The sequence below is a fragment of the Ursus arctos genome, unplaced genomic scaffold (assembly GCF_023065955.2).
Source record: "Ursus arctos isolate Adak ecotype North America unplaced genomic scaffold, UrsArc2.0 scaffold_2, whole genome shotgun sequence".
NCBI classification, from domain to species: Eukaryota; Metazoa; Chordata; class Mammalia; order Carnivora; family Ursidae; genus Ursus; species Ursus arctos.
This window is the reverse complement of record NW_026622874.1, coordinates 40020232-40144169: the sequence shown is the minus strand read 5'-3', so window position 1 is coordinate 40144169 and position 123938 is coordinate 40020232. Positions and strand designations below refer to the sequence as shown.

Genomic DNA, 123938 nt, shown 5'->3' with positions numbered 1-123938 from the left:
TTTAGAACAAAAGCCTCCAGATTGGCCTCGTCTTTGCTAAAATCAGTTTCATCAACCCTGACGCAGAGGGTGGGGAACACAGGATTATGAAATTTCGAAAACTGATAAGGGAATTCATTTTTTATTTCTGGGAACTTGAGGTTTCTGAACACAATGAACAACAAAACAGCTCAGCCTCAGTTGGAGGGATTTCTTTCCTACAATTGTCTGATTCTTTTAGAACAAAGACCAACAAATTATGTGATCCTGAGCAGGCCTGGGTTTCCACATCTATAAAATGAGGGAATCGATTGGTTGTCCTGTAAGATACCTTCTAAATCTAAAGTCTTACCGCGCCATTACTTTCCCCACTGCGAATAAGATTAGAAGGAACAGACTCAAAATGCAACAGGAAGGAATGATTTAACTGAACAAACATTTATTGATCATCTATTATGGCTTAGGTCCTGGGCTAGCTCTAGAGGAGAAGATAAATAGGACACGATCTCCCTTGCAGCCTAGGAAAGAAGGCAGACGCTTAAGCAAACCACTTTAACAAAGTAATGAATGCAGTCATAAGAATCAAGGACAGCATGGCAGGAGATGAGCCTGGACTGAAAGGCCGTGGTTATAAAATGAGGATGGGGGCCCTCGAGCTTTCAGCAAGAAAAACGCATGGTCAGAGTTGAATTTATAAAAGTGACTGTCAGAGGTGTACAGAGTAAATTGTAACGAGCCACCAGACATTTGTCATTTGCTTATTCAGACATTTCTTGAGCACCCACTGTGTTAAGGAAAATTTCTTGCTCTGTTTTTATGAAATACATTATACCTAACTTTCTTTTAAGGAAGGGAAATGGTATCTGTCCAGACTCCCTGAAGGGGAAAGAACAGAGGGGCCTTGACGGGTTTTTTTCCCCCGCCCAGTGGTTGTCTTACATGGTATTGCCTTTCCTTCAGGATAATAAACCTGCTGTTTAAAGTTGAACAGACTGAATGAGATTGACCCCTCAACTTGCTTATTGAGTACCTACTCTTTCCACAACAGTAAACTAGGCACAGTGGGAAGGAAAACAGTAAGCCCAGAAGAAAAGTGGGGAGGGTAAATTGGCTCTGAAGGATGGTGAATAGGCTAGTGTGGCTTGGGTCGAGGGAGGTAGACACAGGACGTGCCAGACTGGAGACAGCTGACCAGTATCTCAGGCCAAGGAGAACAATTATATCGTATAGGCAACGGCAAAATTTGAAAGTTGAATCGAAAGTTTGGCTTGTTAACATTGCAAAGTTCCCACCTGAGGTAGCAGGAACTGAATCCGCTTTTCCTCACGTTGCATTACACACACCAGCGGGGAAGGCTATCTTGTACCGTATTTAGTGCTAACCCTGGAGTGCTGCTTCAAGCTTCTCACTTCCCGTAGACTGTCTAACTTAATTCTCCCGCTAGAGGGCAGTCTAAACTCACAGATTCTATATTGGGGACCCCGCCCCACATTTCTTAAGCGTCATTTCCCCCACTAATTGATCCCTTTTAAATTGTTTTTATTTTAATTTAGTGTAGCTAACATATGGTGTTATATTAGTCTCAGGTGTTCCCCCACTAATTTGTAAAGGGATACTTTTTACACCCCCCCCACACACACACCCCTTCGCAAGACTCCTCTGTCTTTGAAGATCACCATTGATTCTGTATCAGAGCTGGGAAAGTTGTGGAGCAAGAGAGGTCTTGCCGTTCTCCCACCTTCTTGCCCCCTTAGTGACACCATTTGTTACCTGGACCCTGACTTAGTCCTCTGCTTACAGCTGGAAAGCACTAGCTTAAGCAGTTACACCTTGGAGTGCAAACTGTTTCCACGAGGACCTGGGGGCACCTACTTGCATGGTGAGGTCTTGTCTTCCTCATCCTGAGAGTCCCACAGTGGTGCATGGCAGGGAAAGCACGTGGATAGTTGTGAATTGGATACAATTGTATTGAAGAGCCAGATAGCACATCTCTAATGGTGGAATTTAATTTAAGCCAGCAGGAAAGGTTTAATTTGGGGAGGCTTTCCCAGGGCTTCCCAAACCAATGCCAAGTGTAGCTGCCTATGCAAGGACCCAGTCTTCCATCATCGCTGTATAGAGTCTTTGGAGTTGAGACCATTACGAGGCAGCAGGGAGATGCATGGTACAGAGAAGTTGTTTGGAGAAGTCTCCTCTGGTGTTTTGGCCCTAATAACTCCAAACTGAGAGCAGCCTGGGTTCTGGTAGGTGCTCCCACCCCTCTCCTCTCTGAGAATACAGGGAAGGTAGCAGCCCAACAGTCTTGGACAGCATCAAGAGCTCAGACACTGGCATAAATATTCCCTGAACCAGGTAGCCCTCAAATGTCCTGGGTCATTGAAAAGGTATAAGAGAAGGACTGTGTCAAGGCCAGTGGGATTCAATGAGATTGAAGAAGTCAATCTGACCACCAAATATTTACAGAGCTCCCCTACCCGACTTCCAACATCTATTCACCTTTCAAAAATATTTGGATTTTTTTTTAGGAAAGTCTACTGAAGGATTTTTAAATGAAAATAGTGCAAGCATTGCCTTTTGCAATTTTAGCTTAAAGTTGTTTTACAGATAAACCCTAGCCCAGAGCAGAGCCCTGAGAGAACACAGATTTACTCACCCTCTCCTCTCATTCATTTCAACCGCCTGCTCCCTAATAACCAGGTCCTCATTCATTCACACAATTCACCAATATTTACTGAACACCAGCTTTGGATTAGGCAATGAATTAGTTCTAGAAATTCAAAGGTAAACCCAACACAGATTGCCTTGTCTCGAAGGAGCTTATAGTCTAATTACCCTCCTCTTCTGTCCTTTCCCCCAATCCAGGAAAAAAATCAAACAAGTAATTTCAACACTCTGTGATTAGTGTTACAACCCAGGCATCTCTCAAGTGTGTTTAGACATCCTCAGGAGGCACTCTAGGGAAGCTTCCTAGAAAGCTAATTGTAGGGTGTATTAGTCTACTATTGCTGCTGTAACAATTTACCACACATTTGGTGGATTAAAAGTTTACTACTATCTTACGGTTCTGTAATCAGAAGCCTAACATGGATTGGGCTGAAATCAGTGTATCAACAGGGCCGTGTTCCTTTCTGAAGGCTCCAGGAGAGGATCTGTTTCCTTGCCTTTGCCAGTTTCTAGAAGCTGTTCACATTCCTTGGCTCAGGACCTCAATCCTCCGACTTAAAAACCAGCAGTGTTGTATCCTTCTTACCATTCTTCCATCACCACATCTCCCTCTGACTTCAGCTGGGGAACATAATTGTGCTTTTACAGAGCAGTGTGATTAGATTGGGCTCACCTGGGTAATCCAGGCTAATCTCCCCATCTCACAGTCTTTAACTAAATCCCATCTGCACAATCCTTTTGCCATGTAAAATAATATATTTACACGTTTCAGGTATTGGGAAGCAGGCATCTCCTCCTTCGGCGGGGGGGGGGCATTATTCTGCCTACCATGTAGAAAGACAGCCACATAAAGGGAAGGGCAACAGAGGTGGGGTTGGGGGGGTAGGATGCCCTTTCCAAGAGTAGGAAGAGAGAAGAGCTTGTAGAATGACCCCTAGGTAAGAATTGCATGTATTCCAGAAACAACATAGAGTTTGCACTGGAATGAGAGAGAGTTATTCATTCAATCCACATTTATTAAATGCCCCTGATATGGTAGGTGCTGTTTTATTTTTTTTATATTTTATTTATTTATGTGACAGAGACAGCCAGCGAGAGAGGGAACACAGCAGGGGAATGGGAGAGGAAGAAGCAGGCTCATAGCGGAGGAGCCCGATGTGGGACTCGATCCCCGTATGCCGGGATCACGCCCTGAGCCGAAGGCAGACGCTTTAATGACTGCGCTACCCAGGCGCCCCTGGTAGGTGCTGTTTTAAGGATACAAGGATGAACAAGACAAAGTCTCTGTCCCCTAAGGCTAGAGTGAAAAGCAAGGGCCAGATTATGAGAGGCCTTGTTGACTTTCTTGAAGAGTTTGAGCTTCATCCAAGAGTTAAATGGAGATATCCATTCATTCATTCATTCAACAAATTTTATTGAGCACATGCTATGTGCTAGACACTGTTCCAGGCTCTGGGAACACAGAAGTCTAAAAACTAAAGAAAAAAAACAAACTAAAGAATCCCTGCCCTCACAGGGCTTCTGGGCTACTTGATGTTAATTAAGCAAGGGAAGCAGATGTCTGCTTTAGAAAGATCATTCTGGCTAGGGTGTTGGGGAAGAGACCAGAGGGGAGCAAGAATAGAGGTAGCCAGGCCCTTGACCCCCTTCCTCAAGATTCACGGCCTTTCTCCAGCTTCGTGTCCCTCGTTGGTCACCTCTTCTTTTGTCAGAAACTCTCTTTCCCCTTTACCCTCCAGCTGTACCAATTCTGCAACACGCCACCCCCAGCCCCGATTCAACATTCTACACCTGGGCTTCCCAATGCTGCAGAAGAAAATGAGGAAAATATTACCACCACCTCCACTACATATCAGAATATCTGATTCCAGCCACATCCTCGACTCTGCTGATGATTCCATTTCTCTCTCTACGAAGCTATCATTCTCATTCCTTTTGGTGGCTATTTTAAACTTATCCACTTTCCTTAAGTCCTCGAGCCCAGCTTGACCCCTTCTCTTTCAGGAGATTGCTTACAGACCATCAAGTAACAACCAGTTAACTCCTAACCTCTATGTTTACCAGTCTAAGAGAGGATCTGCTCCTTGGCCCTTTCTCGCAGATACCCAGGCAACCCCACCCCCTCCCCCCTGGTGTGTCCAGATCCTATTTCCTCTGGGACAATTTTCATCAGTCATCTATCTCCTTGGTCTTCCCCCTCAACATTTGAGCATATTTAAGCCCTTCCCTTCTGAGAAAGGAAAGCCGTAACAAAAATCTTCCCCTCCATCCTGCACTCCTCATCCCCCATCCACTGCCTTGTATTTCTCCTTTCCCTTAATTGCCAAGCTTCTAGAAAGAAGCTTCAGTGTCTTCGTGTGTCTCTTTTATTCCTTAAGCCACTGGAGCCTGTGGATTTAACTGTGACTGTTCTCACACCACTGGTCCCAGTGATTCTCCTGCCAATCCAAAGGGCACTTTCCAGCCCTGCCCTCCTGGCTATCCCTGCCACACTTGGGTTCTGGTCACTTTCCTGACACTTCCTCCTACCCTCCTTTCTGATACCCTGTGGTCACGGGTTTTCCCTACCAACTTGGTTGTTTCTTCTCAATCTCTTTGGCAGGGCTCTTTCTCTGTACACCCAACTGGGTGATCTCACGCATGCCCACAGCTTCACCAACCATCCATAATCTGAAGAGCCCAAAATTGCCCTCACTTGTCCACATCTCTGTTCTGACTTTAGTTTGTAGACGTCCTCACCTAAACATTCCACAGCTACCTCAAACTCAACATGTCCAAAATGAAACTCATGTTTGCTCCCCCAACACCTGGGTCCTGTCTTACTGTAGTCCATAGTCCCCCACTTGGTGCATGGCATGTCCTGCCACTAATTCCTAAAGGCATCAAGGGGACATGATTCTAGATCCCTCTTCCCACTGCCTACATTCAATATATTATCAAATATGATTGATTTGACTTCCTAACCGTTGCTTGTATCTGTCCTTTCCATCCTCACTGCTACAGCCCTGGCACAGTTTTGAGATTCTCTGATCTTGCACTCTGAATGTAGCCATGTCCTCTGTGAGCTCTTGGCCTGTACCCCCAACGTGGCAGGAAGCAAATGGCACACTCCAATTTGAAGAGACAATTTACACAGGGTCAGCAGGGTAAAGGAAAGCCACAGCAAGAGTGTGCCGCACGTTGGGGCCAGCAGGAAAGCAAGCTTCCACTCTCAGATATCTGAATTGAGAAGGGGGGGCTGCGGAGAGGGGACTGCCCAGAGGGAGCTATGAACTTTGGTTGAAGGTGGCAGCCAGCCCACAGGGACTCCAAAGAGAGGGAAATCCTGAGAAGCAAATATCCAGACCTATTCAACCTTCTTCCTTCCAATCTTCTGCCAGGGCTCCCAGTGTCTCCCCCCCCCTCCGCCCCCTACTCGGTAGCCAGAGGGCCAAGACTGAGCCTGCAGGGACCATGGGAAGACACACAGTGCATCTTCCAAATCCTCCTATGTCATATGCCAGGTTTTTCTGATCATATAACTCCCAGTTCCACTTGTCCACACCTGGGTTCTCTGTCACCTGCGGGACAAAATCTAAACTTCTGGGCATGCCCTGGGTTCTCTTATAAGGAAACTTTTTCTCCCTACCAAAGTGCATTATAGAGCCTTTGATTAGATGTTCAACCCAGTGACCCGGGCTTGTTTCCTGTTAGCGCTCCACTTGAGAAATTTTCACTCTGGCAACAGACATACTGAGGGCCCCCAGGCCACTCTGTTCTCTCAGGCCTCTGAGCTTAGCCTGATGACAGGCCCCCAGTAAAGGACACAAACATTTGTACTGTGAACAAGTGGCGAGTGAGCGAACAAATGCGTGTTTTTATCTCCTGTGGCTCTCGAGGATTAGAAATAGGATCACGTCTCCATTATCAACCATGTACAGAGCATTCTGTCCAGAGTCATCAGAATGGTCCACGTACATTCTCTCATTTGCTCTTCACAAGAGCGCCGAGCAGTAATTGAAGTTGATATTATTACTGATGCTACCCAAGGTCACATGGCAGAGGGCAGAGAGAAGAAACACAGGCTTGGGTCTCCCCTCTCATGAGCTTCTCCTCCTATTGTCTCACTCAGGGGTGCCTGCAATTAGGGGTCCTTCACAGTCACTCAGATTTCATCTTATACGAGAACAAAACAATATCCCAAGAAATCCTTCTGAATTGGGAACTTGTTTTTTATATTGCTTTCTCCCCCTGTAGGACTTCTTCAGGTTAGTCAAATTTCCTTCCTAATAAATATCCTTTTACTGAGCTTTGGAGTCTCTGCAAATTCTATAACTTTATAAATCTAGGAAGTGTGTTGGCTTTTTGCACAATTTTGTATTAATGAGTAAATTGTAGAGGTCCCATATCTTATTAAAAAGGCCTCTCTGACATTTTTTAACTCTAGTAAACCCTAAACAGACTGAAATAGTAGCATTTTAACAAACATTTTCTTGAGACCAGGAAAGGGGTAGGTTGGCAGACGTTTCGATGGGAACCCTGGCTGGGGAGTCCCAGGCTTCGGACGGAGGCTGCGAGCCTGGAGACCCCGATACCTGAAGAGGAATTGCAGGGCAGGGAGGCTGGGAACCGAGTGTTGACCCTCACAGACCCGCAGAAAGGAAGGAGGGCCCTGGGGGGAGAACAAATTCAAGTTTTGAGGAAATTGTACTTTGAGACCAGAGATTTTAGTTACTATGCAAAGCAAATGCTAATGAGGGGCTGGCCAATTCTTGGTGGTTGTTTTTTTTGGGGGGGGTGGAGCCTTTAGGAAAATTCTTCTAGAGACCGCTGGTCAAAAAAAGCACTTAGAGTCAAAAATCTTAAACATAACCTACTGAATGAACGAAGTGGGTTTTTTCCCTACCATAGTTGGCTTGGAGGACCCTCTACCACCCCTCCCCCTCAGGATTGCTATTCTCTGGGGTTCAGGTCGGACGAGGCACTCGGGCGGACAGAAACACCAACACGGTTGAGTGCTCAGCGCCGAGACAGCTTCCCCCCCTACCCCACCTCCGCCCTCAAGGTAGGGGCTTTTGCCGGCGTCGCAATCCTAATAACGCAGGGGGAAAGTCCTCGAACCGTCAGTGGTTCCTTCTCAGCAGAACGAGCTGGCATTCATCTGACACCGAGCAAAGGGGTTCCCGCAGGGAAAAGTAACGACCATCTGCAGAAACCTCACCCAAGTGGGAAGCGGCAGCGCCGGCTGCCTGTTCCCGAGCACAATCGGACGCCCGCGCACCGCTCTCCCCCGCGCCCCTGCGGGGAGGGGGAGGGAGCGAGCGAGCGGCGGCGGAGGGAGGGAGGCGGGAGGCGGGCGGCGGGAGGGAGAGGTGGAGGGCGGTCGGGGTTCCGGGGCCCGCCCCGCCCTCGCGCTCGCCGCCGACTGGGCGCTGCGGGCTGGAGCGGGCGGCCGGGTGGCTGCCTGTCCAGGCCGGGGCTGGCCGCGCCTCGCGTCGCCGTGCAGTGCGCCGGGTGTCCGGGAGATGGCTTCTCCGCTCCCGCCCGCTGCTCCCGCTATTGTCTCACCCGGGGTGGCCTGACTCTGCGGGCTCGCGCACGCTCGTGGCCCGGAGGGCTCCCCCGCGCCCCCGGGAGCCGGTCCCGCGCCCTTTCCTGCCTTCCCCGCCGCCCCGGGGTGGGGGCCCAGGGCCGGCGCTCGCGGCGTGCGGCGCGGAGAGGGGAGCGGCCTGGGAGCGGGCGGTGCGCGGCCGGCGCGCCCGGGTGCCGGGGACGCCTGGGGCTGCGGAGCCGGCAGCCCGCGTCGCGGAGCACACGCCACGTCGGGTCTCGCAGGGAAGCCCGCAGCGAGCACAGGTAGGACGCGGCCCGGGCCGCGAGCGCCCGCCCCGGGGTCTGCAGATGGCCCGCCGACTGGAGGGAGCGGAGGTCAACGGGCTCTCCCTCCAACATGGCAACAGCCGAGGTGCAACAATGGAAGGAGCCGCGGGTTCCCGGCGGCCGGCCGAGCCGCGGACGCGGTGGCAGCGAGGGCTCCAGTCCGCGGCGCCCTGCAGGTTGCCGACTCCCGCCGCCACCCCGCCCCAGCAGTTTCGGGGCGTCTCGGGCCCCCGGGCACCCCCTTCCCGCTCCTTTCCCTCTCAACACACTTCCTGGCTCCCAGCTGCAAGGCGATCGGAACCAACCCCTGGTTGGGGGTTTGAGATAAGAAATAAAAAGCAAAACCTGCCCCGGAGTGGGGGGTGGGGGGTGCTTTCTCTTGCAGTGGGTGAAAAGTCAGCATCTAGCCTGGGGAATATATACATTTTTTTTTTTTTTAGCCAGACGGAGGGCAGACTTGGCTTCTGCCTTATAAGGTACCGCAGCACCAGGAGAAGCTTGAGGGGGAGAGAGGGACCCTCAGGCCTGAGTTTCCGGGCCCTTCGGGGAGGCGCTGCTCTCCTGGCTGGTACTTGTCTCTCGCGTTCTGCTCCCGACAGCGGCGGCTTTGATGTTGGGGAGCAATCGCAGCAGCAGGAAGCCCAGGGGACGCTGCCAAGCTGGGGTGGGGTAGGGTGGGGAGCCAAGGGGCTTGGCAAGCTCCTGGGCTGTGAGAAGAGATTACCAAATATATGAGGTAGGTTAGTGCACACACCCTGGTTGGCTGAGGGGTGTGCTGTGTGAGGAATCTGCCATTGCTCCTGCTCCTTCAGGCCAACCTTCTCTGCCTCCGTCCTCACCCCCTTGCGGGGTCTTTGTGGCTTCCCTGTCCCAGTCCCACCAGCCATGCCTGGGATGGAATCTCCATTGTCTCCTGCCCTGGTGTGTGTGTGTGTGTGTGTGTTTGTTTCTCCCCCTCAATTCCCTTGGGGAATTTTGTACCCTGGGCTGGCTGGTCCCAGCATGGCACCAGATTCCTGAGCAGACAGCTATCCGGGCTTCCAGAAAGGGGCCAACACTGCCCCTCCTTCTCTCTCCAAACTACCTGACTGTCTGGGATGTGGCCAAGCAGATGTAAGCAATTTGCACTGAATTCCAACCCTGTATCAGTTGCTGAATGAAAACTTACTCCCCTGCCACACGGGGCCTTGGAAAGATACTGGGAGAGAAACGTTCCAGGGGGGTGGCAAACCTGATCCCCAAATATTCCTCCTTCCCCAAGTCCAGCTGTGCATCCTACAGCAGAGAGGTTATGAGGCTTCAGAACTGCATCTGCTCCAGAGCCTGGCAGTCCCATCTGGGGTTGTGTCCATGGAAAAATTAAGTAGAGGCACATTTTATAGTTCTGCCTGGCATCTAGCATCTGAGGAGCTGGTGGCTGTGAGCCGGAGCCCTGGGCTGAGGCTGTGGCTGCTTCTCCTTTGGCCTTTGGGAAATCAAGGTTTGATTTCCATGGCTCTGAGTTTACTGCTGAGTGTGCATGGGTGTGTGTGTGTGTCTGAATTTGATCAAGCTCTCAGCCCTGGCCAGAAGGGAGCTTGTGCATTTTCCTGTCCCTGGACACATCAGTGAGGGAGGCTCACGGTGTGCGGGGTTGAGGAAGGTTTAGTGAATCTGGGGCCTCAGGATTTTCTCTGGGGTGCTCCTATGGCATGGCCCAGTGACCTGGAATGCTTTTGGTCTTTGCCATGACCTAGTGGCCCTCTAGCAGACACCGCACAGCCTTGTGGGCCTTGGGTCCCCTCTCCGGTTCCTCACCGCACCTGGCCTGACACTTTGCAGGTACCTCGTGTGTATGGTCCTTCAGCCTGGACAAGCCCTGCCACAGCCAGCAGGGAGAAAAATGAGAGAACTGTGTTCCCTTTGAAGGGTTTGTGGCTGGCCGTAAACTTCAGGCTCCTCATGCTCCCACGATGTGAACTTGGACGTGATAATGCGGAGTAGTAGAGAAAATAGTGGGTGGATTTGGGGTCAGGAGGCTTGGCTTTGAGTCCCGGTGTGACTGATTTCCAGCTGTGTGAGCATAGACAGCTTATGAACCTAGGACTTAGTTTGCATATCTGTAAAATGGGGGGGAAATACCCTTGGCTCGCAAGATTGCTTTAAGGATGAAATACACTGCTTACCATGAACTGAGTAAAATCGTGTGTGTGAAAGCACTCTGGAAACTGCAGAGTACTATACCAACGTGTGTTACTCACCCTGAGTTTAGCCTTGGTAACAACAAGGGAGGGAGAGCTGGTGGGGGTTGGGAAAGGGGTGGGAGAAAGGGACGGAATAGAGAATGTTCTGGAACATAGGACAAGGGAAGCGTGATGTGCCAATACCAAGGTACCTATTTCTTGGGTGACTTCTGTTTTTTGCGGGGGGTGGTGTGTGTGTTAAAAGAGTTGGCAGGATGGGAGCTAGGAGAGAAGGAGACACTGCTTAATGATATCTGTATAGAAGTCGGAAAACAAGTACCCCCCAAAGGCAGGCTACTGTCCATAAACAGGGTAGTGCTGAGCTGGCAAATAATATAATAGCTAACATTTACTGATGTCAGTCAGCTAGTAAATGACAGAGGAGGGATTTAAAGCAGGCTGTTTCACTCCAGACCCTGTGCTCATAACCTCAGTGCCACTATAAGGATGATATCGGGTCTTGGGAGAATGGAAAGCGGTAGCAGAGTTATAGAATTCATTCATACTGGATTCCCTGACTTGAACACCCATGACAAGTCACCAGACTGGGACATTCCTTAGATAATAAAGTTCTCAAGGGCAGGGCCCCCCGATAACACATCCTTAATTCCCAGGTATTTGGGGGGGGGGTCAAGGCACATGTATGTGAATTCCTTGGGTTCCTGCCTTACCGGCCTTCCTCTGCTTTCCCGTTCATATCCCTACCTCAGTGTAAGGAGAAGACTGGGGGTAATCGAATCAAGTAATTTTGCTACCTTCTGGTCAACATTAATAGGTTTGGGACTTGGGCTCCTCTGGGAAATTGAAGCAAATCTTTTGGTTTAGTATTTCTATCTGCTTTATTTCGTGTCTGTTTTATAAAATGAAACGTAGGAGACTGTTTTTCTTGCATATTCTATGACCACATAAGGCTTTAGAACAGGAGAGGACTTTGGGGAGCATTTCCCTGAGAAGTGACTCTGCCAAGGTCACACAGTGACTAGCGGTGTTGGGACTTTACCCTTGCCCCCTAGATGACAATATGACCAGTGACAGGACCTATCTTTGGCACGTCAGAATCGTGCACAGACCCTGCCAGTGACCCCATCGTTGGGGAATTCTTTCAGAGCACGGGTGATGGCATTCACTCACCCCAAATTTCTATGTTGGCTAAAGACATGAAGGACACGGAAGACACGGTTTGTGCTTCGGGGCGGAGGCCCTCCAGGTCAGGAGAAGGAAGAGGAAAGAGGTTCTTAGTATTCCTGAGGCAGAACACAGAACCTGTGCCTGAAGGAGTCTAGCAATTCACTCCTTCCTCTTTTGGAATACTTCCCGCGGGAAGTCTCACCCAGCTGAGGCTCCGTCGTATTTCCAAGAGGAGCCAGAGATCATCTGCCTCTTCAGAAAATATTTTTCTTTCACCTACACTTTATCACTCCTGCCTCTATTTCTTCCTGAAAACACTGTTCAGTTCTCTTCTTCCTACACCTTTCTCTCTCTCCAGCCAACCAACCCTCGTCGCTGTGAGATCGATCCCCTGGGCAGCCGTGCTTTCTTTCCTTCTCAGCATTTCTTCCTACCATGCTTTGTGTGTCCTAAGTCTCTGCTCCTGAGGGTCCTGTCCCAGAGTCTGGATTCTACTTCATCCCCTCTCCCTGTCTCCTCTCCGAATGGAGGTGGGTGTCAGGAATGAGAGCTGCTCTACTCAACATGGCTGGTTGCCCATGCCCCATGCCTGGCTAAGCCCAGGCCCACCAGGAATAAGCTTGCGTGGAGGCATCCTCTCCAGCCAAGTTCTTCTTTCTATCTTAGTGTAGTTGGTACCCTTGGCAGCAAACCAGAAGACATAGGGTGAGGAGAAAAGAGGAAAGAACCAAGAAGATTGCATTTTGAGGAAATGCTACAGCATGCCTTGCTAGGAGGAAGAGATCGGTAGGAGCCTTTCTTGTCTCAGGTCTCAGAGGAATCCAGAACGCAGGTGAGTGTAATGATGGGGCTCTTCCACTGTTGAGACATCTCTGGAGAGCCTGTCTTTGCTGGAAGCAGAGCGTCCACCATGTTCCTGATTCTCCATGCCATTCTGTCTTCCTAAGAGTGAACCAAGGAGGTTAAACTGATAAGGAGCACCATTAGAGTGTGTTTAATTCTGACCCAAAGAGGAGAGATTGTTTGCAAATTGGGTATTATGGGAAGCTGGGAGAACACATCTATATTATTCACCTCCAAAATATTAGGGCCAGGATTTCACGTTTCCACTCTAGACTCCGAGAAGGCAGATTTTTTTTTTTTTTAATAGAAAGGATAGATATAATTCCCTGACAAGAGACTTTGAAAGGTAGAGTGGTTCCAGAGGGTTGGCAAATCTTCTGAAGTGCAATTGTGATGACACTGTTGCATATGGTTCTGGCACACAAGGCGAAGAGGAGCCTCCTGAGCGAAAGGTGAAGTACCAAGAAAGGCAAGGGCGTGTGATGAAGGATAGCCAGCAGCATGGAGGGTCTGTCCACTGGGAGCTTTTTCGTTTCTTTCTTCTCTCTTTTTCTTTTTAGGTTTTGTTCTTTTTTTCCCCCTTAGGTTTTTATTTTAATTCCAGTTAGTTAACATACAGTATTATATTAGTCTCAGGTGTTGTCCACTGTGACCTTTCAGACATTACTTTCACCTTCCCCTAACCTTGGAGGAAACTGTAATGATGAAACTGTGTCTTCCCCCTTTATCAGTGGGAGAGCTGAGATTTCGATTAGGTTTGATTCAAACAAAGATGAAGAAACATGCCGAAGATAATTACAGAAGAACCGAAGTTTGAATCCAGGTCAGGATAACGTCCAGCACCCGCGTTTCTTCCTTCGGTGCTCCCCTGTAAGGGACCTCTGAGAGAAAAGTGTGGATGAGGCCCAAGTTCTGAATGAGATGGGGTTTCCCCAAGAGTCTGTTGACAACAGAAAGGGTTGTTCTCAAAGTCGTCTGTGGAAGAAGCTATGGTCACAAAGGGAGATAAGTCTTTCAGATAATGTTTAAAAAGAACTCATTCATTCATTCAACAGATGTTTTTGAGGGCTTACTAATGACTTTCAGTGCTTTCAGTGATGAGGACAGAGAGCCTTCCAGAACTTACAGTCGAGTGGGGAATACAGACAAGTAAATAGGCTGTGGGGTGAGTGTGTGGGTGGGGGTGTATGGGATGCTTTGGAAACTTATAAGTGGGGCATGTGGGGTGGTCAGACTTCCTGGAAGAAATTCAGCGTTAGCCGAGATCAGAACAATGAGTAGAAATTGGGCTGGGGACGAAGTGAAAGGCAAAGCAGGTGAGGTGAAAGTAGTATTCTGGCCAGAGCCATTGAAGGAGTTTGCATTTTATCGTTTATTCTCGATGTACCTGATGCTCTCCCCAGTGCACAGGAGTGAAGAAAACAGTCCCTGTCGTTCTGGAGTTTGTGTTCTGGGAGAACTTCGTTCGCTAAGAATAAATTAAATCAAGCTGCTTTATTTTGCTGGTAGGGATTCTATACTGGTAGATCAGGGAATTCCTCATAGACAAACCCTGGCTGAACTTAGGGAAAGTTTGAAAAAGACTCTTGGGATAGTCCTACAGGTAACATAGGGTAGAGGCAAAAAGTGAGTTAATTAATGGTTGGTTATCTTCCTCCAACAAAAAACATCTTCAGTGCCTCTGTTCCTTCATTCTTAATATTCATTGATTCATCAACTGAAAGGCGGTATAAATTCAGTATATAGTCAAGAGTGTGGCTTTGGAGCCAGATTCTGTGGGTTCAAAGCCTGGCTCTCCCACGTACTGGTTGTTTGATCTTGGGAAAGTTACTTAATTTCTCTGTGCTTCTGTTTCCTCATTTGTAACGCGGGGAACATAATAGTAGCAGGGGGAAAAAAGGCTGTGGTAAAAATGAAATGAGTTCATTAAGGAACTATCTAGAACACTGCCTGATACCTCGGAAGGGCTTAATAAATGGTGGTTGTTACAATTTTGTTATAGGGATGCAAACTTAAATTCGGTATGGTCCATGACCTTGAAGTAACCATATTGTACTCCAGAAACTGCAAGTACCCCGCTGTGGAGTGGGGTAATCCTCTCAGCTCTCTGAGGCAGTTGCCGCACAGCTGCTCCAAGAGCTGGTGTAATCGCAGGCAGCATTTCAGAGAGGTATAGAAGCCAGGACCATGGTGCTTAATATTTTGGGGCCTCTAGACTCTGAGAGTCTAATAAATGCTATGGGGTATCAACCTGGAAAAATCAACTACAGCTTTGCCTTCCTCATTCAGAATCTCTGATCCTACAGCAGGGAGGGGTTAAATGTTCTCCTCTGGGTTGGCCCGACCACCTTCTGAAGACCATATTTAACAGCTGTGTCCCTGGTTGTAAAACACTGCTGAGCATCGTGGGGAAAGCAAAGATAAATAAGAGGTCATTTTTATTCTTAGATGAATGGGCTTATGTCTGTGAAAGTGTTTTGTAACTATAAATCACCTACATGGATAAAAATTATTTTTATTCTAATCAGTAGTAGACATAATGCAACAATATAAATGCTGTATATGTTTCGAGATGTTCAAAAGAGAGCAAAAGTCACTTTCAGTCATAGGAGATGAGAGAAGGCTCAACTATAAGAGCAGGCACTTGTAGAGGGCAAGGCAGAGAATATTCCAGAAGGCAGTAGCATGACTGAAGATTTGTGAGAAAAGTCGTGGCCCTGGGGAATGATTAATAACCACCAACATTTGGGGGACATGCAGGGAACTGGGCTGGGACTCAGTGTGGGGAGGCTTGAATGTCTGATAACGAAGGGGAGAGACAGAAACCTTTTCCTCAGAAGGATGACACGAACAGAGCCATTGCTGCAAGGTTGGCAGTGGAGCACAGATGCTTTAGATGTCAGCGAGGAGACAGACCTTGTTAGAAGACTGTTTCACTTGTTCAGGTAAGAGAAAGAATAATAATTTTTGGTGCCTAATATGTGCTTTCAGTAGGTTATTTCACTCAAGGAAAGTAATCCAAAGCTTGGAAAGGAATGGACCAATTTCAGAGAGATTGGAACAGGAAGTCCTGTTCCAGGGGATTTCCTTCCCTGGAGGTAGACTGTTGTGGCTCAGTCTAGAAGGAGCACTGGAGTGGGAGTCTGGGACCTGCCTCTAGTTTCTAGTCCCATTTCTGCCACTGACTAGCTGTGTGACTCCAGACAAGTCATTTCTGCCCTCTGGTCATTGGTGTTCTCTCTCTTTCTCTCTCACTTTTTAATTTTTTTTTTTTTTTGAGTATAGGTGACACATGATGTGACATTAGTTTCAGGTGTACAACATAGGGATTCAACTTTTCTATATGTTAGGCTGTGCTTACCACAAGTGTAGCTACCATCTGTCACCCACCACGCAAGTACAATACCATTGCCTAGATTCCCTGTGCCCTCTACTCCCATGACTTACTCATTCTATAACTGAAAGCCTATTATCTCCCACTCCTCTTCCCGCATTTGGACAATTGGTCATTGGTCCTCTTATCTGCAAAATGGTGGGTTGTCTTTTGGTTTTTGCTTGTTTATTATTTGCTTGCTTTTGAGTGGCTTGGGAGGTGAAGAAGTGTTTTGGGGTGTCGGGGGAGAGTGCGGAATTGTATTGGGGTAATTAATCCCCAGTGTCAGCTTGCACTTTCGGTAAAATGGGATGTACCCGGGGCCCATTCTGTGGGATGGGAAAAACACTATGAATTTTGGCCTCAAACAAGTTTCGATTGAATTCCTGATTCTACCATCTACTAGTTGTGTGACCTTGGGTAAATTACACAGTCCCCTTCCTGTTTTCTACTTCCCTCATCCATTAAATAAGGATATTAATATCCATGTGGGAGGATTGTTGTGAGGATTAAAGAAGACAATACCTGGCACAAAATCGCGGAGGGGAACAACAGATCTCCTTCTTTCCTTCTATTTCTGTGCTGCTCATATTCCCCCAGCCTCTCCCCCCAGCCCTGCCCCCCTTCTCCTCTCTCCCTTTCACCCAAACAAAGTAAGATACCTCCACTCCAGTCATGACAGCGGAACTGTCCTGGGGGAACTAACTTGACAGACTGTAATGGTGTTTACATACTTCGGAGTGGTATTTCTGTAAGGTGCCTGTGGAATGTCAGCCCCGATAGGCCTGTACACACGGTCACACCCTGGCTACACTTACCCAGCTACAAGCGATGTCAGCTAATCCCTACTGAGAATGGCCTCCGACATTGGACCCTGAGTGAGGATCACATGGGCAAAGCCCCATAAAGATGGGAATGGTGGGATGGGGGTGTGCCACCCTGTGCCAGGTCGGCAGCTGGTCCACCCCTCTGCCGGTGTAGACTGGGGCTCTGTCTTATGGACACCTCTGTCTCCCTTGGGACCTTCCTGGGCCGAGTGGGGCATAGGAGGTAGGAGAAAGGCATCAGATGCAATACCAAAAAGAATTGCCATGATTCCTTGCCCTACTCCCCCACCCCCTAGGTCACTTCCTGCTTAGAGAATAAGTCTTCTTGACCCCTCCACACAGATGAAAATTGTTTCAATGCCATTTAAGGCAGATGTGCTGTTCTTGTGTCCCAGACACCAGAGTCACCATTTCCATCTGTTGTGTCACACAGCATCAGAGTGTTAAGGAGACATGAAGGATAGAAGTGAGGAGAAATTGGAAGGACTGACCAGGGAAGGCTTCTGAGGCTCTTGAGTCAGAGTGGGAAGAGGAGAGAGAGAAAGCAGGGAGGAGGAAGGAGGCTCCAGCTGCACCCAGGACTTTTGAGGCCCTGAGAGTCAGCTGGTGGGGAAATAGGGCATGGGGAGTCTTTACTAGGCTGTCAGTGCAGATGGGTCTGACTGAGGGCACTGGAGCCTACCACCAGGACAGGGGTGACCAGACTGATGTGGGGAGACCTGGCTGGGATCCGATGGGATCTGGTACCACGGGACACTGCCTGCTGCCTCCTCCCCAGGCCCCCATCTGTGTTTCCCTTTCCCTATGGTCTGGGGATTCTAAACACTGAGAGGCCATCTTGGGGAAGGTTTCAACCTTAGTTTCCTCTTAGGCCTGCATTCCTTATGGGGTTTCTCCTTTGACCCAGGTAAAATGGAATCCTTGGTCTTTCTCTAGGTTCAGTGTCCTTGGCTGAACCTGAGCAGAATATCCTTCTGCCTGTTACCAGGAAAAGTGGAGTGGAAATTTGTGGGTACCGGGAAATGCCTGGTGGCGGTGGCCGCCTGGCTCAATCTTGGCTGACAATAGCCAAGGCCTGCGATTGGAGGGGTCAATGACTTAGAGACAAGCTGCCTGCTGGGCTGCACTGAGAGGGACATGTGCTCTGGACGGGGGCAAGAGATGCCTAGGCCTCAGGCGCTGAGACCAGGGAAGCCTTGAAGAGGCACGGCCAGCACCAGAGATCCACCCCGCCTACCTTTTAATGGATCATTCCTTCCAGGCCACTAGAAATTTCCCTTACCACTTCCAGAATGGGTTGGGTTGGGTACTCCTCTCCTCAGACTCTGCTTTTTAAATGCAAATGTCCAATGTCCCTGGGCGGGACTAACACCTTGGCCTCTAACACCCGGGTGTAAATTAGTATCAGATGTTCGGTGGTGTTTTCTGTGTGTGTGTGTGTGTGTGTGTGTGTGTGTGTGTGTGTGTGTGTGTTTCTGAGCTGTAAGATGGGGGCTGGTTGAAAGGGGCGCCCCTTGCCTTTCCCATCCTGGTCTGTGGGGACCCCAGGGCCTCTGCAATGTGCCCTGACTTAGGAAATAACTGACCAACCCTGAGGCCTGCTAGAAGCTAGGTGGCCTTTGGGCAAAGGCCTGCTTGACAGCCCCTTCCCTGGCATTCTGGCTCCCTGGTGCCCTGCAGGCCTGCCTCCAGTGTATTGGAATGTGGACGGGGAAGGCCCAAAGCTGCACCCTGGAGCCAAAAGGTCCTGTTTCCCTTTTTCTTCCGGGTTTAACCTTCTGTTTACTCTTCTCAGATGTCTTTGCCAGGGACACTAAGATTGTGACCTCGTGGTGTCAAAGCCAGCTTCCTCTCCTTTCTCCTCAGGGAGCTGCTGAGGGAGTGAGCACAGTCGAGGGGGTGTGTGTGTGGAGGGGTGGGAATGTAGGGGGGTGTGCAGGGGCAGATGTAGGTAATTGTGTTGGGTGTGGGGGTTGTGGGAAGTGTGCGGGGTATGGAGTAGGCATGGAGAGTGTGGGGTGCATGTGGGTGTGGGGGGGAAGGTGTGTGTGTGTGTGTAGGGTGGGGAGGGAGGAGATGGAAGAGGTAGGTCTCGGGCGATGTGGAGGGTGCACGGGGAAGGGTGTGAGGGTGTGGGGTACGTTAAGGAAAGTGTGGGTGTATGTGCAGTTTGTACGATTACTGGGGCTTCAGGTCCCTGAGAATGACTGTAGTCTATCAGGGACTTTCTCGATCTGGGGAGTTAGCGCTGACGGAAGACACTCTTTACTATCAGATCACATGTTTCGATTGCTGGTTTAGGGACTGTGGCGGCAGAGGGACAGTGGGCAGGGCTCGTGGAGTGTGCAGAGCCTTCCTACTGGGAGGGGGCAGGGAGCTTGCCCGGGGCATGGTGTGGGGCCTGGTCTTCAGCTCCTCAGCCTTTTTCTGCTTGACTTGCTTTTGCCCTCCTCCAAACCACGCAGGTGGCTCTCAGCTGCCGACAGCCCTCTGCCCACACAGCCTGTCCCTGCCCCCTGGCTCTCTCCGACGGGCTCACAGGCGGTTGCCCCCAGCCTTCCCACAGACAGCACCACCACATGGGAGCTGCGGTGCATGAGCACCCCCTTTCTGCACTCTGGAGGGTCGTCCTGGGGACCAGTTTTCCAGGTCCTTCTCATCCGGAGCCTGGGCTTCTGGCTCATCTGGGCCAGGTGTGCACTTGTTGGGGGACAGCGCAGGGCTGGGGTCAGGATTGTTCCCCACATCGGGTCTGTGGACCCTTCCCCCACTTTGCTGCAGCTCCAGTGTGAGACCCAGGGCAGCGTCACTGACCCCTAGTGGGCTTCGGTCTGCTCATCTCTAATAGACAGGAGGACCCTGTCATGGAGAAGAGAGAGAGCCTTTCAGATGTCTAAGAAGTCGCTACCAGAAAACAACCAAAGCATGTTAGCATTGAATTCATTGGAAATGCTCCCTAAAACTCAGAGCTCTGATCCCCAGCAAGGATGGGAGGAGGTCCCACTGGCATTATTCAGTGCACTCTAGTTAGTCCAGTGTGTCTGCAGTTACCCCAAGATACACCCTCTCCCCTTGCCATGGGCTTGGGCCATGATTGAAGAGCTGCTCGGTCCTTCTTTGCAGACCCTGATGGGTTAGCCCCACCCAGCCCATGAGACCTTGAGGCTCGTGAGGACTTGGGGCTCGAGCACGGGAGCAGTGAGTTGGCCCCACACTGCCTCTCATCTCTTCCCTCCGTGAGTCCTCCAGGCAGAGCAGAAACTCCGGTATGTTCTGTTCTCCCTTTGGTGCCATGGCTGGATGGGAACAGCTGTGACCTGCTTTCTGGATTCTGTTTAATGGGCTGGCCGCCTCCAGGGAGTTTCCCCAGCCCACACAGGAATCCTGGGGAACTGCATTCCAAAGGACACGAGCTGGGGAAGCTGGACTGGAGATGGAGCTGGTGGTGACAGGGCACAGCACAGGCCTTGCGGGAGGCCTCGGTTTTCGAGAAGCCAATGGCGCTGTGTAGCAGAGCTGAGGAGGGAGGCAAAGGCTATGAGGGCTGCTGTGTGCCCATCCCCCACTTCACCCACTTTCTTACATCCTCCTCCCAGAGGGGCTTCCTTTATACTTCATGGGGTCTCCCATGCCCTCAGAGAGATTAAGATTTCTTAGATGTTGGTGTTTGGAAATGTTGGGGTGATTTTTCTGACACAGGATGGGCTGGTGTAAAGAGATTTGTCTGTAAAGAGATTTCCTTAGGAATCCCCTCCGCTGGAGACCAAGATTGGCAAGGGAAGGTCATCCCGGGAGCCCCTTCCCCCACCCCCATCCTGTCCCACTGCCTTTCTCTGGAGGGCCAAGGAAGCTGGAAGGGTAATTCTTAACCACCATGCTGCTTGCAGGGAACCCAGATGATCAGAACTAGAAGGGGCTGGTTCTATGGGCTGCTGTGGCCCAGGGCAGGTGGGGGGGGTGCGGAGCAGGAAGTACAGACCAGACAGAGAGGCGATGTGGCTGCTCTGGCTCCCGGCATGGTTCCTGGATTAGAGAGCCACACGCTGCCAAGACCTTTCTTCCCTCTTTGCCAGGGGTTCCACTCAGCTCACTGCCAGCTCCCGCTGTCTGATCTACATCGCCAGCTCTAGGAAGGAAAGTTTTGAAAGAAGCCACGAGCTGCCTGAACTCTTCCATCCCTGACTTTCCTCTTACTCAAGTCCTGAATCTGCAGGGTTTGTGGTAGGATTTGTGATTTTCAGGGCTTCTGGGTATGTGTGTGTGTGTGTGTGTGTGTGTGTGTGTGTACAGAACCACTGCACACATGGTTTCTGAGCTGGGATTGAGGACTTTCGGGCTGTGAATGTGAACCCAGCTCTACCTAGTCATGTCACACAGGCTTCTAGCATCTGTCTCTGAGCTCCTAGGACCCAGAGAGCCCTCTACTAACTCTGATATCAACTTGGGCTTCAAATGAGTGGAATGTCCAGGGTAGGCCCAGGGAGTCCAGATATGGAGAGTTAAGTTCCAGTAGCAAAGACTGAACCACATGGGACTGCTTTAATTTGGCCAAGAAGATGCTAGAGAGGGACTAGGTGAGTAGGAAGAAAGCACAGACAGTTGTTTTCTGTCTTCCCACACTTGGAACTAAGTGATAGCCACAGAGAGGGAACATAGATAAGAAAAAGACCTTGTTGGTGCATGTGATTCAGCGATGGGCCTGACATCAAAGAAGCTTGCAGAGCTGTGCACAACCTATAGGTTTTCAATGCTGAAGCCGGGGTCAGATGGGTATCTGTTTGAGACAGGGAGTTGACCTTTCAGATACACCTTCCCGTTGGCTTCCTGACACAGGGCATGCTAACCTTCCCTGCTAGAGCTGAGCCTCTGGTGGCGGGGTGCGGTGGGTGGGTTGGTGGGGCAGCAGGTGTATGGAGCAAGGAGTGGGGGATGGGTCCCTGGCTGCAAAGCCAGTGGGATTTTGGGTGTGGGTAAGTGTGGGTGTTGGGGAGTGGAATGGGGCAGGGGTCCTCTGAAGACAAAATTCTGGAAGCCAAAGGGTTTGAATGAATGGTCTCTAACTCCTTGACCCATTTCGTTCTGAGAGGAGGTGCTGAAGGTCCCTTCCTAGGTAGTCCTAGAACTGACTCCGCTTCCCTTATTAAAAACTACTAAAAGGTGGGCTGCCCAAGGCTGGGGGCATGAGACCATCTTGTTTGACAGCTCTCCATGTTCCCTGCCAATGAAGAGGGGCCAAGACATGTGGTACTTCCCTGCTTTGTGCCCGAAGGGGGGGGATTGAATTATTTATGGGTATGCTTGTCACCTTGGCTGGATGGTAAGCTCCCTGGAACTGTGCTGTGGTCATCTGAATGCTTCGAGGAGGAGCGTGGCGCCTGCCATGTGGCTGGTACTTGGTGGCCATCAGGATTCAGTTCTGCGGGTCTGGGTGGGAGGAGATGACCCAGACCTGTCAGGCTGAGCAGAGCCGTTCTGAAAAGGCGCCCTCCTGCCGGGCAGCAGGAAGCCCTCTCTGCCCACAGCTGGGATCACTGCTGGCCCCTGGGACCCCACCCTCTCTGGCACAGGGACTGAGCAGAGCCAGCTCACTGATGGGAGTGTCCTCTCCTTTCTCTCCGCCCTTTGACTCCAGACCATTGTGTGGCTCTGCTCTGACCCCGTTGCCTCCCCCGCTGGCCTTCAGCCATCCTTTGGTGGCCCTGTGAAGTATTCGGTGCCTGGTGCTGCTCAGACCCTGGCACCCACCTGCTTACCCAGAAACACGCCCTCTTCCGTCACCAGCTGGCTCCCTGGGGCTTGGTGGGGTCCCTTTCCCCCACTTGCCTCTTATCTTCCTGGCAGTTCCAAAACTGTGGTCTGAAGGGTCCAACCTGGTGGCGTGTCTGAATTGCTTGGGAGGCTTTGAAATGATCAGAGTTCAGGGATTCACCCTCCTGAGTCAGACCCTCCAGAAGAGGGGCTGGGAATCTGTACATTCGAAAAACTTCCCAGATGACAATTGCGAGCATTCTAATGTGGACTGTGCATTAGATCATATTACTGTGTCAACCTTAAATGTTGTGGGTGTGCTAATGGCGTCGTGTTTATATAGGAAAATGTCCCAGTTCTTTAGACATTCCGGCTGAAGTAGTTAGAGGCGAAGTGCTTGCATCTTCCCTTCAAACGGTGAAGCAGAGAAAGAGGGGAGGTGTAGACGGTGAGTGCTTGCGGGTGATAAAGGGAACCTGGTTCAAAGGGGTCTCTCGGACGATTTGCACCTGCTCTCTGAAAGAAGGACCTGAGAAGAGAATGCAGCCAGCGCCACCAAGGTGTGCAGCTCCAGGGGGTGCCATTCTCATGGTTCTCTTTGCTGTGGTCAGAGGGGGGCCCTCCCATAGACTCCAGTGTGTGCTGCCCCCTGGAATTGTGCGACACTGTAGAACTGGCCCCAGCTCTCTCTTCCTGGATGGGCTGCACAGACCCAGGCCCTCACCACCCCACCTCTTTCCTGGGACCTACATGAATTTTTTTCCAGAATCTCTAGGAGTCCTTGAGACTAAGGGAACAGAGCAATTTCTAATTTGTCAACCCAGCATAGGCTGGTGGAGAGGGAGCTGAATTGGGGAAGGGGAGGGAGAGGCAGGAAACATGAGACTCTTGATTCCTAAAATACTTTATGTATCCCCACCCGTCCCAGAAACTGAAATTTGGGGCTTGAGTTCTTCGGGGAAGCCAGCTCGCTCTAGCTCCAGGTTGTTGGGAATGTTGCTCCTGACTTCTGTATTTTCCCCTGCGCCTGGCTGCCTCTCTGTACCTTCAGTCCACCTTCGGGGGTGGCTCTCCTGGTCTTGTGGGAGCTGCTGCTTGTCCCCCTCCTCACCTTGGATCCTGCAGCATCAGAGCGAGCAGAGCATGAGCCTGTTGGAGGGAGAGCTGCCAGTGTGGCCCCGGGCACGGGATCTGTCAGCAGGCTGGCCCTCCTTCTCTGCACGTCTGACAGGCAGTCTGGTGGAGTCCTGGCCAGGCGCCTGGGGACGGTGGTTAGCGAGGGGTAGCTCGGCTTTCCTCAGCTGAATTCCAGTTTTGGAAGAACTTCAGGAGCCAGGTCTGCTGGATCATGCATGGGCCTTTCTTCTCTTTCCTCCCAGGGCTAAGGCTGCTCCTTAGCTCTGGGATGTGACTTTGGAGTCCTCTGAGAAATTTGACTCAAGGAAACCAATGGGTTAGAATCGGAGGCCCAGAGCTGGAAGGTACTTTGTCAGGTGGTCCTGTCCGTCCGCGCACCTGCCTTTTTGGATGCCAAACCCAGCCCAGTGAGGTGATACCCAGTCCCGTGTTTCTAGGACCCAAGGAAGGGCACCAGCTGCATCTTGATCACTGGTCTTCTGTCTAAAAACCCTTACCACCAGAAAGCGCTGTCATTACATCCCAGTTCAAGTGCGTTTCTCAATGGAAATGAGGTGACTTTGGAACTTAAGGAGCTTGATGGTGGTGGTGCGGGGGGTGACAGATCCATACCTATTTAATTTGGAATATGCTACTTTAAGACTATATTTGAGGTATGTAAAGGGTACTATTGGGAGCATAAAGAAGCAGCCCTTAGTCCAATCCAGGGATTCAGAGAAATCTTCCTGGAGAGCATGATGTCTGAGCAAAGTCTGAGGGGTGAGTTGAGTCCCACAGGCAGAAAGTGAAAGGGAGTTGGGAAGGGCATGCCCAGGGGAAGGAAGATGTCGAACACAATCAGGGAGGTATTGAGTACCTGGCAATGAATGGCTGCGGTTAAATGGAAGATGGGGCAGGTGATGAAGGATTTGTAAAGGAAGCAAATGGAGAGCCTTCGAAGGGGTGCAAGCGGGGAGTGGAATGATCAGGTTTTAGGAAGAGCCCTTGGGCTGTTCTGGGGAGAATGCCTTAAGGACGCGCAGATTAGGAGGAAGAACTGTTAGGAAACCATTAAAATAGCTCCAATGAGAGAAGATAAGGGCTCAATGAGGGCCACAGCCGTTGGGATGGTGGGAAGAAATAGATTCGGGAACACTAATGAGGCAAAGTCGCTCTCTGAGGAAGACTTTGGTGACGGGCTGTGGGGGCCGGGCGAAGGATGGGTTTCTAGCCTGGGCGACTGGCTGGTGCCCTTTGCCAGAGTGGGGAGACCGGAGGGAGGAGAGGTTGTGGGAAGGGAAAAGACAAGGTGGTAGTTCAGTTTGGGACATTTGGGGCTTGAGATACGGGTGATATCCACTTGAGGGGCAAGATACCCCTTTGGATACGCTCTAACACACCAGTGGAACGAATGGGAGATGAGAGGCAAGGTTGCTCGAGCAGAGGGTGTTAACATGGCTGAGAACGGAGTCCTGAGCCAACACCGACATTGCAGGAGCAGACAAAGGAAGAGCAGGACAAAGAAGGAGGGGGAGAACATGAAAAAAAGTCGTGTCATGGAAGCCAAGCGGTAGAGGGTTTAGGGAAAAAGGGGAGGGTCTGGAAAGCGAAATGCAGCAGCCACGTCTGGGAGATAGAAATGCCTGTGGAGGGGCCCCTGGGTGGCTCAGTCGGTTAAGTGTCTGCCTTCAGCTCAGGTGATCTCAGGATGCTGGGATCGAGCCCCTCCTCTCCCTGCTTAGCGGGGAGTCTGCTTCTCCCTCTGCCGCCCCCCCCCCTGCCTATTTGTGCTGTCTCTCTCTCCCTCTCAAATAAATAAAATCTTAAAAAAAAAAAAAAGGCCTGTGGAATTGGATGGCCTGGGCATTGTTGCTGGGGTGGTGTTCGTAGAAGGACGGGGACAGAAGCCAGATTACAGTGAGTCGCAGGGTAAATGGGATTGGGAAAGTTCACCTGTCTTGTGCTCTCATAGAGCTTAGCTGGGAAGGCACAACAGAGAAGGTATTGGCTAGGGGACAAAAGGCAAGAGAAAGTGCTTAGGGTGTAGGGTTTTTGCTTTTGTTTTTGTTTTTCATGCTTTCTTTTTAAGGCTAGAAGGAGCCTGAACATGTTTATGTGCTGAAGGGAGAGACCCCGGTAAGGAGATGCGGCGCAGGTCCCGCAGAGGGAAGGGAACTCGGGGGGCATCCTCCCGGAGGAGATCCAGTGAATGGGACAAGGGCGCAAGAAGGTTGTGCCTCCGCAGGGGGCAGGAACCCGCTTCCCCTGAGACGGAAAAGAAGAAAGACTGCACGCAAGTGTGGATAAATTCGTGCGTGAGAGAGGCAGGAAGTTAGATTATTTCCAATGGCTTCAGTTTTCCTCATCATAATGGTGCCTGGCGAAGGCAAATCTTTTTTTTTTTTTTTTTTTTTTAAGAGAGAGAAAGCACGTATGCAAGTGGGGAGTTGGGGAGGGGCAGAGGGAGAGGGAGAGAGAATCTCCAGCAGGCTTCACACCCAGCGCAGAGCCTGCCGTGGGGCTTAATCTCATGACCCTGAGATCATGATCTGAGCCCAAATCGGGAGTTGACAACGCAACCAGCTAAGCCTCCTAGGTGTCTTTTTTTTTTTTTTTTAAATCAGATCTCTGTTTATTGCAGAGAATAAATGGATGGAATTTAGGGTTAAAAGCATGGATGGAAAAACAATGGAAAAGAAATGCCTTCTGTTTTCAGTTGAATAGGGGTCTATAAACTCTTCTTTCTTTCTTTCTTTCTTTCTTTCTTTCTTTCTTTCTTTCTTTCTTTCTTTCTTTCTTTCTTTCTTTTTAAGATTTTATTTCTTTGACAGAGAGAGAGAGACAGCCAGGGAGGGAGGGAACACAAGCAGGGGGAGTGGGAGAGGAAGAAGCAGGCTCCCAGCGGAGCAGGGAGCCTGATGTGGGGCTCGATCCCAGGACCCTGGGATCATGACCTGAGCTGAAGGCAGACGCTTAACGGCTGAGCCGCCCAGGCTCCCCTATAAACTTATTTCTAAAATCATTTGATTCCTTGTTGTTACTGTGGTCATGAGTTGTGTATCACAGGTCTGGTCCTGCAGGTAAAAGGCTGATGCGGTGCCCAGTAAAACTGAAGGAGAAGCTGCTCCTGTGCGCTCCAGAGCCGTCTCAGAGGTGGAATTACCAAACCCAGACAGAGCACCCAGGACGGAAAGATTTGGGACCCGACTGGACTCAGGGGTGGGCACAGCTCTGCTCCCTGTGTCTTGCGTTCAGCACGTTCAGGACACATACAATTGTTCCTTCGGCCACCCATGACTAGAAGAAGGAATTTCTGTTACCCAAAGCCAACCAGACCCAGAAGATTCTGTCAGAGGGCCCACATCTGAGTGGAGAAGAGGCAAAGATAAGAGGGACTCCGTCCCTGAGGTCACGGGCCCTGTGGCCCTGGGTTGGGACAGAATACTCTTAGCAGAGGTCCGGCCTCTTTGGAGGTGGGTGACAGCCCAGCCCTGAGAGCCCAGAGAGGGTATGTGTCACATCCTCATGGGCCCTGAGCTCCAGGGGAGCAGCACTGAGCCTGGGGTCCCAGAATCAGTGTACTAATTAGCCTCAGACACCGACTAGAGCCCAGAGATGGTCAGGGGCTGAGCTGCCCATGGGGACAGAGACTCCCCCTGGGATTCCTGACCATCAGCCTCATCCCAGGACAGCAGGTGTTCAGGGCACGTCCCAGCTGTCCTCGTGACAGGACCCCAGTCACACTCAGTGTCCCTGGTGTTTACTGCTGATGGGGATTCTGCCTCCTGGAGATTGTGACACCAAGGACAGTGAGGTGAGCACAGGTTGACCTGACTTCTGGAGGGACAAAGAAGCCCAGAAATGGCAGAGTCCAAGAAACTATACAACAAGAAAGAAGAGACAGCCGTGTGTGTGGGGGGGGGGGGACCAAAAATGAGGCCAAGTGTCAGCGCCCCTAAGACTTAATACTCTCTGGAATAAAAGGCTTGGTCCAGTTTGGAGCATTTCTCTGGTGTCTGTGATCTAAAGTACTAGGACCTTTTCCTGGGACCAGTTTCCCAACTCCCAGCAGCTGTGTTCTGGGTATCTCCATCAACTCATCCAATTCCTTTGAATTTCAAATAGTGAGACTCCCTCTTACCCTCTGTGGGTGAAAAGTAACCTGTAAGAAGTTGTTGAAGGGTAGACAAACTCAACAGGCAGAGAACCACTTCGTATGCCCCGAGGCTGGAGTTGGGCTATTCAGTGTTTGGGGGAGCTGCTCGCTAAGACTGACTAAGCCAGCCGAGGCCCTCTAGGCCAGGGTTCTGTGCCTGTGCCTGACAGAGACACGAGGGTCCTAGGCAGGCACCTCAGGTCAAGAAATACCTTTGTCCTAACACATTAGGGACCTGATGGAACTTGCCGCCCAAGTATCTACCTGAACTTTTTTCCTTTTGATGTTTCCAACTTTCTGAGCATAAGGAACAACGTGCTTCATGTTGATTACCTGCTGGGTAAAGCCGTACAATAGAATGAATAATTTTTTATAATTGTACGAAATCGTGAACTTCTTGGCTGCTGGCGCTAAGGGTCAGAAGTGGCCACTTCACACTCGTCTCCCCCAACCTCATCTGAACCACATACACTCAGAAGTCTGTGGTTCTCAGCTTCAGCTTTAGACCAGAATCTCCTGGGGTTTTGAAAAATACCACTGCTCTACCACAGGCCATTTGAATTAGAATCTTTCTTAAGAGTACCCAGGCAACAGTACTTGGAAAAAGTGGCCCCAGTGTTTTTAACTTGTAACTGGGGTTGAGAAGCGCTGGGCCAGGCTCGCTGTGTCCTGACAACCATTCGTTCAACGCCGTCTTCGTGTCATGGCTTCTAAAGAAAAGGATACCAACACTGCAGTGCATGGAGGGGGCTGCTTGCAGTCAGGACCAGCTGGCCTAGGGGTCGTGCCTCCCTGCCTGGCTTCCTGAGGGCCAAGGGGAATCCATATGGCACACCTGTAGTCCTTCAGGTACCCGGGTCTCACCTGTTACCTGGCTTTGTTTAATTGCCCCTGTTGGTGTGTTTGGGGAGGATCTTAGTGCAGTCTGAGTGGTTACAAGGTCTGTTTCATTGGACTCTGTTTCACTTTATAGCTTTATTGAGGTATAATGGACGTACAATAAACTGTACCTGTTTAAGGTGTACAGTCCGGTAAGTTGTGACATATTTATGTAGCCATGAAGCCATTGTCACAATGTAATGAACATATTTCGCATCTCCAAAAGTGTCCTTTAAGCTTCTTTGTCATCCATCTCTCTTTGCCCCCCCTTCCCAGATAACCGCTGATCTGCTTTTCTGTCACTGTAGATAGTTTTCATTTTCCAGGATTTTATATAAATGGAATCCTGCATATTCATATTTTTTTGTCGGGCTTCTTTTAACTCCGATGTAGGTATTTTGAGATGCATCCGTGTTAGCGCATGTGTCAGTAATTCATTCCTCTTTGTGGCTGACTTAGTGTCATTTTGTGGACGCAATCACATTTTTTAATCCAGTCCCCTGTTGATGGACAGACCTGGGTGGTTTCCAGTTTGGGGCTATGACAAAGGCTACCATATGCATATATGAGTCTTCGTGCAGACATGTGCTTTCATGTTTCTTGAATAAGTGACTAGGAGTGGGGTAGTTGAGTCATATGGTAGGTGGATGTTTACCTTTTCGAGAGGCCGCCTGTTTTCCAAAGTGGTGGCCCCATTTCACATTCCCCACCAGCAGGGTATGGGAACGGTCCTCTTTAAACGGATCGAAGAGCCCCTGTTTCCATATTCTCTCGGCTGATGCGAGGTGCCTCCTTCTTTCCTCGGAGTACACGGGAGAGAGAGAGGAGGGTGGGAGCGAGGGACCAGACATCTATAGATGAACGGAAAGGTGGATGGATGTATTCAATAGATAAATAGAGTTGCCTTGGTATTTCTCTTTTTCTCCATCTTTTTGTTTCTTTGATCTGTTGTAGGCACTCAAGAAACAGGCAGTGGCCCAGATTATGTCACCCAAGTCACATTATTAATTCAAGTCTTTTTATGGCTGAATGATATTTTTAACCCCTCACCTGCAGGTGCCCAGACACCATGCCAGAATCCTGTACACCTGACGCTGGGAGGAAGTAGAAGACTTCCTTGTCTCCTCCGTCCCCCGTCTTCACCATGTCTTCGACTCAGGGCAGTGGGGAACACTGGAAGTCCCTGGAGTCGGTGGGCATCAGCCGCAAGGAGCTGGCCATGGCCGAAGCCCTGCAGATGGAGTACGACGCGCTCTCCCGGCTTCGGCACGACAAGGAGGAGAGCAGAGCCAAACAGAACACAGACTCCTCTCTCATCAGCTGGGATGAGCCTGTCCTAGACTTCTACAACAAGCCGGCAGGAAGGCAGAAGGACCTCAAGCTCTTACGTGGTCTTTCTGGCTCCGATCCTACCCTCAATTACAACTCCCTCTCCCCGCAGGAAGGGTTATCCAACCACTCTACCTCCCAGGGCTCCCAGCCTGGCCCGGATCCCTGGCCCAAAGGCTCTCTGGCTCGAGACTATCTCTACATCTTCGATGGTTCAGATGAGGGGCTCTCTTTCTCCCCTGGGGACCTAGGATCGGGGGACATAGATAGCTCTTCCAAGAAACTGTCCCCACCTCCTCTGCCTCCCCGCGTCTCTATCTGGGACACCCCTCCGCTGCCTCCCAGAAAGGGGTCACCCTCTTCCTCCAAGATCTCCCAGCCCAATGACGTCAACACGTTCTCTTTGGTGGAACACCCTCCAGGCAAACTGCTAGGGCGTCGCATCCTGGAAGAGGAAGAGGAGCTGGGCGGTGGGGGTCCGGGGCGCCTCCTGGGGCCTGTGGACTATGACGGTATCAACGACGCGATCACCCGTCTCAACCTGAAGTCGACCTACGATGCGGAGATGTTGCGAGACACCACCAGGGGCTGGAAGGAGGGCCGGGGGCCCCTGGACTTCGGTGGCAAGGACACTCCTGGGAAACCCGTGGCTCGGAGCAAAACCATGCCCCCTCAGGTGCCACCCCGCACCTATGCGTCCCGCTACGCCCACGGGAAAAATACGACCCCGGGCAAGAACCGCCGGATTTCCGCCGCTCCGGTGAGGACCTCGTTGCGTTCCTTCTGCCCTCCTTTCCATTCAGAAACAAAGAGTAGTCCTTCTTTCTTCTTTGTTGTTCCAAATTCAAATCTGCTACCCGCTCACCCCGTTGGTCCTCTCCTCCCCTCTGCTCCTGTCTTCTGGCCCCTGGGCCCTGGCTGGGGAGAGGAAGAGGGGCACCAGTGGAGACATGGCTCCTTTTCAGGGCTGAGTTTTGGGCCCAAACAGCCCTTGCGGGGGCAGGTGTTTTGAAATTTTGGTTCTTAGCATGGGCTCACTTCACAAGGTAAGGATGGAACTGGGCTGAGTGGATTCTTTGTGACTCTGTGGCCAAATGGCCTGTGGCCTGGAGCAGGCTGCCTCTGCTTTCTGACCTGCTCTGCCCAAAGTGCTGCGTGGTGATGAGGCCCCGTCGTGGTATTAACCAGTCTTTACTGCTCACTGGTCACCAGACCCCAGTCCACACCCCTCAACAACCCTGCCTGGTCTCTCTCGTTCCAAAGCTTGCTGGTTCTTGCTCTCTGTCTCCTTTTGTCTCCCACTGTCTCTCAGTCTATTTCTCTCCCCCCCCCCAATCTCTGCCTTTCTCTCTCTCTCTCTCTCTTTCTCTCTCCTCTCTGTCCCTCTGCTTCTATTTCTAGCTCCCCTGTGTCTTTCTGCCTGTCTCTCTCTCCTCCTCTCTCTCTCTCTCACTGCGGGGAACTATACAGAACTAGATTTACCATCTCGGCCGTCTGAAGTATGTAGTTTGGTGACATTTGGGGCATTCACATTTTATGCAGCCCCACCGTCCACCTGCTTTCACGGAGAAAATATTTAGGAAAGGTGGCAGTGTGACAATACTAATTTTACATTTGTCCGTACACAGTATAAAATAGCCAAGTATCCACACAGAAGCACGGGGCAGGTTCCAGGACAGCTTTGATCTTTTTTCTCTGGTTTAAAAGAGTGGCAGCAGCATCTCCGTGGGTGGGACCTGAGGCCACTTGGAGTTTCCCCCTTGGGTCTGGAAGCCCTGACCCCAGAGGGAGTCCGGAGGTGCCCTCACGGCTGGCGGCTTCCGTAGGAACGGCATTGCACTTCATTCCATCCCTGTTTCCTGCTTATCCATTGTCTAAGGGACACGGGGGCTTTCCCGCCCTGTGTCCCAGCAATTGGGACCCTTCACAACTCTGGGAAAGCCACGTGGTCCTTCCTTCCTGTGCTTCTGCTAAGAGAGTCCCCCAGAGCAGAATCAGCTTCTGCGAGAAGTCACGACTCTGGAGCTCAGGGCTTTTTAAAGGCCCTGCTCCGAGAGGTGGGGCTGCTCCCGCTATTTATAGGGACGGGGAGATTCCTGTTCCCGGCTCCGAGTTCCTCACCCAGAGCGGGGCCTACTCAGAGTCAGGCCACCCGGGTAGGTGGTCACCTCTGTTGCTCCCTATCTCTCTTTCCTCCTTCCACCGCCTTACCCTTCCCCTAACCCCTGCGTGTCACCAGGGTTCTAAGCGGGAGCTTGGTCCAGAGTGTCCTTGAGGAAGCTAGGGCAGAGCAAAAAGCTCTTGCCAGTTCTTAGGGGGGAAATGAGGCCTTGGTCATCCCCACCTCAGCTCAGTGCAGGGGCTCATCCCACCGGGCGGGGGGACCTCTCGGGCCCTCGGCCCATCCCGCCACCCCGCCTCCACCGGGCTTTCAGACGGAGGGACCCTCCTTATCCCAGGCCTGCGGAGCCAGTTCTGGAAATGGTTGGCTCCGAATGCCAGCCTGGTACCCCCGCTGCCAGCCTCGGCCCGGCAGACTCCCCCAGCCAACATCGGCCGATGCCACCAGGGCCTGCCAGCAGGGCAAACGTAAGTGGCTTTTGTTTTCTTACGGAGCCAGGGAGTGGTACTGAAGGGCATGAAAATGGCCTTCAGTACCACTCTGTTCTCTAGCCCCCTCCCCTACCCCTCCCCTCTCTGTCTCTTGGTCTCTCTGTCTCTGTCACTCTCTTACCCTCACTTCTGTGGGTTAATTGCTGACAGTGGTACTATTGTTGTGAGTGGGACACAGGCTGGAACTTGGCAGAGCAAGGGCCTCACATGCCAACTGCCCCCGCTGCCGCCCGCCCCTCTGCACCCCTCCACGCTCACCCCCGGAGCAAGGCTAATGAGAGGGGTCACTCAGAGGAAACAATTTGGATATTCAAATGAGGAGCTCAGTTGCTGCCATCTGCCCCCAGGGGCGGGGACATGAGAACAGCCAGCGGGAGGGCGAGAGGTGAAGCGTTGCTCTGTGCACAGGCCGGAGCTCCCCGGAAGCAGCTGCTGGCAGCGGCCGCCTTTGCCGGATGCAGCCTGGGACTCCAGCCCCATCCGAGCTGCAGCTTCATTCCCAGGGGGCGGCCTGTCCCGCAGAGACCTGCCATGCCCCAGCTCCCCGTGCCACTTCCTCCTCCCTGGGGCCCCGGCTGCAGGCCTTGGTTGAGGGCCGCCTTAGCACCCGTCGGGGTGACTGAGAGCAGCTCTGTGCTGGGAGACAGGTCGAGTCTCCTCTGACAGAATCCCCACCACCACACGCAGGTTCTCGGATAGGAAGTGGGGCCCAGGCAGGCCCCCTGACACTCCCGCTGAGCAGAACCGAGAGACACTCAGGAGCCAGGAGGAGCTAAGCCTTCTCCAGGTTCTCTCCTGCCCAGAAAGCCGCTTTGGTACTTTCTTCCTCAAGTAGCATTGACCGAGGAGGCACATGTGTCTGAGTCACGGCCTCCATCTGAGGACTCTCCGTCTCTGTCTGCTTTGGCTCCCCGGGGCTTGCTGTGGATGCTGAGGCCTTTGCCCCAAGGCCAGCTTCCCTGGGCACTGTTTGGGCAACCCACTGGCCCTGGCCTCCACAGCGGGGTGGGGAAAAACGGCTGCTTGCAGAGCTCTCTGCCACACTCCCGGGAGCACCCCCAGAAAGCCAGCCCGGGGACCCAGCAGTGCTGTGTGCTGCCTAACCTGGGTTGAGCTTATTAGATGCTGGCACCCCCCCCCCCCGCGCCCCCGGGAGAGGAGGTTTGGCCACATTCTTGTCCATCCCATCCAGACTTCCAGCCTCAGCCAAGGCTTCGAGTTCTCTTTCCACTTGGCTCCCAGTCTCCTGGGACAGCAGTTAAAGAGATTGCTGGATTTCCCACATTTTCCTGTGCCCCGAATGTTCAGTGCTTCAAAAGCCTTTACACCCAGAGTGTCAGCGTTTAGATGTGGGAGCAGCCTGTGGGAAGGGGGGCGCCATGAGGGAAAAGGCGCTGAGTCAGCTGCTCTTCTCTTAAAGGTGGACTTGCGACGCCGTGCTGTCGCCAATGGCCATGAATTGTTTGAGGTCTCAGAGGAAAGAGATGAGGAAGTTGCTGCATTTTGCCACATGCTGGATGTGTAAGAGTTTAAGGATGGGGTGTCGGGGAGGGCTCTGGGGGCTAGGGAGGAGGGCCAGCCCGCTCAGAACTTTCTCTAGGAAGGAAGGAAAGCCATATTGATTCCCTCTCAATTCACAGCTATGGGGTGCTTCCTACAACAGGTGTTTGTGGGCTTTTTGAAATCTTAGAAGTTTCACATTTTGGGCAAAGTTTATGAACCCTCGATCCAACAGACAAATTATCCCAGTGGCTTCGGGCTCAGTTGTCCTCAGGAGCAAACGCACCCTGGGTGGAGCTAAGAGTATATTACCTGGAGCTAAACGAGGAAGGAAATGGAGTTGGGAGAATTTTGCATTGAATTTAGCACAGAAAGCTTTGTCATTGTCAGCTGTCTCTGCCATTCAGCAGGGCTTGGGAAACATTTTGTAACTGTAGCAAATGTGTAAAGAACATGGTTTCCCAGAGCTGCTTCCCCACTGCCCCCCCATCCTGGGCTATAGACCTGGAGGGCCAGCCTGAGCAGGGACAGAAGGGCCCTTGGCCTCAGGGTGGGAGGGTCCCAGCAGGCGTCTTCTCGACTGCTCTCTTCTGAAGGCACAGCGAGGGTCCTTCTCCCTCTCTTCCTGCACAGCCTTCGATCTGGCTCTGACATCCAAGACTACTCCCTGACTGGCTATGTCTGGAGTGCTGTCACTGCGAGCCCAGAGCACCTCGGGGATGAGGTCAACCTGAAGGTGACCGTGTTGTGTGACAGCATACAGGAGCCACTCACTTTTACCTGCAACTGTAAGTGGGGAGGGCGGATGAGCATCCCTTGAGGTGGGGCAGGGATGGCTGTGGTTTGGACGATAGGGTCCTTTGACCTCAAGTCCCACCCCACCTGGGGCCCTGAGGAGGGGCAGTGGGGATGCTTCTCTAGGGGACGGGCTCTGGGGCCAGTTTTAGGGGCCCACGGTTATTTTCCCCAATCCCAAATTGTGGGATAGCTGGGTGGTGCTGGAGAATGCTTACCCAGGAATGGGGCGATCAGTGTGGGGATGCTGAGCGCCCCCCCCACTCCGGCTCTCCCCATCATCCCTCCCCACCCCACCCGTTACAGGTTCTTCCACCGTAGACTTGCTTATCCACCAGACTCTGTGCTACACCCACGATGAACTGAGGGATGTGGACGTGGGGAACTTTGTGCTGAAGCCCTGCGGGCTGGAGGAGTTCCTGCAGAAGTGAGTGAACTGTGGACAAGGCGGGTAGGAAGCGGCACCTGCCTTCTGGGTGGTAGGCTTGTCAGGGGGCTTCCTCGGGGTGGTGCTGGGCTGGCGGCCTGGGGCTGGCAGCCCCTCCCTGATTCCACGACTGCTTTCTGGGCACACTCACAGCCACGTCGCACTTTCCCCAGGCACTGTCTTCCAGCAGGGCTGGCCGGCTTCTGAGCCAAGTCTGCTGTGGAAAGAGCTTGGAGCTGGGACCAGGCAAAGACTAAGTCATATCTGCTTGCAGACGTCTGCGTGTGGAGAGATGCGGGTGTGGGGCTGAGGGGGAGAGGGGACTGTCAGGGGCTACTTCTCCTAGATTGTGTGTCTTTATGGCCAGGGGCAGATGGAGGACTGGGCAGAAGTGCCCTTGTGGAACTTAGGGGAAAGATTACAAATGCTCCCTCTTCCCCGTTTCCCTGCCAAGAAACCTTTCCCCCTCCGGCATGTGCAGCTATTTTTCCACCAGAGGCTTGCCTCCAGTTCCTCTCCATCCAGTGCCCTGGGCAGCAGGCAGCCTCCTGGAAAGTCTGATGTGGACCAGCTACAGCTATGCCCTTTCCACTGCCCTGGGGCTCTGAGTGCTGGGGCGGGAGGGGGAGGAGGGTACACGCCTCAGGGGATAGGGCTGTGGGGCAGGATCTAGAATCAGCTGGAAGGCAGCAGATAAGGAAAAAAGAGATGTGCTTTCCTCCCCAGGCTTCTGGCTGCCTACTGCCCACTTTCCCTGGCCACTCAGGGAAAGTAGGCCTTGGCAGTGGGGAAAGGAGGGGCCTGGATCTCAGTTCTTCGGAGTGCTGGATGAGTGCCACCACTTGCTCGAGATGCAAGGATGCTTGACCAATGGCTAGAGCAGTTCTTGACTCGTTTCTTTTACCCTGGGGAAAGGAAGGGCAGGGCCCTGCGTGGCATAGCCCCAGGAACCCTGTTCAAAGGTGTTCAATGTGTACTCACCTTCCCTAGAGGAATAAGAAGGGGTCCTAGACTCAAGGTCTCCTGGCAGAGAGCACCCCAGGCACTGTTGTAAGGGAAGAAGGGGCATAATGGGTCACACCAGTATAGCTGGTTTGGGTTGTGGCTTGCCACTTACTAGGTGTAAAACCCCGATCCTCAGTTTCTTCCCTAAAGTGTAGCAAGGATTAAATGTGAGAATGACCCAAGGAGCAGGGAAGGACCAGCCCAAAGGGAGGAGAACATGGGGATCCATTAGCTGGATATTCTCATAGTCCTTGAGCCCCCAGAGCCAAAGATGGTAGACCAGCTATCAGGTTCTGACTTCCTGCCAAGACCCAGCTAGAGTGTTCAGCGTGAGGTGCAGCTGGAGACGTGGTCCCGAGGTCATGCCCCTCCCACTCTAAGTTGAATGCACACAGAGGAAGGCCTTCCACAGAGAACGTCGGTCCAGTCCCCAGGGGACCCCAGTGTCCAAGACTCTTGGTCCCGAAGCCCCCCTCTTCCACCAAGGCTCTTCTCTTCCCTCCCACCCCACAGAAAATCCTAGACCTTTGAGCACCAGACAGCTGCCTTGGGTGGAGGTGGACAGACCCTCTGGGGGTTCTAGAAAGCTGCTAGCTCCCAAGGAAGCCCTGTGGTTTCCCACCCTGGCTGAGCAGGGGCTGATGCTGAGGGGGCGTGGTGGGTCCAGGATGCAGGCTGCTCTCAGATAAGAACCTTGAGACTGTCCCAGGGGAGGGCTGGGTTTCCTGCTGCCTCCCCCACCCCCACCACACTCTTCCTTCCTCCTGGGACACTCCCACCAGACCCCCCTGCCCAGCCTCTCCACCCGCAAGGTTTAGTTCTGGCTCAGCCTTGGCAGGTTGGGGCCTAGATCTGAGGCTTGGTCCCTCAGGCTGTGGAGAACCCCTTAAGTCCTGGCTGTTCCCAGACCGGTCTCAGGCCGGCACCTCTTCGGCTTCTGCACAGACTCCTCCCCTTTGCTCCCCTCCTCTCCCCTCCATTTCTGGCCTAGATTCCCAGCTCTGCTGAGGAAGGAAGTCCCTTTCCGGCTTCTGTTACCCAGCTGCTGGGACCCGGCCCAGGCCTGCAGTGCTGGTCTGCAAGACAGACTCCCTCTGCCCCTTCTCCTGGGTTTCCTCTCTGACTCTGGTGTGATTTGGGAGGGAGGAAAAGGCTGGGTCGCGGAGGGACTCCCAAGGCCGCCGCGAGACTCGGGTCAACAGGGTCTCATGTGTTGTCGCTCAGCAGTGAATGGCCTGCAGGTGGGTGTTGGTCAGGAAGTCTGCAGAGATGTGTGTTGTTACTCACAGTCGGACAGGACCCACGGAGAGGGGAGAAGCAGACTTTTTTGGGCTTGGGAGTTACAGACCTAGAATCTTGGTGGGTTGGTTTGGTGGGCCTCAGCACCCCGGTCACTGCTGGTAGGGAGTAGGAGACTGAGGACCACAGTGTGGGGAGAGTGTCGCTCAGCTCCACGCCCCAGCCGGAGCACAGGTGACTTCCAAAGTGTCCTGTATATCAAAGCCGAGAGAATGGGGTTTAATCACTGCCCCCCCTCCAGAAGTCCACCCATGGAGTGATCCATGATGATGACACAGGTAATAAATGATGAGGGAAGTCAGCATTTGTGCAGACCAAGGTTGTGTGGTTCAGGTGACTTTTCTTTAGACAGACCTCCATGTCTTTCCCTGAGCTCTGCAATGACATTTTCCAGGAGCCCAGGTGGTACCCCCGTCACTGCCCGCTTCCTCCTGTTTTTCTCTCCCCGAGGTCAAGGTCTACATCTCCCTTCCCACCGAGTCCCCAGGGTGCTAATGGTCTTGTCCCCCTGTTCCACCAGCAAGCATGCCCTGGGCAGCCATGAGTACATTCAGTATTGCCGCAAGTTCGACATCGACATTCGGCTACAGCTGATGGAGCAGAAAGCCGTACGCAGTGACCTGGCCCGGACGGTTCGTGCGGAGGCGGGTGGGGGTAGTGGATGGCTGCACGGGGGTGGGCGGGTGGAGTGGGCAGAAGGTGATAGGAGTAGGGTAGGAGCACTGGGTTGAGATGGATACCACTCCTCTCTGAATAGTACCCTTCTTCTACAGGTGAATGACGACCAGAGCCCCTCCACCTTGAACTACCTCGTCCATCTGCAAGAGAGGCCAGTCAAACAGACCATCAGCAGGTGAGCGTGGGTGCCATCTTGGATGTGGGCCAAACAGGAACTGTGAGGGGACCCCAGTGGATAACTTGCTTGCCTTTCTGCCAGAGCCAGGGGTTCTTACAGGTGTCTGGGATGAGACCCAAGAGTATTCTAGCAGAAGATCCCCACTCTAGGGTGTGTTACATGCCTTCCCTCTAGCACTTGGCCATCATTCTCCAGGTGAGGGGTGGTGAACCTGTAGAAAGAGTGGGAACCCCTTTAAACTAGAGCCTGAATCCTGAGCTGTGGGGAGGGAGGAAGAGAATGGGTCTCCCAGTACCCTGGGTCTGTCCTGACCTCTCCTATGACTTTTCCCTGCCCCCAACTCCCCAGGCAGGCCCTGGATCTTCTGTTCGACACATACCACAATGAAGTGGATGCTTTCCTGCTGGCCGACGTGAGTGTACATCATGGGGCTGGCCCAGCTGCCCAGAGCTCCTCCTCTACGTTCCCAAAGTCGTCCCGGGACCAGCCGGCCCTAAAGGGATCTGGAGTAGACACTGAAAATCTAGCAGCAGGGCACTTCTTTCCATTCCCCTAGGCCTTGGGCAAACCAAGACCGCTGGCTTGGGCAGCTGGCAAGTATGCACAGAGGGGCTCCGCTTCTCTGTGGAAGTCGGTCCAGAGCTATGCCCTGATCCCGGTCTCTGGAGCGGGCGACTCCAATGCTAAGGGACTAGAGTTGTCTGCCCGGCTGCTGTACTTAAATGTGCTCCAGAATTCACGTCCTATGAGCAAAGCCAGGAACCTCTGATTTGAGACATTCTGATGTGCTGGAGTCACAGGTGGAAAACCGTCAGGAGGTGAAGGGTCCCAGAGGTAGGGACAGGCCAGGACTCTCCTCACTTGGATTCACGTGGAGTTTTAAGCCTCAAAACCATGAGCGTAAACGTTTGCCCCAAATGTCATGAACCCCCCCCCAAAAAAAAAGAGGACAGTGATCTTCAAAACCCTATCTCATGGTTCCAGTTCATAGTGGTCATGGACTCTTCCCTTTGCGGGAGTTGAGCATTATGTCTAGCTCAGTCCTCTACCCACCACCGGAATCCCTTCTCTAGCAGCCTCTGCTCCACGCCCACATTTACTGTGGTGAGGGGGAAGGTGTCTGAGCCCCTTTTGTGGACTAGTCTGGCCCTACGTTAGTGGCTGCTGTGGGTAGAGAAGCGTAAGGATTGTCTTAGCCTTCAGGGAACCCATCTTCCTGCTGGAAAGATGGGATAGTCACCTAAGGTTCTCAGCGGACAGAACAGGGTGAACTTATCACAGGCTCTTGGAGAGTGATTGGAAGACTGGCCAGGGGGCGCTCTGAGAAGGAGGCTGGATGTTGGCTGATCCGTGATTTGAACTTCATAGGTAATCAAGACAGGACAGGTGAGGGAATTCCAAGTGAGAAAACAGCAGGAGCCCAAGTGCAGAGGAGAACGTAGGGGTGTGGCCTGTCTGTGGTACTGAGATGCCATCTTCCTGGAAGGTCTAGGTGACAGTACGAGAAATAAGGCGGCCTGGGCAAAGGGGCCCGACTATGGCCTCTGGCTTCCTTGCTAGTCCCTGTGGGTTGGTTTTATTAAAACTGCATGTCTCTGGGGGATATGTGTGTGTTACGTGTTTGTACAGTAGCTGCCAGAAGGAGTCTGGGAATCAGGGGAGGTTCAGGGAGGACCTGAAAAGACCTGGGAGCCTGGGCATGGCTCATGTAATTCAACGGGAGCGATTTCAAACACCGCTAATGCCGCATGTATGAAAACCAAGCATGGGAGTCCAGTGTTACTCCTGAGGGTCATGAACCTCTACTCCTCCCAGCCCATTCCTTCAACAGTGTGGGTGCTGGAGGCTGAGAGTGCTCATGCCAGCCTCGCTGTGCTGCCTCCCACAGGGGGACTTCCCACTGAAGGCCGACAGGGTGGTCCAGTCCGTGAAAGCCATCTGCAACGCCCTAGCCGCCGTGGAGACCCCTGAGATCACCAGCGCCCTCAACCAGCTACCCCCCTGCCCGTCCCGCATGCAGCCGAAAATTCAGAAGGTAACGGGTCTCAGAGCGTTAGTGTGGGGGAGGAGGAGAACAGTAACTGGGTGACTAGGTGTCCACTTACTCAAAGGTCCTCTCTCCACCTCCACCTTGCAAGTTTGGAGTTTAACCACAAGAGTTCTTGTGTCCCCTCTTCCTGAGGATGAGGGTAGGCGAGGGTCTGCCCCGGCACTGATCGCCAGGAGCCTGGGCTGGCAAAGGCTTTATTCATAATCACCGAGGCATTGCCTGGCACTTTGCATACCCATCAGGGTGCAAAACCAAACCCTCCCCTGAGCCAGGGGCTCCGTGACTCCGCAGTGGGGGCCTTGTGCTGCACACACATGGCCAGCATGATAGCCACTGCGACCGGGGCTGCAGTGGGCTGTGGGAGGGAGTGTCTCATTTGGGTGGACACGACTTTAACCTTGGTCTGGCTCCCAATGTCCATCACATGGCTCTGGTACAAAGCCTGACGCCGTCTTCCCTGGGGAGTCTCTGCTTCTCACATTTCAGGCCAGTCTGGTCCAGATGAGCACAGCTGTGAAAAGCCCTTCTTCCAGCTGTGCCAGAAAAGGCCACAGCCCTGAAGCTCCCCTCCCTCTCCTTTTCCCCCAATAGGATCCCACTGTCTTGGCTGTGAGGGAAAACCGAGGTAAGGAAACTACTCTCCGTCTCTTTATTCAGCAGGGGCAGCTGAAAATAGGTCTCTGCCCAGATTGCTTTTTCTCCCTGGCCCCTTGATTTATGGGTCCAGGTCTGCCTCTGGGTGTGTGTGTGTGTGTGTGTGTGTGTGTGTGTGTGTGTGTGTGTTTTCCAGCTGGAGAGCACATTTCTTTCCACAAAATGTTTTCTCATTATTTTTACTAGTTATTCCTGTGGTGTCCCTGGGAGATGGTGATGAGGTGGTGTACGTGGGAAGCTGGGGGTGGTGAGGCAAAATTAGCCCTGGGCTCTTACTAGGGTAGGAGTGTCATTATTCTCCAGGAGGCTCCTGATGCCTGCGTTTCCAACTCAGAATAGGCCTGGGGAGAAGGTGATAAAGAATTTTTCCCTGCTGAGTCTTTCAAGCAGAACCTTTCTCTGGAAGCCTGTATCTCTGGGATTCTTGGTTGGTGATTTGTAGTCGTTTGGGTTTCATGAATTAATACCTGCCCACAAAGCATGATTTTATTTTACTTTAAAGATTTATTTATTAGAGCACAAGCTGGGGGAGCGGCAGGCAGAGGGAGAAGCAGACTCCCTGCTGAGCTGGGAGCCTGCCACGCATGGGGCTGGATCCCAAGACCCTGGGGTCATGACCAGAGCTGAAGGCTGACACTTAACCGATTGAGCCACCCAGGCGCCCTGAACAAAGCGTTATTTTAGGGACCAACATAGAAATTGTCTGCTTTTCTTTTGCCAAGCAATGACTTTTAAAGTTACTGACAGTTATCAATCCCACTATTTCCCAAAAGAAAGGACATTTTACACAAAATAAGTAGCCCTATATAAAAATAAGGAGAATGTTTAATTAATTAATTTATTTTTTTAAAAGATTTTATTTATTTATTCGACAGAGATAGAGACAGCCAGCGCGAGAGGGAACACAAGCAGGGGGAGTGGGAGAGGAAGAAGCAGGCTCCCAGCGGAGGAGCCTGATGTGGGGCTCGATCCCATAATGCCGGGATCACGCCCTGAGCCGAAGGCAGACGCTTAACCGCTGTGCCACCCAGGCGCCCCAAGGAGAATGTTTAAAATTGAGTATCATTTTGAGAGAAGCTTGTGAGCCTGCTTTTATTTTCCTCACTTCGCCACAGCTGGGTGAACCTTGTCATGGTTGTTGGAAACTGACTGGCATTTGGGGACTACTGGCCTGGGGTACACCATCCTCGCCAGTGCCATGGCAACAGGATGGGGCGCATTGAGGCCTTGCGACCTTTCCTTCTGACCCCTTCTTTTCACAGAGAAGGTTGTGGAAGCACTGACAGCCGCCATCTTGGACCTGGTGGAACTCTACGGCAGCACCTTCGATGCGGACTTCCAGACGGCCGTGCATGGGAGCCGCAAGCACGATCTGGTCCAGGAGGCCTGCCAGTTCTCTGGGCCCCTGGCCTTTACTGTCTATGCCACCCACCGCATCCCCATCACCTGGGCTACCAGGTGAGCCCAGGGCTGAATGTCCTCTAGGGAGTGAGCGGAGTGGCTTCTCCCTGTCTGAGGGCGACCCCACTATCCTGAGTTGGCGGTCTGTGGCCTTGCAGCACACCTAAGGAGCCAAGTGCCTGAGGGGGATTGTGGGCAGGGACATCCCAAGGAGAGGCAGGAGGTCCCCTGGGAGATGGAGAGGAGGCTGCCAGGCCCTCTCAGCGCCGGTTGCATCGGCATCCCAGCCCCCCACCCACCCCAGGCCAGCTGATGGAGACACTGCGACAGATGGCGGCTTCCCAGATCCCGTGCATGCCCCAAGGCCAATGACTGCACTCCCCTGCAGTTGTACAATGGGAGGGGGAGGGGAGGTGGGAGATGACCCTTTGTCGGGAGTTCCCTAGGCCTGCAGGGGTGGGTGGAGGGGGACCTTCCTTTGGTAATCCTTAGCTCCTCTGCCTGGTCCCTGGCATCCAGGGCCTGGGGGAAAAGGCATTTGGCTCCACCTCCCTCCTTTGCGGACCCCCCTCTCCCTTCTCCCCTGCCTCTTTGTTCCTCACTTAATGTATTCCTCTGGGCGATTGGCAGAGAACAAAGGAGGCAGCCTGGGAAACCAGGGCCGTCTCTGACCTCTTCTGTCAGGCACCTGTCACGAGCCACAGGGACCCCCATGTGTTGGCATTCACGTCGGCATATGTCGATTTCATCCCCCCCCCACCCTTGTGGCTTGTGCATGCGCACACAGACACCCACCGACTCTAAGGAGGCGGCTGGCTGCACAGGCTGGTCCCCAATAACGAAGCGGGGGGAACCGTGGGCCCAGCGTGGAGCCTGAAGGTGGGCGGAGGGATCCAGATCCAGTTGCTTCTCCTGAAGCTTTCACAAATCCGATTTGGCTGTCCTGTCCCCGTGACCCCATGCTCTAGCCCCAGGGACCAGGGAGGAGTCTTCGCAGGAGAAATGGAGCTTGGCCTAGGCTGGGTGACTGCGATGCGGTTTGGGGAGCTGAGCGTCCTTCTCTTTCTGTTGCAGCTATGAAGATTTCTACCTCTCCTGCTCCCTCAGCCATGGCGGGAAGGAACTATGCAGCCCCCTCTACACCCGAAAGGCTCACTTTTCCAAGTACCTCTTCCACCTCATCATCTGGGACCAGCAGTAAGCCCTCCCCCTGGGCCCCGGGGCCGCCCCTGCAGACCCCGCAGAGGGGCCCACACCTGCAGTGAACCAGGCTCTCCCACGAACCCTACCCACACAAGCCCTCAGCCTCTTGAGTCTCCGCTTCCCTAACCCTTCCATGGGGACCAGTACCATTTCTAATCCACAAAAGCTCTCTCTGTAAACCATAAAGGATCATTTAAAACTTAATGGTTAGCTTTCATAATAATTCTTGTCTTGATCTGTCTCCCTTAAAAGGTTTAACTAGTCTGAGGGATTCTCATCTTTTCCCTTCTTCCCAAAGTTTCCGTGGAATAGGGAGAGGGGCCTGTGCTTTCTTCCTTCTTGATGGGAGAGGGCAGGTTGTCCAGAGGAAGGAAGAATGGGCTGGGAGCCACAGGAATAAGCCTCTGTTTCTAGGTGTGTCTCTGGTCCTACGTCCTCTTTGGCTTCTCTGTGCCTCACACTGTAAAGTGGGGCCATTTGTTTAATTCAGAGGCCATTGTGGCATTGAAATGAGATAAAGTATAAATGTAAGTATGAAACCGCAAGCACAAGATGGTATTAATCAGCATTTATTTTTTTTTAAAGATTTTATTTATTTATTCGACAGAGATAGAGACAGCCAGCGAGAGAGGGAACACAAGCAGGGGGAGTGGGAGAGGAAGAAGCAGGCTCATAGCAGAAGAGCCTGATGTGGGGCTCGATCCCAGAACGCCGGGATCACGCCCTGAGCCGAAGGCAGACGCTTAACCGCTGTGCCACCCAGGCGCCCCCTAATCAGCATTTATTGACCAGGGTTTGCTGTCGGGAAGATAGGCATCCGCCGAGCAGAGCAGGAGGGAAATGGAGGCAAGCACGTGCAGAGGGGAGGCGCTGCAGGTGGTGCGCCCACCCTGTACCCGTGTTGTGTGCCGCCCTGCCCTCCCTCCAGACTGCCAGAGAGCCCCTGGTTTGCTGCCCCCAGCTTCACTTCCCCAGACTGAGTCCTTATTTGCAGAGCAGAACTGGAACTTCAGTATCTAGAGTGCAGATTAGAGGCCGAACAGGGTCCTGGGGGAGGCCAAGGTTGCCAAAATTGGCCGAGGCAGAGTCTATGCAAACACGGGGAGAGGTGGGTTATTCAACAGATGGATAGCTGGGGAGGCAGACCCTTTCTCCTGTCTTCACTCTTGTGTAAGTTGTAGAGCAATAAAACTGTAAATAAAGCTTTCATCAAACAGCCGCCAAGGCTGGAGAGATTTCTTCGGAGGCAGTAGATGGCTGCCCAAACGGCTTTGGAGTTCCATCATCGCCTTCCGCTCCTCTGGCCTCGATGACTGCTGCTGCCAAGGGGGTCGTGCTATCCAGTGCTCCAGCCTGGTCAGACCCTATTCCCGTAGAGTAGCAGCGGCCTAGAGGCAGCCTGGCCTGCCCTACCTCAGCCTGCCTGCTCTGTGGGTCTCCTTCTCCTCCCTGTCTCAGATTCAGCCTCGAATCCCAAAGGGCTGGTCCCTGGCTAGAGCCCTGTGGAGACTTCCTCTCTGTGCTCCCCATTCCACGTGCCCCACAGAGACTCTTGGCACCTTCATGGTCAGGATCAAGGCATCTGAGAGAAGACGCTACGTGGTGTAGGGCTCAAAGCATAGGCTGAACCTTAGGAAGTAACAGGGCCTAACTTATAGGGCTATTGGAGAACTTTCGGGACACTGCAAGTAGAATGCGTGTCACAGTAGCCAGCATGTGAGAAATGCTTCCTTCTTCATCCTCGTTGTCATCTTTGTAGCTGGGGGAGCCTTCTCAGTTCCGGTTTCCCTGTTCCAAGTGACTGACATGGTGACTGGTACACGGAGATATTTGTGCATGCAAATCCTATTTGCATAGCCCCGTTCCAGCGCAGAAGCCTCAGTGTCATGTAGCAAAAAGTACGCAATGCGTACACACATCACACAAGTGAAGCGATGTTCCACTCTCCACTGAGGAGGAACCCAGCACAGAGGTGTGCAAAGTTCCGACCTTGCAAGTAGCAAAAACCAGGACTGGAACCGGCACATCCCAGGAGTCCTTCCTGGAGGAGGTGGCCCTTGTGATGTGATGTTGAGGAATGTCTGCAGAGGGGTTTCTCAGGCGGGAAGGAGGTTCAGACTGCAGTCAATGTACTGGTTATCCTGACCAACCCCGGATGATGGTCCGTGGGAGAGGTTTTGGAATGCTAGATGGACTCAGGACTGAGGAGAAGGGGATTCTGGCTGGTTCTAGGGGTTGTGGCTTCCTAGTCTCTTTGCCTCCAGATGCACAGTGGGAAGCCTCTTCTGGGCTGACAGGAGAGGGGTCAGCACCAGCCCCCTCTCCACTTTGCTGTGGGGTCAGCTGACTGTCCTGCCGCCGTAGTACCGGGATCAGCTAACTCTCAAAATAGGCCCAGCAGCCGTGCTCTGCCATCCCCTAGCCAAGCCCCAGCCTGGCATGTCTGCTGGCTGCTGGAGGGGCCCTAATTATAGCCGTGGGCCCCCAGGGTACAGGCAGCTGGGACGGCAGGGCTCTGCCAGTCTCTGGCGGGTGGGAGGAAGTGCCTCACTTAGGTGGAGATTTTCCTGCAGGAGTGAGGGGCAGCAGTGGAGGGAGGCTGCTTGATCAGGCCACTGGGGAACCTTGGGGGTGGCCGCCCTCCCTCTGTGCCCTCTGGCGTAGAAACTGCCCTGGGCTGGCCAGGCGGGCGTGACAGTGTGGACTTTGGCCCAGGGACAGCTTCCCCAGAAGGTAATGTGGGTCCTCCCTCACTTTCCACAGTTCCTCTTTCCCTCACCCCACCCCTTATCCTGACCTTGGAGGGAGTGGCTGGGCGTGATCAGGGCAGAGGAGCCCCGGGAGAACACATCTGGACTTGGGTAGTGGCAAGGCTTACGTGTCCCCGTGCTTATCATCGCTGGCCAGTTTGCTTGCTCTCCCCACCAGGGACTTCGGGAAGCCCCTTCTCTTTATCCCTTTGGCTTTGAAAGTGTTTTGGGGGGAGAACAAACCATGTTGTGCCCTGGGGGTTGGGAGAATAAGGGGACAGGACAGACAGGTGGGAGAACTCTTGGGGGAGGGTGGCCTGAGGGCAGAGAACACCGTGCTGCTGCTTCCTCCTTGCTTCTTCAGCCTGGGACGCGGGGGAGGGGTGAGGATTGTCAAGAGGAGCCGCTCCTGGGTGACCCTCTGCAGAAATCCTGACACAAGGGGCATGTGGCTTCACTGTGGGACCTGTAGTCACCTGAACTGGGAGATGGCTCTGGCGACCCAAGGGCTGTCTGGTCACTGTAGGTGGCCTCCAAATCGGGGCGTTGGGCGTACTGTACAGAGAGGCTGCAAAGACAGCACAGTGTGCTTCTGGGAGCATCGGTGGAGGTTGCACCTACGGTCTGGGACCTGTCCTGGTTCCAGGCTTCCCCAGGGAGCACATCTGATATCCCGAGAGGCAGGTCGAGTTCGCAGCCTGCCCTCGACTTCCTGGGCCACCTGTCCCTTGACGCCACAGGGGCGGCACCTCCTGATATGGTCTCCTGTCCTCCCCAGGATCTGCTTCCCCGTGCAGGTGAACCGGCTGCCTCGGGAGACCCTGCTGTGCGCCACGCTCTACGCTCTGCCCATCCCCCTGCCTGGGAGCTCGTCAGAGGCCAATAAGCAGCGGCGTTTGCCGGAAGCCCTGGGCTGGGTCACTACCCCACTCTTCAACTTCAGGCAGTACGCGTTCCCACGCCCGCCCGCGGCTTCTTGGCCTCGGGAAGGAAGGAGGGGGATAGAGAGAGGGGCTGCTGCACTAGCCAGTGTCCCTTGGGAGGTTTGGCCATGTGGGGCTCACCCACAGAGTCCAGAGGGCCCTAGTTGGGGGCAGGGGGGACCAAGGCACAGGAGGAGAGACCAGGACAGTTGATGTAACCAAGAGTTTCTGGGCAGGACGGGGGGGGGGGTGCTGTGGGGGGGAGTGTGGAAACACAGTGCTCGGGTAACGTGTCATCTGGCCCTGTCATTGGAAGGGCCTTCGAGGTCATCTAGTCCACCTCTCTGCCTCATGGGGCATCCCCACCGCTGGGTCATCCAGAGGTTTCCTGAAGGGGGTGTGCTTTTATAGGGCCTGGAAGAAGGAGGAGCCTGTGGTCTAAGAGGAGAATGACTGAGTTGGGTGGTGACTTCAAAGGCTGATTTTTGGGTGGGGGAGCAGGAGGAAAACCATCTCCTTAGCCACTGTGTTGGCTCATTCCCCTCCCCTCCATTCTCCTTAGAGTCCTGACCTGTGGTCGGAAGCTTCTGGGCTTATGGCCAGCAACACAGGAAAACCCCAGTGCCCGTTGGAGCGCACCTAACTTCCACCAGCCAGATAGCGTCATCCTGCAGGTGAGACCCCAGCCCCAGGACCCTCTCTCCTACCCGCTGCTCAGGACTGCTTAAGAGTCAGTGCCTGCCTAGAGGTTTGGGCTAGGACAGTAAGAAAAAGCGCTGGCACGTTGGGCACAGGGCGCTGATGTGATCGAAGCAACGAGGGTGAATTTGGTTGGACCCGGAGTGGGAGCTGAGTTCTGTGGAATCTGTGTGCCCATCTCCTGGAGGTTAACTCTGATCTCAAGGAGCCCATCTGGGGCTCAGCAGTCTGGAGTCCTTTGTATCGAGCCCTTCTCTTACTGAGTCTGATAAAATCTGAGCTGTCTCCCTTGAGGGGAGACCCTCGGTGCAGCCGGTCACTCAGTGCTCTCTCGGGGTGGACCCACTCTCTGGGGAGAGAGGAGGAGGAGCTGGTCAAGCCCAAGGTCTAGTTACTGGTTTCTGGCTCCCCTTTCTTATGATCATGAGACGCTTTGGTATGGAATCTGGGATATCAAAGTGGACATAGCTTGACGTAGAATGATATAGAACGAAGGCTCCAGAGGCAGGCGTTTTTGTCTGTCTCAATTAACCACACTTAACTCCCAGGACCTAGAACATTGCTTGGCAACTTATCGGGGTTCGGTAAATATTTGTTGATTGAGGGAACGTAGGACTCACTTGGCTCTGATAGGCGGTTTAGGAGGATGAACATCGGGGTGGCATAGAGCAAGGGGACCCGGGTCGCATGGTGAGAGTCAGTGGGGCCCTCACCTGGCATGTGGTCCCACTTCCCATCAGGCAGCAGTGCCTTCCAGGGCCACCCTGAAGGCTCCCTAGCCTCAGCTTGGAGGCTCTCAGTGGCTCAGCCCGTGACACTTCTGTTCCAAGTTCTGGCCTGGGGCTGCCCTCCGCTCCCCACCTGGCTGCATCTCAGCTCAACTCTTTCTCACTTGCCCGTTCTTCTCTCGCTTTTTCTCTGTGTTTCCTTCTCATTTTTTCTGAAAGTGACAGCTGGAAGGGGCTTTCCCCAAAGTCCCAAGTTCCCACTGAGTCCAACAGGGTTATTTTACAAGCAACCTGCAGGGAAGGGAAGGAGGGAGGGAGAAAGGCAGGACCGCCAGCCTGAGACAGAGGCGCTGGAGAGCCGGGAAGGTGGCAGCTCACTCTCTCACTCCCTCACCTGCCTGTCCTCTCGCCCTGCTTCTCTGATGCCATCCCCCAGATCGACTTCCCCACCTCGGCCTTCGACATCAAGTTCACCAGCCCCCCTGGAGACAAGTTCAGCCCCCGCTATGTGTTTGGCAGCCTCCGGGAGGAAGACCAACGTGTGCTTAAGAACATCATGCAGAAGGAGTCCTTGTACTGGTGAGGCCCGGGGCCTTCCCCAAGTATGGCTCAGGCAGGCCCCATTCTGTCTGACCTCTCACCTGCCAGCTCCAGGTTCCTGCCCTCCTGCTTTGGGAGTAGAGGTGGGAAGGGACAGGCATTGCCACCCAGGCAGGACGCAGTGGAGAGAGGGTTCTGCTGGGAGCAGCCTCCAGGCTTCTTTTCCTGAGCTGACGCTAGGCAGAGGCTGGGGTCAGGAGATGGGATCTAGGAATACCCATCCTTACAGTGGGGGCTGGGGCCAGACTTAGCTTGCCCCACACACCAGATGCACTGTCTACTACTTGCTGTCCATGGGGGCAGCTGACTCTCTCCTCACCACTCTGCCCCCACCTCCTGCCCCTTCCACACCCACAGCCTTTGCATTTCCCTGGCCCTGTCACTTTCCAAAAAGGATCAGGTGTCGGGGCAGGCTGGGAGCTCTCAAGGGTAAGCGAGTCCAAGCTGATGTCATCCTTGGGGCTGCTTCTCTTACCAGGATTGGAGGGGGCGGGGTGAGGAGCTGAGAGCTGAAGGAGCTGCTGCGTGGGGACTCCTGCCCTGCCTGCTCTCCCTGTATACCTCTCTGGCTCCTGCATTGCATAGCCCTATGCCACGTGCACGTGTGTGTGTGTGTGTGTGTGTGTGTGTGTGTGTGTGTTCTGGGGGCAAGGGAGATGGGGCTCATCTATCCCTCCTATCCCATCCAGGGAGTCAGAGTAGCTGGGTGACTACAGATCCCCCCGCCCCCAACTCCTCTGCTGACCCCTTGCTTCATTAGCCCCTCAGCTCCCTTCTCCCATTAGACACCTGATCTCAGGCAAGGCTTAATTAGCGGTGGCTTCTGTAAAACCTCCAGCTGGCCCCAGGAAGCCCCAGAGGCTTCTCAGCCATCCAGACCCTGACATGTGGGGACCACTGCCCTCTAGTGGCCCATCGTGGGAGTGGCGCTCTAAGGGCATCCGCAGGAGGGGCGGCAGATTGGTGCCCCGACTGTGAGTTCTGCCTCAGTCAGATGTCCTGAGACGTCAGGATCAAAGATGAGATTTGGGCCCTGGTGGCCAAACTTTGCCTCACACATTGCGATCGCCTGGGGATCTTTTAAAAATACCGATGCCTGGTTTCCCCAGATGTTCTGACTCCGTGGGTGGCGGTGTGGCCCAGGCCTGGGGACTTTATAAACCTCTCCAGGTGATTGTAATGTGCAGCAAAGTTCGGGAACCGCTGAACCGGAGAATGAGTAGCATTCTTTTGGAGAGTAGGTACCCTCCCCTGTGGCTGACAGTGCCCTCCCTCACCTCCCCTGCAACCCCCACCCGCAGGCTCACGGATGCCGACAAGAAGCGCCTGTGGGAGAAGCGATACTATTGCCATTTGGAGGTGAGCTCACTCCCCCTGGTGCTCGCCAGCGCCCCCAGCTGGGAGTGGGCTTGCCTGCCCGACATCTATGCTCTCCTGAAGCAGTGGACCCACATGAACCACCAGGACGCCCTGGGGCTCCTGCATGCCACGTGAGTTGTAACACCCACCTTCCCTTGACCACGAGTCCTTCCAGAAGCCAGGGCTTGGCACTGCCCACCACTAGCCTGAGCCAGTCCTGGGGAAAATGGTCAAGTGGGCTAGGAAATTCAGGGCATCTTCGCTTCTTTTTGTTGCTTTTTCTTTGTCTCCTTTCCCTGCGGCGTTACATTATGAACGTTTTCCAAGCATACTACAAAACCGAAGATTTTACAGTGGACATCCGTGTACCCGCTACCTAGATTCTAACCATTTTAACTATTTGCTCTATTTGCTTTCTTGTGCGTATACCCTTCCATCCAACCGTCAGTCCATCTTGCGTTTTTGATGCATTTCAGTGTAAGTTGCAGACATCATTACCTCCCTCTAAATGCTTCAGCGTATGTGTATCATTAACTGGAACTCAACATTTGTTGGTTTGCTTTTTTCTTTTGAGGCAAAATTTACTATAAGGAAATGCCTAAGCCTTACCTGTACATTGGCTGAGTCTTGACACGTGCACACCCCTGGGTGACCCAAACCTTACCACTTCGTTTGACTTTAACAGTCGTCTTTTCCCTCTTTCCCTCAGAAGGGTTTTCTGGGGATGTGCTCCTCCCAGTTTCAGGCCCCTGGGCTGCTTTTTCCAGATGGTGCCCAGTGTTCTTGGCTTCTTGCTTGCTGCTTTTGGTAATTGAACTGTACCCAATCCATGTGTCTTGCCTTCGGGACTTTTTGAGACCACGTTTTTGCTAATCTCTGCTCAACTAAACTCTGCCACGGGGTACTGGCTTATATAAAACTCCATGAGTCTCTGTTCTTCACCTGGCTGGCTTTGTGTTAAAGGATGGTACCATCACACTTTAATCCATGTAAGGGTTCTTTGGTGACAGGAATTTCTAGCACAGTAGGGGTTGAGGAAAAGATTTTCAGGAATGGGGTTGAAGACTTGTCCAGTTTTCTTTCTTTCTTTCTTTCTTTCTTTCTTTCTTTCTTTCTTTCTTTCTTTCTCTCTCTCTCTCTCTCCCTTTCTTTCTTTCTTTCTTTCTTTCTTTCTTTCTTTCTTTCTTTCTTTCTAAGATTTTATTTATTTATTTGACAGAGAGAGCGAAACAGCCAGCGAGAGAGGGAACACAAGCAGGGGGAGTGGGAGAGGAAGAAGCAGGCTCCCAGCGGAGAAGCCTGATGTGGGGCTCAATCCCAGAACGCAGGGATCACGCCCTGAGCCGAAGGAAGACGCTTAACGACTGAGCCACCCAGGCGCCCCTCTCCAGTTTTCTTTAAATCATACAAGGAATGGAAGTGGCCACCGTCCTGTTCCTCCATGGCCCCATGCCAGCTCTGACCAGGGGACAGAGCCATTCTCAAGGGTTGCTATCCAGACAAAGTGCTAGGGATTCTTCTAGTGGCTTTGGCAGATTCTGAGGGACCTTGCCTTTTCTCCACCCATGTCTCTGAAGCCCAGCTGTGAGCGTGCTTGGTCACTTCTGTGCCGAGACTGCAGCTGGGGTGTCAGGGGGCTGGGCTCTGTTTTGCAGCTTCCCGGACCAGGAGGTACGACGGATGGCCGTCCAGTGGATCGGCTCACTGTCGGATGCTGAGCTCCTCGACTACTTGCCTCAGCTCGTGCAGGTGGGTGGACCAGCCTTCCGTCCGGTTCTGATGATCCCTCCCCCGGCCCCAAGTCCGTCGGCATTCTTGCAGAACCCAGGGTCCCCGGCGGGATAGTGGCAGGTGTAGACTGCAGGCAGTCCATATAGCCTCCTGTTCCCTTTCCCCTAAACAGGCCCTGAAGTACGAGTGTTACCTGGACAGCCCCTTGGTGCGCTTCCTCCTGAAACGAGCCGTCTCTGACTTGAGAGTGACTCACTACTTCTTCTGGTAAGCCACGTGTGAAGAGGGGGGAGGCAGACGTGCGTCCTCGGCTCAGAAGTATTTTACTCTTCCGTGTACGGGGTAGGGAGCTCAGCCATCGGGGTTCCAGGATGTTGCTGACTTCCAGGTGGCCATGGGCTAGCCCTGTTTCCCCCGGGGAGGGTCTCAGTCCCCAAGGGACAGTGGATCATCGGTGGCCCTCCTTTCCATCCACACGTGGCAGAAATAGGAGAAAGGAGCCACAGAGGGGCTTTGAGCTCTGATTGAGGCAGGGAGGGCACAGACTGGGATCGGAAGGAACACTTCAGTATGAGCTGCGCTCACAGAGGCTGTTTTCCCTTCCGGTCTTGGGGTGGGTTTTCTGGGGAGCTGCAGTGGTGTCTGGCCCCTGCCCGCCATTCCACACACCCTTGCCGGCGATCCCAAGTGTCCCGACCCCCTCCCTGCTCCCTTTGCCTTGCAGGCTCCTGAAGGACGGCCTCAAAGACTCTCAGTTCAGCATCCGCTACCAGTACCTGCTGGCGGCTTTGCTGTGCTGCTGCGGCAAGGGGCTGCGAGAGGAGTTTAACCGCCAGTGCTGGCTCGTCAATACCCTGGCCAAGCTGGCCCAGCAGGTCCGCGAGGCTGCCCCATCCGCGCGGCAGGTGAGGGGGGCAGAGCCGCCTCTACCCGTTTCTGGTCCCAGGCTTGTGTAACCAATCATTAATTCCTTCGCCGTCCTCACCGGCAGGATGGCACTTGACCATCTCCGATTTAAGGGCTGGGAGGAGGGGACTCTGTCTCTAACCTACAGGCCACAAATTGAGAGTCTGCAAGCTGGATACAGCCCATGGATGTGCTTTGGTTGGCTTGTAAAGTATTACCGTGTTTATGTAACTGTTCACTTGAAAGGCTAAGCACATTTGTATATGTTGTTCACTACACAAGAGTACCCAGCTGGAGAGGGCAAGCGTGGGCTGAAATCCAGTCCTATTTTGTTCAGTAGGCTGTGAGCCATAGCTCAGGGCTGCTGTTACCCAGAGCAGGGACCTTTACTGTTTGTATAACCGGGCTGTATTAGGCCAACAGTGTTCCTGGTTACTAACATTTAAAAATTGGGAGAATTTAGGGGCCTCTGGGTGGCTTAGTTGGTGAAGCATCTGCCTTTGGCTCAGGTCGTGGTCCTGGGGTCCTGGGTTTGAGCCCTGCATCGGGCTTCCTGCTCAGAGCAGGGAGCCTGCTTCTCTCTCTGCCCCTCTCACACGCCCCCCTCGCTTATGCTCTCTCTCTCTCTAATAAATAAATAAAATCTTGAAAAAAAATTTGTAGACTTTAAAGTCCAGATTGTTGGCTTTTCTTGGCAATGTCCCGAACAGAACCATCCCCTTGAGATGCACCTGTTCCCTCAGTTGGTTGTGGCCTGCCTCACACCATGGTGTCATCTGCGTCGCCTCTGTAAGCCGTCTGGGCTTGCTGCCCTTGCACTGTCCCCGGTGCGACACCCCAGGCTGCAGTAGTTTTCCCTCTTCACAGTCTCCTGCGGGTTGTCCACACTTCTCCGATGGTAGTTCTCATCCCAGCCATTACTGGGCGCCCACCCCTGGGAGAGGCCTGGTTCTGAGGAGAGCTTATGGGCACCCCCCTCACCCCTGCTTTCCTTCTCCCCTCCCTCTCAGGGGATCCTCCGCACGGGCCTGGAGGAGGTGAGGCAGTTCTTCGCCCTGATCGGCTCCTGCCGCCTGCCCCTCAGCCCTAGTCTGCTGGTTAAGGGCATCGTGCCCAGGGTGAGTGACTGGTGGGTTTGGGGCTCTTGGGACAGGGAGGGCTCAGTGGAGGCGAAGTCCTCCCACCCTGGTTATTGAGAGGAGGAAGAGAGGCATATTTGGGGCCTCTTTCCAGCTCTAGTATTTATGGACTTTTGCCTGACAGCTGCGCAAAGTGGAGGAATTGGGTCGGGGGCTGGGTAAGTGTCTCCTCTGATGATACAGGACCCAGGCAGGTGATAATGACCACAGCTGTCACCTGCACCGCTGAGCACCGCCTCTGTGCCACACTGTTCTGAGTGCTTTACACCAGTTATCACATCTTATGCTCACAACTCTCGCGAAGTTGGTCCTGTTGGGAGCCCCATTTTACAGAGGAGTAGACTGAGGGTTAGATGGGAGTCACGTCCTGCTAGGTTGTATGCCGAACGCACCGAAGGCATGAGAGAGTGCTTGCCGGAGCCAAGGCTGTAACAAACTGGCACAGGGGAAGGAAGGAGCGCGGGCTCCCGAGGAATCTGGCAGAAACTACAAGCAGGCGGACCAGCAGCAGCAGCTTGACCCGTGGTGCAGAGGGCATCTTCCTTCCTGACCCTTGTCACTCCCTTTCTCCCATGGCAGGACTGTTCCTACTTCAACTCCAACGCTGTCCCCCTCAAGCTGTCCTTCCAAAATGTGGATCCACTGGGTGAGAACATCCGTGTCATCTTCAAGGTGAGGACACGTCGTGAGCCTGGGGATGGTAAAGGTGGTAGAGGGAGGGGAAAAGTGGGTCGAAGGGGGGCGGGAGCAGCCCCAGCACGGGTCTCTTCCTCCATTCTACCATTTTCACGTGTGAAAGATTATCAGGTGACTGTGGAAATAGACTAATTCTACATGGCCCCAGTGGGCTAGGAACAGAATGTTGGCAGGTGTAGTGAGGCAACTGGCAGCTCAGTATACAGAGTACTTTCTAGGAGGCAAAAGTACCCAGACAACGAATGGATACAGTGGTAATCTGCTCGTACCCGAGGGTATTCAAACAGAGGCTGAATGGCTACATGGCAGCAATGTTGAGAAGGAAATTAAGCGAACAGGTGCAGGTTGGACTAGGTGAACCCTAAGGTCCATCCTAACTGATGCGCCCAGACAGCCATGATTCTGAGAAGTAATCCATAGTCTGAGAGTGTGTAATACTAGCAGGAGAGAGGTGATGCACATGGGCCACTATATAGTGGCTGTGTGTCAGTTCCAAATCCAAGGTACAGATACTCAAGTTTTAAAAAGTCTTGACGATCAGGAATCTAAATTCAGTTCAGATGGGATGTGGGGTTGAAGAAAGAGCCGGAACGCCGCAGGGGCAGATGCGATGGCTCGCCCGCCTCCGGTCGTTTGACCTGGTGTGAGCCGAGAAGGGAGGTGGGAGAACTGGGCAGTCCCCTGTCGCTGTTTGGGCCCAGGTGGCTCTCTCGGAGCATCTGGGAGCCAGGGGAGGCGATGGAGATGAGCTCTGGTCACTTTCTTCATCCAGTGCGGGGACGACCTTCGCCAGGACATGCTAACCCTGCAGATGATTCGCATCATGAGCAAGATCTGGGTCCAGGAGGGGCTGGACATGCGCATGGTCATTTTCCGCTGCTTCGCCACTGGCCGGGGGAGAGGTCAGTTGGGAATGGGGGGGCTGCGAGCCAGCAGCTGGTGTGGAGGGCACCCCTTTGCTTCCAGCCCTTCTCCCCTTCCCCAGCATGAGTTCTGTACGTCTCCAGAAAACTAGAACCGGCAAGGTTATTTCAGTAGAAGCTGTGGAAGGGCATCAAAAAAAGGAAGGCAGGGCAGAGAGAGGAACCGGAATAAGTCAAACAGACTTGGTGACAGAACCACCAGCTGTGTGGTGTGGACTTGGCGTCCTGATTCAAACCAACCAGCTGTGAAAAGGTAGTTTTTGAGACAATAGGGGGAAATGTAAGTATAGACTGGGTTAAAGAATGATCATTAATGTGGGGGGTATGCTAATGGCCTGGTGGCTATGTCCTCGTTAGTTGTACTTGAAATACATTTGTGAGGGAAATGACAAGTCTGGGATTTGTAAGGGGGCCCCTGGCTGGCTTGGTCAGTAGAGCTTGTGACTTGATCTCAGGGTTGTGAGTTCAAGCCCCACATTGGATTCAGAGTTTACTTAAAAAAAAAAAAAAAGGTACTTCAGTAAGGAGGGAAAAAACAGGGTTGGCTGAGTGACATAGGCAAAACAAGCTCAGCAAAATGTTCATAATTTTTCAAACTGGGTAATGCTTATGTGTGAATTCATGATCCCATTCCTCCTCGTGCGTGTGTGTATGTGTGTGTGTGTGTGTGTGTGTGTGTATAAAAACATATAAAATGTTCATACAGGGGCGCCTGGGTGGCTCAGTCGGTTGAGCATCTGCCTTTGGTTCAGGTCATGATCCCAGGGTCCTCGGATTGAGCCCCACATCGGGCTCCTTGCTCAGCAGGGAGCCTGCTTCTCCCTCTCCCTCTGCCTGCCTCTCCTGCTGCTTGTGCTCTGTCTCTCTCTCTTCCTGTCAAATCAATAAATATAATCTTTAAAAAAATATTCATACATATATATGAATATGTATGAATATATATGAACATTGTTCATATATGTATGTATACACACACACACACACACGTCTGAAAATCCTAATAAAAGTTAGAAACAAAAAAGGAAGAGCAGCGATGAACTAGGGAGACCAAGAGCCCCAATGTCCCAGCGTGGAATATGAGGCTTGGAAATGGTATTCCTTCTCCCGCTATCCTTTCCCCCCGATTATCAGACTTTGTCCAAATATCCCGGGCTTCGTTGATAGGGAAGCATCCAGCGAAGCTCCTGTAGTTCTGTCCCCGTAGTTCCCTTGGCTCTGCTCGAGAGTGCCACAGCCACGCCTCCTCTCACAGGGATGGTAGAGATGATCCCCAATGCCGAGACGCTGCGCAAGATCCAGGTGGAGCACGGGGTGACTGGTTCCTTCAAGGACCGGCCCCTGGCAGACTGGCTGCAGAAACACAACCCTGGGGAGGACGAGTACGAGAAGGTAGGATTGGGGGCGGGGGGCGGGGGAGGGGGGCGGCGCGAGGCTGGGGGCGGGGTGTGGCTGTGTGAACACAAGGCCTGCCTGGCTCAGCTGTGTCGGGAAGAAAGAAACACACGTGGCCGGTGGGAGCCTCCATGTGGCTAGGGTTTGGGTCAAATGGCTGTGGTAGGCGGACTGAGAAAACGCCCTGGTGTCCAGCTGGGAAACCTTCGTTGAGTTCGCCTGGCAGATTGAGTTTTGGGAGTAGGAGGGGGGCCACCTGTTGAGAAGCTGCCTGGGTCTCTCCTAATTGTGGCTCCTGTTCAGTTCCTCGGCCTCAGAGGGCTTCAGTGGCACTTTGCACGATGTGACTCAAGATGCACTCAGTTGTTCCCAGTTACGGAGCTGGTTTGGGGCAAGGCTGTAAATAAGCAGGAGCCGCGATTAAGGCTGGATGGGTGACAGAGGTCATAGAAAAGGAGGCTGGCCATTCCTTAGGTGGATCTTTCCCAGGTGGTAGGGCCTTGGTGGCCTGCTGTGGTCCATGGCTTGTCCACGGTTTCATGGCGAGGGAACCAGTCCTAATAACCAACTCATGAAAGAGGAACTATAAGCCAGAATGCCAATTTATTTAACTTCCAAGGGGACCTCGTACTAATGTATATTGATCAGTACATTTTATCCCGGAGGGAAGACCTTATGGACAGCCGAATTGTAATCGGAGTGTTTGTTTAGTGAACATCTAATTAGATGATCCTAGATGGCCTTAAGTGTTTGAGTTCCCCAGGATTTAATAACTGGCCTGCTCTACGCTCTGAAATCTCGTGCCAACTCACCAGCTCTTATGACTTTAAGTATTACCCGTTTGCTGACATCTTCCAAAGCCATTCCCTCCTCTCTCCCTCGAGCTGTGTGCTCTGAGCCACATGCTTGCTGGAGGTCTCTACTTGAACTTCACCCATACCTCAAACTCAGTACAGGCAAACCCAATCTTTCCGTCTCTCCTTTTCCTGAAGCCTGCTTTTTTGTGTTTCCTATCAGTAAATGGTGTGAGTCCCTGTGTTGTCACCCAGGACAGAGCCGTGGGTCCTCTTCTGCTTCCTTCTGGCTCACCGCTGCTGTACCGAGCCCCGTAGATTCTCCTTCCCCAGCAGCTCTCACATCTGTCCTCTTCTTCCCATTCCTTTCAGCTATGTGCTGTCTGTCCCCTGAACCACTGGGATGCTTCTCCTTCTGTCACCATCTCTGCTTGAAGTCAGAGGTTTTTTTAAATAAAGTATAAACCGCTCATGTCACTCCTTTGCTCTAGGTTCTTCGAAGATTCCCTACACCCTAAAAGGTCCAACATCCATAGTGTTGCACGCAAAGCCTTTTGTAATCCAGCCCAGCCTACCCCGGCCGTCCCATGCCCCGCAGCTCCCCTCTTATGACAACTTACGCCCCAGCCCAGGAGACTCTTTCTATTTCCCCGATATCTTTAGATGATAGTGCTCCTTCTGCCTGGAAGGCCAGGTGTTCCCTTCCCCATCCCTCAAAACCCACCCTCTCTACATTGCCAATCGCAAGGCCCTCTACCCTTGGAGAGGAGTAATATGGATTCTTTCCTCCCGCCCCTCCACCCCATATACGATTTACCACTAACATGGATTCTTCAGGTATCAAATGGCCACCACGCAAAGGGCACTGTGCTTGGTGCTGGACTTAGTCTTCTGGCCAGTGTAATAAAAAGTCATAATAAATATGATAGAAGGCTGCCCAACAAGAACGTACGGAGAAACTCACTCTGTGTCTTTGTGCTTAATATCAGTCTTCCAAAGGCAGCCTGTCGGCTCTTCTTGACTTTCTGCTAGAATAGTGCTGGTCGTTTCTTCTGCTGACTTCCAGTAGGAAAGAACTAGAGCCATTTGTCTCCTGGCCACTCCCTGAGCAAAGGGAGTTGCCCACATCCTTCAAGTGAAAACCCCTTAAATCAGGAGAGCTCCCTTGGTCTGGTGAGACTTCCCGCAGCTCACACTCCACATAACTTAGGTAATGAGACCCGAGTCATTTACCCACAGCCATATAGCTCTTTTGTGAGTCAAGATAGGATGCATTCCAGGTAGGGGCGCCTGGCTCGCTCAGTCGGTAGAGCGTGCGGCTCTTGATCCTCGGGGTTGTGGGTTTGAGCCCCACGTGGGGTGTAGCGATTACTTCAAAATAAAATACTAAAAAAAGAAGAAGAAGAAGAATGCATTTCAGGTGGAAAGAATATCTGTGGAAGGAAGACAAGTTGATGGAGGTGAGGGTCAAGACCGGGAAGTGATGGATTGTACTTCTTACTGAGTGGTTTCTCTTCATTCGTCTGTTTCCCTGTCCTGGAAATAGTCCTTTCCTTCCAGAAGGTGCATTCTGTGATTTCTTTATAGACTTTCTGTTCTTAGATTCCTGTGGACTCGCCATCTGGTTTAATTAGACAAGTGAGTGGGCAGGGGGTTCTGTGTGGCTAGTTTTTCGTTTTTTGTTTTTTTTCTTCCCCGTGTGGCTAGTTTTGAAAGAGGCCTCGTGGATGGCCATGGAGCTGCTGGGAGATAAGACCCCTAGAACCTGGGGAGAGAAAAGAGTGAGGGGGGTGGCAGTGGGGCTGTCGGGGCTCAATGGGGGAGGAGTCTGCGGGAGCTGGAGGGCTTGGGACTCCAGGCCCTGAAGGATGAGGAGGAAATTTGTAGAGAGAGGCAGGAAGGGCACACATTCCCCATCTGGGAAGCTTTCTCTCATCTCAAGTCTGTACATTCCTTGTTGGCGATGCCGGTTTTTGCCCTCTGTGGATGAGTCTGTCTTGAATTCTTAGAAATTCTGTAAACCTCACAAAGAGGAATCAGAGGGTGAAAGGTATCCGTTTGCTAATTCCATTACTTGTACTTCCTGGAGAGACAGCTAAGGGGACAGATGCCGACCCGATGAAATAAGGTGGATCTAACCCCTTAGCCATCCTCCCTCCTGCTTTAAATTTAAAAATCTCTCTCACACAGTTTACCAGCTAGAGATGTCTGATTTTCAAGTGTAAACCCCACCCCCCCACCCAGGAGTGTCAAACTGCCTCAGCTCTTCTTTGGAGTGAAGTGACTTTAATTAGATTAGCATTTAGCTGATACCAAGAACCCTGGGAATGGGAGGTGTCTACGGGGCAGGGAGAAGCCTGGAGAATTCTGAGGAGGGTCAGGAAGGGACCCGGAAGTTGGCCGCCTCAGGGCTGTGCTTGAGCTGAGCCGGTCACAACTGTTGGGGAATGTGGTAAACATCCGTCTTCCTGTCTATTAAGGTCTCTTCAGTTGGGGCCGGTCAAGTCAGGGCTCCCAGATGAGTTCACTGTCTTTCCAAGTCAGTCTCCCTAGAAGAAGGAAAGGTGTAGAAGAAGATGGATGGCAGATAAAGTGGTGGAGAAACATACACCAGCCTTCCATCCCCTTACAGCCCATAAGACAGGAGAGAGGTGTCTGTGTGTGGGGGGGTGCCCGCTGTGCACGATGAAGGCTGACCTGGCAGGTGACAGGTGCTGTTGGGGCTCCTGAAGGAAACAGCAGGGCTGGCTGGGTTGTCTGGCCGTGGCCCTTGCAGTCCCTCGGAGCCACTTTCCGTCCTCTCCTCCCATCTGCCTGCCTTCCCCCCAGGCTGTGGAGAACTTCATCTACTCCTGTGCCGGCTGCTGCGTGGCCACGTACGTCTTGGGCATCTGTGACCGGCACAATGACAACATCATGCTGAAAACCACCGGCCACATGTTCCACATAGACTTTGGCCGCTTCCTGGGCCACGCTCAGATGTTCGGCAACATCAAGCGGTAAGTGGTCTCCTGAAGCCAGGCCGCGCGTGGAGGGCAGGGAGGTCCGCAGAAGGCGTTCCGAGCTGAACACAGGCCTGTCTTGGAAGGGGGCTGCACTTGAGCCCCTGGGCTGAGCAGCTTTGGAGAAGAGAAGGCTGAGAAAGAGGTCAAGTCTTTGCAGGGCCTTACAGAAGAATGGGGGACCAGCTCTTCTCCCTCCCTGCTGAGGCCTGAGCAAAGGCAAATGAGCCCAAACCACAGCAAAAGGGAATACAGTTAGCTATCCAGGAAAACAATATTGGTAGCTCACAGACAAGGAATCAGTGAAGGACGTCTCTGGGGGTCTTTTGAGGTTAAGGTAGGAAAAGCAAAGAGGGAGCAGGTAGGGAGAGCCCCATCTATCCAGGTTCCCGCAGGTGACGAGGGGAACTGTTCCCTGACGCACCCCACAAGGCAGAGGGCTTCCTCCTCCATGCTGACCTTCTACCTGTATGTTCGTTCCCCTTGGCCCAGGGACCGTGCCCCCTTTGTCTTCACCTCGGATATGGCGTATGTCATCAACGGGGGCGACAAGCCTTCCAGCCGCTTCCATGATTTTGTTGACCTTTGCTGCCAAGCCTACAACCTCATTCGCAAGCACACCCACCTCTTCCTCAACCTCCTGGGCCTGGTGAGGAGCTCATCCCTTTCTGAACCCATCCTTCTTATCATCTGGCACCAACTTTAAGGCTCCCCTGTCTTGCTTCAAAGGCTTTTTGGAGGTCTACTTCTCTGAGGTCTAGATAAAGGCAGGGCACAGACTACTGGGAACAGTGGTGTCTGTGCGGTGTCTGACTTCCTGCCCCAGCCCCTCCATTCCTGTGGCCTTCCAGCCACTGCCCACAGCATCCGTCTGCCACCCCCTAGGAGGGTTAGGGAGCCTCGCTGTAGAAAGTCTTGCCCTATGGGGGGAAGGAGCAAGAATTTCTGGTTAAAGGTGCCCTCTCTCCATCTTCGCTTTGCTTCTAGATGCTGTCCTGTGGGATCCCCGAGCTCTCAGACCTGGAGGACCTCAAATACGTGTATGATGCTCTGAGGCCGCAGGACACAGAAGCCAATGCCACTACCTACTTCACCAGGTAATGCCCCGAGCCCAAAACAGCCCCCCCCACCCCCCACCCCCGCAAGTCATTCATTCCCAGGCTGCCTGATGGGGAGGAGTAGGGCTCGGAAAACGGGAAAGCTCTGCTCAGATGGCAGAGCCCAGAGCTGACTCCATGTGCTTGTTGTCCTAACTTTGCCTCTGACTTAGGGAAGCCACCTGACTTCTCTGACTCCGTGTTCTGTCTGTAGTTTGGGGCTCACCTTTGTGCATGGAGCTATTGCAGTCTCTTACATTCTTGCCAGGTCTTGGTCAAAGACTTTGTTTCTGGGACGAACATGGATTTTTCTTAGTCCTTAGCTCTCTGGATCAGAACCCTTGCACTTACCAAAACACGGAATTCCATGGTTCCATTTTCCCATACTTGACAATGTTTGTAGGCACATGGTATGAAACCAAGGACGTGTCTCTGTACTCACGTCTACAGTTCTGTCCGTGTAGGCGAGGCCTCTGTTTTATCATCCACTCTTTTTGGAACTTGGCCAGCTAAATTTTCTCCATTGTTCTCACATAGAACCTCTCCTTTTGATCTGAATTCTTTAGATTGAATGGTGCTTGGTGAGGTTCCCTTGTACTGGAGGTCTACTGTATGTAGACATTTTCATGCCGACCGTGTGCTGGAATCCCTAATTCCTTCCTACCGTGGTTTAACGGTCTTTGGCTCAGGAGGGCAGCAAGGGGAGATAAGACCCCAGGATTCACATGAACAAATGGCATGTAGATAATTGGGTGCCAGTCAAGCACCCTATAAGGATAGTACACAGGGAAAATGATTCTATCTGAGCTGAGGGTTAGTCTCAGGTGTCAGGGGATAGTCGTTGCGATCGCTGTGTCCAAGCAGTGGGGACTTGGGTCCGTGGTTACATCCTTTTCTCCCCATCCTCCTGTACCAACAGGTTGATTGAGTCCAGCCTGGGCAGCGTAGCCACAAAGCTCAATTTTTTCATCCATAACCTGGCTCAGATGAAGTTCACGGGCTCAGACGACCGGCTGACCCTTTCCTTTGCCCCCCGAACACACACACTCAAGAGCTCTGGCCGCATCAGTGATGTTTTTCTCTGCCGCCACGAGAAGATTTTCCACCCCAACAAGGGCTACGTAAGTGTTTTCTCCCATCTGACCCTGTCTTGCTCCCCACCGCCCCCAGCATATTGGGGTTCTGACTGTCTCTTCCCATCTGCACGGTGGGCATCCCGTGCACAGACTGAGCCTCTCCCCTGGGCGAGTAGGCTGCTGGAATCAGGGAGCCGAATTGGGTGGTTGCCCCGTCTGGGTCGAGGGTCCTATGAAACATGTGCAGGACAAATGTACATCTGTATCTTCTCCTTTGGAGATACTTTTGCCCTTTTCCTTCTAGAAAGTGGACTCCCCCAACACATACGTACACCCACATGCACACACCCCTTCCCTCTTCTGTTCCCTTACCCACTCCCTTCATTGGGTGCACGGGGTTTGGCAGGTATGCTCTAAGACTTGGACCTTTGCAGGTTTATGTGGTAAAGGTGATGCGAGAGAACGCTCATGAGGCCACTTACATCCAACGGACGTTTGAGGAGTTCCAGGAATTACACAATAAACTGCGGCTGCTCTTTCCTTCTTCCCAGCTGCCCAGGTAGCTGCCCCCTTTCCTCTCTGCACCGGGACATCCCGGGGAGGGAGAACCGGTAGGGGCTGGCAGGACTGCAGGATCCCGAAACTACCCTTTCTTAAGATCTGCTTGGTTTTCTTGGCCTGGTCATGAGTGCGGTAACACATGCGCCCCCTGCTGGCGGGGATCTCCTGACTTAGTCCAGCCTGGAAAATGAGCGTAGGTCCACCTGCTGGGAGAGAAAACTGGGGCTAAAAGCAGAGGACTTACTGGATCTGAAGATGTTTCAAAGTTTTGGGTTTTTTGGGTTTTTTTTTTTTATCTTTTAAAGAGTAAAAGATAAATAGAAAACAAAATTTGGCATATACATATGACGGAATATTATTCAGTCTTAAAAAGAAGGAAATTCTGACACGTGCTACAACATGGATGAACCTTGAGGCCATTATGCTCAGTGAAATAAGCCAATCACAAAAAGACAAATAGTGTAATATTCCACTTATATGAGTCTCTAGAGTAGTCAGATTCCTAGAGATCAAAAGCGGAATGGTGGTCTCCAGGGCTTGGAGGGAGGGAGGAACAGGGAGCTGTTTAATGGGTACAGAGTTTAGTTGTGCAAGTTGAAAGAGTTCTGGAGATGGACGGTGGTGAGGGTCACACAACAGTGTGTATCTAATACCACCAGTGAACTGTAGTGTTTAAGATGGTAAATTTTATGTTCTGTGTATGTCATCACACATTTTTTAAAAGGGGTTTTCAAATGAATTTTTTACTTTGATGGGGAAAACTGTGGGCTCCTCCAAGGGCCCCGAGGCACTTCTGGGGAGCCCTAGGACTGCCCAACAGCTTGGTTTTCTTGTCCGGGGTTCCTGGAACTGCCGCGTGAGATGCTGCCTGAGGGTGTCGTCGGCGCAGCCCCGGGGAGCCGTGGGAGGAATGGGGCCGGCTGGTGAGAAATGTGGGTCAGGTCGCTGAAAACGCAAATGAAATGTGACAAAAGCCTGCCGCCTCTTCATTTTCTTTCCCCTTGTTGCCTCTCCTGCGTTCCCACGGCCCACCTGCCTCGCCAGCTTCCCTAGTCGCTTCGTGATTGGCCGCTCGCGGGGAGAGGCGGTGGCCGAGCGGCGGAGGGAGGAGTTAAACCGCTACATCCGGCACTTGACCCATGACGCCCCCGAGGTGGCCGAGGTGGGTGGGCTCCCCTCTGTTCCCCGCTGGGGTGTTCGGGGGCGGGGGGTGGGGTGGGTGGGGGATGGGGTAGGGGGAATGTGGGGGAAGCGGGGAGGTCGCGAGCCCCCTGGTGGTCAAGTTCGGAACTTGGCTCTTTGGGTCTGTTTGACTTTGCAGAGGAGGAAGAGGGGGCGGAAGAGGGGGCGGAAGAGGGGGGAGGAAGGAGGGAGGGAGGGTCTTAGCTTCAGCCTCTCGGGTCATGCCCTTAAATGCTGGGCGCTTGGAGAGACATTTATGAGACATTTATCAGAAGCGATCCCAAAGTGCTAGGAGTGATCAGAACCTTAGGAAGGAAGGGGTTTTTGAGGAAAAGGTGTTTTTTGAGCAGGTTGAGTATTTACCTAGATTTTTTTTAAACAAATAGTATTACAATTTGGTATTATAATGAGCATAAAAACAAATACAGTCATCAGGAGGCCCACCCCCCTGCCAGATCATCTCACCCCATTTCCATGTTTCCTTCCTATTTGTCTATATGCAAATGTGACTCTTACCATTTTATACTGGTCATTGCTTCAGTATCACTGTATAATGTATTTCTCACTTTGAGTTTATAATAAGCATAACTTTAAATATCTGTACCAAATTAATACTTTGACTTGCAATACCAAAATCTCCTTAATCATTTGCTTCTTGAGACCGATTATGTCCATTTTTTTCCCCCACTATTAATGCTAGGATAGGTATTTTCACACATTTTAGTTTTTGTTTTCCCTAACACAGTTAGGAAACATTCTCAGGAAGAGTAGAATATCTGGCTCAGATATTTCTCTGCTTGAAAGGTGTCTGTGTGTCCAGGGGGAAGGGCATGGCAGAGAAGAACAGACTGCTCTTGACCTGATGTGACCTAGGGTTTTTTTTTCCTTTTTAAAAAACTTTTTATTTGAGAACTTTCAAACATACAGAAAAGCAGAGAAACAGTATAATGTGTGCCTATATGTCCATCACCTAAACAGTTAATGTCTCGCCAGATTTGCTTATTTTTGTATAAAGTATCTTTTTATTTTTTAAAGATTTTTATTTATTTATTTGACAGAGAGCAAGAGAGAGTGCACACAAGCATGGGGAGCAGCAGAAGCAAGCTGGAGCAAGGAGCCCGATGTGGGGCTTGATCCCAGAACCCTGGGATCATGACCTGAGCCAAAGGCAGACGCCCAACCGGCTGAGCCACTCAGGTGTCCCTGTATGAAGTATTTTAAAGTCAATCACAGGGACACCTGGGTGGCTCAGTCTGTTAAGTGTCTGCCTTCAGCTCAGGTCATGATCCCAGGGTCCTGGGATGGAGCCCCGCATTGGGCTCCCCGCTCAGTGGGGAGTCTGCTTCTCCTCCTCCCCCTCCCCCTGGCTGCTGTCTCTCTCATATAAATAAAATCTTTTTAAAAAATTAAAAAATAAAATAAAGTCAGTCACAGACAGCGTGACATTCTGTCCCTAAACAGTCACTGTGCAGCTCTGTTCCTGTGTAACTACAGTGCCATCATATCACCCAGTACATAGTCCATATTCAGAGTTTCCCTGTCGTCCCTCGAATTCTTTTTACAGTTGGTTGGTTTCAGCTAAGATCCAAACAAGAAGCACATACTACATTCAGTTGTTCCATTTTATAGGCCTCTTTTAATCGGGAATAGTCCCTTTTTTTTTATGGGGCCGTTGTCTTACTGAAGAATGACTCTGCCTCTGATTTCGTTCCAGTGCGATCTGGTGTACACCTTCTTTCACCCCCTGCCCCGAGATGAGAAGGCTGCGGGCGCCAGCCCCGCTCCCAAGTCCTCAGGTACTCTGCCTTCTCTGACATTCCTGCCAACCTCTCTGAACCTTCCCCAGGGGTAGTTTCTCCCGCCCCCACATCTTCCCAGTTCCCTCTTTCTCTAGAGGATCTGGTTTCCCACTCAGGCTGTGGGGCCCATTGCTCCTCACGCAGGTTTCCCAGGGACAGGATACTCAGTTGGTGATTACACACGCACGTTGGGTAGACCGTCTCAACCCAATTCTAGATCATGTTCACAGACCTCACCTGGCAGTTCCCCCATGGGGTATCAGGACCCCGACATGAAGATACGGGGGTGGAGGGTGGGGAGAAGACAATGGAAACCTCTGCCTGGCACCAGATGGGGACAAAACTGGCCTCATGACCTTTCTTGCGTTTCTTTGACCCTATAGACGGCTCCTGGGCCCGGCCTGTCGGGAAGGTGGGCGGGGAGGTGAAGCTGTCCATCTCCTACAAAAACAATAAACTCTTCATTATGGTCATGCATATCCGGGGCTTGGTAAGTACATGCGCAGTCTTCATTTGGTTCTCTGTCTTTTTCTGGTACTTTTCTGACTTTGGGAAGTAGTCTAATTACTCTGAGCCTTTTTTTTTTTTTTTTAAGGATTTTATTTATTTATTTGAGAGAGAGAGAGGACAAACAGCGGGGAGTGTGGGAGAGGGGCAGAGGGAGAGGGCCCTCAGAGCAGGGAGCCCAACATGGGGCTCAGTCCCAGGACCCCAGGACCATGACCTGAGCCAAAGGCAGACGCTTAACTGATGGAGCCACCCAGGCGCCCCTACTCTGAGCCTTATTAAAATGAAGATAATGCTGGTATCTACCTGGTGGAGTCTGGGGGGTTAAATGAAGAGTGCACACTGGCACCTAGCAGATAGCAGTAAATGCTCTCTGACAACAATAAAGCAGAGGACGGATACTGGGGTGGAGCGAAGCCGTGGCAGTCTTATAGAGAGGTCAGGGAAGCCTTCCTTGACGAGGAGGTAGGTACTCGAGCAAAGATGGAAGGAGGTGAGGATTGTTCCAGGCAGAGAGAGCAGTTAAATCCAAAAGCCCTGATGAGTCAGGAGCCTGCCTGGAGTGTGTTGGGAGGTGCAGGGGGCCATTGTGGCTGAAGGCTGCAGAGCAAAGGGGAGAAGAGTGGGTGATGGGGTTGGAGAGGGCACCGCGGACCGGAGCCTGGGTCCCACAGTCAGGACCGTGGCTCTGACCCTGAGTGCGATGGGAACCATGGGAAGGTTTTTGAGCAGAGACATGACAAGATCTAATTTAAGTTTTAAAAGGATCAGGCTGGATGAAGCCCTAATTGGCTGGCCTTCAGCAAGCAGCTTAATCTTCCTGACTCATCTTCCACCTCTTGGGGGTTACCTGGATCAAATGACAAAATAGACAAAGACATTGGGCCAGGCAGGAAGCTATCTAGGGATATGATGGCTCAGTCAAAACGGACCAAGGGATGGCATGCCCCGGGCGTTTGTATGGAAAGTATAAACTGGGTATAATAGGCAGTCAGGTTGATGTTTAGTAGGACACCTCCTATTGTCATGGGAGAGTTTTCTCTCAGAATGGAGTGAGCTGGGAAGCACGTTCCTGTGCCTCGCCAGAAGCCAGGTGTGGGGTTGATCACAGGATTGGTGATAAAGACACAGACCTAGGAAACTTTTTTTTTTTTTTAATTTTTTAAAATTTTCATTACCTTCGTAGCAACTGCTCCAGGACGGGAATGACCCAGACCCCTACGTGAAGATTTACCTCCTCCCTGACCCGCAGAAAACCACTAAGAAGAAAACCAAAGTGGCCCGGAAAACCTGCAACCCCACCTACAATGAGATGGTGTGTGGGGAATGTGCTGGAGTAGGGCTGGGGCTAGCAGACTACGCCTGTGTGTGGAAATCAAGTCGTCTTGGAATGCGGCCCCACCCATCCCTTTAAGGACCGTCTGTGGCTGCTCTTCACGTGGCAGCGGCGGGATTGCGTACTCGTGACGTAGACCAGACCCTATGGCCTCAAAAGCCTAAAATATTTCCTGTCTGGCCTTTCTCGTAAACAAGTTTGCTGACCCTTTGTCAGGATTCCACAGCTGAAACGTGGCCTCGGCCCTGTCCCGTGGGGGGTAGGAGTCCTTTGCTGATAATGAGCGGTGGCCTCAGTACAAAGCCCTCACCCGCCTGACCTCTCAGCAAAGAACAAAGTTCTTTAAAACTCTTCTCGGGTTCCGAGTGCCCTCTCTATCCCCTTGGACTCTGGTTGGGGAGCTCAGAGGTCTCAGCGTCGGCCAGATCAAACCCCGACAGACCTAAGCGTCTCCCTCTTCTGTGTCCCCTCTCTTCCCAATCTGTGTGCTCGCAGCTGGTGTACGACGGGATCCCCAAGGGAGACTTGCAGCAGCGGGAGCTGCAGCTGAGTGTGCTGAGCGAGCAAGGATTCTGGGAGAACGTTCTCCTCGGGGAGGTGCACATCCGTCTGCGAGAGCTGGACCTGGCCCAGGAGAAGACTGGCTGGTTCGCACTGGGATCTCGAAGTCATGAGACCTTGTGAGCCCAGCAGAGCCCAAGCCCTCCCCCCTTCCCTGCCCAGGACCCCAGGCTGCTGGGGGGGCCAGGGGAGAGGACTGTTCCCCTGCTTCAGGTGCCCTTTCCTTGTGAAGGGGCAGGGCCCTTGGCGGGCCTCCCCTCTGTCCAGGCGGGTCGGGCCTTTGTGACAGGAGGTAGGGAGAGTGCGATGCTCTCTGCTGTCCCCTCCTCTGCCCAGCGAGCTTGGGTTGGTGGTGGTGAGCAGCCCCTCGGAGGCTGTGAGGTGGCCGCAAAGTTTTAAGTTTACCTTGTGTCAAGGGAGCAATGCCTGGTTTGGGGTGAGTGGGGTGGGCTGTATGAAGTAGCATTTGGGAGGGGGGGGGGATTATCTTTATTTTTATTTTTAAAAAATGAAATAGTAATGTTGTCCTGACTGGACAGGAAGCCTCGTGAGAAGGGACTTCACATATGCCTCGGAAGGCAAGAGAGGAAGACTATTTGGACTTTTTGTATGATTAAGGTTCTTATTGGACTTTTCCTTAGGTTTTTGTTTGTTTGCTTGTCTGTTTTTCGTTTTTGTTTTTCTATCGATAGGACTTAACTCGGGGAGGGGCCCCGTGGGTCCTCGGTTAGAGCCCTCCCTCTCCCAGGGAGGGTGGGTGTGCCGGACCGAGGCCTGCATGGGGCCTTTCTGATTTTTGCCTCCAAAGGAGAGCGATGTGATATCTACGTGTGTAAGGAAGGGCCTTCCGAATGGGGCTCGGCAGAGGACCTGTATTCAGGGACCTGAGCTCTCTCAGGGGGAGTTTTTCTTCTCATCTTCCCCTACTTTGCTAGGACTCGCCCTGAATACTGTCTTCTACCCCTCCATTCTCACGGCCCCCTTGGGGACCATCTGGTCCCTGCAAATATGCCGGGGGTGCTCCTCCATAGGTCTCTCTCCCTTCCTTTTTCTCCGGTGGGGTAAAGTACTGTCTCAGCTTTCAGATTTCCTTCCACCCAAGGGCATCCCGGCCCTGGGCAGGGGCCTCTCAGCTGCAGATGCCAGGGGGATCCCGTCACCCCACCACACCTCTCCTTTTTATGTGCTGCTTTCCCCAAACTCCATTTCTGTCACATTTTTTAAAAACAAGAATTTCCCTCATTTTATGGGGCCATAAACCTCTTTAGTCTGGAGCCAAAGGGATGCCCTAAGTGGAGGAAAGGGGCCTGGGGTGGGGGATTCTGGTGATGTTCTTTGGTTGCGAGGAGGCCGGAGTGGAGGGCGTGGTTGACCCCCTGGAGTTGAGCCTGGAGGGAGAGACTGGGGCACTTAGCTCTCGGACGCTTTATTCCCTACCAGGTGGACTTGAGAGTCAGTCTTGCACTTTACTCCAGAGGGCTGTGTTCCTTGGGAAAAGAGGGAGAGACTTCGAATTTCATAGGAACTTTTAAAACCAGACTTGGCTTGGATGTACCCCATGATGGGGGCACGGAGGTAATCGAGGATACTCTCAGCCATCCCTCCCCAGCTTCCTTCTCAGCTCCAGGGATCAGAAATTCCTCCCTTTGCTGACTCATTCCATAACTGGAGAAAGAAGCTCCATTCACTGAGGCCACAGGGTAGCAAGGAAATCTAAACTTTTCCTTGAGGTTCAAAATGTCAAGGATCAAGTGGCCACGGTGGGGAAGGGGGTGGGGGAAGTGGGGAACAGGGGTGGGACTTCTCCAGATGAACGGACCATAGTTGGGTTACTGGCTCTTTGCCCGTAGCTCATTTTATTTTGACCTTCTGTGCCCCTGACTTAAAGAGGTCTGTGTACTGTACCCACTTCCCAGACGTCCTTGTATCTGCTACTTTCTCTGGAATTGTATTTTCTAATAAATGACATTTGAGAAAAACAAAACTAGCGTTTCCAAGATCGGTCAATGTTTCGATGAAAACAGCTGGTATATAAGGTGAGATAGTGATGGGGGTTGGTGGTCTTACAAACGGTGCCTTTCAGATGCACCGGTGCCCTGCACTGGGCATTTCACATTTGTCAGCCAAATTTAGCCTCAGAACAACTCGATCAGGTCAGTAGTAGTATCCCCATTTCACAGATGACGAAAACAGAAGCTCAGAGAGATTAAGTAATTTGCCTAAGGACACAGCCCGTCAGCGTTGGGTCTGGAATTTGAATCTCTGGATTGACTCCCAACTTGGGGCAACCTCACAGGTAATGTTGAATGCAGTCCCTTAAGTTGGTATATTATTTGTTAGTTTTCAGAGTGTTCTCTATATAAATGATGCCGTGTTTCGTTGCAGCTACCGTGGGAGGTCAATATGGTTCATTGATTCATTCTGTCAACAAACGTTTACTGTGTTTACCGGTGCCACCTGGTAGCAGGCCTCTGTTCACAAAGAATACAGCTCCTGGAGTTGTGCGCTGGGCCCTGGGCCATGTGACCCCTGGAGTTCACAAAGATAAATCAAGACGATCTCTGCATTTGAGAAGGCTACTGCCTAGTGCTGTTTAGCCAACCATGTTTGATACGAGACGAAACTGAACCTCTGAGAGGCCTTACGACTATGAAGTCATGAGAGCGGAGCCGTAGCCCAGAACTGAACTCACCAAGTGGAAGAAGGAGGCCATGTGACCCTCGTTCGAGCATTTCACCCAGAAGTTTTCAAAACGCTCCAGTGGGGTGTCCTGTTTCACCCCAGGAGATTCTGTGGGGCTTCCAAGGGATTTCCAGTAGTAAACAGTAGGAAGCGTTACCTATCTTGCTGGGTTTCCAAGTGGTTTTGGGATGTCACTGCAGTTCTGGGCGAGTCCCAGTAGACCTTTTAAAAGTTAGAACTTGAATCTGGCAAGAGTCTTAGTTGGGGAAATTTCTTGGCCAAATGGGGCGGAAATCTGAACCACCCTGAGGGAGTGGGCATGGGAGCTGGGACAAGGGGCAAAGAGAAACAAAAGAAGCCCAGGAGGCTGGGTTTTCTGAGTGCAAAGAGAGGTGCCAAAAATGACATAACCTGACTGGCTGGGATTTGGGAGTAACGATTAGATTGGACTTGAAAGGTGAAAAAGGAGGCAGCATTGTTAAGTCAGGTGGTAATTGTGGTGGCTGGACCGTGTCTGAGGTGTCTAAGGGCCTTCTCTGAGTCAGGCAGGGCGACCAGGCAGTGTGGCCACTAAAATGACAAAGATGTGGCTCCTGTCCTCAAGGAACTCACTGCCCAGCTAGGGAGGCTGACCCGGGAACACAGAATTACAGCGTGCTGTCTCAAGACAAGGCAGGAGAGGGGAGGGGCCGGGTAGGCAGGGGGCTTCACCAGGATAACCTGCACTGAGCTCTGAAGTGGATCAGAACTCCAGATTTTATTCTTAGTGTGATGCGACTACCATTGGAAGGTTTTGAAAAAGGGACTATAGTGCTCCAATTTATGTTTTAAAAGGTCATTCTGATTGTGGTAGAAAGACCACACTTTAAAAATGGTGCCCTGGGGTGCCTGGGGGACCCAGTCGGTTAAGTGGTTAAGCGGTTAAGCATCTAACTCTTGGTTTCAGCTCAGGGCAGATCTCAGGGTTGTGGGATTAGAGCCCCACCTCAGACTCTGCACTCAGTTTGGAGTCTGCTTGTCCCTCTCCCTTCCCCTCTCCCCCTTCCCTCCTCACTTTCACCCCTGCACACATACTCTCTCGCAAAAAAATAAAATATTTTATAAAGACAAATAAATGGTCATTCTGGCTGCTGTTTGAAGGACGAATGGAAGCAGCAGAGAAGGCCCTTGCAGAAGTCTAGGAAGGAAATGATGGGGCGGGGGGACAGTGAGAAGTAGTTAAATTCTGGAGAGAATTCGTGAATTTCAAGGTAGAGCTGATGGATCCGCTGGTGGATTCGATGTGGAGTTGAGGCAGAGAGGAAGTGAGGGTGACTCCTAAGTTTAGGGCCTTAGCAACTGGGCGAGGCAGACTGGGGGCGGCCATCGAGGAGAACGGGCAAGATGGCGTTCTTGGCGGAGCTGAATGAAGAGTTTTGTCTCGGGCACCTGGCTGGCTCAGTGGGTAGAGCCTGCGAAGCTTGATCTCGGTGTCATGAGGTCAAGCTCCACGTTGGGAGCGGACTTAAGTAAATAAAATTATTTTTTTTATAAAGAGTTTTGTTTTGATCATGATCAGTTTGAGGTGTGTGGACATCCACGTGGAGAAGCCAGAGACTGGAACCTGAAGTGCCCGGGAGAGGGCAGCCTGGAGGTTAGGTATGCACGGCGTCCACACGAGGTTGAGATCACCTAGATCAGGCTAGAAGAAAAGACACGGGTGGACTGAGCACTGATACAGGCCAACGTTCAGAGGAGGGAGAGGAGGAGCCACTGGAATTGTAGGGACACCAAGGGAGCGCCGTCATGGGAACCTAAAGAAAAGTACTGTCCCTGTCCTAGGGCCGCTGCAGCAAAGTGTCGTAGGCTGGGCAGCGTAAACAACAATTTAATTTGCTCACAGGTCCAGAGGCTAGAAGGCCACGATCAAGGAGTTGGCAGAATTGGTGCCTTCCGAAGGTTGGGAGGGAGAATCTGTTCCATGCCTCTTCCACCTTCTGGTAGTTCCTGGAAATGGTTGACATTTCTTGACTTGTAGGGTACATCACCCCAGTCTCTGCCGTCATGTTCACACGGTGTCCTCCCTGCGTGTGCATGTGTGTCGTGCATGCGTGTCTGTGTCCACACTTACCCTTTGTGTAAGGACACAATCCTACCAGATCGGACCCACCCTAAGGACCTCATCCTAACTTTCCAAGACCCTGTTTCCAAATAAGCTTACGTTCACAAATACTGGGGGATTAGGACTTCGATATCTTTTAGGAGGACACAGTTCAGCCCACCACAGTCAGAGGATTGGACTTGGTAAACGGTTGTTGTTGATCTTGATAAGGGGGGTTGTTGTTGTTGTTGTTGTTTTCTTAAAGAGGCTCCATGCCCATGGTGGGGCTTGAACTCATGACTCCGAGATCAAGAGTCTGACGCTCCACCCGCTGGGCCAGCCAGGTGCCCCTTGAGGGCTGTTTGAAGGAGTAGTGAGGACAAAGTTCACACTGGAGGCAGTTGCAGAGAGAAAGTAGAGACCATAACCAACTCGAGAAACTTTGAGGTAGTGGTACAGAAACTTGGAGGGGCATGAATCTGGGAGATGTTTAACTTTTTTAAATATATTTTTTAAAGATTTATTTATTTTAGCAGCAGGGAGAGGCTAAGGGAGAGGGAGAGAATCCCAAGCAGACTCCACGCTGAGTGCAGAGCCCGACACAGGGCTTGATCTCAACACCCGGAGGTCAGGACCTGAGCCGAGACCAAGAGCCGGATGCCCAACTGACTGCTCCACCCAGGCGCCCCAAGCTTTTTAAATTTTATTTTTTAAAGATTTTATTTATTTATTTGACAGACCGCAAGAGAGGGAACCCACGCAGGGGGAGTGGGAGAGGGAGAAGCAGGCTCCCACGGAGCAAGGAGTCTGATGGGGGGGGGCCTCCAACCCAGGACCCTGATATCATGATCTGAGCTGAAGGCAGAAGCTTCCAACTGAGCCACCCAGGCGCCCCTTTTTAATTTTTCAGATAGGTGTTGCTAACCCTGCATGTGAGGCTCTAGAAGCTTGAGAGAAAATTGTATTGGAAGGGGGCTCAGGGAGGCCAGAATTCCTTTGGTTAGACACGAAGGGATAGGATCCAGGAGGCTGCTTTTCTTTTTTTCTTTTTTTTTTCTTTATAGATTTTACTTATTTATTTGACAGAGAGACGGCCAGCGAGAGAGGGAACACAAGCGGGGGAGTGGGAGAGGAAGAAGCAGGCTCATAGCGGAGGAGGGAGCCCGATGCAGGGCTTGATCCTGGAACGCTGGGATCACGCCCAACGACTGAGCCACCCAGGCGCCCCAGGAGGCTGCTTTTCCTGTCGTGAGTTTGAAAACAGAGTAGTGGGTCCAAATGCAGGTAGATCAGTGGGTTTAGTGGTGGAAAGACGAGGTTGTTTATGTCCAATTGTATCTGGTTTCCCAATGAAGTATGACGTGTGATCCTAAACTAAGAATGTGTGTTTATGGGAATGCTGGAAATTGGACGAACAAGCATCGTGAAACCTTCCCAGAGTGTAGGAGAAACAGAGCTACAGTGGAACTATCGAGTGTTGTAGGCGTGCCTGGCACTGATGAAATGTGTGATTACAAATAACAAAGCAAGTCGGTGGGCACGGCTGAGGGCTTCTGCAACGATTAGCTGCAAGAGTGTAGACTCAGAGTAAGTGGGTAGTTGGGTGTAACTAGGGTTGGAATTTTGCCAGAGAAAAGCAAACGCGCGAAGGGTCTTTGCAAGGGGACCACGAATTCACGCTGGGTGAGGAGGGAAGTGAAGGAGGGTTTCTGGGGGTTGGTAAGTTGCTGAGGGGATACGAGGGCAGTGCGTTGCAAAGATGGGAGGTGGTAGCCACCCAAAGGGTGGAATACTTAGAAATAAGATTTTGGAGGTGGTACTGACTCAGAAAAATGAAGTCAAAAGCGATATACCCTTTATGTCAGGCCTGCACAATCTTTTAAAATAAACATAATTAACTGAGGTTTAAATCTTCTCTTTTGCCAAAGTGCCAGTCCGCTTGCCAGTCCAAGGACTTCTTGTCTTCACCAGCAGGCCTGCGGCCATGGCAACGCCTTGTTATCTCTGTGTCCAGAGCTACCCTCTGTCTGCCTTCTACCTGATAGCAGGCTGCAGAAGGCTGGTTTACACTTTCTTTTCCTGTTGGGACTGATAGGACAAAGTCACGTATTCCTATAGTTTTTGATACTTTATGATTGTGGTTTTTTTTCTCTTTAGAACAACTTCCAAGGTGAGGAAAATAAAATTATGTATTCAATGACAAGATGGGGAAGGGGAGGCTCATTCAAGAAAGCTTTCTTGTTGTTGTTGTTAAATTTATTTTTATTTATTTTTATTTTTTTAATTGACATATAGTGTATTATTTATTTCAGGGGTACACGTCTGTAATTCATCAGTCTTACACAATTCACAGTGTCAAGAAAGCTTTAAGAAATGTTTTTTGGGGACATGTGGTGTTAGTGACAAAGTTGAGTGGAAAGCAAAAGGCTTAGCCATAAGGAAGATGTTGTTATTTTAAATTATGAATACTCTTCCATTCATTCAACAAACATTATCGGCCACCCGTTATGTGCCAGTCAACGTGTTAGGTCAGGATTCCTAAACTTTTTGGTCTCAGGATCCTTTTTACACTTTTTTTTTTTTTTAAGATTTTATTTATTTATTGGACAGAGAGAGACACAGCGAGAGAGGGAACACAAGCAGGGGGAGTGGGAGAGGTAGAAGCAGGCTTCCTGCTGAGCAGGGAGCCGGATTCAGGGCTGGATCCCAGGACCCTGGGATCAGGCCCTGAGCCGAAGGCAGACACTTAACGACTGAGCCACCCAGTCGGCCCTCCCTTTTACACTCTTAAAAATTATTAAAGACTCCAAGGAACTTTTGTTTATGAGTATTATATCTATCAGGAGTTACTGTTTAAGAACTCAAAACTGAGGAATTTTAATAATAAACCTACTACATGTTAACACAACACTTTTAATGAAAAATTATTTTTTACAACAAAAAACTAGCAAGAAGAGTGACCTTGTTTTACATTTTTCTCCCAAATGTCTTTAATATCTGGCTTTTAATAAAGGACAACTCCAGTCTCTTGTTTTTGCATCCACCTGTTGCCAGATCACTTATCACGTGTCCTCTAGAAGATACATGTCTACTGTGCACTCAATGAGAAAGTGAGAGTTAAAAAGGAAAATCACAGCTTTGTATTATTATGAACATTTTTTTTTTTTGGCCTTGAGGGCCCCCTGAAAGGGTCTTGAAATGGGATCCCCAGAGGTGCCCAGGTCGTATTTTGTGACCCACTGGGCTAGGTACTGGGATACAGCCCTCAAGGAGCTGAGACCAGCAGGAAAGAAGAACATTTACAGGTATACATAGTGTAGTGTGTTAAGTGCTCAAATGGTAATAATAGAATTCTGACTGGGAAGGTTGGCAAAGACTTCAAGAAGGAGGTGACATTTGAGTTGGACCTTAAAACATGAGTACTTGCATAACAGGGAGGAAGACAGCTTTCTTGCCTGAGAAACAGCACGAGTAAAGGCAGGAAACAAGTCCAATGTTCTAAAGTATTACATGCATGAGGGGAAGTTACGAAGAGAAAGCTGGTAAAGTATGGTGGGTGGACAGGCTGTACGGAGCCCTTACTGTGTAGGCAACAGGAAACCATTGTTAGCCAATGAATAACAGATATTAGCTGATGTTTATCCCCCTACTCTATCTAGGTATTAGATAGAATTAGTTCTCTCACCAACCTGTTGAAAGAGGAATTATTAGTCTCACCTGACAACCAAGAAACTGAGGCTTCAAGAATTTAATTTCCATGCTTGGGTCTCTTTTCTGTTATTAAGCTGACTCCTCTTAATACGTTTTTCTGAAGTTCTTAGGATTGAAAATGAGATATTTCCAGAGATATGGATGAGATAATAGGGGTAAACCATAGAGATTGAGGACCTCTTAGATTCCTAGAAGGAAGTGGCTGTTCTTTGAGCAGTCGCATTGAAGCAGGAAGAGCAGTTGGCTTCCTCCTGGCTCCCAAAAGTTCTTTCTTCCGATCCTAAGTGCTCAAAACTGCCACACTCCCTCTGTAATAGATACTTCAAAGGTGTGGATGAAAAACTTTTAGTAGAAAGAAAGGAATGAACTAAGACCAGCTTACAACAGAGAATCGAATATAGCAATTAAAATTATCAGACAAAATCTTTTTCAAAGCATAATGGTCTGTGCGTCCCTCTTTGCCCATTGTATACTGCGGTTCTGGGGGCTCAGGATACAAATAGGACTTGAATGTGTTGCCTGCTGGGAAGCATATGAGAGAGTCAACAGTTCTGAGGGCTACGTTTCTTTCCTCCTCTGTGACTTCGGTTTGCCCCCACTGAAAGGGGACAGTCTAATAGGGACACCACCTGAGAAACAGTTCACATTTTCGTGGGGGATGTATGTGGGTTAAATACTGAAAGCTAGGTCCTAGGCAAAGCTAAATAGTGATTTAGAAACCCAAAAACCGAAGGGGCAGGAATGTATACGAATGACTCATTTTTCACTTAATTGGTTTTGCACTCTTATTATTCACTCCAAATCACTAGCGTCTTAACACCAGACATGTATTTACACAGTATTGCCAATTCCTATACTACTAAGATCTCCTGCGGATGATCTACTTAGCACTCACATACAGGAACCCCGATATATGCAAGTCAAAGGTAAGTATACACTTGGGTGTGTATTAGGCCCTTAAAAGGGCCTCCGGGAATTCTCCTGTTAAATGGAAACGGCCGCTTTCGCCCAGAGGGCCGAGCTAGGGGACCGGGGGCCGGGGGGGGGGGGGGGGGGGGGGAGACCGCCGAGGCGGGGCGGTCTCCTAGGAGACCACCAGGGAACAAGTGCGCACGCGTAGAGCCTCGGCCCGGCTGATGCAACCTCCGGCGCGCGGGCTGGGTCCGCCGAGAGTAAGGAAGCCGACAGGGAACAGCGCGAGACCAATCAGCTGCCGCTCGGAGGAGTCCGGAAAGGCCCGCCCGCTGGGGCTCTGCGAGTGACGTTGGGCGACGCGGGGCTGGTGGCGTCGCCAGCCGCCCTCCTTCGTCTCGTCCTCTGGCCTGTGGGTGTTCTGTTCCGCGCTGGCCCTGCGGCCATTTTGTGTTTCGCTTCCACCCGCGCCCACCTGCCCAGCCCTTCCGGGGTCGCGCTGCCGAGGGGTTTTTTAACGGCCCGTCCCTTCTGCGAACTCGCAGTCGTAGTGGGAGGTCTCTGTCTATGGTGGACGGGCCTCGAGCGGAGTAGGACACCTCCTTCCCGCCAGGATGAATGTCGCCTCGGCCGCTGCGTCCAGCGCCTGCCGTTCCGGACTGTGGTCTGCCGCCCGCGGCCGAAGCCGCTCCCCCCTGTGGCTGTTTTGCTGGCCCGGGGATCGGCTTGGGGCCCCGACTCCGCCGCGCGGCAAAGCCAAGACTGCTTAGGCCTCTTCGAATCCCGCCCGTCCTGCAGCCCTGAGAGACCGCCTAGAAGAAGGAACATGGAGCCGGTAGCAGACGGATCGCGGTCACGGCCGGGCTCCCGGTTCTGGCTGCCCTTCTTTCCTCGGCGCCCGCAACCCGGCACTTCCAAAATGCCCACACCTCCTGCCCCGGAGCACTCCGGGGACCCCAGAGTGGCTACTTCCCCCCAGCCCCAGGCTCGGACCGGCTACTGGATGAAGCTGCTTGCCCAGCTCTTTGCGCCACTCCCCAGCTTGCTTCAGAAGCTGCTGATCTGGAGCCAGCTCTTCGGCGGGATGATTCCGACCAGATGGCTAGATTTTGCTGGAGGCTACAGCGCTCTTAGAGCCCTGAGAGCTCGGGAGGACCCAGCCGTCTGCCCGGCGCAGAAATCTTTGCGTTCGCTGCGGCTCGACCCCTCGGACGACTCTGCTGCCAGTCCCCTCGATTGGCTGGAGGAGGGGCTGCACTGGCATTGCTCGTCCTCAGATCTAGAATTGGAACTCAAAGCCAAGGCTAGAGTTCTGGACCCTGCCGTACACGCTCTTCTGTTAGAGCAGCAGCTGTGGGGAGTGGAGCTGTTGCCGAGTGGCCTTCAAGGCCATCTGTGCTCTAACCGGGAACTTGGCTTTTCGCCCTCCGGCCCCGTGCGGCGTTTCAGCAGTTTCAGCGTCGTCTCCTATTTGTTGAACCCCAGCTATCTGGACTGCCTGCCGCGGGTGGGGCTCGGCTATCAGAACAGTGTGGGAAGCGGCGAGCCTGTTGATTTCCAGACCCTCAGCCCGGAGGGCCGCTGTCTGGCTGAAGACCGTGAGCCAACCCACCCGCTGAAGACACAGATCCCTTGCTCCTCCCGGCAGGGATGTCCGCCTCTTTCTAGAGAGGGCCTGCCAGAAATCCACCATCTCCGCACGAAACGGCTGGAATTCCTTCAGCAGGCCAGCAAGGGGCAAGCGTTACCCACCCCAGACCAAGATAATGGCTACCACAGCCTGGAGGAGGAACACAGCTTGCTCCGGATGGATCTGAAACCCGGAGGAGATAGTCCCACGCAGTGTGTTCCCTCTGTTGGAGCCGCTCCCGGAGCCGCCCAGGAACCCACCGAGTGGACGAAGGAGGTTCCACTTGCCCCGGAAAAACAGGGCCCCTCGGAAGGCCGTCCGTCTGGTGAGCTACCTGTGGAAAACGAGCCTGGAGAGGACCAGAGAAGTGCTGGGGACTCCTCAGACCTAGAAGATGACATTCCCACTGCCACCAGGCCAGCTTGTAGTAACAGACTGATAGATTACATTTTGGGGGGTGCGCCCAGTGACCTAGAAACAAGTTCTGATTCCGGAGATGAGGATTGGGATGCGGAGGCTGAGGATGACGGTTTTGATAGTGACAGCGCAGTCTCAGAATCAGACCTTGAGCACGGCTCGCAAGGCCTTCACCTTTGGAACTCTTTCTGTAGTGTCGATCCTTACAATCCCCAAAACTTCAGGGCAACAATTCAGACTGCTGCCAGAATTGTTCCTGGAGACCCTTCTGACTCAGAGAAGGATTCGTCTGACAAGTCTGATCTCGAGGATTCTCCCCAGACTGGAAGCCTTCCCGAGTCTCCTGACTCTAATTCCGGGGAGGAAGATGACTGGGAATCTAGTGCAGATGAAGCAGAGAGCCTCAAACTGTGGAACTCTTTCTGTAATTCCGACGACCCCTACGACCTTTTAAATTTTAAGGCTCCTTTTCAAACATCAGGGAAAAACTGGACAGGCTGTCATGACTCAGAGAGGCCGTCTGAGCCCACTGTGGCCATTTCCGATTGTCACACCTTACTATCTTGCGAGGTGCAGCTGTTAGGGAGCCGAAAAAATGAAGGTCCGGACTTGGTCCCGGGTGAGGTTCTTTCTGGAGAAAGACGCGCGCATACCAAGAGGAAAAAGGTTGGTTTGTTTGTTTGTTTGTTTGTTTGAACATGCCTTAGAGTCTGTACTGTTTAGATACGGTTACGTACAGTAGCGTGACTCTTCTGGAGGCATAGTAGAGCGTATTATGGAGGAAGGACTCGAAGCTTCTGTACTTGCATTAAGAAATGACACCGCCCCCGCCCGACATACCACCACCGCCTTCTTCCCTCCTGTGGAATGTTGTTCCTATCCAAATCGAAGATGCTGGGGTGTAGATGGTAGCAGGAAAGTGCCCTGTTCGTTTGGGTTTGTAGCTCTGGGCTGTTGCCATGCGGTCTTCAACTTTTCACTCTTTTACGGAACAGAAAAATGACACCTTGTGTACGCAGTTCTTCTGGAGATTGGTCGGGTCCCGTTATAGCCGTAGAGTTTTTAGTATTAATTGTAGTATGTCATTTGCGGACACCTAATATTTTATTTACAGGATCACAGTGTCGTCTTTCCTGTTAGAGCCCAGAGGGTTGATAGTACCAGGTAGTGAGTTTGCCATGAAAGAAAATACTAATTTCAGTGCAAAACCTTTTTGACGTGAATATGATTTTGATTGACAGTAAAAAAACAATATAGGACATGGTACTGCAGTTTCTTAAGAATGCAATACTAGTTAGCATTGGCCACTTACAGGTTAATAATCATTTGTAACAATGATGGTTACCTATTTGGTTTATCTTGAGTAGCTGCTTCCTATTCCTAAACTAGTCTTAGAACTTCATGGAACATTTTACTCTTTCAACACGTTGTCGGGTTAATCTTATTTGGGGAGGTCCTTTGAATTGCTGTGTTTTTTTCCCTCTACTATTTATTCAGCAGAAGTTAGTAATTGAAGAGGAATTCCCCCAAACACAGGGTATCTTTTATTGTAGAGGGAAAGTTTCTTTAGTTTCCTATACACTTATTTGGAAAGAGAAAGGGGGGTAAATTATTCTTGACCTCAGCTTCTGCCGCATCAGAGAGTTTCAAGTTGACAGTGCCATAGTCTTGGCTCCAGATGGCCAGCTTAATCCTTTGAAATTCCTCCTGGGTAGAAGATATCTCTACATGGTGATAACCTTAGATCTCGCCTATAGACGCGCAGAATAGGTCATGTTAAAAATTTAGTTACCACTTCTGTAAATGCTGTCATAAAAGATCTTTTCTCTTTATTTTTTAAGGGGACCCTGACAAAAGGACCTATTCAGTGAATAGGTTAAGAAACCTATTAGTGAATAGGTCAAAAAACCTTGCCCTGGTGTAAAGTGGAGCAACGGAATGAGCATTTGGTATCCGGAGGCCTGTGTTCCCTCCTGCTGAGTGGTTAGAGCCAAGAAATTTGGGAAGACAGCCAGACCTGCAAAGTAACTTGACTTCTCATGGCCTTGATTCACTCGTGTATCTGATGGGAATAATAATTATAAATGTGTGAATTATTGCATGACTTAAACGAGATGAGTGTATAAAACTCCTAATTCATCGCCTTGCCTTTAATTGGTAGCTGTTACTGTTCAGAGACCTCAGGCCAGTCTCCTGTGTCATTTTAGCTTACTCATTGAGCAAAAATGAGATGAGTCAAGTAGATGTGAGACTCCTGACTATGAACCAGAAGCAATATTTATAAAAGATTATGCCTAAAATATGGTAAAATTATTTGGCAGCCTTTGAGCACTTGCCGTTCTTCAGGTTATGGGAGTAATGGGTAGCACTTGATTCTTAGAATGAGACTTAAAACACTGTCAGTGACATAGCGCAGATTGTGGAGCCACACTCCAGGTGTGAGTCCTGATGACTGCACCGTAGGAGGGAAGCTGTGTGATTGGAAATAAGTCCGTTAACCTCGCTTTCCTTAACTGTACAGCGGAGGTAATAGTACAGACCCTATAGGGTCGCTATGAGGATTAAATGAGATGAAAATTGTGAAGTCCTCTGAAATGAGCCTGGCATGTGGTAAACATATTTAGATGCTGCTGTTAGTTATTTTAGTGACACAGTGAGTAACTCTAGAGTGCAATATCTAGTAAGATGTTACATACCTGCTAATTGTCCTCGAGGGCATTCCGTGGCCTGATGTAAAGAGAATGAAAGGAGTAGGCCACGGTGGGATTAGCTGATGTAACTATTAAACATATTTTAAAGCAAGTATTTACTTTTGTAGTTTGCTATGTTAGAAAGAAACTTCTGTATTAGAAATTAAGTAGGGATTAAAAGGGACTTTCATTACATGAAATCATGTATATTTATAGTATTTGCAATTTCATGTATATATGGTGATAGCATATTGAGGAATACAAAGAGGGTTTTATCTCAACTACAAAGTCTCTTAGTAACATAACCTTAAAGATAGGTTAATTTGGCTGCATTTTGTTTACTAAGTAACTTTTTCTATAGTCTGATTACAAAAGTAATAGTTAAAGAGTAACACTATGTGTTTATGATGCAAAAATTAGAAAGCACTGAAAAATGAAATTGTATTTAAAGGAGAAAGGAAGACTAGAAATTGGTGAAGATCTTGTTAAAGCTTTTGTGCTGTAATAAAAGCATTGACTAACATTGACTAATAACTATTTCAAATATTTCTGAAAAATTTTTTGGGAAACATTTGTTATTTTGGAAGAAGAGTGTCACAGAATTGTATATCCCTAAGGATTAAAAAAAAAGGACTAATAACATCAGGAAATTTTCAGTTCCCCATCTGGATTCATTTTATTAACACCAGAAGCCAAGAGGAGGGAGGCAGGATGACAAATGGGGGGCAGGAATATGTGTGTGTATGTGTGAAGGAAATCAAGATGGAGTTTGCTCACTTACTTCTACTGAGATGCCATCTAATCAATCACAACTTCTTTTCTTCTGTTACAGTTGAAACCAAATATTCCTGTAAGATACTTGGATATTTGATATTCTGAAAGAATTAGTAGCATAAAGGGTTAATTGCTTCAATGATGATTTTAAGATCCTAGAGCATGATTAAAATTAGTCTTTGTCTTTATAGGTAACCTTCCTGGAAGAAGTTACGGAGTATTATATAAGCGATGATGAGGACCGCAGAGGACCATGGGAAGAATTTGCACGGGATGGGTGCAGATTCCAGAAACGAATTCAAGAAACAGAAGTTGCTATTGGATATTGCTTGACGTTTGAGCACAGAGAAAGAATGTTTCATAGACTCCAGGAAACATGTTTCGACGGACTTAATGCTTTCAAGCAATGTTAAGATGATTTGACGGCCTCTAACTCGAGCACACACTACCTCTTACTAGAGAGGTTTCTTTTGAAAACAAATATTGGCAGCTGTCCTTTTTTTTTTTTTTAAAGGATATGCAACTTGGATCCAGTGACCTAGTTTAATATTTTGTTTGTAACTGATCCCACTTAGAGACGGCCAGGTTTGAAGGCAAGCCCTGGTAATGAAGGATGAGATGGTGTGATCTCTAATCCTCCCTTTTTTGATTCAGTCGGATGTATTTTTGAATGTCATGTGCTTGCTGAGGTGTAAAGGGGACCTTTTAAGGTGGAATTTTGCATTATCAAAACTGATTTCCTTGGGAAACAATATTTATAGGGTTCAAAGCCCATTTTCCATTCTAATTTAAATTATGTGTACCTGTCGGAACACTTTGGGCTCTCCCCACCCAACATTCTAAAGTTAACGGGCTTTAATGTCTTCTCTCTATATTTTTATTTCAGTGATGTGGTCCTTCTACCTTTAAGGCTAAGAAAATAATCTTGTATATGCTACCGACTTAAATTATCTTGTGTCAACTTTGTTTTTCCCTTCTAAAAATGACTTTGAGGGGACATGTGTGGTGGGTTTTCATTTCTCGGTTAAATTCGACCTGAGATATTTCCAAGGCCCCCCACAAAACGTACATTTGCAGTACTCTCTGCTACTTTGGGAAAGCTGCATCTTTCTGCCAAATTTTAACGTCTCACACGTTTAACTTCTGTGCAAAGCGTTTCTTGGAGAGGATTCTGTGTATGTTACTGTCATTCCAGTTCAATGGTTCTTTGTATGTTTCAACAGGTAGACGTTGTTGTAAGAGACTCCAGAAAGTAATAGTTGCATCATAGACATTTACTTTTTAAATTTAAAGGCAAGAATTTTCCTAGGAAGAAACTAGGAGACTTCTCAGAGCAATTTGGTTTCGTTGTATATGCTGTCAACAGAAAACCAGTGTTAATCTCATGCTTCAGCACCGTCACTTTTAAAACCTGTCAGGGTGACACTATAAACTTGGAAATGGGCAGTTCTGAATTTCCCAGTTTGCAATGTACAATAGACTTCATCAATCTCCAAGTTTATTGTGTTCTACTGTTAGTGAGCGAAGTAATGACAAGGCCTGTGCTTTCAGGAAAGGATGGTACTATAGACTTCGCAATAGAAAGTCTTATTTTTAGCCCAGAGTTTACTTTTGAATTGAAGTTTTTGCAGTGGCTGCTTGTCCTTGGTTTATTTAGTTAGCTCGACATGGTGTGCCTCTGTTAGGCTGAGGTGATGTTTATCAGCTCCTGATTGGTCTGTTTTTGCCCCACGTGCCTCTTGTTGCAGGCAGTGGAAAACGTGAGTAGAACAGGTGACCTCTTACGGGTGAACTTGTTTCGGTGTGGGAACAAATTTTTTGTCCGAAATGCTTACAGAGTTCCTACCTCAGTTTATAATCTACCTGGTCATTATTTTATTTCTATCTGGCCTGCCCTAAGAACCGACGCCAGTGATAATAAACGCACCAAGAGTACAACAGCTTGAAAGCTGGTCAGAGTTTGCAGAGCCCTTACTCAGCATGTGTTGTGCGCCTCCGCTTGAGGTAATCACAGGGGAGGGACTGGCAGGGTCCTGCCGTAACACTGTGAACACAGGCTGGTTTCAAGCCCCGGCTGTGTCAGTTGGAAAGAAGGGATCATTTGCCTTGAAAAAAGCTTCCTGAAAATGTGTGGGCATTCCTTTAAAGCCAGACTGAAGGATGCTGTTTTCTTTCACGGCTTAGTCTGAAACCTAGCACCTCTGCATATCTGAAAATAATGGGATCGCTTCATATTGATTGGATTTTGGAGACCTGTTCCCTTGGGATTGCAACCTCACTACCAAATGAGTAAAAGCGTGGTGGAGACTTCTCCCGTTGACTACCCTCCTTTAAAAGAAGTGATCAGATGGTGACAAAAAGGACAGAAGGGGCTGTTTTTATGTTGGACTGAAGGGGAAAAAATTCTTGTCATTTCATTCCAATCCTAGCTGTTTGTAGAACAAAGTTAAACTTGGACGTTGTAATTGAACATTGTACACATTTAAAGTCTTACAATGGTGCTTTAAGTATCAATGTAGCATGTGAAAGGCTTGTACAGACAGGTAAAATTTCCTTTTCTGAGTGTTGCAATGTGATAACAGCACCTCTTCGTCTTTAACTTGAAATCAAAACTATCAGATTTTATTTTTGTATAATTTAACGAAGGTGAATTTAGGGGACTAGAAGACTCTAAATTGGCTTCTACAGATCCAGTGACTTAAATGTAACCATTTTGTTGGGATTTTATAGCTAAAATTATATTTGTGTATATAACTTTAACTAATCTGTAAATTGTAATAAATATATTTGCAATTATTAAATGTTACGTGATATTTTGGTTCAAGTGTATATTGTGTGTTTCCTAGTATTTTACATTAGTTTTGGACTCACTGAGAAGAATTTTCAGGATTAAATCTGGTATTTTTGTAGAAGCACTATAAACCTACAGGTGCTGAACAAATTGCTGTGGTTTGAAAAGGTTATGTGGCATGTAAATTGCACCTCGGCTTGTTGGAGGAGTTTTAAGGGGCTAAATAGGATTGCAAACCACATTTTAATAGGAGAATTTGGTTCTTGGAGTATGAAACCCCTTTCTTAGAGACTGGGGGTTTGATTCCAAAATTGGCCCCAGTCATCCACTTCTGCTGCAGAGAAAACAGTAGAATATTCACAGAAGCAGTAAACTAAATTCACATGCTGGGCTTAGCATAGCATTTCTTGACCCCCCCCCCTTGTTTTTTTAAGATTTTATTTATTTATTTATTTGTTTGTTTATTTGGACAGAGTGAGTGGTGGGGGGAGGGAGAGGGAGAAGCAGACTCCCTGCTGGGCAGGGAGACTGACATGGGGCTTGATCCCAGGATCCTGGCATCATCGCCGAAGGCAGATGCTTAAGGGACTGAGCCACCCAGCTGCTCCTAGCGTTTCCCTCAAGTAGCAGGGAAATCAACTTTTCTCTTGTTGGTGCATTATTATTTTTTTTTAAGATTTTATTTATGTGAGAGAATGAGTGGAGTGAGGGGCAGAGAGAAAAGCAGGCTCCCCACCGAGCAGGGAGCCCAACACGGGGCTCGATCCCAGGACCCTGAGACCATGACCTGAGCAGAAGGCAGATGCCCAACCCGCTGAGCCATCCAGGCGCCCCTTGGTGCGTTATTATTAATGATAACCATGGTATTGTAAATCATGGCATACTCCCATTTACAATGTTGCATAAATGTGACGGTAGCATCAGAAAAATCAAACTTTGTACCCTGAGAAAAGACGAACATTTGGGTTTTAGCAAGCCTATTAATGGATTAAGCATAATAGCATTCTTTATTTAGGTACTTGGATCTTCCTAGCTAATGAAGAAAAATTTATTAAAGATCTATTTCTGACCTGGAAGGAAAGAAACATAGTTGGAAGTTATCAGTATTTAGTACAAATTGAATTGACAGCCCTGGGTTATACTTTCATTACCATCTTGGGGTTAGTGTAAGCATTTTTGGCTCTCTCTCACTAGGAAGGTTTATGAAAATAGCCATATTCACCTCAAGCTAGATTTATTGCTATGACTCTTGATATCATCTGGAAATTGTGCTGGGTTGGGTTTGTTGTTTTTTTTTTTTTCTTCTACTTTAATGGAAAGTTTAAAGCAAGTATTAATTGCTGACCTCAAATTTTGACAGTTACGGATTTAGGATCCTTTGGGTCCTCCGTGTACCTTTTAAAAATAAAAGTGAAAATATCTTCAGTTTTTTCCTCACAAAAATGTTATTTATAAAAGTAATATAGAAATCTGTAAAAGCATTCTTACATTGTGTAAAGTAAGTATGCTGCCCAGTGTACCTTTTTGAAGTGAAAGACTTAATTTCTTTTTATATGTATAAAGAGGTTTTGGTATTTCCTCATTTTAAGGATTTTAACACAAATGTTCGCTGTTCGGAATCCTTCTGTACTGGTAATCAGGATCTTTTCCTTATGGACTCAGTTGAATGTTTTGTGATCAATACAGAACATCAGTCTTTCTCCCCAGATTTGCTCTGCGGAGGCTGTTTGTGTCGGTCAGTTGTGACTTCATTTTTTTCTTTCTTTCTTTCTTCTTTCTTTCTTTCTTTCTTTCTTTCTTTCTTTCTTTCTTTCTTTCTTTCTTTCTTTCTTTCTTTCTTTCTTTCTTAAAAAGATTTTATTTATTTGTCAGCAAGCACAAGCAAGGGGAGCAGCAGGCAGAGGGAGAAGCAGGCTCCCCGCTGAGCAAGGAGCCCAATGTGGGATTCGATTCCAGCACCCTGGGATCATGACCTGAGCCGAAGGCAGACACTTAACTGACTGAGCCACCCAGGTGTCCCCACTTGTGACTTTAAAATCCAAAGGTAGCATGATACCAAGATCTTTAGCAATAGGGGTAATAAGGATCAATATATCTCTTCTAACCCTGCTCACTGAGGATTCATCAAACAAGGCATGCTGTGTTCAGTGAGTATGTTCTAGTGACAAGTTTGCTGTCAGGGAGAAACATCGTACACATGCAATGGAGAAGGGGGGGCGGAGGTGGGGGTATGTGTCGCTGTGTAATCATATGAGTTGCATCGCTGTTTTACCATGAGCAGACTCCTTAATCGCACCAGGAAATATAGGGGAAACCAGGTTTATGGAAAGTGGGTTGCCTGGCCCATAAAGAAGATAGCCTCGGGAGCTGATGAGGACAAGGTTTAGAAAGCTGAACTGCAAGGGACGAACTTGGGAGTGATTTATCAGGTCTTGTTCTTTTATCGTTATTAAAAAAAATTTTTTTCAGTCCCTCCCACCCCCAGGGGCTCCTCAACTAGAGTGGTTTTGTTCTTTTAATCTTTTACTCTTCCCTTCGTCTTAGTACTATCCTTCTCTCTGTCTCCTCCCGCCTTTGTTTCCTGAAAAAAAAATATGTATGTATGTATATATATATTTTTTACTATTGTTTCATAGATCCTTCCCTAGAAGATGATGAGGACCTCCAGAGCAAAAGAAAAGAACAGCACAATTGTCAGAGGTGTGCGTTCATTAGAGATACTATCCATCAAGAGGAAGAAAGGACCTCACGGAGTTCCTAACTCTCTCCAGAGCTTGCTGCATACTTCCCCACCAGAACATTAGGTTACCATACATGTGTTGGGGACTGGATTGATTTTCAGAAATATCCCAAAGATGTTCAGGATCAAAGAAAGAGGTGATGGTAAAGCTGCAAGCTGTGTGCTGCTTTGAGTTAAACCTGCTTTTCTTTCTGGTTTTTTTGTTTTCTTTTTTAAGATCTTATTTTTAAGTAAGCTCTACGCCCAACGTAGGGCTCAAACTCATTACCCTGAGTTGAAGAGTAACACGCTCCACCGACTGAGCCTGCCAGGGGCCCCCAAGCCTGCTTTTCTTCATACATTGGCTCTGCAGGCAAAAACCAGAGAGGAGTTCGAAAAAAGCTTTGAAAACTCCTAGGGATATTTATTCTGTAATGGTTGTCTTTATTTTTATTATTTATTTATTTAAAGATTGTATTTATCCATTTGAGAGAGACAGAGAGCATGAGGGGGGTGGGAGGGAGGAGCAGAGGGAGAGGGAGAAGCAGACTCCCCGATGAGCAGGGAGCAGGATGTGGGGCTCAATCCTAGGACCTGGGATCATGACAGATGCTTAACCAACTGAGCCATCCAGGTGCTCCTATTTTTATTTTTATTTTTAAGTAGGCTCCACGCCCAGCGTGGAGTGTGGGACTTGAACTCATGACCCTGAGTTCAAGACCTGAGCTGAGCTCAAGAGTTGAATGCTTAACTAACTGAGCTACCCAGGCGCCCCAGGAATGGTTGTCTTTAAAAACATTTCATTATGAGGGGGCACCTGGGTGGCTCAGTTGGTTAAGTGTCTGCCTTTGACCCAGGTCATGATCCCAGGCTCCCTGCTCAGCGGGAGTCGGCTTCTCCCTCTGCCCACCCCCACTCATGCTCTCTCTCTTGCTCACTCTCCAATAAGTAAATCAAATCTTTTTTAAAAAATTCCATCATGAGAAGATGAGCTCTTCTTTGGATCTCAAAAGCACCTCAAGAGACCTCTCATTGACTTATCCGCAACCCTTCCTTTCCCTCTCACTTTGCCCTTTTAGATTATGTTCATGCAGACCTCGTTTTGCTAACACGTGCCCCTGTTCCTTGTGTGCTGCTGCCCCCACTAATCGGTAAATGCCGAGGGCAGGGGTCTTGTCGTGTGTCTTGTTTAGGAGCCCAGAGCCTAGAACTGTAGATAGTCAGCAAAGATTTGAATGAGGTAATCACTGTCTTTTTTTTGTTTGTTTATATATTTATTTTGTTAGTAATCTCTACACCCAACCTGAGGCTCCGACTCACAGCCCCAAGATCAAGAGTTGTGTGCTCTTCCGACTGAGTCAGCCAGGTGCCCCGAGTTCCTCGCTCTCCTAAAGTCACCTCTCACAGAGCCTTTACTGAGAGTACATCAACACCGTGTCTGATCAGAACCAAACGCGCCATGATCCTAGCGGATGTCGGATCACCAGACTGAAAGGTCCTCACTGAGAAGTTGCGCTAAGCTCTGAACTCGTAGAACGTAATTACAAATTTCCACCTGGCTAGGGATACCACAGCAATTAATTCGAGTGTCATTAATAAGGTGCGTGTTAACTTATGAATTGCATATGTGAGCAAATCAGCTGAGACCTTTCTTTTCCAGAATTAGTATTCTGTATTAATACCGAAGTATTCTTCCCACAACGCCAGCAGTTTCCGTTCTATTCATTGGTGGCCAAAGATCGGCTCTGGGTTTCTAGAGATGCTCTGTTGGTTCCACTAGATGGCGTTACCATCTCGGCGTGCCCGATGGGTCCCTGTGATTGATTACTAATGTGATGCCTATTGCTCCCTTGGAGGTCATTCCCTGGGTGTATCCGCAAGCGGGAGAACTGCCCTGCCCTGCCCATGCCAGCCCTGCCCGTTGGGACTCCACCTTTTTGTGGTAACTGTTCCTTAAGAGAGAACCACGATTTGTAGTTGAACACAAACGCATGAATCGATTGTTCCTGCTCTCCACGGGGGTGGGGGGGGAGGATAATTAGGAGATTGGGGGTGACTTCTAAGAGGCTGACTTTCAGATATTTGCTGGGTTTTCCGGATCGGGGTTTTTCCAGTTAGGGATTCGTCTCACTTAACGATCTGCTCAGCATTCTGCTTCCTATTGCGCTGCTGTGAACCAGGGCCGTCATTCTCAGGGAGCGGAGAGAGAGGTGCCACATGGCTCGAGGCACCGAGAGTCACTGTGTCTGATGACAGAGGTGTACATGGGACTGGCTTGGAAGGAGGAAAAAATCCTAAAGAACTGCTGGGCTGGCGTCTCATGCTGTTCTCTATTTCCCTCTTAGAGCTAGTAGCCAAGGCCGGGTGGCTACCCAGGACCGTTCTTTAGTAAGTTGGGGCTGGCCCCGAGGGGCTGCCCCCATCCACTTTCAGGTGTGCAGAATGGAAGGCCATTGTGTGTTTGCGGACAGTTTTGCTCCGTCCGCAGTGACGAGCCACCTTTCAACTCTTATTATGGTGATGCTCTTCCTGCCTTTTGTTTCTGCTCGATTTGAGATGTTTTATTTTGGGGGGGTTTGGGGTTTTTTTGTGGTACCTTCAGGAATTTACAGAGTTTTTTTGTTTTGTTTTGTTGACTTCCGATTGCCCCATTTTTTTAGACACTCGCCTCTGAACAGCCTTGACCTTCCCCACGACGACGACCTGCTGTGAGTCACAGCTTGATTGGCCTGGGGGGCGGGTAGCCCAGTACTGCCTGAGAGATGGCAGGTTTTTTAGAGGAATATTGACTTGCAGAAGAACAGTCCTGCCGGGAAGTCAAAGGGCTGAAGCAGGCGCCTGTTCTGGCAGTGAATCTCCCAGGCATTTCACGTGGGATGCCCAGTTATGTTAGGCTGGTGTCCCTTCTTACGCCTCCCGTTTGGCATAGACCCCTACAAGGTTCCTTGGGAATATTTACCTTCCTTGATCAGGTTTCATCTTCCCCCTAAAGGCTTCCCTGATGATGACTCCATCTGTGTATCCTCATGGAGTTCATTGCGTTGTTTCCAGTGTTGTGGCCCCCTGTCCCCCTTTCTCTCACTGTTCATATCACACTGAGTTCTAACTGTTGGCGCTTCCATTTCTTCCTGCAGACTGTCACCTCTTTGCTGGAAGGGTCCTTGGCATAGTAACCAGAATGTCTTAGGTGCACAATATACTTTGCTTTAACTCAAGTGACAGTTTCCATAGCCGCCTTCTCCCAGTGGAGAGGCTCCCTGCCAACACACACAATTAAGTAATGTATTGATTCATGGGTTTCAAAAAAGCAATTAAATGTGTGGAAAGCTCTATCTTCAATGTATACGTGATGCTTATTTATAGTACTTGAGATGTTTTTGAGAAGCTAGTATTAGTAGTGGTGACTTTAAACCTACGGTTTTAAATAGTTGATGTCATGTCATCATTACTAATCTTTCAAGTGACAGCCTGAGGTTCATGGGGCACTTCCTCATTGGGTAAATATAGAGCATTTCCTTTACCCAAAAAAAGTTCCCTCATGCTTTTTTTTTTTTTTTAAGATTTTATTTATTTATTCGACAGAGAGAGAGACAGCCAGCGAGAGAGGGAACACAAGCAGGGGGAGTGGGAGAGGAAGAAGCAGGCTCATAGCAGAAGAGCCTGACGTGGGGCTCGATCCCAGCACCCCAGGATCACGCCCTGAGCCAAAGGCAGACGCTTAACCGCTGTGCCACCCAGGTGCCCCATCTTTTTTTAAGTAAGGTCTACGCACAACATGGGGCTTGAACTCAAGACTCCGAGATGAAGAGCTGCGTGAGCCAGCCAGGTGCCCCTCCCTCCTCCTCTTGTATCCAACCAACCTGCAGCTTTCGCAGCCAATGATCCGCTTTTTTACCAGTTTTACCTTTTCTAGAGTTTCATAAAAATGGCATTTTACTTCTTTTTTTTTAAAGATTTTATTTATTTATGTGACAGAGAGAGAGACAGCCAGCGAGAGAGGGAACACAAGCAGGGGGAGTGGGAGAGGAAGAAGCAGGCTCCCAGTGGAGGAGCCTGATGTGGGACTCGATCCCGGAACGCCGGGATCACGCCCTGAACCGAAGGCAGATGCTTAACGACTACGCTACCCAGGCGCCCCAAAAATGGCATTTTACATACAGTTATGTACCCTTCCGTGTCTGGCTTGTTTAATCGAGAGTCATCCTTTTGAAGCTCATTTCCGGTGTTGGATTTATCGGTCATCCACCCTTTTCACTGCTGGCAGGACCACCTTGTACGATGACACCGCAATGTATTCATTCATTCACTAGAAGGCGGACAGTTGGTTTGTTTACAGTTTGTGGCTATCGTGACTAAAGCTGCTATGAAGATTTGCATGCAAGTGTTTCTGTGGACACACATTGTCATTCCTTCTGGATAAATGTAGGAGTGCGGTTGCTGGGTCATATGGTAAGTATATGCTTAACTTTATGAGGAAACCACTTCCCGTTTCCCGCAGGGGCTGTACCACTCGGCAGCAATGGCTCCACGTCCTTCCTACCATTGGTATCGTAAGTCTTTTGAAGTTTAGCCACTCTAGTGGATTTATAGTGGTAATCTTACTCTGGTGTAAATTCGCAATTCCTTGATACTTAATGTTACAGAGCATCTTTTCATATGTTTATTTGTAATAGCAAATATCCTCCTTGATGATGTTTGTGTTCAGATCTTCGGTCTATTTTTTTAACCAAGATTGTGTGTGTGTGTGTGTGTGTGTGTGTGTGTGTGTGTGTATTTGGGGCTTAGATAGAAAGCCCTTCCCATGTATATGTTTTGCAAATATTTTCTCCCAGTCTGTGGCTGCTGGCCTTTTCATTTTCTTAATAATGTCATTTAAAAGCAAAATTTTTAAAATCTGTAGAAGTCCAGCTTATCAATGTTTTCTTCCATGGTCCCTGCTTTTTGTGCCATTTCTCAAAACTCTTCTCCTATTGTGAGGTTACAAATATTTTTGTTATCTTTTCTTCTGGAAGTTTTATAGGTTTAACCTTGACATTTAAGTCTATGATCCATTTTTTTAAAGATTTTATTTATTTATTTGAAACAGTGAGCGAGAGAGAGAGAGAGAGAGAGAAAGCACAAGCAGGAGGAGGAGCAGAGGGAGAGGGAGAAGCAGATTGCCCACTGAGCAGGGAGCCCAACTTGGGGCTCAATACCGGGACTCCGGGATCACGATCTGAGCCAAAGGCAGACACTTAACTGACTGAGCCACCCAGGTGCCCCTATGATCTATTAAAAAAAAAAAAAGATTTATTTAGTTTTAGAGAGAGTGAGAGAGAGTGCAAGTGTAGAGAAAGGCAGAGAGAGAGGTGGGGAGAGAATCTCAAGCAGACTCCATGCTGAGCTTGGAGCCTGACGAGGGGCTCAATCCCACAACCCTGAGATCATAACCTGAGCTGAAACCAAGAGTCAGATGCTCAACCGACTGAGCCACCCAGGTGCCCCTATAATCCATTTTGAGTTAACTTTTGTATATGATATGAAGTAACAGTTGAAATTCATATTTCTGCACATAGATACTCAATTGTTGAAAAGACTATCCTTTCTCCATTGAATAATCTTAGCATCTTTTTAAAAAATCAATTGACTATATATTTGGGTTTATGTCTGGACCCTCTATTTTATTGATTTGTATCTCTGTCCATCCATAAACATCACACTGTCTTGATTACTGTAATTTTATAGTAAATCTTGGAACTACTTTGTCCTTTTCCAAAATTGTTTCTGCTCCCCTTTGCATTCGTATTCAAATTTTAGGACCAGCTTATTAATATTAATTCTACCAAAAAAAAATCTGCTGAGTTATTGAATGGGATTACACTGACTTAAGAGATTGATTTAGGTAGAATTGCAACTTAATAACACTGAATCTTATGATCCATAAACATAGCATGTCCCTCCATTTATTTGGATCTTTTGAAATTTTTCTCAGCAGTGTTGTGTACTTTTCAAAATACTGATCTTGTACATATCTTGTAACCTCTGTCCCTAAATATTTCTCTTTTTGATGCTATTGTAGATTGTACTTTTAAAAAATTCAATGTCCAATTCTTTGCTGCATTTACTATATGGAGACACAATTTATTTTTGTATATTGATCTTGTATCCTGTGACCTTAAGATTTTCTACATTGATAATTATATCTTAGAGTGAATAAAAAGTTTCCCTCTCTTCCCAATCTGTATGTCTTTTATTTCTTTTTTCTTGCGTTACCATACTGGCTAGGATATTAAATACATTGTTGAATAGAAATGGTGAGAGCAAACACCCTTGTCCTGCCAGTAGGATCGGTGATTCCTTTTCTTTCATTCCTAGTGTTTGTAATCTGTGTCTTCTCTCTCTCTTTTTCCCCTTATCAGTCTGGCTGGAGGTTTATCCATTTTCTTGATCTTTACAAAGAACCGGCTTTTGTTTTCATTGGTTTTTCTCTGTTATTTTGCTGTGTTTTGTGTTCTAGACCTCTAATTCCTGATTTGTAGTCTATTTCCTTCTTTCTGCCATGAATCGTGTGATCTATTTGGTATATCTCCCAATTTACAGATGAAGAACCTTGAAGCATCGTAACCCACCCAAGATCACACAACTAGGAAGAATGACAGAGAAGGCGCAGTTAAACCCAGCCTGGCTCCACAGTTCCTGCTTCTCTCCTTTCAGGAAATCTTCATAGATGAGATGGAAATAAGGTTAGAGTTTGAAAAAATGAGTACTCTCAATTGGGGAAATGTTGGGGAAAGGGAGCAGTTAAAGGGTAGGGAGGCAAAGGACATTTCAAGTAGGAAAAATAGCTTTAGAGAAAATGTAAAAATAGAAGAATATAGAAAGCATGTTGGGGGAATGGCTAATAGGCAAGTCAAGCAGGGTATGGGTTGTATGGGGTGGAGAAATGGAGTGGAGGATAACGTTTTTACTCTAAATGATAGAGTACTTTGAAGGTTGTGCTCGAATTTGGTCCATTTCATTCTACATGAAGTGACAAGCCAGCAAAGCAATGACATGGTCAAACTGGTTCTTTTAGATTACCTCTTAGGTCATTTGGTAGTTGGATTGAACTGAGGAGAAACTAGAATGGATCAAGCAGAATGTTCTTGTACAAGTATAGGTATGAAGTAATGAGCTCAACCAGAGGCGTGGTTAGACCGCAAGGGAGGAGTCCTAGAGGTATTAGAGTTGGGAGGCCTCGGTGGCTGATTAGATAAAAGGGAAGGAAAATTACAGATGTGTCAGCTTTACTATCTGTGGTGACAAAGAGGAGGGTGATGTTATTAATTGAGCCAGGGAATTCTGAAAGAGAAGTAGGTTGGTGGAGGGAGATGTAGAACTCTGCTTCACATGGGTAACTGACCATGTTCAGCATCTTCTCCATCTGCAGGAAGCAGCCAGGTGAGCCACCTAAGGGAAATTTTGTAGGGTAGTTCCAATGGAGGATGGAAAGAAAGGAAGGGCTTGGGTAAAGAGAGATGGAATTCAGGACCAAAAGCAGGTTTGGATCGAGTTCCCGGAGCAGAAAATAGCATCCGGATTTGGAGAGGTCTTATGAGTAGCTTGGATCAGCACTTTGTTCCCACAAAACCCCCACGCAACCGCCCTATCCAGACATTCCCCCAAGTCCAAACTTGGCCAAGAATCAGCTGAGCCTTCAAGGAACTGTGAAGGCTTGAGCCAGGAGCATTAGGGGAGGTGACCAGAGTGGACAGAAGATTAAAGGGTCCTTCCTAGATCTTTTGGACTCCTGGGAGCTTCTTCTGACTCTAGAGGTTGGGGGTGTGGCTCAGGAGTGATTGAGATCAAATCTTCTGCCACCCTAGTGGGATGGGGACCAGAGCAAATCACATTTTATTTAAGAAAATAAAAGATTATGGGGTGTTTCAGTTGAGCATGGAACTCTTGATCTCAGATCTCATGCCACTCTTGATCTCATGAGTTCAAGCCCCACATTAGGTATAAAACTTAGTTAAAAAAATAAAAGGAAAAGAAAAGATTATGACATTTCTTACTCCCCAGCACACTCATAACTGTTATGACTACTTAGTATAAAAGTCTGATTTATGTATCTGTCTCTAGTAAACCATAATGTCCTAAAGAATCATAGCTTACTTATGAAAGTGGGCCCAGGGCCTAGCCAGAGCTTGGTGGACTCTCAATTTGTTCATTCAATATCCTTTATGAGCGCAGTGAGAGACCTTGTACTGTGGCTGAATATTCTTTTATTCAGCAAAGATTTACTGAGTACTTACTGTGTGCTGAGCCAAGAGCTGAGAACACAGATGTGAACAAGACTGGCAAGGTCTCTACTCTCAAGCTTACATCTTCGATGGGGGAGTTGATATACACAAACAAAAAAATGGAACAAGATAGCATCAGGTGGTGATATAAGCCTTGAAGATAATGGAAGAGAAAGATCCGACAGGGAGAAACTTAGGGAATGACTCTGGACATAGTCATGAGGATAACTTTGACCTCATACCTGAATGGTAGGAGGGAGTGAATCATGAGGTGATGGGGGGAAGGGAGGAATGGGAAGAAGGGGGGTCGAACTAGGAGATGATAGTGGATGGGAAGCAAGGGCCGGATCAGTCAGAGCTTACAGAGGAAGGAAATTTGGGTTTATTCTAAGTGTAATTGGAGTGTTTGAACTGGTAGGTGTGTGGTGCTGTAATCGTAGTTTCTCTTTGTAAAGATCCTCTGGCTGGTGTGTGAAAAATGAGTGGGCCAAGGAAGGAAGGAGGGAGACCAGATGAAGAGGGTATTGGGATGGTCTAGGTGGGACATGATGGAGGCTTGGACCAGGTGGCAGTGGAGGTGGAAAGAGGGTATATCTGGATGGAGATCCAGTCGATTGGACGTAGAATGTGAGGAAATGGAGGAAATCTTGGGGGACTCCTAGGTGAGATGACCAACCATCTTGGCTTGCCTGACCCTGAGGAGTTTCCTGGAACAGGGTTTTCTTTCTTTCTTTTTTTTTTTTTTTTAAAGATTTTATTTATTTATTTGACAGAGAGAGAGAGACAGCCAGTGAGAGAGGGAACACAAGCAGGGGGAGTGGGAGACGAAGAAGCAGGCTCATAGCGGAGGAGCCTGATGTGGGGCTCGATCCCAGAACTCCGGGATCACGCCCTGAGCCGAAGGCAGACGGTTAACGACTGGGCCACCCAGGCACCCCTGGAACAGGGTTTTCAGGGTTAAAACAAGAACAAGTCCCAGGCAAACCAAGACAGGTAGTCACACTACTCCTAGGTTTTGGGGGCAAGCAGTGGGGTGATTATTGATTGTGCCTATAATGAAATAACAGTCCAGGAGAAAGATTGGGAGCTGTAAATAAGAGTTCTATTTTGACCACATTAAGTTTGAGGTACTTATTAAACATCCGTGTGGAGGAGTAGACAACTGGATATACGCATCTGAAGCCCAAGGGAGAGGTCAGATTCAGATAGAAATCTGGGAGCCAGCAGCGTGTAGACAGAATTTCGCACAATGGGGGCGATCACCCAGGGAGAGTGTGTAGGTAGCGTGCAGAACCAGGTTGGGGGTGAAGTTTGGATTCTCCAACATCGTGAGTAGGTGAAGCAGAGGAGAAGCAGCTACCCAAGAGACGAAGAAGGACTAGCCAGTGAAGTGGGAGGTAAAGCAGGAGAATGTGGTGTCACGAAGGCCTAGAGGAAAAAAAGAACTTCAGGAAGGTGGGAGTGGCCAAATACCACCGAGTACAATGAAGACAAAAAGTGGATTTAAAAGACAGCCCCTGAAAAAAAGAGAGAGAGAGAGAGAGAAACAAAGAAACAGACTCTTAACTATAGAGAACGAACTGGTGGTGACCAGAAGGGGGGGAAGGGGAGTGAAATAGGTGATGGGGCTTAAGAAGGGCACTTGTCCTGTTGAGCAGAGGGTGATGAAAATAAAAACAGGGGAGGGAGGGAGGGAGGGAGGGAGGGAGAAGGAAGGAAGTCCGTGCTGCCAAGGAGTTCCAGTCTTGTGGGGCGACAGGAAAGTGCACTGCCATACAGGGATGACAAGCACAGTGCACGGGCAAGGGCAGGGGGCTCCTCTCCGGGCTGCGCCTTGCAGGAGAGTGGACAACAGGAGCAGACAGAGAAGGACTGAGAAGGCCCCCCCACCCCCCCAGGCACAAAGGTACAGGCAACCGTAGGGGTTTCTGGATGGCTGGGGCACAGAGTGCAGAAACATACGGGGGGGGGGGGGGTGCCCAGGGCAGGGAAGGGGAGGGCCAGAGCCCTCAAATGCATCTCCCAAGATGAGAGCCCAAAAGTTCCAGTTTCTTTGTAGCCTGGAAGTAGGTGCTTATCTTTGCCAGACTAGTTTTAGCCATTTTCAAGGAGCTGTGAGGGACAGAAACCAGACTGTGAGTAACTGGGAGACACGGAATTGGGCACTGGGAGAAGTGGAAGGAAGAAGGTGGGGATATGGTAGCTGGGGGTGCGGGTGGGGGTGGGCGTGGGGTTTACTGCGTGCCCACGAGTGCGTGTGTGTATGTGTGTGTGCGTGTGTGTGTGTGTGTACACGCTTGAGGGAAAAAACCAGAAGAGAGGGAGGAAGCTGTCTGAGGCACTGGTGAGTGATGGTCACTTGTAAGATGCGAACACGTGGAAAGTGGACCTTTGGATGGAAGAAACACAGGGGAGGTCTCACCAGGGGGCCTGGGGAGACTGAACGAACGTGTTCCAGTCAAGGCTGTGTCTTTCTGACTGCTTTTATTTTCCCCTGGAATGATGATGGGGTCTGTTATAATAACGGGGGTGGGGAGACTGGCTGCAGACCCAGCAGGAGGCACGCGGAAGGTGGAGAGGGAACGACAGGGGCAGCGACCTGTTTCCTTCCCCCAGTGGCTCAGGGTGATGCTTTCCTGGGCCTGAGAGCAGCAAAGGTGGACAGATTAATCCGGAGGGTAGTTCCGCAGCCTGGACGTGGTTGAGGACAAGTGGCAGGATGCTGTGAGTTGGGGCTGATTGGCACAGGAGGTGAACCACGGCTTTCGTTCACAGGTTAGGAGGAAATCTGAGAAGCCAGAGGTATTGCAGGAAAGCAAGGAACAGGTGGGAAGGGAAGAGAGGAAGGAGGGCGTTAGGAGGAGCCAAACTAGGATCAGAAAGTGGAATATTTGAGTTTATGTTTTCCAAGTTGGAGTAAATCGGAGTGGTCAGACAGTTTAAGGCATGGCCTTGGGTGTGAGTAACTTAATGGAGTGGAGGTGACTGCCCCTGGAGGTGAGGATATAAGGTATGGTGGGGTTAGGACATCGGGTAGTTAATTCACATTGGCACTGAAATCACCCCGCATGACAGGGAGACCAGGCGTGGAGAGGAAGATGCTGAACCAGAAGCCAAGGCCTCTGACGAGTGTCTAGCGGTGACCAGCAGGTTGGTGATGGCAGAGACAAGAGGGGGAGAAGCTGGTTGGCTGAAGGCCGGAGCCGTTTGGACGTAGAAATAGAAGCATAATGGTGCCTTATGCATTTATTGAACTAAACTGAGCCAAAGTGCTGTGTTAGTTCCAGGAAATGCCCAAGTCAGCAGCAGCTGCCATTTTCTAGAAAAACTCGAGGTCAGACATTAAAGTCAGCACAAGAGCATTGCCTGAGCTGTGGATTCAAGAAAGACCCAGGGAAGAAATATCAGCAGGTGGATTATAGGCCCATGTTGCTGGCTCCACCCCCGCCTGTCTCTTGTCCCCAGCAGGGGACCAACATGCTCCGTCCTCCCCTCCCCCTCTAGGGGAGCTGCCAGGGCCAGGGCTCCGGCTCCACGACGCGGTCCTGGCAGGAGAGATCAGCCAGCCATCTTGGGCTGGCGTCCTTCCCGGGAGAAGCCTGAGCAGAGCCTTCGAGATGGAGCTGAAGGGGGCCCATTTCAGGCGCGCTTCTCCTCCGCGAGCAAGGGCTCATTAGCCAAACGATCATCTTCCCAGGCCCGTTGTCAGACCAACTTAAAAATAACCTGAGCCGTCTCCCCACCCCTTCACAGGGGAGTGCAAGTCGCTTCCTGCTCAGACAGAACCCACCCTAACCTCAGCCCTTCTAGAAGGCTAGCACCATCCGCGCGTTCCTTCTTGGGAGGGATGTGAACACACTCAAGGCTCACTTCCAAGACACCACGCCCTCTTTCTCCAACCTGGCGAACCTCACGTTCACAGATTCCTTCTCGTTCACTTGACCTTGAAGGGTTGGCGCGCCTCGGTTCTCAGCCCTCGATCTCTGCCTTCTCCTTACCCGCGCTCCCTTCCTTTGTGACCTCAACCAGCCTCGCGGCTTTACTACCGTCCCATCCCTGAAAAATACCAAACGTGTATCTCTACTCCTGAGACGGACTCCCATCTTAGAGATACAGTCACCCCCTTGGCATCCCCAAATTGGATATCTCAGAGGCATCTCCAGCTTAACATGCTTGGAACTGGACGTGTGTTCCCGCCACACCCGCTCCTCCTGCAGCCTCCTCCAGCTCAGTCAATGGCAACCCGCTCCTCCAATCGCTCCGGCCAAATACCGCTGAGTCTTCCCGACTCCTCCCTTCCCCTCCAGCCGCTGACAGTCTCATCTACCCCCAAATCCGTCAGCTCTACCTTCAGCAGATAAGGAGAACCTCACCCTTTCTCACTGCTTCTACCCCCCAACGCCACGAACCACGCTACCCCCATGTCTTGCTTGGATTGTGGCACAAGCCTCCTACCTGAAATCTGCTTCAACCCTGTTCCAAAGAGCAGCCGGAACGATCTACAAAATGTTAAACCATGAAGATCACGGCGCCGCTCCAGGCACCCCTCCAGTGGTTCTCCATCTCATGTAGGATAACCGCAAGGTTCCTTACAGAGTTCCTTGAACGATGCGGCCTCCCTGGTCCCCTATTCCTCATTCACTCTGCTTCAGCTACATTGGCCTTGTTTCTCAAACATTCCAAGGAGGTTTCTGCCTCAGGGACTTTGCACTTATTTCCTCTGCCTGGAACACGTTCCCCCAATAGCCACGTGGTTGGTTTTCTCAGTTCTTCCAAGTCTTCGTTCAAATGTCATTCTTCTCAGCGAGGCCTTTCTGCGCACCTATATATGGAAATATATGGAACGTCGGAGGGCAGCATTTACTGCATTCCTGTCTCCTTTACTCTCTCGGTTGTCCTCCGTAGACTCATCATCGCCCGAGACTATATGCCTATTAAACACAAATTCTGTGGGAGCAGGGACTTTGTTTTAAAGTTCCTGAATCCTCTGTGGCTAGAACAGTGCCTGGCCCACAGAAGGTACCAAGTATCTGCGGGATAACTGTGATTGAATTCAGTCGGCTGTAGGGAAACCTCAGGATCCTACAGTCTTCTGGGTACCAGCACTAGTACAAACCTCCTCTCTCAAGCCCTTCTAGAAGCCCAAATGAAGCAACCAATTTGTCTAGGCTTTTGCGTATTTACCCACACCTATGGAATCCCAGCTGAGATGGCTCTTGTCTTTTCCCTTGCTTCCTAGTCCCTGTAAGAAAGTCAACAGGGGCAGATGACCCAGCCTGTAGGTGACCATTAACTACGAAACACCGGCACTCAATAAAAATTACTGTTGTTGTTATTCTTTATAGAGCAGAGGAATCTGGGGTAATCTTGCAACTATGTAAGCCTCTTAGCCAAATGTGTTGACGTGGTAAAGTCCATGTCTTGAAATCTAGCTTTCTGCCAATCAGGTTTTTAGGAGACCAGAGTTGTGGTCCCCAGTCTGCTGTGGAATTTGCCACAACTCTGGGTTCTTCCCCGTGTCCTCCAAGGGGAAGGTGTAGGCTTTGGACCACGTGATCAGGAAGATCTTTTCTTGATCTAAAATCGTGGTCTCCTGGGAAGAGAAGCATTCCCGTTCTTGCATCACAAAAAATGCAGCTGGTTATCACATTGGCTTTCCCAAAGAAACATTGTTTACACCAAAGGAACAGAAGCACAAGACACTGTGACCTTTGTGTTGGCCAGGGGCAGAGACCCAATTCCAACGGGCTGAAGCCACTCAGGGCACCTAGAGACTGAAATCCCAGGGGTGGAGCCTCCTTTGGCAAGCCGGGTCTGAGGGCTCCTGGGATGGAAGGAGGCCCTCCACCTCCACGTTCTCCTGTACGGGTTTCGCTTTCTGCAGCCCCTTCCGCACGAGGATCCCAGGGGCACCAAAGCGACAACTGCCAGCTTCGAAGCCAAGAGGAAAAGGGCTTCGACCTAAGAATTCTGGGGTCTTCTTAAAAAGTAAATGTCATTGACTTGGTCGGAGTCATGTGTCCTCTCCTGAACCGATCACTACGGCCAGGGGAACAGAGAGTCAGATGGGCCCCCTCTGTGTCACAGCACCACCGCCCTCGCCCCCAACGGAGCTGGTGTGGGGGCGAGGCCAGCCCATCCAACCCGCGTGGGCAGAGAGGAGCAGAAGGGAGGGTGTCAAAAGGAAACCCAGGGGGCTATTAACAGAAGAAGGGGGATTAGATACCAGATAAGTACAAAGGGTAGACGTGTATTTCGGGCCTCACTGAGTGATGGTTTTCCTGCAGGTACTGTGTTAATCTCCCCTAGCTGCTGTAACAGATCAGCACGATCCGGTTCAAACCCCCCAGACCTATTCTCTCCGGGTTCTGGAGGCCAGACGTCCAAAGTGAAGGTGCTGCCTGGACCACACTCCCTCTGGAGGCTCTAGGGGAAAATCCCTTTGCCTCTTCCAGCTTCTGCTGGCTCCAGCTATTTTTGACTTGTGGCTGTATCGCCTCAATCATTGCCTCTGTGGTCACCCCCCCCCCCCCGCCGCCGTCTGTTTCAAATTTGGCTCCCCTGGCCTGTCTCTTATGGAAGACACCTGTCATTGAATTTAAGGGCCCACCCGAGTAATCAGGATAATCTCCCCATCTCAAGATCTTGAACTTCATTACATCTGCCAAGACCTTTTTTCCAAATAAGGTCACATTCGTAGATTCCCGGGATTTGACATGGACAGCTTTGGGGCTGTGTCTCAACCCACCGCCCATACTAAAGCAGAAGCATAGTAATATATAAGTGACTAACCTAAGGCCTCGAAATGGATGAGAGAATCAGAATCATTCCTAAATATTACTGATACAGTTTATCCGTGTGCTTTGTTGCCTTTTAAAGAAGTAAAATAAAATTTGCTGCAGGGGAAAACAAGCAGCTCAATTTCTAACCGGACCACAAAGCACGCAAGGTTTTTATTTCAACATATCAGCCCTCCTGCCCTCTTCAATAGGTAACTGTTGAAACAATGGCTGTTTTTATTTGAGCCTTCTACTCCTTTTCTGCATTATTTTTAGCTCCTTTGATAAAATGTCTTTTTTTCTTTTTTAGGTTTTATTTATTTATTTATTTGAGAGAGAGCAGGAGCAGGGGGAGGGGCAGAGGGAGAGGGAGAAACAGACTCTTCACTGAGCAGGGACCCTGATGTGGGGCTGGATCCCAGGACCCAGAGATCATGACCTGAGCTAAAGTCAGACGCTTAACCGAATGAGCCACCCATGGGCCCCTAAAATGTCTTTCTTAGCAGTATTAATACTGATTGTAACTGAGAAACAAGATCTTGAGTGTAAAAAGTCACTGGTAAGAATACACCACAGTTGGAAAAGTATTTTCAAAACTGATTTATTTCAAATCAGTAAAAAAAAAAAAAATCAAAATCTCAACCACCAGCCTTTTCTTCTCTAGGTAAATGTTCCAAGGAACCCCAGGCTGGATTAAAGATAAACAAAGCAAAAATCTCATGAAGAAATCAACAGGAACCCCTATACCTCCAAGAAGACAGCAGCAGAATACATGTTTTCAAATATATGTCGTTTCATCCCTGTTTCCACCCACATTCGGCCCAAGCAGCTGCCCTTACTGGTTGCTCAGGTTGGACTGGGAACACACTGGCCGCTGGTATTTTCCCTGGGGGCATCTTGGCAGTAATTCTGGAGGTTCAGATCTTCCGATAGCACAGGGGCTGGTAGGTGGCTCTGTGCTTTTATCGGAAGGCGAGTCTCACAGGTGTTTCACAAGACAGGGGACTGGAGTTGGAGGGGACTCTGATCCCTGACCCTCCCAGGCTCCCCAGCTCCGGAACTAAGGGGCACAGATCCTCACCTCTGCTTCTCAGGGTCAGCTCTGCTTTGCTGTCCAATGCAGCTTTCTTGGCTAGAAGCCCACGGGCTCTGAGAGGGGAGGGGAAAGGTGGGGGTCAGGGGTTTCTGTGGCTCTTTGGCATCTGCAGAATGGACTCAGCTTCCACCTGGCATCCAGGGATCAACTTGCCTATGTCGGCAGAGGGAATTCCCAGAGTTGGAGGCAAGATGATGTAATGGCAGGAGTTCTGGCCTGGACACTGGTGGGCAGATCCTTCTCTGCCCCCACTTGCTCAGTGACCTTAATCAGCCTCTTCTCATCTTAGCTTCTCAGTTTCCCATATTTAACACCAGGATTGGCCTAGATGTTCCCTGAGGCATCTTCTAGCTTCACTATCTAGCAGCTGTATACACATTATGTTCTCCGTTTGAGCACTGGGATACCTGGGAAGGCTATCTGTTTCTTTTTCCAGAAAACACTCCCTACACACACCTCGATGTGGCTGATGGCTATATTCAGCAGACCCCCAGATAAGGCCCTAAAGTACAGGATTGGGGTTAGAGTTAAGGGTTGTTTCCAGCGAGGGGCACCTGGGTGGCTCTGTCGGTTTAGTGACTGACTTTTGGTTTTGACTTAGATCGTGATCTCAGGGTTCCTGAGCCTGTGACCAGCTCTGCACTCAGGAGGGAGCGTGCTTGGGATTCTATCCCCCTTCCATCTCCTTCCTCCTCTGCTCTTCCTCCTCTCTTTCTCACTCAAAATAAATAAATAAATAAAATCTTTAAGAAAAAAAATATAAAGAGAGTTGTTCCCAGCTATGACAGCACCGGTCATTCACCAAACATGAATCAGGTGTCCCAGGCCAGTGCTAGGGCTATAAAGATGCATAAGATGAGCCCCGGCCTTGAGGAGCACACAGCCCAAGAAAGGAGACAGAGGAGTAAATCAAGGATTGCATTCCACTGTGAGAAGTTCCACTAGAGGGTTATTCATAAGGCATTGTGACACATAGAAGATGGATATACAAATCTGTCTGGGGTGGAGTCAAGCAAGCATGGCTTCCTGGAGGAGGTGACATCTGGGCAGACACAATTTTCTAGGTGGAACAGGGATCAAATCCCTTAGAATGCTCACAGTAAGCCCTCTCACTCAACAGAGACTTGCCAGCTGCCATGCAACACATTGCTTCCTCTAAAGGCAGGTGTCTCTCATTTGTCTAATGATTCCCTTGGGTCGAACACATGGATGGGAACGGTGTGCACCTAATGGGAGCCCAGGGGCAGGGGCAGCGTAAGCTGGGAAAGCTCACTGAACCCCAGCTTTGATACAGAGACAGCAGAAGTATGGGCTCCGGCTATACCATTTTTGACATGCCAGTTCTGAATGCTGACAGCCTGCGTTCTGTGCACAGAACACATTCCCTCCTCTTCTTTATTTTATTTTTTTCCCTTCCCTTTTCCTTTTCTGGTGCAAGTTAGGGGGAAGGGACATACAAGCTGTTGGCTTCTGAGTGTGTTCTAAGGTCTCACTCCGATTCTCCTTAGTCATGGCAGGCTTCTTGGAGGAAGTGCTCAGAAACAAAAGTAAGAGCTAGCTTGACTAATGAGGCTGACATCCAGGGCCCCTTGCTACCCACACCCGTGCGTGCCACCCTTCCCGGCATCTGACCTTTGTTCCTCTACGAACCTCCCGCCAAGCAGAACCAGGTTTGACCGCTCGCCCTCTTCCGTTCGGCGGCTGGACATGTCCCCTCGGTCCGTGATTCAAAGCTCTCTCGGCCAAACTGGTTCTCCGCGCCCCGCGCCTGGGCTTGGGGACCTGCCGGGCTGCCGCGGATCCTCCTCCTGCCTGTGAATTACCTTCGGCGGCTGCGGCGCGGCCCCGCCTCCCCGCGGCAGGCCGGCGGTTCAAGTGCAGGTTCGCAGCTGGGAGCGAGAGGCGACACCCCTCGCTCGCGCACAGCAACCTGCTCCTCGGGCGGCTGCGGGCGGCCGGGACAGCGCTCGGCGCGGCGGGCAGCGGGCGAGGGAGCGGCGGAACCCCCCGGCGCGCCGGCTGCCCGGCGTTAAGTTGGGGAGGCGTCCGGAGCGGGCTCCGGGCGGGGAGGCGGCGGCTGGAGCGGGAGCCCGGCCCGGCCGGGGTTAAGTCTCGCCTGCTCCCCGCTGCCCGGCTGGCGGCCCGCCGCCTTCACTGAGAGGCGGCGCGCCCGGCAGGGACCCCTCCCCCGGCTCTCCCCCCACCCCTGCGGGCGGGCGGACAGTGGGGGCCGCTGGGCAGGAAGCCCTCCCCCCTCCCCCGCGGCCCGGGGGGCCCGGAGCGAGAGGGGCTTCTGGACGCCGAGATGGCCGATGAGATTGACTGGCTCGACTTGCCCGGCCGATGGACCTACGGCGTTGACCGCGGGGGGAGAGTCTTCTTCATCAAGTACGTTCGGCTCTCTCGTTTTGCCATTTTAGTTTTTCTCTCGAGTTGTCCAACTTGGAAGGTGGCAGGCGTGGGGGCAGGCTGAGCGGTAGGGGGAAGCGGTGGCTGGACCGGCAGGCATGACTAATAAGTTTATCACCATGCTGTTTGAATGTGTCTCCCGCCTTTTCCTCAATGGGTCAAAGTCCAGCCTGGGCTGGGCCTGCCCTCCTCTGGAAAGGCAGGGTGCGGCAGGGCAGGTGCGGGCTTTCCGGCTCCCCGCCCCCAGTCACAGGGGGCTCTTGGCGGCCCAGAGGAGGATGGCCGGACCCACTGCCCAGCGGGCCCTCTCAGCTCCGTGCCCTGAAAGGGCCTGGGGTACGTTCTTTCTCTTGCCCCCACCCTGGATTTTCTGACAAGAACACTTGGCTAAGTGACATCACGCCGGGACACCCTGCCTCTGCCACCAGTTCCTGGTCTTCCCTCACCCCAGGACTCAGTGTTCCCAGGCCCGCAGCCCCTCTCCCTTCCTGCTTCTTTATGGGGCTGTGGTCAAGGGGAAGAAGGTGCCCACAGTGCATTTGGCGTTCTTTAAAGAGAGTAAGCCTTTGCTGCTCTCTGTAATATATTAGTACCGTTATATTAATTTCATAAACCAAAATGGCTCTGGCATAATCTCATTATAACAGAGTGGCCCCGCTGGTGTATTTTGGCCCGCTCCTGCTATAGTCGCTCTTTGCCAGGATAGAAATCTCCCGATAATACAGCAAGTCTAGAAGGACATCATTCTTAACTGTTACCCACACGTGATGGGGTGTTTTTTTTCTTCCTGAAGATAGCCACTCACAGAACATTAGAGCTGAAAGGAACCTTGGCTGCAACCCCCTCATTTCTCAGATGGGGAAGCAAGGTCTACAGAGACGGACAGTACTTGTTTGAGATAAAACCACTTGCTAATCAGAGCTCGGACTGAGCCCAGGACCTGCTGGCTTGAGGGCCCTGCCTTCCCCCCGGCCCCGAACGGCCTTTGTAGGAGGTCAGGCAGCCGGTGGTTTTCGGTCTCCGGTGCTTCTCGGCTGCCACACTTGCGTTAGGCCCTTCTGTAATTATCATCATCATGATCGTAATTGATGCTGTAATTAGATTATCTTAGAAATGAACTCCACGGAAGTTCTTGACCCTGGGTCAGATTCTTAAATGACAGAACTTCACTGGTGTTAAAACTGCAGTCCCTTTGGTCAGTGGTTTGAGACTTTGGAGTCCATAAAAGTCACCCAAGGAATTTATGAGAGAAGGCCGACTCCCGAGCCCTACCTCCGGAGGTGGCGATTCCCACCCGGGCTGGGGCCTTCCGCGTGTATTCCCACAAGCTCCCCGGGCCAGGTGGTCAGTTCGCCTCTTCTCATCTGCCTTCCCAAACTCTTGCCGGTCTTCCTGCTTCTCTTCGTTTTTCACGCCACGAATATCTGAGTAGCCACTATGTGAGTGCCACCCCGATTGGCATTAGAGAGAAAAACCCAGTAAGAGACAGGTTTTCCCCTGAAGGTGGTAGGGAGACAATGCAGATGAAAGCTTAGGAAAGAAGAGGCTACTTCTAGAGGTAATTGTGTGATGGTCTAGGAACACGAGGAAGAAAGAGTGAGCGTTCTCCGGGGAGTAGAGGGAGGGCCTTCCGGAGGAGGGGACATTTGAACTGATTCTAGAGCAGACGACCAGGGGGAAAGGGGCCCTGAAGCAGAGGCCTGTGGGAAGGAGGGTGCCGGGGGGTGCCGGGGCACAGGTTGTCTAGAACACTCTGAGGGGGTCAGTGGAGATGGAGTGGGGATTGCTGGGGCAGGAAGGGGGGCAGGACACATGGGAAGGGGCGGCTTTGGAGAGGCCTTGTGTGTTTGGCTAACGGCTTTGAATGTGGTCCTGCAGGGGGTGGGAATCCAAAGGAGATTTTTCAAAGAGGATCGGTACACTTAGACCTGGGCTTTGGAAGGATCCCTCCGGCAGGTGGGTGGGCAGGTGATGATTTGAGGGCTGAACGGGAGGGAGGGGAGACACTTGGCATATGGAGAGCCGTCAGGGGCAACGGCCGAAGCCCAGGAGACAGCTGATGGGGTTGGATTTCGGCCGTAAGGATAGAGGGAGGGGAGATAGGAGAAGTCTGTAGGAGTAGAAGTGAGGGTGTTCATTTACTGCCTGAAAGTTGGGGAAGAGAGGGAAAAGGAAAAATCAAAGACGAATCTCAGAGGTTTTAACTAGAGTCTGACAGAGATCAGGAGGATGGGATGAGAAACAGGTTTTCGGGGGAGTATGTGTTCAGGGGGAAGTATTGAATTTGAGGTCCCCGTGGGACCTGCAGGCGGTGCTGTCTGACAGGCACCTGGACGTATAGGGTAGAAGTTCAAGAGAGTGTCCTGGGAGTCACTCACTGCACAGGGATGGAACCATCCAGAAGTGTGTGACCAAGAAGACAGGGGTATCCAGGCAGCACCAGTGTTGAAGAAAGGGCTAGAGGACGAGAGACCAGGGAGCTCAGGATGGAAAGCACCAGGGTCAGGGAAGGCTGTTGCCCTAGAAGGGGGGGAGAGGGGTGTTGGGAGGAAGGAATGGTCAATATGGAAAGGCCAAGTGAGCTGAAGACTGGAAAGTACCTGTTGGATATAGGAACTAGGGCCCTCTTTAATGACCTCTAGGAAAAGTGGTTTCAGGGGAGGGCTGAGGACAGAAACTAGATTGCAGAGGATGGATGAGAGGGAGACCAGAAGTGGGGACAGCTTGAAGGGACTAGTTTCCAAGAAGGATGCTGGGCCAGTAAGAAGAGGAGCACAAGACAGGAGGCGGGAAGGGGAGGTGGCGGTTCAGACTGGAAGACACAGGCCAGAGTGGGGCTAAAGGGATGATGACCTAAGAGAGAGAGGAGTTGAAGATATGAGCCTGTGACCCTCAATGGAATAAGGTTCTAGAAAAGATAGGAGATGATGGGGGACTATAACCCAGGCAGAGGGATTTCCCTTAACTGGGGGAAGGCCACTTCTTCCCCAGTGCAGAGGCAAGTATTAAGGTGGGGATATGGGTACGTTTGGGGGGTGCTAGTTGGGCGAAGCTCCTGCCTGATGGCTTACATTTTTTCTTGAAGTGAGCGATGAAAATTGTGCATTGAGAACGGGGATGAGGGAGGGAAGGAGAGGCAGGGGAGGGACTCGAGGCTGGTGGGGAAGCTTTAGAACTCTGCAAATGGCAACTGGCTGGGGCCCCTGAAGAAGATTCCAGGGGGCACTTAGGGTCCAGCTAAGCATGGGGACTGTGGGATTGCAGTGACATTGGTCCTCCCAGTTTTATAGTTCCCTGTCAGCCCAAAGCCAGGGTGGAGACAGCCCTGGACGACATCGTTCTGGGCCAGGGGCTGACAAGGGGAGAGCAGCAGCAGAACAGGGGGATGAAGTCAAGGGTGCAGTGGGGTTGTGTCCACCTCTGCGACCCTGGGATGGTCCATGATATCCAGGGGGCTGGGGGTAGTCGTGCGGTCTGGGGGAGCAGCTGTGAGAGGAGAAGAGGGAGCGGGGTCCGCGGGTCTCAGGGTGGCTAAGGAGGAGGTATAAGGGCCTGGGTTTCCCCGCACACTTAAAATTTAGCACTGGCGGCCGTTCCCCTCCCTGGGCTTCCTCTCCCATGGATCCCAGGACCAAAGCCCACATCACAGGGCATCGCTGAGGGCACACATGGCTCGAGGGCCCTGGGGGCACCAGAACAGTGACTCTGTTTCTTCTCTCCTCCTCAGAGGGCAGGGTCAGCTGGGGAATCCCCTCCTGAACGTAGCAGGTGTCCAGACTTTCAGGAACAGTACTGGAGTCCAGCGAAAAGAAAGCCTGTGTCCACACAAAGACGTAGACATGGAGGTTCATAGCAGCTTTATACGTAATGGCCCAAAGTGAAAAGCATGCAAATGTCCATCACTGGGTTATAACCTATGATGGAATACTACTCAGTGAGGAAACAGAATCGACTATGAACCCAGGCCACCGCAGGGAGGGAAGAGAGAGAGGAAAGAAACGGAAGGGAGGAAAGAAGGAGGAAGACAACAGAAGAAAGCAAGAAGTCAGACAAAGGAGTCTAGCTTGCATGATTCCATTTATATAAAGTTCTAGAAACTCAAGAACATGCAGACTAACCTATAGTGAGAGGAAGCAGGTCAGTTGTTGCTGGGGGAGGACTTACAAGGGGGCATGAAGCCAAATTGGGTTCACATCTTGATTTTGGTGATCGTTTCACAGGTGCATACCGATGTCAAAACTTCGAATGGTATGCTTTAAGTGGGTGCAGTATTGTATATCTTACTTCAGTAAAAATTTAGTGGAACCCTTCTTAGTGGGGTTTATTATATTAATTAAAGTATTGGTGATACTTTGAAAGCGGTGAGTGGAGTCCTGGCCGGGGCCCAGCGGCCCCACCCTAAAGCCTGGGTGACACAGCTGATCTGAGAGTCCTCTCTCTACCACGTCCCTGGATTGGCCGAGAAAGTCAGGTGCTTCGTGCTGGGTCCCATCTGGCTCTGGAAAACTCAGTATCACTTGGCTGGTGGGGGTTGAGAAATGTCGAGGGATTCATCTGCCTGCCGATCTAGACCCAGGCGATCTGCAGTGGTGGGGAGCCCGCTTTGCTGGGAGCAAGGTATCAGAACCCTGGCTTTACCACTTACCGATTGTATGATTTGGGGCAAGTCGCTTAACCTCGCCGAACCTCTGATTCATCACCTGTAAAATTCCTAACGTGAGGGACTGTTGTGAGGGAAACTATTTAGCATTATAGACACCCCAGGACCCAGCCTCCTCCTTTCATATCATTGAGAAGTTGCCAGTTAAGGACCTTCCCTGTTCTCCCTAGAGACTTCACCAGTCACCTCAAATGCTACCTTCTTACTAGTCTTCTTGCCGTTCGCCTTCCTTAACTTCGTCCCGCTTAGCGCTCCCTCCTCCCTGGTGGCATACTGCTCTCTCTGAGTAGCTATAATAGGGGTAGGATATACTTCCTATCCCATCATAATGCAACTGTCTTTTTCTATGTCTGTTTCCCCAGTGGGTTATAAATTCTTTAATGTCAGGGTCAGATATTATTTGTTTCTGAATCCTCAGCGTGCGCTCAGTCAGTGCTTCGCGAATGTGAATGGTGGTGTGGATTCGTCCATGTCAGGTGTCTGGGATCGGACAGTCAGTGTTGATGTGAATTTGGAGAGGGCTGTTCTACTCAGCGAGGCCTCTCTTGAATCTGACACTTTCTTATTGGTCTTCCGTAGTGATGAGGAAAAGTCAACCAGCTGGGTGCACCCTGGCACGGACTCCCCCATCCAGAGTGGACACTCCTCCAGCCCAGGTAAGGAGCTCGGCTCTCCCCGCCTTTGCCGTTGAGGAGGAAGCAGAGGCTGGAGGCAGCATTACACATCCCCTGCCCTGACTTGGCTTCTGACTTTGTCTTTTCTCCATGGACGGATGCGGCTTAGCGTCTGGACCACCATCTGGGGGAGGGTGCAGGAGCGTTGGTACTCAGCTTGAGGTCTTTCCATTTCCAGCTCTACCAGTAGCATGTGGGACAGACCTCAGAGGATGCCGATTTGACTTCTGTCTCATCCCCCTGCCCAATCAAAAATCCCCTCCATCTTCAGAGCTCCTGACCTAGGGAGAACCCCAGCTCCTGGTGCTGAACCACAGAGCCGTAGGCCGTGATGGAAACGTTCTCTCTCTGCGCTGCCCAATGGAGTCACCATTAACCACGTGTACCTGCTGAGCAATTGACATGTGATTAATGCGGTTGAGAAACTGAATTTTAAATTCTAATGAATTTAAACTGAAAGAGCCCCATAGGCTAGTAAGAATTCCTTCACATTGGGGAGAACATGAAAGAAAAGGAGTCAGGACCCGCACTGATTGCTTACTATGGAGAAGACTTCATTGCTAGCCCTGAAGGACCTCCCAGGCCAGTGGCAAAGTGGGGACATGTACAGGCAAGACTTCAGTCTAAACTGGGGAGGTGGAGACACCAAGAAGGAGAAGGGCTGGGGTGCTTCAAGTGCACAAGCGATCGTCTTCTTCAGAATGCCACCACTGACCTGCCCTCACTGGCCTTCCAGCCCTTTCCCTGGCTGCACACCAGACATGTGGTTCTAGGAGTTTGGTCATTCATGGGGTACAGGTGGCACTGCTGAACACACTGGGATAAGGTGGTGGCCAGCCCAGGGCCTCCTTTCTTTTAGATTCCGGGCTGGAATTGTTGTGTTGTTAGAGCTGGAAGGGACTTCAGGGACCCTGGAGTCCAACTCCTTTTAAAGGTAGGAAAATTTAAGAGCAGAGAGGAAGTACCTGGCTCAAGGCCACTGAGCTAATAAGTGGAGCTGTGTTGGGGTTAAATGCCTAAGTGCTAGGGGCAGAGAGACCTGAGCTCCAGTCTTGGCTCTACTTTCTATTAGTGTGGGCTTGAGCAAGTGGTTGAAACCTTCCAGGCCTTGGCTTCTTCATTTGTAAGAGAAGGATAGGATTATGAACCTCCGAAGATTGAAGATGGTAGCAAAGGCTACGTGAGAGAATCACCATCGGTGGAAGTGACTGCTGTTGTTCTTGTCATTGTTGTTATTTGTGACATGAGGCAGGGCCTCCAGACCCCAAGGCCGGGCTGTGTCCTTCTTCTGGGTCGGTGTTTTTGCTGCTGTCAGTGTTTAAAATGTGATTCCATCTCTCTCACTATGGCTCTAGGGAGGATTGGAGGATGAATAAAAGCCTTCAGGCCAACTATTTCATTTGGGGCTGCAGCCAACTGGTTGTCCAAGGCTGGGAAGGGGTTAAGATGCCCCTGAAGCTTGCCGGGAGGGCAGCTGCCTCCGCGGGCACTCCGCCTGGACAGGAATATAACACTCTTGGTGTTGCCCAGGCAGAGAGGGCAGTGTGGAGGGAAGTTGCTGGAAAAGGCAGGGGACATAATCCACGCTGGCCTCCTTCCCAGGCACATCACAGTGGCAGGATTATTTAGGATTCGGACCCAATGGGGATCCCTCTACTTGGGGAGACTGCCAACCCACGCCCTTCTGAATGGGGCCGTCCTCCCGCAGGGACGGAGGGGAACAAGTAGCATTTATGGAACAGCACAGAGGAAAGAATGTCAGCTTTGGAAGCAGTAGACCAGACTCACATCCCGGCCCAGACACTTCCTGTGTGACCTTAAGCAAGTTGGTGAACCTCTCTGGGCCTCAGGTTCCTTATCTATAAAAATGTTCACGCTGATGCCTATTCTATACTGTTATTGTGCAAATGAAATGCGCTCACCGTTGCAAAATGTGTAGCTTAGAGGAAGGAGGCACTAAGTGGTAGCTGGGGTTATAATTTCTCTGGACCAAGTCCCGAGAGGGGAGCTGGGCTCACTGGCTTTCCAGCTGCGTTGAAGTAGCAGCGTCACCATCAACAGCAACGTGGAAATACAGACCCTTGATAAATAGGGGTGAGTAAAAGGAATGATAAAAACCGGGCCCACCACTCTGCAGCAGAGAGCGCGCTGCTCGCCAGCAGCTTGTGCCCCGAGGCAGCTGGTAATGTGGTGGGAAAGATTCAGACCAAGAGTGGCTAGCCATGTTATATAAAACCTGATATGCAAGGCAGATGTTTGGCCTGACCAGAAAGGTGGCACTGATTGTCAAGGGAATCCACACCTGTTTTGCAATGTATCAGCTGCAGGGCTCTTGCATCCCCAAAAGAATGATCACCAGTGCCCTGCCTGTTGCCCCACCTCTGACAGTGGTTTCCTTTGAGTTTCTCAGAAGACTCCCCCTCTGCTTTGGGGTGGAGGTATCCTGTTTGCCAGAGAGGCAGGATTTTTGGGGGGGAGGCTGGGTAGGATAAAATGGTACCTAACAGAGCACTCTTCGGAGACGGAGGTGCTCAGCCTCTCTGGAGCTGCCCAGGAGGGGCTGCTGCCACCTGCAGGGATGGCCCGGGCACCTCTGAGCTGTGGTCAGCTGCCTCAGCTGTTCAGTCCTTGCTCCCTCTATGAGCCTGCAATTCTCTGCTCTGAGCATTTCCATGGATAATTTTTTTCAGAGGTGCTATTAAGAAATGTTTTTATAGCTCAATCAGACAGAAAATGAATAAGGAAACATTGGCCTTCAATGACACATTAGACCAAATGACCTTGATAGATATATACACAATATTCCACCTCAAACCAGCAGGGTATGCACTCTTCTCAAGTGCACATGGAACATTCTCCAGAGTAGCTCGTATGTCAAGACACAAAACAAGCCTCAGTACATTTAAAAAGATTGAAATAATACCAACATCTTTTCTGACCACCATGGTATGAAACTAAATCAGTTACAAGAATACCAGAAAAATCATAAATATATGGAGATTAAACAATGTGTTACTGACCAACCAATGGGTCAACAAAGAAATCCAAGGAGAAATGAAAAAAGTACCCTGAGACAAATGAAAACAGAAGTACGACATACCAAAATCTATGGGGTGCAGCAAAGACAGCTCCAAGAGGAAAGTTCATAGCAATACGGACCTAACTCAAGAAACAAGAAAATCTCAGGGGCGCCTGGGTGGTGCAGTCATTAAGCGTCTGCCTTTGGCTCAGGGCATGATCCTGGCGTTATGGGATCGAGCCCCACATCAGGCTCCTCCGCTATGAGCCTGCTTCTTCCTCTCCCACTCCCCCTGCTTGTGTTCCCTCTCTCGCTGGCTGTCTATCTCTGTCAAATGAATAAAATCTTAAAAAAAAAAAAAAAGAAAATCTCAAATAACCAATCCAACTTTACATCTAAAGGAACTGAAAAAAGAATAACAAACGGGGCACCTGGGTGGCTTAGTCGGTGAAGCGTCTGCCTTCGGCTCAGGTCATGATCCCAGGGTCCTGGGATGGAGCCCCACATCGGGCTCCCTGCTCAGCAGGGACTCTTCTTCTCTCCTCCCTCTGTTTGCTGCTCCCCCTGCATGTGCTCTCTCTCTCTCTGTCAAATAAATAAATAAAATCTTAAAAAAAAAAAAAAACCCCACAAACAAACAAAGCCCAGAGTTAGTAGAAGGAAGGAAATAACAAAGCTCAGAGTGAAATCAATAAAATGGAGACTGGAAAGACAATAGAAAAGATTAACTCAGAGCTGGTTCTTTGAAAAGATAAACAAAATTGATAAACCTTTAGCTGGACTCACCAAGAAAAAGAGAGAGAGGGCTCAAATAAATAAAATCAGAAATGAAAGAGAAGTTACAACTGACACCACAGAAATATGAAAGATCATAAGACTACAGTGAACAATTATATGCCAACAACTTACACAACCTAGAAGGAATGGAGAAATTCCTAGAAATGTGCCATCTTCTAAGCCTGAATCACAAAGAAATAGTAAATGTGAATACAGTGATTACTGGTAAGAAGATTAAATCAGTAGTCAAAAACCTCCCAACAAAAACTCAGGACCAGATGGCTTCACTGGTAAATTCTACCAAACATTCAGAGATTTAATACCCATCTTTCTCAAAGTCTTCCCAGAAATTGAAGAGGAGGGATTGCTTCCAAATTCATTTTACAAGGCCAGCATTCCCTGATAACAAATCCAGACAAAGACACCAGGAAAAAAGAAAATGACAGGCCAATATTCCTGCTGAACATAGATACAAAACTTCTCAACAAAATATTAGCAAACTGAATTCAACAATGCATTAATGGGATCATTTACCACGATCAAATGGTGTTTATTTCAAGGGCTCCCAGAAATAAACCTAAGCATATACGGTCAAGGAATTTATGACAAATGAGGCAAGAATATGCAATGAAGAAAGGACAGTCTCTTTAAATGGTGTTGGGAAAACTGGACAGCTAATGCAGAAGAATGGAACTAGATGACTATTTTATGTCATACACAAAAATTAACTCAAAATGGATTAAAGATTTGAACATAAGACCTGAAACCATAAAACTACTACGGGCAATAAACTCCTTGACATTGGTCTCAGCGATGACTTTTGGAGCTGACCCTAAAAGCAAGGGCCGCAAAAGCAAAAATAAACAAATGGGACTGCATCAAACTAAGAAGTTTCTGCACAACAAAAGAAACCATCAACAAAATGAAGAGGTAACCTACGGAATGGGAGAAAATACTTGCAAATCATATATCTGACAAGGGGTTAATATCCAAAATATACAAAGAACTCCTACCACTTAATAGCAAACACAAAAAAAAAAAACCCCCAAAAAACAAACAAACAAAAAACCCAAAACAAAAAACTGTCTGATCAAAAAGGGGGCAGAAGACCTGAATAGACATCTTTCCAAAGAAGACATACAGATGGCCAATAGGCACATAAAAAAGATGTTTAATATCACTAATCATCAGGAAAGTGCAATCAAAACCACAATGATATATTACAGCACGGCTGTTAGGATAGCTCTTACCAAAAAGACTAGAAATACCAAGTGTTGGCGAGGATGTGGGGAAAGGGGAACGCTCTTGCACTGATGGTGGGAATGCAAACTGGGGCAGCCACTGTGGAAAACCGTGTGGAGGTTCCTCAGAAAATAAAACAGAACTGCTCTATGATCCAGCAATTCCACTGCTGGGTATTTATTCTAAGAAGAAAAAAAACACACTAATTCAAAAAGATATATGCACCCCTGTGTTCGCCACAGCATTATTGACAATAGTCATGATATGGAAACAACCTAGGTGTCCGTTGATGGACGAATGGGTAACGATGGTAGTTGTAGCTGATAGAATACTGCTCAGCCGTAAAAAAGAACGAAATCGTGCCATTCGTGGCAGCAAGGATAGACCTTGAGAAAATTGTGCTAAGTGAAATGAGAAAGACAAATAGCGTATGATTTCACATTTATGTGGAATCGAAACAGCAAAACAAATGAACAAACCCAACCAAACTCATCGATAATGGAACAGGATGGTGGATGCTAGAGGAGAAGGGAGCTGGTGGGGGAGCCACGTGGGTCCAGAGGGACAGACTTCCAACTAGAAAATAAATATATAACGTACAGCATGGTGACTGTAGTCAATAATATCGAATTGGCGCATACTTGAAAGTAGCCAAAGGAGTAAATCCTAAAAGTTCTCATCACAAGAAAAACAACTGTCACTATGTATGGTGACGGATGGTAGCTAGCCTTGTGGTGACCGTTTCTCAATGTAACCACGTAACAAATCATTACCCTGCACCCCTGAGACTAATATAAAGTGTCGATTATATGTCAATAGAAAAAAAATATTTTTTTAAGTCCCTGCATTTTCCTGGGACTGATTTCCGAAGTCCTCAGCATCTTGTCCAGAAGCTGCAGAAGCTGGGGTGATACTTTGGGCTGGGGTTTGCAGGCTCAAGTCCTGGTCGGATCCCCTGTGAGGCCTGGGGCGAGTGGCCCGCCCTTGGCTCCAGCTTGTGCTTCTGTGATGCCAGGGGCTGTGGGATGACCCTGAGTGCCCTCCCGGGACAACTGTCTGTGTTCACTGCTCTATCCCCAGGGCTGGTGCAGGGCCTGGCCCAGAGGACATGCTCCAGAAAAGCTTGTCCAATGGCTGAGCCAATGGTGCGAGGCAACGATCCATTTGGTGACTCCGCTGCTCACAGACAGGGGGCGTCCCACTCACTGCCATCCCTCCGATTATTTGCTGGAAACAGACAGATAGGAATAATGGACCAAGAAGGGTGACATGGTTGGCTTGAGCACTGTTGGCTTGTCTGTGAATTTTCCTAGTTTTCCCCGCCCCATCCCTCCTGAGTGCAAATCGGGTTTGTGGGGCTGAGAAGAGAGTGTCATGTTGTGATTTTGCTTCCTCACAGAATTGCCCAAGGGCTGGGAGATGGATTCTACCCGGGAAGGAGCTGTGTATTTCATCAAGTGAGTAAGATGGGGTTTCTTTCTGGTCTGGCTCTTGGGCCCACTGTTGTCCTTGTTACTGATGGCCGCCTGGGAGGGGAGGTGCTTAAAAGGTCTGCTTCTGCACTGAAGGCCTTGGGGGCTCTGTGAATGGCCAGGAGGCCTCGAGGCTGCTGAGTGAGCGAGCGCAGAGAAAGCTGGGTGTGTGTTTCTTTTGGTCTGGGGGAGCCATGGGAAGTTTTCTGGGTTGGGCTGGGCTGAACTCGGGGGAGGGAGATAGTTCAGCAAAGTAAAGAGGCTGCTTTAGACACACAGGACAAAGGCTCAGAGGAAGGGGACCAAGCACCAGGATGCCCACCGGGGCAGGAAGTGGAACCAGGTGGAGGGAAGGTGTGAGCAGACAGGCAGGCGGGGAGGTGGCAAGGCCCACCCCATCTCTCTAGCTCTCCTGGCTGGGGCACGTGTGATGCTGGAGGTGGCAGGGGTGTGTGCGGCGTTCTGTTTTTCTCTGGGGATTGGTCACACCCCTCCGTGGGCCGGGGTAGCTGGTGCCCTCAGCAGCTGACCGCGCACCTGAGGAAGGTGTCCTGGAGGTGACCTTGGAAGCAGAAGGCAACTCTTTGGACTGGGGTGGTCCACAGCCACCTGACTGGACTTCTTTCCCTCGGCCCTCGGCCTGGGTCTCTCCATCTCCCAGGCAGGCTGACTCCTGGCTTCGTTCCCACGGGCGAGGCTCAGCCTGCACAGGCCTGTGCCTGGTCTGGCCTCGGAGTCTACGGGGCTGGGAGAGCGTGGCTGTGCAGACAGCTGGGGCGTGGGCACCGCCAGAGGAATCCCCGGCCTAGCCAGGGGAAGGAAGGCCCTCCTCATCTCTTTCCCCTCTTGCTCTCCTTCCAAATCTTCACTCATCCATCAGGAGAGCTCATCCTTCCATCTCCTGCCTTGAGAACAGCCGGCACTTACATCAGCTTGGCTGTTAACCATATTCTTTTTTTTTTTTTTAAGATTTTATTTCTTTATTTGACAGAAAGAGAGCACACAATCAGGGGGAGTGGCAGGCAGAGGGAGAGGGAGAAGCAGGCTCATCTTTCTTTCCCGCCATTGAGCCAAATTCATTCTTACCGCAGGACCTTTGCATGTGCTGTTCCCTCTGCCTAGGAGCACTTTCCTCCTGTTTTTGTGTATCTGGCACCTACATATCATTTAGCTCAAGTCTTATCTTGTCAGAGTGACCCTTCCTGACTCCCCCAGCCCCTGCCCCACTCTGCTCCTCCTTAGACCCTCTTACTTTTCTTCATACCACTTGCCAGGGAGCTGGAAGTTTGCTGTTTCTGTATTTGCCTACTTATTTATTGCTGGTGTTCCCCCCACTGCCACGTCAGTCCTGAGAGCAGATTCCGGCTATTTCGTGTTCCACCGTGTCCTAGAACCTTGCTGGTGCACGATAGGAATCCAAGATATTTGTTGGAATAAGTGAATGGGGTGATAAACAACAGAGGCATAGCTAACTCCTGCTCCAGCTGCAAGCCCCGAGCATCCTGAGCTCCCCTGGCTCAGCGTGCCCAGTCCTGGACTCGTCACCTTTTCCTCGCCAACACCCATTCCATCTTTCTCAGAAGTGCCACCAGAGTGAACCCTCAGAGACAGGCAAACGCCCCCCTGCCTGTCAGTTCTCCTCCTAAATATCTCACCCCATGGCTACAGCCTGAGTTCCTGCCCACAGGGGCTCTCACCTGGATCATTCTAGCAGCTTCCCAGCTGATCTCCCTGCCTCCAGGCCAGACTGCTGCAAGAATGCTTGTTCTCTACAATGCAAATTTGGTCACATCATTCCGCGTTAAAAACCTTTCATGCTTCCCATCAGTTATAGGGGAAAAAAATCTGAATTCCTTACTCAGGCACTTGAAAGGGCTTCATAATCTGGCTTCCTGCCTTCTTTCTCTGGCTTCCCTCCTATATTCCCCCAGTTTGCCAGACCAGATCATTTGTGGTTCCCTCAACACGCCCCTCCCTTCCGTGCCTCCCAGCCTTTGCAAGTGCTAATCTCCGCTCTCACAGGGCTTGTGCCCACCTGTGAACACTTGCTTTTCCTTTAAAACGCTGCCCATGACATCACCCCTTTAGGGAAGCCCACCTGTATTGTAATTGTTTACATGTGTGTCATTTTTCCTAGATTGGCGGTTCAGACTTGAGGGTGCACTGAAATCACCTGGAGGGCTTGTTAGAACAGATTGGCCCCATCCCTAGAGTTTCTGGTTCAGAAGGCCTGAGACTTTGCATTTCTAACGGGTCCCCGGGAATGCTGATGCTGCTGGTCCAAGCACCACAGTTTGAGAACCAGCGGTCTAGATGGAAAACTCAGCAAGGGCAGGGGAGACATAGGGTGGCCATAAAGTCTGGAAACATAGACAATATCATTTCATGAGGTAGTGCAATGAAATGTCACAAGCTATCACGCTATTGTGTCTGTTCCCAGACTTGGTGGCCACCCCACGGGGGTGGCAGTGGCCTCTGTGCGAGCTGGGCGTCACGGCATGGTCTCATTCGGTCCTCACCACAGCATTATGAGGAAGGCGCAATCATCCCTAACTGTTTTAACAAGGAAGGAGAAAACTGAGACTTAAAACTGCGATTTAAAACTGAGTAAAAAAACGTGTGCAGTGTCACGAAGCTGGTAGGAAGCGAGGCTGGGATTCAGCCTCGTGTCTGCCTGACTTTGCAGGCTGGGCGCCGAGCTTAACACCACAGCTGCTTCTGGCAGCCTCGGGCCGCGCTCAGAAGGGGTGGGGGGTGTTGAAGAAAGGCTGACTGCATGAGTGAGGGAGTGAGGGAAGGAAGGACGGACAGACAGACAGACTCTGGTCCACTCATTTTCACGGTTCCCTGCATGATCCGTTCCCCCACCAAGGTTTGTGACATTGGGTTGGTGGGTGAGTTAGAAACTCTGAGGACCCCGGACATGGATCCCGAGAGGTAACAACAAAAGTCAGATACACAGACAGCGGGAGAGGCTTTTTCTTTTTCCTTCTTGTGTGGAGGAGTCAAATTTCAATGAGCAAACGTTGACACTTGCCCGGGATGGGAGGAATATGGCCGTTGTGTGTCAGCGAGCCCTCCCCTCCTGTGTTTGGGAGGCGCCTGTCTGGTACCCACGATGTCATCGCTCAAGCGTGCCTGCGGTTTTGAGGGTGTCGCTTATAGGTAGAGTGGTGCAGAGAGAAGAGAAAAAGCCGAGGATTCAAATGTGGGTGTCGAAACCCCTGGCACGCCTGTGTGCGTGTACCACCTCGGTCCAGAAGAGGGCACCAAAGCACACGTGATGGCCCCAGGAAGGCCTTGACGCGTTTGCTCAGGGGTGACCCACAGCCACTCCAGGACCATCGCCACCATCCTTCGCCACGTCTCAACCAGCGTGGGCCTGGTAGACCTCTTTCAGACGCTTAGAGATTTGGGTATGTTAACGTCCATTCCTGATTTTCTCTGGCCCCTGGC

General features: G+C 50.6%; 2 protein-coding genes and 1 non-coding gene across 9 annotated transcripts; all 3 read left to right on the top strand.

Moving 5' to 3' along the window:
• Positions 1 to 8062: 8062 nt before the first annotated feature.
• On the top strand, positions 8063 to 71671 carry PIK3C2B (phosphatidylinositol-4-phosphate 3-kinase catalytic subunit type 2 beta). 7 transcript variants are annotated; one of them, XM_026480550.4, is made up of 33 exons: positions 8063 to 8478; positions 29851 to 30883; positions 34157 to 34257; positions 34870 to 35024; positions 35338 to 35458; positions 38283 to 38394; positions 38536 to 38615; positions 38967 to 39030; positions 40507 to 40653; positions 41260 to 41293; positions 42585 to 42780; positions 43798 to 43920; positions 47455 to 47622; positions 48162 to 48273; positions 49463 to 49605; positions 50928 to 51116; positions 52641 to 52734; positions 52889 to 52983; positions 53441 to 53621; positions 54633 to 54740; positions 55341 to 55433; positions 56230 to 56359; positions 57633 to 57769; positions 61396 to 61565; positions 62061 to 62217; positions 62556 to 62665; positions 63585 to 63786; positions 64176 to 64300; positions 65347 to 65464; positions 67199 to 67280; positions 67667 to 67773; positions 68977 to 69105; positions 69622 to 71671. In XM_026480550.4, exons 2-33 carry the CDS (start codon positions 29939 to 29941, stop codon positions 69808 to 69810), a joined length of 4917 nt encoding a protein of 1638 aa, XP_026336335.1. In that variant the 5' UTR covers positions 8063 to 8478; positions 29851 to 29938; the 3' UTR covers positions 69811 to 71671. The 7 variants fall into 7 exon arrangements, with proteins under 7 accessions (XP_026336335.1, XP_026336336.1, XP_044233721.1 ...); XM_026480551.4 differs by lacking the exon at positions 8063 to 8478 and adding an exon at positions 26153 to 26978; XM_044377785.3 differs by lacking the exons at positions 8063 to 8478; positions 29851 to 30883 and adding exons at positions 31595 to 32279; positions 32583 to 32712.
• Positions 71672 to 76688: 5017 nt separating this feature from the next.
• On the top strand, positions 76689 to 87401 carry PPP1R15B (protein phosphatase 1 regulatory subunit 15B). Its single transcript, XM_026480553.4, has 2 exons — positions 76689 to 81785; positions 84775 to 87401. Exons 1-2 carry the CDS (start codon positions 79899 to 79901, stop codon positions 84994 to 84996), a joined length of 2109 nt encoding a protein of 702 aa, XP_026336338.1. The 5' UTR covers positions 76689 to 79898; the 3' UTR covers positions 84997 to 87401.
• A 20997-nt stretch (positions 87402 to 108398) lies between these two features.
• On the top strand, positions 108399 to 120480 carry LOC113242505 (uncharacterized). The gene is made up of 3 exons (XR_008960591.1): positions 108399 to 108617; positions 113878 to 113954; positions 120410 to 120480. It is a non-coding gene; the product is annotated as an uncharacterized LOC113242505 (transcript).
• The last annotated feature ends 3458 nt before the right edge of the window (positions 120481 to 123938 follow it).

Coding starts and splice junctions, on each gene's coding strand:
- PIK3C2B (XM_026480550.4), top strand. CDS start 29,939: ATGTCTTCGACTCAGGGCAGTGGGGAACACTGGAAGTCCCTGGAGTCG. Junction 53,622..54,632: donor CTGCCCCATCCGCGCGGCAG/GTGAGGGGGGCA, acceptor CCTCCCTCTCAG/GGGATCCTCCGCACGGGCCT. Junction 61,566..62,060: donor ATGTTCGGCAACATCAAGCG/GTAAGTGGTCTC, acceptor CCCTTGGCCCAG/GGACCGTGCCCCCTTTGTCT.
- PPP1R15B (XM_026480553.4), top strand. CDS start 79,899: ATGGAGCCGGTAGCAGACGGATCGCGGTCACGGCCGGGCTCCCGGTTC. Junction 81,786..84,774: donor CGCATACCAAGAGGAAAAAG/GTTGGTTTGTTT, acceptor TTGTCTTTATAG/GTAACCTTCCTGGAAGAAGT.